The following is a 138,120-nucleotide window of genomic DNA, read 5'->3' on the forward strand; positions in this document are numbered from 1 at the left end:
TTTTAATGGTAAAAACATTTTTGATGAGCATCACGAGGGAGAGTGGTGGAGAAATGCAATAAAATATATAATTACAATTTTTAGAGCATAAATCTGAATGAAAAGGATATGAGGCAGTTTAAATACATAAACTCCTAATTAACTCACTCCAGGTTGAGAAATTTTTCATGTTGCTCGTAACATAAGTGGTACATCGCATATTATTATGTAAGTGGTGAAATTTTTTATTTTTTATATTATTAATTTTTTAGCATAATAATCTCACTACTTGTATAGAAACACATCGTATATCATCCCATGTACCAGACACATTGAAAAATCTCTCCTCTAGGTCAAGTCTTTAAGGTCGGTGCAGTTTACACCTCCTACGAATCAAATAAAGCTTGGTTTTAATTATGGAATTAAAGGCTCCCAATCTCTCCATCTTTTCAACCATAACATTGAATTTTCAATATATATATATATATATATATATATATATATATATATATATATATATATAGATTTGGTCCTAAACTAAACACAAAAATCTAAGTGAAGGGAACGCAACGGGGTTCAAGTAGCAGTACCACTAATCCTAAACCCTTTGATATGTAGCAGACTCTTAACTCCAGCTCTATGCTCTAGCTAGGTACTATGATCAAATGCACATTTACTGTGGAGTCTCAGATGTACCACATAGGATATTTAGGTTATGATTGCCTACCTATGAAAACTCATTTGTTTTAACAGTAAAAACACTTCTGGTGAGCATTGCGAGGGAGGGTGGTGAGAGAAATGCAATTTTTGATAAAATATATATAATTGCATTTTCCATCACATAAAATCTAAATGTAAGGAATATGAAGCAATTCAAACGCTTAAAAACTCTAAAAGGACTCATTCTAGGTCTAGGCTTTAAGCTATATAGGTGAAGTTTACACCTGTTAGTAATCAGAGAAAACTTGGTTTTATGGGATTAAAGGATCTCAACTTCCATTTTTTAAAAGGAAAATTAATGAAAATAACTTGAAAACTTTAAGTTTTAACGATAAGGACAAAATAAAAGGTAAAGTGAATAGTATAAGGATTGATTTTTTAGTGTAAAAACATAGTTTTTCGTTAAAATAAACAGTACCGGGAACTTTTCGTTAGTTCCCTTTTTTCAACCACCAACATTGAAGTTTCAATCAATTTGTATATATATGTATTGAGGTTTTGCCACGCTTGATGATCAAGGTCATACCCATATTACCAATTGATTTTATCGTGTTGATTTTCTTGAAGTACGAATAATACACTTGAAAATCAAATTCAGTTGTTGAGTTAGTTATCATGTAAATTATTGTAATATGGAAGAAACGAGATGAAAGTGATGATAAAGAGTAGGATAATAATTAAGATCATTTTTCGTAAGGGCCATAGTTTCTTGTACTATATAAGGAGAATGCACTAGCTACGGGTGTTCTATGAGATATTTGAGCTATACATATATGAATTTGGTGTAAGGGATTATTCCATTTTTATAGTCTTACAGAGACAGACATTATATAGACTCACACATTTTGCTAGCTCGTCGAATTCTTGATGTTTTATCTTAGTAAAAAACAAATTCGGTTATAGGAAATAAGATTTTTATATAGACGAATTGTCGAGAATGAACTTGAAATAAGATTTTTATATTTATATAGACGAATTGTCGATAATGAACTTGAAATAAGATTTTTATATAGACGAATCGTCGAGAATGAACTTCACCTCCAAATTATTGATTGATTTTACAATTCGACTTCAACTTTCTTCATGCATGCAAACCCCTTGAAAACAAAATCAATTGGTGTACCTTATGCATGAACGTAACATATCCTCTCTCTCTCTACTAGTAGTACTATCGAGGTGTAAGTTTTTTTTTTTTTTTTTTTTTTTTTTTTTTTTTGGGGGGGGGGGAAGGAATCGTGGTGTAAGTTATTATATAGAGGAAAGGGTTCTTGACCAAAAAAAAAGAAGAAGAAAGGGTTTGTGTGACAGAATAAAGTACAAGTGTGCAATAATGAAATTATTGTTATAACCTCCATTGTTATACATGATATTTAATTTATTGAAATTTAAAAGGACATGATTGCCATTTCACATTGTTTTATTGGACTATTGACCTCAAATTTAAACTACCATTCATCTGCCTAGCTACGAACGTACTATAGAAGTTGTCAGATACATTGGTGTGTTCGAGTCCCAGCAAAACGAGGAGCTCACTTATCTGGGACTTTGGATTATCCCCTCAAACATCCTAGGAAGAAAAAAACATGTACGCTGGTCATGGGACCACAAACACTCTCAAAGGGTCCCAACAATGTAGTATATTAAACTAAAAGGTAATGCTAGATAGAATAAATCTTTATACAAAATTTTATAAATTAAATAATATGACTATTGCTGATTCAATTGTTACTCAAGTTAGACTTGGCAAACGGGTCATGTTTGTCGTGTTCATGTCATTTTCATGTAATCTCTGTTATTTACCAGGTCATACCGTGTCATGACTCATTCCCATTATCGTAACGGTTATTAACGGGTCGTATTATTTTACCCGTTAAAATTAACAAGTAAAATGACCTGACATATTAAGACCCGATAAGAATAAAGAAAATTAAAATTAAAATTAATGGTTGTGTGATACTTTGGTCTTCATTACAATAACTATTGTCGATAATTGTTATTTCTCATTCTTTATTTTCATCTCTTGAAATTCAAGTATGATCGAATTGAAATGTACCATCACTCTTTAAAAATAAACATTGAAATGTACCATCACAATCTATTCTCAAATTGAAACGTACCTATACTAAATTAAAACGTATTCATACCGAAATCAAATATATGCTTACTAAATTGAAATGTACTATGCCAAATTGAACTTTGACTTGAAACGTACCGATAGGTTTTAGGGTTACACATAATTTTGTGTGTGTGTTGAAATATATTGAATTAATGGGACATAAATTATTATTATCTTCTTTTGCAAAGGGGTTCAAGAAGCAGTACCACTGACCCTAAACCCTTTGATACGTAGCAAACCCTTAACTCCAGCTACATGCTCTAGCTAGGTATCCTGATCAAATGCACAATTAAATGTGGAGTCTCAGATGTACCACATAGGATATTTAGGTTATGATTGCTTGCCTATGAAAACTCATTTATTTTAACAGTAAATTCACTTTTGATGAGCATCACGAAGAAAGACGGTAAGGAAATGCAACTTTTGATAAAATATATATAATTGTAATTTTCAGCACATAAAATATGAATGTAAAGAATATAAAGTAGTTCAAACACTTAAAAACTCCAAAGGATTCACTCCAAGTCTAGGCTTTAAGCTACATAGGTGCAATTTACACCTCCTAGGAATCAGAGAGTTTTTGTTTTATGGGATTAAAGGCCCAAACTACTTCATTTTTCCAATAATCAACATTGAAATTTCAATCAATTTGTATATATATATATATATATTGAAATTTGGTCCTAAATGAAACACAAAAATCTGAATGAAAGGGACGCACGGGGGTTCAAGTACCAGTAGCACTGACCCCTTCCGATATTTAGCAAACTCTTAATTCCGGCTCCAATCTCTGACCCTAAATTATAACTAATATGGAAGAGCTTCTACAGTCTAATTTCTTAGGACAACTGATTATGTTTTAGCGTACTGTTTAATTACAAATATCTCCTATATTAATTAAAAAATAAATAAAATAAAAGTTTATCAAGAAGAAAAATATGAAGAATCAAAGAAATCATAACTTCATCCCACACCATTAAGCACTGAGGACTTACACAAAAAAAAATTGTCTTTCTATTAATGCCTTGTAAAAACTCAGTGCCCATTATATGAAATGAGAAATGCTAAGGAGACTATCTTATAGTGGGGTTGCGATCTCATATTTTAACGTTAATTTTAGCACCAACATTATAAAACATTGTATAAAAATTTCTTTTAAGAGCCATTTTGGGCATCCTTCTTTGGAAAATACTTCAGTTAAAAATTGCTTCTATTGAAATTACTTAAAAGTTTTTAATAAAAATGCAAATGTGTTTTGAAAAAGCACTCAAAGTCTCGAAGTGCTTCAGAAAAGAAACACAAAACATTACATGTAGTGCTTTTTAAAATACATAAGCATTTTTAACTTTTTCTGCCAAACATAATTAGAAGAGATATTTGTGATATGAAAACACTTTTTTTTTTTTATTTTAAAGGCACCAACTAATGTTCTCATGTTTGGTGGAAAATAATGAATGAATGGAGAAGTGAAATATTTGTGATATGAAAATACTTTTAGTTATTTTAAATGCACCCACTAATGTTCTCATGGTTGGTGGAAAATAATAAATGAACGGAGAGAAGTGAAGTAAATAACAAAAATTTATAAAATCTATACTCTCTCTTCCCTAGATAAAGTTTTACCAGAGATGATAAAATCATGCATTTTTAGTTGGGATGAAATCAGGGGCATATAGCACAAAAAAAAAAAAAAAAGAAGCTATAGAATTAGGGCATAAGGCAATATTTGCGCAACAAACAATCCCTTAAATCAAAGGGTGCTTCCTTCGAATGGCCCCCAACTTCTCTATTTTTTCAACCACACCATTGAATTTTCAATCAATTTGCTTACATGTATTGAAATTTGGTCTTAATTTAAACACAAAAATATGAATGAAAGGGATGCAAGGGGGTTTCAAGTAGGAGTACCGCTGACCCTAAACCCTTTGATATGTAGCAAACTCTTAACTCCAGCTCCCCCACGCTCTAGCTAGGTATTTCGATCAAATGCACAATTATATGTGTAGTAGTCTTAATGTACAAGGAAGGACCACCATCAAGGCACCAAAGGACATAAGGGCTTTGCCACGTTTGATGATCAAGGTCATGCCCATACTACCAATTGATTTTATCGTGTTGATTTTGTTGAAGTATGAATATTCACTACTACGTTTAACTATTAGCGCGACGAACAAAAGTTGGTTGTGCAAAGTGTATTTCCATCGAACAAATGTCTGCGCGATGGAAACTTCGTCTTGTAGAATCCGTCGCTCAAAGATTGTGAAGAAAGACTTTGCGCGACGAACATTAGCATTTGTTGCAAGAACATGGCGCGACGATTTATCCTTCATCGCACAATATTTTTAGGAACGAATGTGTTCGTCCAACAAAATACCAGGATACAAACGTGGGACGACTAATATTCGTCTCTAGAAACTTTGCATGACGAAATCTTGTTAGTCGCTAGAATTTTGCAAGATGAAGACATTCGTCTCGCAAAAAGAAAAAATATTATTTTTTAAATTTAATTTTTGTTCTGTTTTTTTATTTTGTAATAAAATAATAAAATTATATTGCAATTAAAAATGTAATGAAGAGAAAATAATTTATTTAAATAAATATAAATTGTATGTACAAGGAAAATGTTTAAAAAGTAAGGGAGTAAAAAACTAAGAAAATAATGTGGAGTAATCTATATGGCTTCCTCGTCTTTTTGGTGATCACCAAGGTCCATCCTTCGTCATCATTAGTAGGTGCATCTTGGTTGCTTGCCCCCAGTGATGGTTATGCAGAAGGTGCCATATGGTTTGAGCATTGATAGGGATGGTCATGCGTTACTTGAAGAGGCACGTGATCAAAGGATCCAAACACAATCGTAGTGGTGTGTGTTGAGGCCGTGTATTCTAGGTCGAGTTCAATTCGCCCTTGTTATGCTAGCTTCTTGATAAGTTCTTTGAGGATGAAGCACTTGCCAACATGATGACTCACGATACGATGGTACTTGCAGTACTTAGGATCGTCAACGCGATTCATCTCTTTAGGACGCTTGCATTCAAGCAGCTCAATTACCTTTTTCTCCAACAGGTCGTCTAGCATTGCGGCCATGTCAGAGTCCGGAAAAGGGTGTGTCTTATGCTCTAGTTCCCTCAATGTGTTTTTATACCTATCTTGGGCGCGAAAAGCCTCACCTTTTTTTATCTCATTTGCTTTGTTCTTGGAGGAGATTTTGACGAGTACGGAAGAGGTCTTGGTAGGGGTAATGTTGATGGTAAAAGCTTCCTTGGCAGGCTTCTTCCCATGATTGTCCACCTTTGGAGCAAACACTTTACCTTTCTTGAAGTCGGTGATTGGCTCTTTTTTTCCATGATGGGCGATACGCAACTCCATATCATGGGCGCGGGTGGCTAACTCTTCAAAGGTTCGTGGTTTGATGCCTTGAAGGATGTAGTGTAATCCCCATTGCATACCTTGGACTCACATCTCGATTGAGGAGATCTCTAAGAGTCTGTCTTTATAGTTAAGGCTTAGAGTGCGCCACCGGTTGATGTAGTCTACGACTAGCTCATCTTTCCATTACTTCGTACTTATTAGCTCTAGCATGTTTACAGTACGACGGATGCTGTAGAAGTGGTTCAAGAACTCCCGTTCCAATTGCTTTCAACTGCTGATTGACTAAGACTCTAGATCTGTGTACCCGTCGAACGCATTCTCCTTCAGAGAGCGAATAAACTGCTTTGCGAGGTAGTCTCCTTCAATCCCCTCGTTGTTGCAAGTTTCGATGAAATGGGTGACGTGCTGCTTTGGGTTTCCCTTTCCATCAAATTGCATGAACGTTGGTGGTTGGTAACCCCTCGGTATCTTCAGGGCGTCGATCTTCTTGGAATATGGCTTCGAGTACAACACGGAGGTATGTGAGCTCCATTCGTACTGCGCCTTGATGGTGTTGGCGATCATCTCCTGCAACTGCTGGATAGAGAGAGATCTCATGAGCGCCGTTGCTTGGTTTGGCTCCAGCCTCTCTTCAACTTTCTCCACCAGAGGCTCATTTTCTTCGTCGGTTTCTCTTTTTAGTGGATCAACCTTTAGGTCGACTTTCACGTCATATTGCGCTTCCAATTGGTTGACGAGTGTGGCGTTTTGCAAGTCTTTCTCCTCCTCAGTCTTTGTGAGCTTTGCAATTGTTTCATTCATTTGAGCCAACTGCTCCTCGATTGAAGTTGCCCCGATGGTCATAACTTGCATAGATGAGCTACTGTTCAAGTCGGCATCGAAAAACAAGCACTCGGAGTACCTTCCCAGGCTGTCTTCCTTTGGTGCACTTAGCGAGGCCAGGGTGATCACGGGCTCATGCCTCGGGTGTTCATGTTCCTTTGGCAGAGTTGATGCAGGGGTGGAAGGTACGACAGAAAGAGCTCTTGCCTTGCTTCGAGTTGTGATGCCCACAATGTCACCACTTGCGGTGATGATGCTCTTGTTCTTCGTGTTGGTTGCGAGAACAGCTTGAAGCTTCCTTAGTGCAATTTGTGCTTTTTACGGATTTGAAGGTAGAGATGAGAGGTAGAGATGGTCCCACTGGGCATGCCAAATTTGTAAACACGAAAATCTCCTGCGATGAATGAAGTAAGAACACGTGTACAAAATAATATTTTGTATTAATTTTGGGGTTACAATCTCTTTTACAATTTGATCATCTGATTCTATCTTCGTAAGGTATAGATTTGTGGATGTGTTGTTGATCCAAGGGGCCGTCGGTGCTTGATCTAGGGATGAATAAGGATGAACGGATCTTCAAGGCCTTCGGGGCTTGATCTTGATAAACGGGTCTTCAAGAGCCTTCGGGGCTTGATCTTGATGAATGAGGATGGACGGGTCTTCAAGGACCTTTGGGGCTTGATCTTGATGAACGCTTCTCCAAGGATTTTTATGAAGAACGAAAATAGCTTTCTTGATCCTTCGGGATTCTTGGAAATTTTGGAGGTCGGATGTTTGAAAGCTTTAGAACTTCAAAGCTTCAAGGATTTGGGAAATTATCTTCCAATTTAGGAGTAGAGAAATGTGTATGTGAATTGGTCCTTTGAAATGAATGAAATGGCTTCTATTTATAGAATTTTCCAAGGCCTAATTTTGAATATAATATTCAGATGAAATAAATCGTTTATGTCAGGTGTTAACACGTGTCCTGTTTGATGACTTTTCTGACTCTTTTCGATTTTTCGTTGAGTCACATGCTACGTGTAAAATTTATGTGACATGTGAGCATTGAAATTTTAATTATTGGTCAACATTTAGGGCTGGTTTGGTATTGCTGTGCTTTGAAAAAAAACTGTTGTGAGAATAAGCGGCTGTGAAATAAATCAGCAGAGTGTTTGGTAAACTTTTTTGTAAAAGTGCTTTTGGAAAAAAAAGCAGTCTAATAGTGGATCTTTTCATTAAAGAAGCACTGTAGCTTCGAGTGCTTTGAAAAAAAGCCAGTTTTCCAAAGCTACAAATAGCAGCTTCAACTTTTTCCTTTGATTTCAGCTTATTCTCACAGCAGCTTCCAAAATAAGCCTTTTTTTTCAGTTTACCAAACACCTAAAACCCTCACAGCTTTTTTTCATGGGTGCTTTTTTTTTAAGCACCTCACTCCCAAACTAGGTCTTATTTCATCGAAATTTCAATGTCTACAGATACCTTATTTGTGGATGGTTTTGTGATCAGGCCAGTGTCCATCCCTTCATTCTTGGTACATACGTGGCATAATGTGTACACCCATGATTGGTCCTCACTTTGTAAACGTGTGAAATTTTGGTATTTAATCAAAGTTGTTAACTATTTTATAAGTACAATTTCGTCAAAATTGAAGACAGTAAAATTTTACTACCACAATTACCGTTTCACAGTAATAGCCTCCTCAAAAAGCAACAAGCACAAACGTTGCCCACACAATGGACGATTAGAAACAATTTTATAAAGGAAATGTCTCACCGATAATCGTATGCTTAAACGTAATAGGATGTGGAACAAATTGGACCCAATCAGCCTGACTGCTGTCCATGTCTATCACTTTCTGCGTTTCAATCAACCCTATACTGTTGAATTTAACCGTTGTAGATGTAATTTTAGTAGCAACTAAAATCTACTCTAAAGATGATTGGAAAATTCGATGATATGGATGCTAACAAATCACATGAAAATAATATTAGTATATCATAATTTATCACCACAATTTATTAAATAAAATAAATCAAATAAGATAAAATAATCATCTTTTGTAGAGTAGAAATCTCCGTCGATTCTTGATGAGAGCAAGATTTTAGGTTGAGGCGTGTAATCATTGCCCTTAAGAGTAGATTTCATCTCTCAGAGACTATGTCTCGTTCTAGTAGGTTATAGCGTCATGTCCTCCACGATACAACAACCTATGATCTTTGTAAGTATACACTCGCAATACTTGGATTGAGCAAACAACTCGATTCTTTCATTTGGTATATAAGAGATGAAAGTTATAGTAGCATTTGGGACAGTACAAGAAATCAAGAGAGGAGAGGAAAGTGAGATGAAAGTTATAACCCTTTAGCATTTTAGTTTTGTTATTGGTTTTGGTTTGCAAACAAAACTAAAATTGAGTTTTTAAAGAAATCATTAAGAATGATATTAACATCACTAATGAAGCTTTGGCTTATGAGTTGTATTTTGAAATACTCAATTAAAATTCCAACACTTGGTGCTCCAAATCTAATCAAGTTTATTTAAAAGCACTATATTGCATTATAATTGATGAGTAGATTTTATATTATATATTTAAGGGAGTTTTAACGAAAAGTCCGCAGTACTGTTCACTTTAATGAAAAACCACATTTTTACACTAAAAAGTCAAACTTGGTATTATTCACTTTACCCTTTATTTTGTCCTTATTGTTAAAACTCAAAATTTTCAAGTCATTTTCATTAGTTTTCCTTAATCCTATTCTTAGTATATTTTGGTTAATATTTTGGAAGAATTTTGATAGTTTAAATTGTATTTCCAAAATAGGACTTTCGACTTTCTCTGGAGCAAAACATGGTCAAACGGATGAATTTTGGAGTTATTCTAGTTGAAGGACGTTCGTGAGTCACTTAGCTTGATCGTATCAAAATATAAGATTTTTCTACCTAGCAGTGATTTTCTAACAATAAAATAAAAGGGTGATGCGCATTGCTGGAAAAGTGACGTTTTGGGCTTGAATTGCATTTTTGGAGTCCAATGTGACATCTGATGGATTTGTGGCCTTCTGGAGATGTGTTCAAAACGTCCCAATCTTCAAAATAAGATATTATGGGCCGGATTTGGAGGATATCTGAGGCTAACACGTGGCTGGACAAGTACTTGGCAGATTCTCCTAGCTTAATTATGACTTTATTTTCTAATTTATTTTATTATTATTTAGTTTCCTAGTTAGAATAAAAGACTTTGTTTTAGGGTTTGTGCGATGGCATAGCAAAGATATATTGCTTTGCCGTTCTTAGTCTTGAGTACACTTTCTTTTATGCAACTTTGGAGACATAGAGTAATTGTTAGGGTTCTTGGAGATTTTCTATTTTAAGGTGTTTTCATCATTTTCTTAATAATATTTTCTATGATTTCAATTATGAATATGCGTAACTAATTTTTATTTGCTAGGGCAAAGCTTTGAGCCTTAGCATGAATGTGTAATTTTTTATTTAATTGCTTATGATTGATTGCATGCACGCTTTGAATTATTGATCACTGTTTTAAACTATCTAATTGTCTTGATGACTGGCCACCATTAGGATGTTTAGATAAATAATTGGATGCAATTCGGTCGAAATATCACCGGAGGATTGGGTATTTCTTCTTGTAATTGATAATTGTAATTTCACTTAAGGCGAATATCACACTCTTAGGGGTTGCATGGTTTTACATAAGGTTTTTATAAAACTTAATGAGTCTTGCATGTTCATATTTGATCTGAATATCACAGATGGATTGCATGTTAGATATACATTCTTGCTTGAATATCACAAGAAGAATATATATTACGAAAACCTAACGTTCCAAGTGGCATGTGTAGATCATAAGTAATTGGTAGAAATTCATAGGATTGCTAGGTGATGGTGGAATCCTAGTGCTTTTATAAATTGGTATTTAAAACTCTTTTCTTTTATCATATTAGTTTTTAATTAAAATTCGTTTTTAATATTACCCAATTTCAAAATCTCTTTTCTCAAGTTTTAATTCTAAGTAGTTAATTAGGAATTGTTTTTACATAAATTATTAAAATATTCCTTGAGGAGAACGACCTTGCATAAGTATCTATACTACAACATCCTTGTATTCTTGCAAGTATTTCATGTGATTTTGCCCCTATTTGCATAGACGGTAAAAATCCTATCAATAATGTTTGTGTTCCCTTCATGAGTGAATTGCTTGTCCTCCTACTGACAGTTAACATATTTTTAATGTACAAACATTATAATTGGAATCATTCATTCTCTTTACCTTTATTTAAAGATCATATATGCAAAAAATTATTCATTTTAGAAATCTTTTAGTCATTTTTATATATAAAACAATTTGATGGTTTATCACGCGGATGCTACTTTTTATTAAAACGGTAGAACAATTTCAAATATAATGTTCAGATTGTAATGTTCATAAATCGTAAATGAGGGTACAAATACATTTACTAATAAGGAGAACACAAGCATTATCCCTGTATTATTATTATTTTATTTTTTTGGACACATTATCCCTGTATTATATGTTGTTAATTGTTCCAAGAGAACTGAGTGAGATGGCCCTATATTTGTGGGCAAAAAGTTCATATGAGTGATAAATGTATTAACTTTTCCTTATCGCAATGGCGAAGTAGTTGCCACCGTCGGAAATGGCATCAAATCACTCAAAAGAAAGGTTCTCCAAAATAAGAAAGTAAAATTAAAATCTTAAACAAAAAAATAAAGCAAAACCATTAATTTTGGATATGTAAGTTATCACCCATGGTGTTGGAATTCTTACATGGAACCACATATAAATCCACATATATTTATATAGAAATATCCACTAAATAAAAACAATGATGACTCAACTGCTAGATTTGGCTTTGTTATGGAAACATGAAAACCAAACAATTTTTTCTAACTGATCCACTCAAAAACAAGGCAGTTTACTTTTTTAGAGGTCGAAAAAATTTACTGTGGCATTTTAACTTTTTCTAACCACCATTAATTGGATTAATTTTCACCTAAATGTGTGGTTAAGAATTATTATCAAACACAATCATCGACAACATAATTTTATTAAAGAGAATGCTGCATAAATTCATTAAGATGACGAGAACACATCACACTTATTGGGAAAAATCCAATGTGAAATTCCCAACGTGGCATGATCCAGAAGGATCGAGGACTAGAAGATGCTCGAAGTATAACGATGTCACTGGTATTCGAACTAGACCCGGCAGTTTCTGACACGATATGGTGACACGACACGAAAATAACACGAAAATAACAGGTTTCGGGTTAACACGATAACTTATCGGGTCATTATCGGATAACCCGTTAAGAACCTGTTAATAACGGGTTCTTAATAGGTATACACGCGGATAACACGTGGGTAACCCATTTCCACCCGTTAAGAAAAAAATTATTTTGATAATTTTAAAGTATAATTACTAAAAGATTTATTATAAAATACAATAACCATATTAATATATATAATATATTCTATATTAAATATATAGTTTTGTATTATTATTCTTCATAAGTTTAAAAAATAAGTTTTAGTCATTATTTATTTTTATTATGAGAGTTCCTTATTATTATTACTAGAATAAATTTTACTTAACATGTTGTTGTCCAAAATTAAAATAAACTAATATAGTATTTGTATAGGCAAGAACTAAGAAGACATACAATTTATATTTAACCGTCGATTGTCATTTACGCTTTATTCTTCTTATTGAATTTCATTTTTAAATTTTTTTTTTTTAAAACATGATCATCTGGCATATGTAAGAAGATGAACGGTTCAGATCTTTGGTATCACGTTTCGATATTTACGGTTAACTGAAATATAAGTCGATGTCATATAGTTTGTAGAAACTTTATAAACATCAAGCAATATTTTCACTAACCTTAAAACTCTGAATATAAAATCAACTATCCAAACCGTTCATCTTCCTGCATCCTCTAATAGATCAAGTTTTCAAAAAAGAAAATCTAAAAAAACAAAATTTGATGAGAACAATGAAGCGTAAATGTAAACAACAATCAACGGTTAAATTTGATCTATGATTTATATGATTATAGTGGCGAATTTCGAAGTTAAGCTCTTCATGAAAGTTGTATAGTTTGTCATTACGAGCGTTTATATATTTTTTCTATATTTTTTTACACTTCTACATTAATTAAAAAACTATTAAAGACTTTATGTAAGTGAAAATATACTTAAAAGAAAAATGCGTTTTTATGTTTTGGATGTGACAATATGTTATGTATATATTTATTTAATATTATGTTTTTCATTTGATTATTTATTGGTTTAAAATATATTTTCCTTAACGGGTAACGGGTTGGGTCATATTACCTGTTAATATTATCGGGTTGATTTCGGATCGGGTCATTTTACCCGTTTATTTTAACGGGTGTTACACGACATGACCCGTTAAGATATTGGATATGACACGAAAACAACACGAATACGAAAACATGACACGAAATGCTTTCGAACCCATCAACTTCCCCCTGCGAAAGTTCACGTTCTTGCGTACAATTTCCAAACTCACCTAGTGCATTGCATTCAAGCGCACTTCCTTGTTGGATTTTGGTTTTGCCGAGCTTCTCTCTCTCTTTCTCTCTCTAGATTCGGTGAGTAGGGAACTGTTTGAGCTTAATATGTTGATTTTAATGGCGGTGGTGTGTGCTGCCTGAGCTCTTTGTTTGCTTCAAAACCCTCAATTCCTTCCCTTTTTCGCTTCTGGGTTTTTGTTTTCTGCATCAGTTTTGCCTCAAATTTTTACATTTACCAGAAATACGAACATGCAACTCACCTGGGTTCTTAATTTTTTATGGTATCTTTTTTGTTCCCAAAGATTGTGTTTTTGACTTTTGCACTAAAGATGAAATTTGAAATGTTTTATCTGATTGATGATTATAAATATAAAACTTGAATTTTTGTTTTGTTTTATCCCATTGAATGTGAAATGTGTTAATTTGTTGTTCTGATCATGTATGTATGCCAATGGCATGGTGTTTTATGTTGTGAGACAGTAGTTGGGCAGGCAGTCATCAACCATGACGATGACACCGCCGATTTCGATCAATGATGGGAACCTGGTGGTTCATGGAAGGACCATTTTGACTGGAGTTCCAGACAACATCGTACTCACACCAGGAAAGGGTGTCGGGCTTGTTGCCGGTGCTTTCATTGGCGCCACGGTCTCCCACAGCAAAAGCCTCCATATCTTCCCTATTGGGGTTTTAGAGTAAGTTCATTCTTTATGTTACTATGTTAAAGTTTAGATATTGTGAATTTAGCTGTACATGGAGAGTGAGTAAGTTTGCAATGATTTTTGTTATATGCTTTGAGTGTTAATTTTTTCGAAAATGGTAGTAATTAGTATCGTTGTTATGATCGATAGGGGTCTCCATTTCATGTGCTGTTTTCGATTCAAGTTGTGGTGGATGACTCAGAGGATGGGGACATCTGGGAAGGATGTACCATTGGAGACCCAATTCATGCTTGTCGAGAGCAAAGGTGGTGGTGAAGGAGATGAAGAAGAGGATTCTTCTCCAACTATCTACACCGTCTTCCTGCCTCTACTTGAGGGCCTGTTCCGCTCTGTTCTGCAAGGCAATGAGAGAAACGAAGTCGAGATTTGCCTCGAGAGTGGTGAGTAGATTATGGCCATGAAAAAGCAAGTATTTGGTGTAGGCTATATGCACCTTCCCTGCCTGTCATTCCATTATTTAAGGCCATGTCTTCCCGTTAATCAGTACCCTCCTGCTGCCAATTATGAAGGAGATGAACATTCTGAAAATGTGGGGTGGAGTGGAGCTGTCATTACTGCAAATACTCGGGCTGGAGAAACCACCCGCAATGAATACCAATCAAATGGATCAAATAAATTGGTGTTTAAAGCATTTGTGGAAAGAAAAAAAAAAAACAGAAGTCGAATTCCGAAAGAACCAAAAACAACTCCTTTTTTGTTGTGTGTGTTTGATTTTGTAGGATTGGGAGCAGCCTCTCCATAAAATGGGGGTAAGGCTAGCCGACATTCACCTCTCCCAGACCCTGCGTAAAGCGGGAGCCTTGTGCACTGGGTACGACCTTTTTTTGTTTGATTTTGTAGGAGATTCTGCTGTTCAGACCAATCAAGGCCAGTGCCTCGTTTACATGCATGCTGGAACCAATCCATTTGAAGTCATCACCCAAGCTGTAAAGTAAGTCCTTAATTTTCATTTTTAATGACTTTCTTGTTTTCATTGTAAATCTGCAATCAAATATCTAGTTTGTTTGCTAATACGATTATGCTAATGCTAGAAACGGTAAATAGTTTGGTCTTGGTTAGCATAATATCTTTGCTTTTAATTTTTGTACTTGACTCCATGTTTTTCAATTTCATTAAACAGGGAAGTGAAAAAAACACATGAAAACTTATGTTCATCGTGAGAAGAAAAAGGTAGGGCCAGCAAGTGTATTGTTTTCTTCTGTAATTGGTGTTCTGCAATTGGATGACGTATCACAATGTTTCTTGAATGAATCTAATTGTCGATCTTTTTGTTGCGTGTAGTTGCCTTCTTTTCTCGATTGGTTTGGCTGGTGTACATGGGATACCTTTTACACTGATGTCACATCTGAGGGTGTGGAGCATGGCCTTGAAAGGTTATAAGACATGATATCATCTTTAACTTGCTCTTTACTATAACTTGAATCGAGCGTCAGATTTATTAAATCACTATTTCTTGTTTTGTAATGAACGATTGCAGCTTATCGAAGGGAGGGATGCCTCCACGGTTCCTAATCATTGATGACGGTTGGCAACAGATTGAAAAGAAAGACAAGGATTCTAATGTTGTTGTACAAGAAGGAGCACAGTAGCGCCTCTGTCTTATTTCTCAATGTTAATTGCTTACGCTTTTATTATTTTTCATACGGTTCTCTTTCCATGTGCTGCGTACATGATTGGCATAGGATGCGTTAGGATCTTCTTTTGTCGTCTTCTTACATAAAATCATTCGTTCTTTTTGTTGGTTCCAGACATTGGTATATCTAAATAAAGGAGTTGGTTATTTAATACGAGTATGTTAATTTCAGGTTTGCAAGTAGGTTGACAGGAATCAAAGAGAACGAAAAATTCCAAAAGAATGACCACAACAGTGAGCAAGTCTCTGGCCTGAAACACGTTGTGGATGTAGCCAAGCAACATAACAATGTGAAGTAAGTAGTCCTAGTTGATTAGTTACTTTCTTGGGCTAGCAACGAGTACTCTCAAACTGCCAGCTTTCTTTTTTCTACTTTAGACGCATAGTAAAGTAATTCTAGGATCTAAGAATCCATTATTTTTTGTTGTTTAAAATGGTAGGTGGTAGTAGAGATGACGTGGAGAATCATATTTGTTACGATCTTTAGAATTATAACATGAAATTAATTACCTTTATCTGTGATGGTGAAGAGTGAATGATCTGAATAAAGTTTCAATGGGCTCATGGGGCTTAGTTTGTAACTTTGGAATAAAAATTTAACTATATCAACAGCAAGCAATACATTTTTGTCGAATTTATTAATATGTTAGACTATGTGCTCTGCTTGACGTCTCTAATGGTTTACCAATATTAGATTTTTTATTATTTTATTTTATTTAAGAGGTTTGTAGGAAGTAGTATTGTTTACTCTTAGTCAAATTTATGTTTTCTCCTGGCACAGGTCTGTGTATGTATGGCATGCCCTAGCTGGTTACTGGGGTGGAGTGAAACCAGCAGCTACTGGCATGGAGCACCATGACACTGCTTTGGCATACCCAGTGACGTGCCCTGGTGTAGAGGGCAACCAACCAGACATAGTTATGGACAGCTTATCTGTTCATGGTCTCGGTCTGGTACATCCGAAGAAAGTTTTCAATTTCTACAATGAACTTCATTCCTACTTGGCTTCTTGTGGAGTTGATGGAGTTAAGGTTGATGTTCAGAACATCATTGAGACTCTAGGGGCTGGTCATGGTGGTAGAGTTTCTCTAACCCACAGCTACCACCAGGCACTTGAGGCTTCAGTTGCTCGAAACTTTCCTGATAACTGATGCATTGCTTGCATGTGTCACAACACTGATGGGCTCTACAGTGCCAAGCAGACTGCTGTTGTCAGAGCTTCTGATGACTTATACCCCAGTGATCCTGCTTCACACACGATTCGTATATCTTCTGTTGCTTATAACACTCTTTTCCTTGGGGAATTCGTGCACCCTGACTGGGATATGTTTCATGTAAGTAAAACGATTACGCATTTTCTATCTCAATTTTTTAGTTCTTTTTGCCTTGGTACTGTTTGATTTTTTTTTCCCTTTTATGGATGATGATGTATGGAAACCTAGTGAAGAGCCATTTCCTCGAATTACCTGAAATAGTCTGTATGTATTGCTCTTTAAATTTACAGTGAAAATATAATTGTAAAATATGGTTTACTGATGCATAATTGTCTATTCTATTTGGTGGAGGCATGAAACGTCAATATGTCTGTTTGCTGAAGATTTACAATTCAATTTGTCTGATTATCTGCAATCATTTTGTGTTTGACATTCAGTGTCATTTAGTTGGAATAAAAGTTAATTTTGTATATCACGACATTGATGAAACAATCTTTACTTTGCAGAGTGTACATCCAGCGGCAGAGTATCACGGTGCAGCTCGTGCTGTTGGCGGATGTGCAATCTATGTCAGGTATGCACTAAACAAATTTATTTTATTTGTCACTTCAGGAAAGTAGGAGTTCTAATGCATAATTTGGTATTTCTCTAAACAGTGACAAACCAGGCAATCACAATTTTGACCTTCTGAGGAAGCTGGTCCTCCCTAATGGATCTGTCCTCCGTGCCAAGTTACCTGGCAGGCCTACCCGTGATTGTCTCTTTGCTGATCCAGCAAGAGACAGGACCAGGTTCGTTCTGTTTCCTCTCTAAATTTCCCAAGTTATGTGGTTATCAAAATTTAGACCTCTGAGTAAAGCTTATGTGAATAAATCTCTTTGCAGCTTGCTCAAAATATGGAATGTCAACAATTGCTCTGGTGTGATTGGTGTGTTTAACTGTCAAGGTGCCGGCTGGTGCAAGCTTGAAAAGAAGACACGCATTCATGATAACTCTCCGGGTACCCTCAGCGGTTCTGTTTGTGCCACTGATGTTGATGCCATTGCTCAAGTTGCTGGAGCTGATTGGAATGGAGAAACAGTTGTTTATGCTCATAAGTCAGGTACCACTACTGCCTGACATAAGCGAGTTCGACAGAACACTTTACCTAGCTGTCACGAATTTTAACATTATTCTCATAGTATTTCCGGTCTTCAGCTTTCTAACGATGTGAACCATTATTGACTGTCAGGAGAGGTTCTTCGGTTGCCAAAAGGTGCTTCAATGCCTGTGACGCTCAAAGTTCTTGAATATGAGGTTTTCCATTTCTGTCCTCTCAAGGTTGGTCTTGCTATCACTGACATCTATCCGACTGAAGTTTAATTATTGCAAATGATTTACTAATTGATATGGTTTTCTATGTTGCAGAAAAGAAAATTACATCCGACGTCTCCTTTGCACCAATAGGCTTACTTGACATGTTCAATTCAAGCGCTGCTGTGGAGCAGGTTGACATCCATCTGGCTTCTGATAAGAACCAATCTCCCACTGCGACAATTGGTCTCAAAATCCGAGGATGTGGAAGGTTTGGAGCTTACTCTTCCCAGCGTCCGCTGAAGTGCACTGTTGACAATGCTGAGACCGACTTCGAATATGACTCTGCATCTGGATTAATGACGATTGCCATCCCGGTCCCAGAAAAAGAGATGTACAGATGGTCAGTAGAGATTCAAATGTAACTAGCCTGATCTGATATGAAGAGTTTAGGTATTAGGACATTGTCTTGCTTCTGAAGGTATGAAGTATCTGGTTAGCAAGATGGAGGGAGAGACTCAAATGCCTAGGAAATAACTAAAGCAGCCAATAATGTTGTAGTATTCCAGTTTCATTAGTTATGTTGCAAGAAAGAGTGGCCAATGTTGTAGTGTTCTGGTTTTCTCTGTAACAAAAGTGCCTATCTTATCTATTTTTCATCGCCTTTCCTTTTCTATTTTCTTAAGATCAATCGATTGCAAGCAGCTTGCAGTTGGATAAGCATTCATCTTTGCACTCGAGGTTTCAGAAATCAATTCATCATTCTCCGAATCACTTCAGACGTGTAAGGTTCTTTAATTCCATGTGGTATTTCATATTTGTAGTCCTAACAAATCCCTTTACGTGTGGATTCATTTAAGCCTAATATCTAACACAATGGGTAACGTAAGGGCACGTGAACCGTTGGACTCGATACATGGTTCATGTGTGGGGTCATTTAACACGTGGGCTGTTGCGTTAAACACATGGCTATTTGTCCGGCTCAACACATGGTACACGTGTGAGTTCATTTATGCCTAACACTTGAATAAAAGCACGTGGGCCGTTAAAGACATGGCTAACAGGGCCGGCCATGAAATTTTATGCACCCTACATCCTTGTTCTCTACGGATCCGCCTACTAATTTCTTGGAGATATTGCAATGTGTGCCGTATAGAGTAGGGGATATGGATAATAATTTGTTGACTGCCACAGCGACTGATGTGGAGATTGAAACTGCTATCTTTCAGATGGATCCAACGAAGTCACCGGGTCCGGATGGATTTAATGCGGGATTTTTCCATCATCATTGGGAGATGGTACGAGGTGTGGTTATTGGTATGGTAAAATCTTTTTTTTGTTCGAAAAAAATGTTAAAAGAGTTGAACCATACTAATATTGTGCTTATTCCTAAAGTGGATAATCCCATGAAAATGTCCCAATTTCGACCGATTTCGCTTTGTAATGTGGTCTATAAAATTATTTCTAAAGTTCTCACGAATAGATTGAAGAGAGTTCTTCCCAAAGTGATTAGTCAGAATCAATCGGTTTTTGTGGCGGGAAGGCAAATTTTTGATAATATTTTAGTGGTGCATGAACTCCTACATTCTATGCAACATGGGAATGAGGATGGGGTTAATTTTATGGCAATGAAATTGGATATGGCAAAAGCTTATGATCGGGTTGAATGGTCTTTCTTGAATGCTATGATGCATAACTTGGGTTTCGCCGATATTTTGTCACTGGGTGATGGAGTGTGTGCAAACGGTATCCTACAATGTTGTGATTAATGGTGAGACAACGAATTATATCATGCCCAGTAGGGGAATAAGGCAAGGGGACCCGTTATCACCTTTCCTCTTCCTTATTTGTGCGGACGGTTTTTCATCATTAATCCATAATGAAGAGAGGGTTGGGTGCATTCGGGGTATGTTTGTTACTGCTTCTGCTAAGCCTATTTCCCATGTCTTTTTTATGGATGATTCAGTTTTATTTTGTCGTGCTTTGGAGAGTGAGGCTCAAAATGTTAGGCCTCTGCTCCAGCGGTATGCGGAAAGGTCTGGTCAATTTATTAATTTGGATAAAAGCTCGGTGCATTTTAGTGTGGGGTGTTTAAAAGGGGTTGAAGGCTCATTTATCCCAGGTCTTGGGGATCGGACATCAAGAGGGATTTGGGAAGTATTTGGGTATTCAATCGGATTTTAGGGCCTCGAAGAGAAAGGTGTTCGAAGAAGTACAGAATAGATTGGATGAGAGGATTAATAGGTGGGCGGAGCAATTTTGGTCGGTTGCAGGAAAGGAGGTTTTGATTAAAAGTGTCGCAGCTGCCTTTCCTATTTATACTATTTCATGTTTCCAATTGCCAATCCAATTGGCTAAGGAGATCGAACAAGTTATAGCTCGGTTTTGGTGGCGGGATCAGAAGACAAAGAAGGGCATTCATTGGGTTGCTTGGAATAAAGTTGCAAAAACAAAGGCTTCTGGAGAGCTCGGCTTTAAAGAGATTATTGATTTTAATTTAGCTTTGTTGGCTAAGGTGGGGTGGCGTCTCTTCTGTAATTTGAACTTATTGTTGGCTAAAGTCCTTCATGTGAAATATTACCTTTCTTCGACATTTATAGACGCACCAGTGGGCAGGAGTACTTCCTGGTGTTGGAAGGGCATATTGCAAGGAAGGAAAATATTGAAGGTTGGGTTATGATGGCGGGTTGGTGATGGAAAGGTGTGTTCAGATTACAAAGAATCCTTGGTTGCCTATACCGCGAACGTTTCAACCTATTTCACAACATGTGGAGATGCTTGGTATGGTTGCTAATTTGATGGCTCATGGGGGCAAATGGAAGCGTGAGATTATTGAACTGTGCCTTAATGAGGAGGAAGCCCGTACTATCTTAAGCATACCGCTTAGTCAGTTTGGATGTTCGGATCGTATGATGTGGCATTACACTCGACATGGGATTCATTCAGTGAAAACTGGGTATATGGTGGCTCAAGAAATGAGTTGGAATGGGGAGCTTGGAAGGAAAGGAGTGGGTCAAGCTAGTACGGCTGAAAGTATGGATATGGTATGGTAAGATATATGGAGGTTGAAGGTCCAGCCTAAGTTGTGTCATTTTGTTTAGAAGGCGTGTTGAAACATCCTTGTTGTGCGTACAAATCTGCAGCGTAGGGGGATTCGTCTGGAGACTAGTTGTCGGCTATGCAAAGGTGAAGAGGAAACACAGGTACATATATTCTTTTGGTGCCCTTTTGCTCGGGTTTTTTGGTTTGGGTCCCCACTTCAATTAGATGTTACCTTGGTGGTGGGCGAGGATTTCTTGGCATGTTGGAAGTGGTTATGTGTAAAATATGGCGAGGAGGGGGAGACTAATGACCTTTAGTGATGGGTAGTTTGTGATTTGTGGAGGATCTGGAAGTATCGCAATAGTTTGGTGTTTGATAAGACTGCGGTTGAGCCTCTTGTTGCTCTACAATTATTACAGCAACATTGGGCATAGATGGCGATGTGTGATGGGCAACCGGTGCAACAATCATCCCATGGGTAGCAAGGGAGACGGACAAGTCTCCAAGGGTGGTTAAAGCCACCTTTCGGAACAATAAAAGTTACTTGTGATGGAGCATGGTGTAGCCGTACTGGTAGGGGTGGTTTTGGATGGGTTGCAAGGGACTTTGCGAGTATTTTTAAAGGGGCTGGAGGTGTGGGCAATATCATGTGTGTTTTGAGTGTTATGGCGGAAGAGGAAGCAGTGAGGTTGGTTTTGTTGTGGTGTGTGGAAGGTGGCTTTGAGTCGATGCAGCTGGAAACCGATTCTCAGGTTCTTGTTGACATGATTCGTGGGAGTTTGCGGCCAGAGGCAGTTTTGGATGGTATTTTATGAGATATTGTTCTGCTTAAACAACAATTATGTGCTGTTGAGTTTCTTTATGCTCCTTGTGCCTGTAATGAGGCTGCGCGTCTTGTGGTATCTTAGGGTGCGTTTGGTACGCAGACGGGACAGAACGGGATAGGATGGGACGGGACGGAACAGGACGGGACGGGACGGAACGAAGGTGTAATTTTTGAAAAAGACATGGGGTATATTTGTCTTAAAATGGTAAAACATTGTGTTCCACAGACGTGGAACAAACCCGTTCCAGGGGGAGGCGGGACGCAAAAACACCCAAAATCTGTCCCGTGGAACAGCCCGTTCCACCAATTTTTGGCGCACCAAACGCAGGATGGAACGCCTCGTCCCGTTCTGTCCCGTCCCGTCCCACGTACCAAACGCACCCTTATGTCACGTGTGGGGGGGGGGGGTGTTCATTCATGGAGTGATTTTGAACCAGAATGGTTGTTTAATACTTTGGCGTCTGATGTAAACCTTTCGATTCGTCTTTAATAATATTCAAAATTTCAACAAAAAAAATAAAAGAAAAAAAGTAAAGTAAATCGAAAATCCTAAACTATGTTGAGATAGTAAATTTTTTTTTTTTCCGTATTTTCTATAAACTGCAATAGGACAAAGAATTTAACAAAAACAACTGATGGTTTGACATCGAATATAATAGAATGGTATACCACTATTGTCAAGGTGGTTGTCTCAAATTTTCCTAGTCAAAATTTGCCATCCATCTAATATACCTTTAATTAATATATACATGAGTGAACACGTCGTCTTATATTAATTTTATTCATATTTTATATGGTATAATTTGTATAGATTTCTCACGTCTAATAAAAAATACAATTTTTTCACAAGGCCAAAGAAAATGAGCCTATTCCCAAAGGGGTGTGCTATCCACACACACCCTTTTTACTTCTCTCACACCCCTTGTTAATTTCTGTTCTTTGATCTTCTTCATTTCATCTGATCCGACGGTCAAAAATTAAAAGGGTGTGTGGATATCACATCCCTTCCCAAAACTTCCAACCCCGCCCGTCAGCCTTGGGTTCAACATGATCAAATTGGTCATTAGCTACATCACCATTGCCATCTCTGAACCACTCCTTCCTCTCACCATCGGCTATGACACCACGAACGATGTATGAGATTGTCTTCAGCAACACTTTGCTCAAAGTTCTGCTGCTACTGAAGCTAATCTCCGCTTCCAACACCTTGATCTCTCCAAGGCACTATGAGCGTTGATGCTTATCTTCAATATCTTCATTAATTGTTTGAACGTGAGCCACACATGTAAGGCTAAAATAAATTTTTTTTTCGTCAATTGTTAGTACGTGAGGCTCATAAATGTGGCTAAATTTATCTTTTTAGCTCACAAACTTTATCATAGGCGTTTAAATCTTGTTTTTTTTTGTTTTTACCACATGAGCTATATTCTGAATAACCTAAGATTATTGATTCGATTAAGTCGAATAAAAAGTAAAAAATAAAATAATAAAAGATATCTCTTTCACTCATTCTCTTAATGGGTGTCACCATTTGCTCCCGAGTTTAGGTCACCATTTTGATTTGGACTAGGATTCTCTCCCCTCATTTTTCCAGCCCCTTCCTTCCCCTCCTCTCACATTTTTATTTTGTCTTTATCTTTCTATACAAAATTAATTTAATATGTTGACGTAACTTAACCGTAACCGTTCAAATAGGAGGGGGAAATGGGAGAGAATCCTACTCCTTTGGGGATTTAAATCCAAAAAGTTGTCACCAAACAACAAACCTAAACCCAAAATAATTGAGTTTTGACCCAAATGAAAACCCATATTTTGGTTTTCATTTGGCTGACCCAAATGTTGGGGGCTCACCCATTTTCTATACACCCACGGGACTTTAGATGTGATGGCTGATAGCTGGGTAAGTGTTTGAACTGTTTATATCCCTTTCATTCCAATTTTATCCGTTAACGGCATATATGTTAGAAATTGTAATTATATATTTAATTAGAAGTTGAATTTACCTCACCATCCTCTCTCGTGATACTCACCAAAAGTGTTGAATTTACCTCACCATCCTCTCTCGTGATACTCACCAAAAGTGTTTTTTTTTTCCTTTTTCTTTTTGAACAAGTGATATTATCTACACTAAGGGGGTGTGAGATTGGACTAAACCTCACAATGAACTAGCAATAATGTGGTTCAAATTCGAGAATCGAACCTAAAACCTTTCACTTACAAGTGAAGAGAAATACCACTAGACCGTAGTAAGTGACTTTTTCCTTTAAACATATGATATTGTCTAAACAAAATGATGTGTTTATTGATAAATGAATATTGATTGAAAATTCAATGTTGTGATTGAAAAAATCGAGAAGTTGGGGGCCTTCATTAATCGAATAAAATCAAGTTTTCTCTGTTTCACAGAAGGCCCATAAGTGAAACGTTTACTTAAATGATTTTTTAGATACGATAAGTTTGCGGTATAAACTACATCTAACTTAAAGTTTAGACCTAGAGTTCTTTTGCAATTTAGTGTTTGAAGTTTGAACTACCTTACACCCATTGCAATTATATATTTTAAAAGAAGTTGGATTTCTCTCACCATCCTCCCTCGTGATGTTCACCAGAAATGTTTTTTTTTTCCTTGGAACATATTAAATTATCCAAACCAAATGATGTGTTTGTTGAAGATTGGATTGTTACTTAAGTTTGATTAACGTGCTTATTTCCTATTGGTAACACATCATTTAGTTTGCAAATTTGTTTGAAAAATTTGGTCTCCGTAGCGTTCAATGTTGTGGTTAAACATTGATTGAAAATTCAATGTTGTGGTTGAACATTGTTTGAAAATTTAATATTGTAGTTGAAAAGATCGAGAACCTTTATTAATCGAATAAAATTAAGTTTTATCTACTTTGCATAATGCCCCTAAAAAAACGTTTATCTAAATGATATTTCAGAGACAATAAATTTTTGGTCTAAATGCACCTAGCTTAAAGTTTAGACCAAGAATTCTTTTACATTTTAAGTGTTTGAATTGCCTTATATTCGTTTCATTCAGATTTTATGTGTTAATGACATATATGCTGGAAATTGCAATAATATATTTTAGTAGAAGTTGGATTTCTATCGTCATCCTTTCTCTTGGTGCTCACCATAAGTATTTTTTATTCATTGAACATATGATATTATCTAAACCAAATGATGTGGTTGTAGATGATTGCCTTATTACTTAGGTATTGATTAACATGTTTATTTCTTATTAGTAAAACATCATTTGGTTTGCAAGTTTAGACATGGAGTTCTTTTGCAGTTTAAGTGTTTGAACTGCCTTATATCCCTTTCATTTAGATTTTATGCGTTAATGGCAGATATATTGGATTGCAATTATATATTTTATTAGAATTTGGATTTCTCTCACCATCATTCCTCGTGATGCTCACCACAAGTGTTTTTTTTTTTGTTGAACATATGATATTATCTAAAACAAATGATGTGGTTATTGATGATTGAATTATTACTTAAGTGTTGATTAACATACTTATTTCCTATTGGTCACACATTATTTAGTTTACAAATTTAGTTAAAAAATTTGGTCTCCCGAGCATTCAATGTTGTAGTTGAACATTGATTGAAAGTTCAATGTTGTGGTTTAAAAGATAGAAAAGTTGGGAGTGTTTGAACTGCTTTATATCCCTTTCATTCAGATTTTATGTATTAACGACAAATATGCTAGAAATTGTAACTATACATTTATCAGAAGTTCGATTTCTCTCACCGTCCTTCCTCGTGATGCTCACCAAAAGTGGTTTTTTTTCCTTTGAACATATGATACTATTTAATCCAAATGATGTGTTTGTTAATGATTGGATTGCTACTTAAGTGTTGATTAACGTATTTATTTCTTATTAGTGACACATCATTTGGTGTGAAAATTGGTTGAAAAATTTGGTCTCTTTGGCATTTAGTGTTGTGGTTGAACATTGACTGAAATTTCAATATTGTTATTGAAAAGATCGAGAAGTTGGGGACCTTTATTAATCACATAATATCAAGCTTTCTCTACTTCACAAAAGGCCCCTAAGTGAAACGTTTATCTAAACGATTTTTCATGTACAATGAATTTACGGTGTAAACTGCACCTACCTTAAAGTTTAGACCTGTAGAGCATTTGGAGTTTAAATGTATGAACTATCTTATATCCCTTTCATTCCAATTTTATGCGCTAACAGTAGATATGCTGGAACTTGCAATTATATATTTTATCAAAAGTTGAATTTCTCTCAGTATCCTCTCTTGTGATGCTCATCAAAAGTGTTTTTTTTTCTTCCTTTGAACATATGATATTATTTAACCCAAATGATGTGTTTGTTGAGGATTGGATTGTTACTTAAGTGTTGATTAACATGTTTACTTCCAACTGGTGACACATCACTTAGTTTACAAATTTCGTTGAAAATTTTGGTCTCCTTAGCATTCAATGTTGTGGTTGAACAATGATTGAAAATTCAATGTTGTTGTAGAACATTAATATTCAATGTTGTGGTTGAAAAGATCATGGTCTAAAATATCCATAATATCCCGATATTTCCATCGAAATTTCCGTGTTTTTGGATTACCAATATTTTTTTGGACTACCGATATTTCCGATATCATCGATATTTTAGACCTTGCTAAGTCACTCATGTATCTTACCATGCAATGTATAAAGTGTAAAATATTGTACTAATTCATTATATATAAATGATTATGGTGTGTTTAAACTTATTTCATTAATTACTACATATTTTCTACACTCACAATGTTTGCCAGCTCGCTATATAATTAACTTAAATCAGTTATATCTATCATGCAATGCATTTCCTTCCAATTTTTTGTGATAAACTAATAGATAATTGACTAAATAAACATCCTACAAAGTTTCAATAAAAATTTCCAAGTTTTTCTTACAATTTCCGTGGTTTTTATTCAATTTTTATCGATATCGATAATATCCCGATATTTCCATCGAAATTTCCGTGTTTTTGGACTACCAATATTTCTGATATCATCGATATTTAATACCTTGGAAAAGATCGAGAAGTTGGGGGTCTTCATTAATAGCATAAAATCAAGCTTTCTCTGCTTCACAGAAGGCCTCTAAGTGAAACATTTACCTAAATGATTTGTCATATATAATAAATTTGCAGTATAAACTGCACCTAGCTTAAAGTTTAGGCCTGGAGTTCTTTTGCAGTTGTTTGAACTCCCTTACATTCATTTCATTCAGATTTATGCGTTAATGGCAGATATGCTAGAAATTGCAATTATATATTTTATCAGAAGTTGAATTTCTCTCACCATCCTGTCTTATTATGCTCACTAGAAGGTGTTTTTTTTCTTTGAACATATGATATATCTAAACCAAATGATGTTTTTGTTGATGATTAGGTTGTTACTTAAATTTGATTAACGTGCTTATTTTCTATTGATGACACATCATTTGGTTTGCAAATTTAGTTGAAAATTTTGGTATTTGTATCATTCAATGTTGTGGTTAAACATTGATTGAAAATTCATTATTCTAGTTGAAAAGATCGAAAAGTCGAGAGCCTTCATTAATCGCATAAAATCAAGTTTTCTCTGCATCGCAGAAGGACTCTAAAAGTTTAGACCAAGAATTCTTTTGCAGTTTAAGTATTTGAAATGCCTTATATCCGTTTCATTCAGATATTATGTGCTAATGACAAATATGCTGGAAATTGTGTTTATATATTTTAGTAGAATTGGGATTTCTCTCGCAACCTTTCCTCGTTACACTCATCAGAAGTGTTTTCTTTTATTCTCATTAAGCATATAATATTATTTAAACCAAATTATGTGTTTGTTGATGATTGGATTGTTACTTGAGTGTTGATTTAATATTATGGTTGAACATTAATTGAAAATTCAATGTTGTGGTTGAAAAATCGAGAAGTTGTGGCCTTCATTAATAGGATAAAATCAAGTTTTCTCTGCTTCGCATGAGGCCCATAAAAGAAACGTTTATCTAAATGATGTTTTATATACAATAATTTGCGGTATAAACTGCATCTACCTTAAAGTTTAGACTTGGAGATCATTTGGAGTTTAAGTGTTTGAAATACCTTAGATCCCTTTCATTCAGATTTTATGCGTTAACGGCATACATATTGAAAATTGCATTAATCACATCAAATCAAGTTTTCTCTGCTTCACAAAAGGCCCACAAAAGAAATGTTTATTTAAATAATCTTGTATGTACAATAAATTTGTGGTGTAAACTGCACCCAGCTTAAAGTTTAAACCTGAATATTATTTGGAGTTTAAGTGTTTGAACTGACTTGTATCCCTTTTATTCAGATTTTATATGTTAATAACAGATATGCTGGAAATTGCAATTATATATTTTATTAGAAGTTGGATTTCTCTCACCATTCTCCATCAGAGTAACTCCACCCTTGGAGCCCTCCCCCCAGGCAATCCACTATTTAATCCACCATGTGAACAGTAACTGCCATAATGAACAGTAACTGCCTTTTGCATCTCCATCCTTGCACTTGAATAGCCCTGGCAATAGGCAATAAAATATTAATTAAATTTTTTTTTTACAAAATAATACTAAATAAATTTATTTGTAATTTCAGATAAGATATTTTAAATCGTTCTCATTGCGCCACGTGTCATTTACCAAAAACGACTATTATTGGTCATAGATTTCAATAAGATTTTTATCCAATGTCACCGTGCCACGTGTCGTTATCGTTTCAGAATCTTTCAGGATAGATTTCGATCAGATTTTAAATCGTTCTCGTTGCGCCACGTGTCATTATCCGAAAAGATAATTATTGGTGATGGATTTCGATAAGATTTTTATCCAGTGCCGTCGTGCCACGTGTCGTTATCTTTTCAGAATCTTTTAGGATAGATTTCGATCAGATTTTTAACGAATGACGGCATGCCACGTGGCACTATCTACAACCTAATCATTTCAGAATCCTCCATATAATCCATCATCCATCCTTTTAAATCTCACACCAATTTTCTCAATATCTCTATCATTATTCATAGTTTCTGCTTCCTTCTTCACCAAATCAAAATCTGTATCATTATTCATAGTTTCTACTTACAAAGTCTTCTTCTTCAAGCATGATGTGGGAAATCGATCAAGAAGAGGAAGAATTGTTTAACCAATCTGAAGGAATGTTCAATCTCCATATAGCCCAAAATGAGAAGGAAGATGATGAGGAGCGGAGAAGGAAAGATGACGAATCAAGAATGGCCAGATACTCACATTCCCGTCGAGTCATCCAAGCTGTGGCTCAGATATGCAGGCCCACCCGTTCCAGAAACCTTGATAGAAGCAGGCAACAACGAGGTGAGAAGCTGTTGGACGATTATTTTGTCCATAATAGTGCATTTCCTGATACGTACTTCAGACGTCGTTTTAGAATGGAACGACATTTGTTCAACAAAATCATGATTGCTGTTTGCAACCATGATTCTTACTTTGTGCAAAAGAATGATGTTTGTGGTTCTACAGGTCTCCTTTGCGAGCAAAAAATTACTGCTGCGCTGCGGATGCTTGCGTATGGAGCATCTGCAGACCAAGTGGATGAGATAGCGAGGATGGGGAAATCAACCATTCTTGAGTCCCTGATGAGGTTTTGTGGAGCAATCGAATCTATCTACACCGCAGAGTACCTCCGAAAACCTACTCACATGGACTTAGAAAGGCTTCTGAAGAAGGCTGAGATGCGAGGTTTTCCTGGGATGATTGAGAGCATTGATTGTATGCATTGGACGTGGAAAAATTGTCCAAGTGCATGGCAAGGTGCTTATGGAGACAGAAAATGAGCAAAAAGTATCATTTTGGAAGCGATGGCATCTTTTGATACATGGATTTGGCACGCCTTTTTCGGGGTTCCAGGAGCTCAAAATGACCTCAACGTCCTTGCCCAATCCCCGGTGTTCAACGATGTCCTGCAAGGAAATGCACCAAAAGTCACGTATGAGGTCAACGGACTTATGTACGACGGGCCATACTACCTAGCTGACGGCATTTACCCAAGGTGGTCAACATTTGTCAAAATAGTGCCACGTCCGCGAAGTGCAAAGGAAAAACACTTTGCAAGATGTCAAGAGGGGTGCAGGAAGGATGTGGAGCGTTGGGTGCTGCCAGATTGTTTGATGTAGAGTCGCTTCGATCCATCATGATGACGTGCATCATTCTTCACAACATGATTGTGAAAGATGAGTACGATTATGAAGTCGTTGATGAATATGAGCCAAACACGATGAACAATTCAAGAACACGTATATATTGTGCTCATGACGCCATCGATGAGCCCGTGCAACATGAGCCATTAGAAATGGATGGAGGTTACAATGAAAGGGTCATTCAACGATATACTGCATTTCAAAGGCCAGACATGCACAATGCCCGGCAAAATGACTTGATAGAGCACCAGTGGGCATTGAAACAAGCTGAAGATAATTAAGTTCATTTAGTGTGTTTTTTATTATTTGGTATGTTTATGTAATTTTATTTTGTGTGTTTTATTTTAGTTCATTTAGTGAGGTTTTTATTATTTGGTGTGTTTATGTAATTTTATTTGGTGTGTTTTATTTTAGTTCATTTAGTGAGGTTTTTATTATTTGGTGTGTTTATGTAATTTTATTTGGTGTGTTTATGTCATTTGAATAAAGATTCTCTCATAGTATAAATATATTACCATATTAAATAAATTTATTCTCACTTTATATAAAGTACTAAATTCAATAAATTCGAAACAACATAAAATACTCAATTCAATAAATAATAAATTACAACCCAAGGTGATTGGAAAACTATGGGTTCCGATTACAAAAAGTACTCTAATCATCATCACTTAACCAATTTGTGGTGCTAGGATGATCTTCTCTTGTCGTGCTGAGACCATCTCCTCTTGCTCTCGCTTCTCTTGCACGCCTCCTACGCACCACATCCTCTTTCTTCGACTTCCAAAAATATTTAGAATTTGGAGACTTCCCTTCTAAAGGCGTGTTCATAATCTCACGATCTTGTTGAGCCATTCTTTCTTCTCTAACCAGTTCCCTTTCTTGCCTATGTAGCTCTCTTTCTCTCTGATTAGCTTGAAATTCTCTCTCAACAGTTGCAGCTTTTGCCTCCTCTCTAGCCTTATCAGCCTCAAATTTCGCCATTTCCCGCGCCAAAGTCAATTCACTATGGCGAGTAAGTTCTTCCATGTACTTTGCATAATCATGCTTGGAAGCACTTCCTTTTCTCTTTGAAGCCTTCTTACCTTGAGGCCTAATTGGATAACGGGTCGAACCCGACGCTTGTTCAGGGATGGGTGTTTCGGGCACTTCTTCTGCATCATCTTCATGCGAACCATTATCAGGTGTAGAGTATAGCGGGGTGCTGTTCATGACAACTTCTGGACCGACAGACACAACTCTGAATTTAGGACAATCTTTAACAATATTCCAACATTCCCACCGGTTGAATGATTTATTTTTGCTTTTGGTTTTGGCACCATACCAAGCTTGTGCTTGAATTAGCTACACAATGGGGGAGAAGAAATAATTATAATCAAAGTAGGTAACAAATAAATAATACAAACAAATAAATATAATTAAAGTAGGTAACAAATAAAAAATACAAACAAAAAATTATAATCAAAGTATGTAACAAATAAATAATACAAACAAATAATTATAATTAAAGTAGGTAACAAATAAATAATACAAACAAATAATTATAATTAAAGTAGGAAACAAATAAATAATACAAACAAAAAATTATAATCAAAGTATGTAACAAATAAATAATACAAACAAATAATTATAATTAAAGTTGGTAACAAATAAATAATACAAACAAATAATTATAATTAAAGTAGGTAACAAATAAATAATACAAACAAAAAATTATAATCAAAGTATGTAACAAATAAATAATACAAACAAATAATTATAATTAAAGTATGTAACAAGTAAATAATACAAATAAATAATTACAATGTAAATTTGGGTATAGTACAAACAAATAAATAATATATTGTTACCTGATCCGTGTAATTTTCCCCACTTCGAAGATTACTGCTAGCTTGTACTAAGGCGTCTCTCCAAATACTAAACGATTGGCTAAGTAATTTCCAACGACTAGACATCGATTCTTTGGTTCTACTCCCACCCATTTTTTCAAGATAATTTGTATGAATAAGACTCCACATTTCTCGCAACTGCATCTCATTACCCGTACGCGAACTATGAGTAACTTCAACCCAGCTAGTACACAATGCAACATCTTCAAGAAGCGTTCAATTCATACCTGCATCAGTAGTCATTTTGTTGAAGAAAATTGGATTCAAACTTTGAGAGAAAGATAGGAATGTGATTGAAAATAGTTGAGAAAATATGAAATTGTGGTGTAAAGTAGATGATAATGAGAAGGTATTTATAGAAAAGTAGAAACATTTTTTTAAAAAAATTTCAGATATTTTTTCGGATTTTTTACAATTTTACAATTTTTTTATTTAAATAATTAATCTCTGCCGTTGGATTTTAAAAAAAAATTGAATTCCAACACTCCAGATTGTGCCACGTGTCACAACGGTAACTTTTCTTAATTTTATAACTATTTTATTTATTTATAAAGCATATTAATATCGACCGTTGATCTCAAATCGAACGGTTGATATTAAATAAGATTTTTTTTATTTTTTTTACCGTTGAGATCCAACGGTCCAAATTAAAGAGCCGTTGAGATCGAACGGACCGTGGGAAGCCATGGCTTCCCTACAGTAACTTTTCTCTTTGAAAAGTCGGCTAACTTTTCTGAAAAATGGTCGGGCGACGCGCCCCCACGCGCGAGTGGGGTGCACGCGCCTGACAGAAAAAAATAAAAAAAGGGTCAGATGCTCGGGCTCTCGGGCTGTCAATTCTTCACAGGCCCGGAGCTCGGGCCTCACCTCTGCTTGAGCTCCTTCAACACTGGAGCAAGTTCACAAGGCCTCGGGCCCTTTCCTCTCCCCTGTCTCCCGAGCAATGTCCATGGGTGGACTTGCTCTCATGATGATCTCCAAAAGTTTTTTTTTTTTTTTTTTTTTTTTTTCATTTGAACATATGATATTATCTGAACCAAATGATGTGTTTATTGATAATTGAACTATTACTTAAGTGTTGATTAACTTATACTGGAAATTGCAATTATATATATTTTATCAAAAGTTATATTTCTCTCACCACCCTCCTTCGTGATGCCCTCCAGAAGATATGTTGAGTAATGGTTGGTACCGCTCTCTCTATATATTAACAATTTCCACCAAATATGATGAGTTGTGGACATTAGTTGTTTCCCCATAGTTTTCTTCACAACATGAGGAGGAGGACATTAGTTGGCTATAATAAATAAATATGAAAATAAAACAAACAAACCAACCTGGGTTTGGAAAGAATAAATTAAAAATAAAATTAAAAAAATAAAGGGGAAATTTAATATTAGTCCAATTTTATACCCTAGTATTGGAATTAGTCCACTTTTTAGTTATTTTTAATTTAGGTCCAATGATTATAATTCCACATCAGTATTGTCATTCCTATTTTTTTGCATCATTTTTTCTCATTCCAAAGTTACCCTTAATCTTGTCATTAGTTATAACTAATACGTTTATGATAATCCCTTAATTTCATGAAAAAGTAAACAATAATTCTCCTAAATTTTAGCTTATTAAACCATATGCACGTTGATCTTCTTCCTCCTTCAATCCTCATCGTTTTCCTCCTCTTCTTTAAGCACATGTCCATTATTTGAAGTACCTGAATAATAGATACTCAAATAATAATAATAATAATATCTGCTCAACGGAAGAACGATAAAATTCAAGCAAATTTTAGACTAGAATTTCCACCAATTCAGGTAAACAAACATTAACAGTAACAAGGAGATGAGTTGAAAACCCAACAAATTAGCATAATTGTTATAGCGATGGGAGCTTCTGACCAAGAGGTATTATAAAACCCCATTTCCTCCCGCATAGGTAGAAAAACAATTCCACCATGACAGGTAGCATAACCTTTCCGCAAAGCACAAATGACATACAGAGAAGAAATAAAAATGGAAGACCGCAGCAAATTAACATACCTATTCGACAGACCCATCAACCCAACCATGGTAAATAATAATAAATTAATTTTTCCAAATCTAATTCACTTATATTTTTGGATGAGTCGTGTTAAATATTCAATGGCAATTGATGTAATTTATTTTAAAATTGCGGATACTTTAGTTGCTGATGTCTACTTACTAGACCCCACCTATAAGAATGTAATACTAGTGGATTCCATTCAAAATAGGCATATAAAATTGGACCCATATTAAAAGACCCCAAAAATAAATAAGGGAGCTTTATATATAGAGACAAAAACATAAAAACAACTAAAACCTAGCCCAAAAATATGGGAACAATATTATAAAATACCAGTCATGTCCCTAACACTTTGAGGTTGTTAATATAACGCAGTCATCACAACTTCAACAAAATTAATATGCGCCATAAGCTCAACTCATACTCGACTATTTTTTGCAAAATCAATTTTGAAACTATATGTAGAATCATATTGTATCTTTTATTACTATAATCAGTTCAACCCGTCCTCAACTATTTTTGTAGAATAGGTTCAACGAATCCTCGATCATTTTTGCAAAACCAGTTCAACCCGCTCTCGACCATTTTTGCATAATCAGTTCTACCTGTCCTTGACCATTTTTACAAAATCAGTTCAATCTGTTTTTGACAATTTTTGCAGAATTAGTTCAACCCATCATCGATCATTTATGCAAAATTAGTTCAACCAGCCCTAGACTATTTTTGCAGTATCAGTTTAACCCGTCCTCGACCATTGTTGCAGAATTAATTCAACCAGTCCTCAACCATTTCTATTTTTTTTATTTTTGATAATTACCTAAACTTCTGCAGTTTGATTGGCTGAGAAGAGAATAAGATGTTCTAATAATCTTATCAAAATTTACATATGTTGAGTAATGGTTTATACTTCTCTCTATATATTAACTATTTCCACCAAATATAAGGAGTTGTGGACATTAGTTGCTTCCTCACAGTTTTCATCACACATGAGGAGGACATTAGTTGACTATAATAAATTCGAAAATAAGTCAAAGAAGCCAATGTACATTTGGAAAGAATAAATTGAAAATAAAATCAAATAAATAAATAAGGGAGCTTTATATATATAGACAAAAAACAGCTAAAGCCTAGTCCAAAAGCATGGAAACAATGTTTTAAAATACCAGTCATACCCCTAATGCTTTAAGACTATTAATTTAACCTAACTCTCAGAACTCTAACAAAATTAATTTGTGTCATAAGCTCAAGCCATGCTCGATTATTTTCTGCAAAATATATTTTTAAAATATATGTAGAATCAATTTGTATCTTTTATTACTAGAATCAGCTCAACCTGTCCTTGGCCATTTTTGCAGAATTGGTTCAATCAATCATCGACCATTTTTGCAAAATCAATTCAACTCGTCCTCGACCATTTTTACAAAATCAGTTAAACCAGCTCTTGATCATTTTTTATTTTTTATTTTTGATAATTACCTAAACTTCTATAGTTTGAGTGGTTGAGAAGAGAAAGAAGATGTTATCAAAATTTATATGTGTTGAGTAATGGTTGGTACTTCTCTCTATATATTAACTATTTCTACCAAATATGAGGAGTTGTGGACATTAATTGCTTTCCCATAGTTTTCTTCACAACATAAGGAGGACATTAGTTGGCTATAATAAATACGAAAATAAATCAAAGAAATAAATAAGCAAGCTTTATATATAGAGACAATTAGACAATATATATATATATAGAGAGAGAGAGAGAGAGAGAGAGAGAGAGAGAGAGAGAGAGAGAGAGAGAGAAAGAGAGAGAGAGTGAGAGAGAGAGTGAGAGAGAAACTTTCACTATATTTCAAGGAACTTCACTAGTTTTTAAACATATCAAAGAGAGACAAAAACATAAAAACAACTAAAGCGTAGCACAAAAACATGGTAATAATGTTTTAAAATATCAGTCATATCTCTAAGGCTTTAGGACTGTTAATATAACACAACCTCACAACTCCAACAAAATTAATGTGTCATAAGCTCAATCCATCATCAATTATTTATGTAAAATTAGTTTTGTAGAATTAGTTTGCATCTTTTATTACTAGAATAAGTGTTAAAGATCAACACCAACCCAAGAAAATCAGTAGGTATAAAGGAACTAGATTGTTCTAGTTCAAACATATATAAGATTATGCTAGAAAGTTCTAGCAAGGTATAGCAACAAGATGGGAAAGCCAAGTCCACCAACTTAGGCTAGAATAAGCTAGAAAAATGGTATGTTGGTGAAAAATCTAGAAACAAACCACACTTGTGGTTGGGAAGTGATTAAGTAGGTCGGTTGTGATTAGAATATGCTAGAACATGTTTGAATTAGTGGTTAGGTTGTGGTCAACCATAAATACCAACTTAATAGTGTCGCCTAGTACCATCTATATATGAGATGGGTGCTATTGTAAGAAGTAAGCAAGAAGTAAGAGAGCAAAATCAAGAGAGCTAAGTAAGAGAGTGAGAAGCCTTGTAAGTGAGTAGTCTTGTGAAGAGTGAATAGGCTAGAGTGTGTCTTTAGAAAGAGAGAGTGTCATAGCTTCTAAATTGAGTCATTGAGAGTTTGAGTTGTAATATTTTTTTGTGAAATACAAGTAATTTGTTTACTTGTTTTGTCTCTCCAACATTTGTAGTAGAGTTGTGTAGTTTAATCTTCCTCAACAATCAGTTTAACCCGTCCTTGACCATTTTTGCAAAATCGGTTCAATCAGTCCTCGACCATTTTTGCACAATCACTTCAACTCGTCCTCGACCATTTTTTCATAATTGGTTCAACATGTCCTCAACTATTTTTGTTGAATCCATTCAACTCGTTCTCAACAATTTTTGCACAATCAGTTCAATTAGTCATCAACCATTTTTGGAGAATCAGTTCAACTCGTCCTTAACCATTTTTGCAAAATCGATTCAACCTGTCCTCAACCATTTTTGCAGAATCAGTTCAACTAGTCATCAACTTAAACTTCTGCAGTTTGATTGGCTAAGAAGAGAAGGAAGATGGTCTAATAATCTTATCAAAATTTATATATGTTGAGTAATTGTTGGTACTTGTCTCTCTATATATAACTATCTCCACTAAATATGATGAGTTGTGGACATTAGTTGTTTCCCCATAGTTTTCTTTACAACATGAGGAGGACATTAGTTGGCTATAATAAATACGAAAATAAATCAAAGAAACCAACCAGGGTTTGGAAGAATAAATTAAAAATAAAATCAAAGAAATAAATAAGGGAGCTTTATATATAGAGACAAATGTTTTCACTATATTTCAAGGAACTCGACTAGTTTTTAAACATGTCAAGGAGAGAAGAAAACATAAAAACAACTAAAGCGCAGCCCAAAACATGGAAACAATGTTTTAAAATACCAGTCATACCCCTAAGGCTATAGGGCTGTTAATATAACCCAGCCTTCACAACTTCAACAAAATTAATGTGTTTTGAAACTATATGTAGATACAATTTGTATCTTTTATCACTAGAATAAGTTCAATCAGTCCTCGACTATTTTTCGTTGAATCAGTTCAACCCGTCCTTGATCATTTTTGCAAAATCGGTTCAACCCGTCCTCGACTATTTTTGCAGAATCAATTCAATCCATCATCAACCATTTTTGTAGAATCAGTTAACCCGTCCTCGACTATTTTTTTTCAGAATTAGTTCAACCCGTCCTCTACCATTATTGCAGAATCAGCTCAATCCGTCCTCAACTATTTTTGCACAATTAGTTAACATGTCCTCGACTATTTTTTCAGAATCAGTTCAACCCATCTTCGACCATTTTTACAAAATCAGTTCAACCCGTATTTCACCATTTTTGCATAATCAGTTTAACTGCGCCAACGTGTGCTACTTCAAGATGAAGGACTCGGTCGAGAAGTTCGCTGTGCTTCAGTTTAGTGTTTGCCACTTTCGCTAGGAATCCTTTAAGGGCTTCTTGATTGCTCATCCATATGTGCCTCTTGATGTTCCTTTCTGGTTTTTTGTTTGTGCTCTATTTGGCTGCAAGAAAGTGAGGAAGAAATTAAAGTACAAAAATTTAAGAATTTACACTTACAACACGACCAAGACGTCAGATCAATGAAAAAAGAGATAAATCGAAACGAAATTGAACTGGATTTGAGAAGCTTCTCGCTGATTGCCAATCTTTCAAGCTCCTCTCCAACTTCATCTTCGGCCTAATATTTATTGAAGAGAGAAAGAGAGAGAAAGAAGTAAAAGATGAAGAGAGAGAATTGTGAAAAGACTTTTAACACTATAAAGGTGCGTTTGTTGCACCGGACTATCTCGGACTGGACTAGCTTCAGGGACTAAGCTGGACTGTCTTAGATTAGACTAAGCTGGACTAACTTAGTGAAGCGTTTGGTGCAGTGTCGGACTAAAAAACTAAATAAAATAACAAATTATAATACTATATTATTTAATATATATCTAATAATATTTTATTATTAATTCAACTTTGTTTTTCCTTAAAAGTTCGAACAAACACTTCTACCTCTCTCCAGAAAGTTTTTACTTTTGTTCCTCTTTGGTTCCGTCCCCAATTCTTGCTTTCCTCCCATCATTTTCCTGCAAAAGGCTTCAAGACCAAGTTTCCTGCAAAATCGTCCCCAAAGGTACCTTATCCTCCCTCTTTGTCTCTTAATCTCTCTTCGTCCCCAACTCTCTCCCCTTCTCTATCCATTTCTCTCCGAAATTTTCTGGAGAAAAGGGAACCTTTATGGAATTTTCTGGGAATTTTCGAAAATAAGGTAGAATTTTTCTATTGAGATTGTTGATGTTATTGTTTTGCTTCTTCTTCTTTTTTTTTTCTTTGGATTTTGGTGGTTGGATTTTGAGATTTAGGTTGTGAGTGGGTTTGGGTTTCAAATCTGGGCAGATGGAGTTGCCCAGAAGCATGGAGACTTGCAGCTTTCATACGACATGCAGACAATTTTGAGAACGGGACTAGCAATCCCATAGTTTTTTAGGGGTTTCACTAAGACCGGCTAATCCCATGGTTAGTCGGGGCGAGTGAAGGTTAGTGCCATTAAAGTTAGTCCCAGCAGGTACCAAATACGGGACTGGACTAACCCTTAGTCCAGTCCAATCCAGTGAGAGTTAACGAGGGCAAACAAACGCCCCCTAAAGGGTATATCTGTAACTTACAATCTAGAGGAAAAAAAAAAAGCTAATGATGTCATCTTTTACATGTATTAACTTTTGTCTCACCTTGAAATGTTTAAAAAGTGTTGTCTCAATATAAAATTAAGTATTAAAAGTATATCCTATGTGTAATTTTTCCTTTAATTTAAATCGAATAAATTAATTGATTTAAATTTAAAACAAATGAAAATACCAAATCGAGAAAGATTGGCCAAATCAAGGATGACCAAATTATGGATAAAAAGTGATTGATTGATTTATTTAAATTTGTTTGTACCATACTTGACCAATCCCGAAACTACTGAGCACCGGTCAATGTTATACCATCAAGGACCCAGAAGAGCTTCCCTTCAACCAGGAGGCCAATCATAATGCAACACGTGTCGACATCAGAAGCCAATCACAGCTCAACACGTGTCAACATCAGAAGCCAATCACAACACGACACGTGTCAATGTTAGAACAAAACTAGAAACTCTCCTCTATAAATAGGGATCATTCTCCCACAATAATCTCTAATGTCATTTTGTACTAAACTATTCACTAGAACTCACAAAATGAGAGCTTGAACCTATGTATTTGTGTAAACCCTTCACAATTAATGAGAACTCCTCTACTCCGTGGACGTAGGCAATCTGGGTGAACCACGTACATCTTGTGTTTGCTTCCCTGTCCTTATTCATTTACGTACTTATCTTCACTACTGATCGAAGCAACCAAGCGAAGGTCACAAACCTGACACTTTCTGTTGTACCAAAGTCCTCGCTGATTTTGTGCATCAACATTTGGCGCCGTCTGTGGGAAATCGACACTTATTCCCACTCTCTTCAGCTTTGTCAAGCTGGTTTCCACCACTCGTACACTTTCTTTTGGCCAAACATCTCTCTCCAACATGGGGAGCGAAAGAAGCCATAGCACACAAAATGACACCCCCATTGGACCTAGTATGAAGCAACGAAAGCAGGAAGGAAATAGAGTTACTCTTCAAGCTAAAGTCGATGAGTTAGAAGCTCAGAACAACAAGATAGTGATAAGGAACGAGGTCCTCCAGGAGCAGTATGAAAAACTTTTCGAGATGTTTCACGAGGCTAGGCATGCTCAAGCACACAAGCTCGTCGCCCATGCTGAGGTCAACAATCATCTGAATGCCCCCCAACACGGAGGGTCACCGATATCCAACACGGACATCCCTGATAGGGATCGAGCTACACATCAATGTGATAATCCATATGAGACCTCTCTCAACCCAGCTGCTTCAACCCGAAGCAGAAGGAGTAGAGGAAAGCACCTCCTCACAGAAGGAGTGGAAGGATCAAAAGCCGTCTATCGCGATTGTCGAGACTTCCTAAAGCAACGTCGGGAGAATCCCATCCACATAAGCTCGAAGATCAATGACCCAAGAGTTTTTGAAAGACTCGGTCCGAACCCACAACCCAGGCCAGCAGTTAATCTAGGGAATGGGCAACAAGTCCCAGAAGAACATGAAGGTACAGGGGACTCGGAAATGTTCCGACATACTCACTCTAGGAGTCAGTATGACGAGTCCAAGGAAAAATCATGCTATCTTGATCAAACTTTCCTACTTCCAAGAGGCGATGGGGACTTATGGAAGAAAACTTCAGTGATGCACGACTCCACTCAGGACCCCCTCGTCCTACAGCTCCTGGAGGAAGTAAACAAGTTGAAGGCTGAACGTCAAGCCGAGATACCTGACTGGAACCAACCCAGGCCTGGCCCCCTCACAAAAAGGATCCTCAACACCCCCCTCCAAGCGAAGACAAAGCAGAAGCTTGACTTACAACTCTATACTGGAAGGGAAGACCCGATTGAACACCTTAACCTCTTTGAGTCCACCATGGTATACCGGAGACACACCGATGAAGAACGGTGCCTTCTCTTCCCCTCCACCCTCTCTAGCGGAGCTTTAAACTGGTATTGCCGTCTTCCACCCGAGATGGTAGACTCATTTGAAAAGTTGAGGAAGTTGTTTGTCTCTCAACACATCTTCCAGACCGATCGCTTGCATTCCACAGATGACTTGTACACTATTCTCCAGAAGCCGGACGAGTCATTACGAAAGTATGCTGGCCGCTTCAGCCATGAGTATTCTCGTTGCGCTGAGGCAGATGACAAGACCGCCCTCAAGGCCTTCACGGCAAGCTTACGTGACTGTTTCTTCAAGTACATGATCAATGCCAACATTTGGAAGACTTACTCTGAGGTGATGGCACAAGCTTACAACCATACCTCCGTCGAGGCAATGACATATCAAGGGAAACCCCCTACAGTCACCCCTTATCAGCAAGTAGGGAGTGGAGGCCAGATCCAATCGAATGAGAAGACCTCAACCTTCCAAACGGTAGCAGCACACCCCCTGCCTCATTTAATGCTTCGCCAAGTCAGCAGACATATCAATCCCAGGGCAAAAGGAAAGATTTCCATCCTCACCAATCTCATTTTAATAAAAAGAATAAGGGGCACTATCACGATAACTCAGGATATCGTCACAATAACGCCCGTCCCCAGGCAATCAATGCAGTGGGCCAATCACGTGTCAAGACAGGCCCTACCCCGAGGTATGAGACATACACACCTTTGAACGCTACATGCGCGGCCATATACCCCAGTATAGCTCATCTGATACCAAAGCCAAAGCCAAGACAGCCAGATTACAAGTCCACGAAAAACACGGGCATGTTTTGCTGCTACCACGAGTATAATGGCCATGATGGCGAGGAGTGCGTCATCCTCCGTGATCATATTGAAGCTTTGGCACGTGAAGGAAAAATTGATCAGTTCCTCATTCACCCTCCAAGGGATAACCGTAACCAACGCCAGGTGAATGTGATATATTCTATAAGCGGCGGCACACCTATGTCTGAATCTTCCAATAGGGCCATGAAAAACAGTGAACAAACTTTGAGACCTGGCCATCAAGTGTTTCACGTGGAAGACATCAGGGGAGGCAAGTATCAAAAGCCTAACTGGGATCCAATATGTTTCTACCCTGAGGAAGAAAGAGGTATCATCTACCCTCACAACGACCCGCTGATCGTGGAGGCTCACATAGCAAATTTTGATGTGAAACGAATCCTGATAGACACAGGTGCTTCAGTCAATATCATGTTTGCTGAAGCTTTCAACGCACTTAATGTAGCTGAACACTTGCTCAATAACTCGATTTCTCCTCTGATAAGCTTCTCTGGCGATATCGTGCAACCTTTAGGGAGTATACACTTACCCTTCACCATTGGTACATGCCCCTACACAGCTACTATTACCACTAACTTCCTAGTGGTCAATTGCCCGACGGCATACAATGTCATCTTTGGGCGCACAGGCATCAATGATCTCAAGGCCATGGTATCCACACATATGTTGTTAATGAAGTTTACAACCCCTTTCGGCAATGGATACATCAGGGGAGATCAACTTAGTGCTCGATCATGTTACAACACTTCAGTTAAGCAACAACACCTGCATGTCCCCAAGGAGACCCTCTCTATACATAACCAGGTAGTAAAGACCAGTCCAGATGAAGCCAATTCGGATCTTCATGATGGCAACAGTCAACCCGACGACCCTCGAGATGACTCATTCACCCAGCAAGCACAACCCGCTGAAGAGTTAGAGAATGTCTCTATCTCCAAAGCCCATCCAGATCGCATGGTGAAGATTGGCACCACTTTGTCACCACCCCTTCGGTTGTCGTTGATCTCATTTTTGCAAGAGAACGTCGAGGTCTTCGCTTGGTCATATAAAGATATGCCAGGCATCTCTCCCGATATCATCTGTCACCACTTGAGTATTGATCCCAAGACAAAACCAGTAAAACAGAAGCGAAGATCTTATGATGTTGAACGATACGAGGCGATGAAAGCAGAAGTTGAAAACTCAAGGACATAGGCTTCGTCCGTGAAGTTAATTACCCAATATGGGTAGCAAATGTTGTCCTTGTTAAGAAAAATCCAACCAAGGAAAGTCTCCTGCTTCAAAAGGTCTTGTGGAGAATGTGTGTCGACTACACCTACCTAAACAAAGGATGCCCGAAGGATAGTTTCCCCCTTCCTCTCATTGATAGACTTATAGACTCTACGGCAGGGTGTGAGCTCTTGAGCTTCATGGACGCTTATTCAGGATACAACCAAATCCTCATGAACCCCTCAGACCAAGAACACACAGCCTTCACTACTGACAGGGGACTATATTGCTACAAAGTCATGCCCTTCGGTCTAAAGAATGCAGGAGCAACTTATCAGAGACTGGTCAATTCAATGTTCGCTGAACAGATTGGGAAGAGCATGGAAGTTTACGTTGATGATATGTTAGTCAAGAGCAAACATGCTGACCAACACATCACCAACCTATCTGAAACTTTCACCATTCTAAAGAGGTATCGAATGAGGTTGAACCCCAACAAATGTGCCTTCGGCATGGGCTCTGGCAAATTCTTAGGCTTCATGATTAGCCAACGAGGCATTGAAGCTAACCCCGAAAAGATCAAAGCAATCCTCGACATGAAAGAGCCAGTAACTTCAAAAGACATCCAAAGCCTTACTGGCAAGGTGGCAGCCTTAACCAGATTCATCTCTAAGGCCACAGACATATGTGCTCCTTTCTTCAAAGCACTCAAGGGAAATAAGAAGTACATTACATAGACGGAGGAATGTGCCAAAGCATTCAGGAACCTTAAAGAGTACATGAGTAAAGCCCCTATGCTCTCCAAACCAAAAGTTGGTGACACTCTCATTATCTATCTATCGGTTTCGACTTCAACAGTCAGTTCTGTTCTTATTCGAAATGATAGTGGTGTCGAACGGCCTGTCTACTATGCTAGCAATGCCCTACAAGATGCGGAGACACGATACTCCAACATTGAGAAATTAACTCTAGCATTGGTCATGTCTGCTCGAAAACTTCGCCCTTATTTCCAAGCACACGCCATCATCGTGCTTACCAATCACCCTCTTCGACAGATACTCCAGAGTCCTGACACGTCTGGGTGAATGATCAAATGGGCGATAGCATTGGGTGAGTTTGACATCTCCTACCAACCAAAACCAGCCGAAAAGGGTCAAACAGTAGTAGATTTCATCGCCGACTTCACATATCCTGTTGACATTGCTTCTACACCTGAAGCAATAGCTTCATTACCATCGGAAGCTCAGAAGATAGAATCAACAACCCCAGCATGGAGTCTGTATGTTGATGGCTCATCCAACCAACAGGGCTGCGGAGCAGGATTAGTCCTCACTACCCCTGACAAAGTGGCGATAGAATACGCTCTTCGTTTCAAATTCAAGGCATCGAACAACGAGGCCGAATACGAAGCCCTTCTAGCAGGCTTACGTTTGGCCAAGCATCTTGGAGTTAAACAAATTGACATCTTCAGTGACTCCCAATTAGTGGTCAACCAAGTCACGAACAACTTTGATGCTAAGGATAGCTCTATGGCAGCATATCTTGCGCAAACACGACTTTTGCTCAAGCACTTCCACTACCAGATCACCCAAGTTCCTCGAGCGGCAAACAGTCATGCAGACGCTTTGGCCCGCCTCGCCTCAGCAGTGGAAGACAAGATTGGGAGAAAAATTCATGTCGAATTGTTGGCAGCACCAAGCACCATGGTCGCGGAAGTGTGCAATTTACAACAAGGAGATAGTTGGATCACCCCAATTTATTAATTCCTTGCCCATGGCACCCTCCCAAATGACAAAGTCCAAGCTAAGCAGATTCAATACAAGTCTGCTCGCTACCTGATCATTAATGACCAACTCTCCAAGCACGGTTTTACCCTGCCCTACCTAAGATGCCTTACACCTGCGGAGGTGGAAATTGTCCTTCGGGAAATACATGAAGGAGTCTGCGGAGATCATGCTGGATCTCGATCCCTAGCACACAAGACTTTTCGCCAAGGATACTATTGGCCAACACTCCACTAAGATGCCATCAGAATATCTCGCTCATGTGATAAGTGTCAACGCTACGTAACTATCCCTCACTCCCCTCCCGAGCCGCTCACTCCTATGATCAGGCCTTGGCCCTTCGCCCAATGAGGACTTGATTTGATTGGCCCAATGCCTGCAGGGAAGGGCAAGGTCCGCTATGCAATCGTTGCAGTTGACTACTTCACAAAGTGGGCTGAAGTAGAACCCTTGGCAACCATTACTGAGGGAAAAATAGAAGACTTCGTATGGAAGAACATCCTCTGTAGATTCGGCATTCCCAATGCGATAGTCACGGACAATGGGCGGCAGTTCGACAACAAGAAGTTCAAGGTGTTCTGCTCTAAGTTCAACATCAACTTATGTTTTGCCTCTCCAGCCCATCCCTAGTCTAATGGACAAGTCGAAGCCGTTAACAAAATAATCAAGCGCACTCTGAAAACTAGCTTGGACAAAGCTAAAGGTTGTTGGCCAGAATTCGTACCCCAAGTTCTTTGGTCATACCGCACTTCATATCGGACTTCCACAGGAGAAACTCCATTCTCACTTGCTTTTGGTACAGAAGCAGTTGTCCCAGTTGAGGTTGAGCTTGAGCAAGCAACATACTGAATCCAGAATTACATGCAGAGTGAGAACGACAAACAACTCACCCTCAACTTGGATCTAGTCGAGGAACACAGAAATCAGGCTCACCTGAGGAATGTCGCCTACAAGCAGCGCATTTCCAACTACTACGACTCAAGGGTCAAACCTCGCTTTTTCAAAGTGGGAGACTGGGTACTGAAGAAAAGATTACTCTGTGATAGGGTCCCGAGTGAAGGAACACTCAGTCCTAACTGGGACGGACCGTTCGAGGTCGTCGGCATCAGCCGCCCTGGCTCCTACAAGCTCAGAAACTCCGACGGCAAGACCCTTGGCCATCCATGGAATGCTGACCACTTGAAGTACTATTACAAATAGACTCACATTGTACAAGTGTTAAGCTACAGCCGTTCGGCATCCTATGTAACAAAGACCATTTGGTATGAATTCAATAAATAGGTGATTTAGCCAACTCGGCCATAAACTCTTTTCCATTCTGAGCAATGAAACACTCAAGTGTTGAAGCTTCAACGCAAATGTTTCCAATACAAAACAAAATCTAAGTATGTGTCAACAAGACTATACAAAGGATAAACATCATACATTCCAACACATTCATACATAAACATCGTACATTCCAACACATTCATACATAAACATCATACATTCCAATACATTCATACATAAACATCATACATTCCAACACATTCATGCATAAACATCATACATTCCAACATATCCATACATAAGCCAACTGTGCTTAGAAAGGGTTCAACACACTTTGTGTCATTCGACATTTGCCACAATGTGCCTCGACACCTTGCCCTTATTCTCACCAACTAGGTGATGAAGGAACTCACCTTCGTACCACCAACTAGGTGATGAAATGTACAACCCGTACTCTAATATTATTTGGAAACTTGCCACCCTTATCACCAATCAGGTGAAGAAGGAACTCATCTTCATGCCACCAACCAGGTGATGAAATGTACAACGCGTACTCTCCTTCATGTCACCAACCAGGTGATGAAATGTGATGAAAGGTGATTAAGGAATTCACATTCGTACCACCAACCAAGTGATGAAAGCAACCTACCATTCATTCCATTAACCAGAAGACGAGTGGTACAACTTGTACATGTGAACTCCTAGCATTCACAAATAATCAAAAACCATCAAGCTTTACAACTCAACTAGGGGAGCACTTATGCCTAACAAGAGCTATAGTCACCAACAAAGTCTTATTGCAAGCCAACAATGGCTTCAGTGCATGGTATACGAAGATCAAGCTCTTCAGCCCTCTTGCATCTGCTTCAGACATTTCTCCTCTGTAACAATGCAAACACTACAACTCGTAGAAAGCTTCAAACGCTCTTAATCAAGACTGTTCGAAGCAAATTCAATTTATATGGTTCATCCAAACCTTCGACTACTACAAGATGTGGCTTACATCACAATCTCTCACTTAACAGTATGGAAGCAAAATTTGTATACGTTGTCTCTCTCACATTTTCAAATTTCTAGTTTTCACAAACAAAAACAAAAAACAAAAAAACAAAAAAAAAAAGAGGAAATTGGAAATTGGGAAATTCAACAAAGCTTCATCAATGGAACACAACTACAATCCTCAAAAGCTTCGCACTATCTTCATCAAGATAGTGTGAAGCAAAATCAATTTATGGTGCCAACAAAAGCTTCATCAATGGAGGACAAATATCAATCTCAAAAGCTTTGCACTATCTTCATCAAGATAGTGTGAAGAAAAATCAATTTATGGTGCCAACAAAAGCTTCATCAATGGAGGACAAATATCAATCTCAAAAGCTTTGCACTATCTTCATCAAGATAGTGTGAAGCAAAATCAATTTATGGTGCCAACAAAAGCTTCATCAATGGAGGACAAATATCAATCTCAAAAGCTTTGCACTATCTTCATCAAGATAGTGTGAAGCAAAATTAATTTATGGTGCCAACAAAAGCTTCACCTATAAAGCTTCAACCCCAAAGCTTCACCTATAAAGCTTCAACACCAAAGCTTCACCTATAAAGCTTCAACCCTTCAACACCAAAGCTTCACCTATAAAGCTTCAACACCAAAGCTTCACTTATAAAGCTTCAACACCAAAGCTTCACCTATAAAGCTTCAACACCAAAGCTTCACCTATCAAGCTTCAACCCCAAAGCTTCACCTACAATACAAAATTTCAACACCAAAACATATAAAAGCTTCACACACTCTTCATCAAGATAGTGTGAAGCAAAATCAATTCATGATGCCCAACAAAGCTTCAACCTCAAAGCTTCACCTACAAAGCTTCACCAGCAAAGCTTTTAAATATATATATATATATATATATTATTTTTATTTTTTATTTTTTCGGAAATTTGAAAATTCAAAAATCCGGAAATTTGAAAATTCAAAAAAAAACAAAAAAAAATAAAAAAAAAAATAATAAAAAAATAAAAAAAAATTGCCTAGGCCTCCTCTTATTTGGGCCTAACAACTTTCATAACAAATATATATGAAGAAGGAGTTTTGGGCTACCACTTAGAAAGGAAATGCCTCATTCGTCAACTCCCTCGACCAGAGACTTGGGGGACTCCTACCATATGCTACTGCACCTTGATACTCGGAAGTCTCACGACCACTTAGTGACTTGGATTTTTCAAGTCTCCAAACGAGAAGTTTTCCTCACTCGGGAAATTAAGGGAGCACTACCTCAACCTACATGCTTCACTCACAAATTTTCAACATACAAGCTTCAACAAAAGGAAAAATTCAAAGAACTTAGTGAAGAAGGCCTTGGTGTATTTAACACAATACGTTGAAATGAAGCAAATCTTGTTTATTGATATTCCCGATAAGTTACAAATATGTACATATACATGAATCAAAATAAACAAACAAGAGGGAGCATTCACAAAGGTTGCCTAGGGGAAGTCTCAGCAGTCGGTAGAGCCCCAGAAAGAGAAAGCACCGGAGGGTGGTTATCCGGAGCCTCAGTACTGGAAAGAACCCCAGAAGGATGAGGCATTGGAGGTTGATCATTTGGAGTTTCATTATGCGGTACAGCCCCAGAAGACGAAGGCAATAAATGCCTTTGGAACAAACCCACAAACCGCTGATGATCAAGTAAAACCTGACCATCAGCTTCCTTCATCTGGTCAAGCTTCCTCTTCATGTTTGTAGCATAATCATGTGCGAGCCGGTGCAACTGTTTATTCTCATGCTTGAGCCCTCTAATCTCCTGTTTGAGACTCATCACTTCAGCAGCCAATGATTCAACTTGGCGGGTTCTAGCAAATAGGCGTTGGGCCATATTAGACACAGAACCTGCACACTGAACACTAAGAGCCAGAGAATCCTTAACAACCAACTCATCAGACCGTTTGGAAAGTAGTCTATTATCTTTGGGAGTGAGAAGGTTCCTGGCCACCACCGCAGCGGTCATATCATTCTTCATCACAGAATCCCCAACGGTAAGAGAACCAGTAGGGGATATGAAGGATGGGCGCCATATGTTGTCTGGAGAAGGCATGGTTGTCTCTTCTCCAAGGTTCAAGTCAAAACGACGGTCGGAGGGGCCAGACATTTTCAAAGGTGTTGAAGAGGGAAGAGGTCAGACAAATCAAGATCTTAGAAGTGCAAGAAGAGAGCTTCTACTGGTGGAGATTCAAGTGTGCTGTGGAACTTAATGCCAACCTCTATAAAAATCTGCACTTGACGGAGCTTCTGGAATCGAAGAGGCGTTTGCTTTCTCGAAAGCTGAGCTGCTCAGAGACCACGATGGCCGATCTCAGAAATCGAAGAAGCACCTGCTTTTTCAGCCTCGTCAGCACCTGTCACATGCACACTCAGCTTTGCGGAAATTACGGGCAATCTGTCGAAGATTTCTGGTGAAGTAGAAAGCACGTGAATCTGACTGTTCAATCACCACTCTCCACACGTACCATCAACTCCTCGGGTACCACATATAACTTTGCCAAAGATCTCTGACAAAGTTTAGGCACGAGAATTTCGAAGTTCCAGCTACCCTACTATTACCCACAAGGGTAAAGGAACAGAACCACTGCTTGACAACTGGAAAGTCCCTATGTGTGTCGACCTCCGTGTTCTGTGGCAAGACAGGCTGGCAAGAACGTCTAACCTTTACTCACATTCGAGAAAAGACTCCCAACATAATTACTTTCTCAAAAACCGAAGCGGCACCGCTTTCCGAATCTCGAAAGCCAGATCCCCGACGGGATTGCTTGTTCGAAAATCGAAGAGGCACAGCTCTCAGAACTTCGAGAGCCAGATTTCCTTAGATAAAGCTTGTCTGTAATCTTCACACGCAACATCAGCTTTCCAGATACCACATACCACTTTTTCAAAGTGCTCTGACAAAGTTAAAACACGTGAAGCTGGCAGCTCCCACTACATTGCTGTGACCAAGAAGGGTAAAGGAATAACATTACTACTTGTTATTGGGAAATCCCTATATACATCGACCTCCCTCCTCAACGGACAGGTAAACTTGCAAAAATGCTTAACCCTTTCTCGCATTCGAGAATGCACCCTCAACATAACCTCTCGAAATACTCAGCTTTATTTCCCCCCGATAATACCTCAGCAAATAAGCCACACCAAGAACAAGAGTATCTCATATCATCGGGGTCGAAAGCAAGAGTATCCCATATCATGCTTTCTCCCTGTCCTTGTCTTCGTCCTTGTCTTCGTCCTTGTCCACACCTGCAGGACAAAGAGAAAGAAAGCAGTCAGTCGGAACCTGAAATCAAACCTCCAATCTGGAACTGACTGCCTGAGACCTTTGCCTGGTTGCTTACTTAGCATTGCTCTCGAGAACTCATCCTCAACTGCTGTCAAGGTCATGAATTTCACCGGCACATACCTCATGACAGTTGATCAGATATTGGCTCTTTACACTGAAGCTGCCAAGCGTGGATGAGTCACTATGAAGGAATGTTCTGAATGACCATTTAAATGCAAAGGTTGCACACCACTTCTGCCATGCAAAAGATTGAAGCAGAAGGTTCAACGGTGAGCTGAAACAGATCACTACAGCACGACACCTTTCCATACCACATTCATTATTCCGTCAACAGCAAAAGTATCCCATATCATCAAGGTCGAACGTACTCTAGATTTGATAGACTTGTTTTGACCCTCAAATTCTTGAGTCGGCCTTATACTCTGAAGGGAACCAGAAAACCCTCCAGCACAGTTCAAGAATAAGCCTGTGGAAAGTTACTTCTTCAAAAGCAAAAGTATCTCATATCATCTCTTCTCCATTTGCTTCTCCTTATCCTGGCAGCTGAATGAGAGACAAGGAGAATGAGAACAATCAACCGGAAGCCAAAGTCGAACCTCCGATCCTGGGTTGCTTGCTTGGAAGTTTGACTGCTTACCTTGTTTGTCACCGCTTTCGGCAGATCTCCTAGCTCGGCGACTTGGGGGACTCCTACTATAGGGTTTGTATCGCACTTGACCAAGCCCGAAACTACAAGTAAGCTTCAAGTGAAATTGATACATTACCTTGTGCATCTTCATCGGTTAAAGATACCACCCATGGATGGAGGAAAAGTACTTCCAGAGAAGATGCCACATCTACATATGAGACAGATAAGGCACGTGAAAATGATACCACACTTCAGTACTTAGAAGTTTCGTGATTACTCAATGGCTTGGATCTTGCAAGTCCCCAACCGATGAGCTTCCCTCACTCTGGAACTTAGGGGAGCACTGTTTGTACCATACTTGACCAATCCCGAAACTACTGAGCACCGGTCAACGTTATACCATCAAGGACCCAGAAGAGCTTCCCTTCAACCAGGAGGCCAATCATAATGCGACACGTGTCGACATCAGAAGCCAATCACAGCTCAACACGTGTCAACATCAAAAGCCAATCACAACATGACACGTGTCAATGTTAGAACAAAACTAGAAACTCTCATCTATAAATAGGGATCATTCTCCCACAATAATCTCTAATGTCATTTTGTACTAAACTATTCACTAGAACTCACAAAATGAGAGCTTGAACCTATGTATTTGTGTAAACCCTTCACAATTAATGAGAACTCCTTTACTCCGTGGACGTAGCCGATCTGGGTGAACCACATACATCTTGTGTTTGCTTCCTTGTCCTTATTCATTTACGTACTTATCTTCACTAGTGATCGAAGCAACCAAGCGAAGGTCACAAACCTGACACTTTCTGTTGTACCAAAGTCCTCGCTGATTTTGTGCATCAACAAAATCAAAGATTATTTAATTAAATCAAGAATTATTTGATGAAGTCAAATCAGGAACCAAGCTCAAATCAAGTCTTGGTTCTTTCATTAATTAATCAAGTCCAAAATTAAGACCAAGTCGAGACTAAATCAATACTTGGAGAGCCCAAATACGAGGCTCACAAAGAAAGACCCTCAAAAACACATCCTCAAACCCAGACGCTCAAACTTCCAAACTCTCAAACAATCAATAAGCTCTCTACATTCTTCACCACACCCGTGAAGAACCATCAAGCACAACTACATGTGCCGGAGATCAAGTCACTTCGACCCTCGGATCAGCAACCCTAAATATACACTTTGCAACCCCAGGGATCGCATAAGAATATTCAAACTTTGCAATAGAGATTGTAACCCTAAATCTTCACATTAATCTAGGCGAATCATATGGGGACTTTGGGAATTTGTTGCGTGTGTTAGTATGCGCTGGGATCTCTCATATACATAGGGGCATGGGCTCTATAGTCCCGTCCATAAAGAAATCCTAAAGCCCACTTATAAAGCCTTGATCCTCCCATCAACATTAGGGTTTATCCCTTTGAACTCCTTTAGCCTCTAGTAATCTAATCCAACACTAACTATTAAATCACCCTACTTTAACTCAATGCAACCACTAAACCTTAGCTTATTACTCATAATCCCACAATGACTACGAGGCCGTATCATTCAAAAAGAATGTCGGAGTAACACTTCAACAGAGGCTACACATACCAAAGAATAAAACATCCTTCAGAATTACAATCCCATGAGAAATACAACATAATTCCTCAACTACAAATGACTCACATCCAACCACCAATGGAAATAGCACTCGTGAAAATTTAACTTCACAAGCAAAAAAACTTCTCTATAAACACCACGAAAAAAAGACTTCACTACCTTTGTATGATAACACGTTAAGATTTGGCATTTTCCATAAATTTGGATATCTTTTTTTTTTCTAAAAATTTGGACCATTTCTCGATTTATGCGTGTCATCCTTGCACAAGGGCCATACTAATCTTCTCTGTATCGTTCCAATTTTATCGGATGTCCGACATAAATTTGGATATCTTGTTATCATATTATTTGAGATAATGTGCATCAAAATGTTGTGTCGTTGTTAACAGAAATACCTTTGTAGAGTACCTGCAGACATATATAGGTTGAAGGTCTTTGTCTACATTGAATCATTGATCTTTAATAATTATCATGTTATGTATACTTAATACTTGCTAACCTAATCAAAGTAGCCAACATGATGAGGGGTTTAGAATATTCTTATCCCACCATGATGATCAACTACGAATAATATACCACAACGTTTAACGTACACGACTCTCTCTCTGACATAATTCTCTGTAAAATTTGGATCCTTCATGTAAATTTTCTTTTTTAAATAGATGCTTATTATATCTCTAATGTTTTATATGGTTGGAATATGTCGTTTAATTTATGTGCTATTCGGTTAATTAATCATCACTACATGCTATTTTGCACGCAACAGATCTTGTATTGCAGAATCATGATATTATACATGAGATTTTCAGAAAGGGAAAACCCCACGCCTACATATACGAAGAACTATCTTATATAATATACTCATAAACTTGTCCAAACTGCCCTCACATTCCCCTGGCACTACACGATTTTATTAAGTCAGTAGCTTCCAACTGAAAGCACGTAATTTTCGAAAAGATTTATCGTAGTGTTTCAGTAGTACCGAAATTGTTTTAAAACGTCAGTACATCCCAAACGAAATATTTTCATGTTTGTGCGAAATGTCTATACTTTTAGGTAGACGTCCAATGAAATATCTTCATAGGTTTGGTAGTTATTATATACTGAAAATTTATCTTCTGGTTTAGAGTTTCACTAGTCGTATTGCATCATTAAAATTGATACAACCTGAAAAGAAAAAAAAAAGTTATACTTCATGTGGAGCCTCCAAACAGCCGATTTTATGTTTCATTCATCAAAATAAGCTTTTTTTTCTTTCTCTTTTCTTTATCAGTGTGAGTATTTGTGTCTTTAGGCTTGCTTTGTTGTACCATGTAGAGTGAGAGTATGAAGAAAAAGATTCTTGCAATCTCAGGTTGAACTTGAGAATAAATTCATAAAACTGAATTTTATCTAAAACATTTTATGTGCCTAAGTAGTCTTTTAATATTAAAGTGTATAAACTATTTAATATTAAAACTAGGTTTTATTGTTTGGCGGACAGTTTAGTTGCTCTGGAAATCGTATAATCTAAAAGCAAATGGAACATATTGATTTCAATTTTTCTTAGTGAAGTGCGACGTTTTTAAAATTGATTGTCACCGTTTATTCAAGTGTTATCTAGTCACTACGCACATCCTACTGCCGTAGTATAAAAATTACTCTAGCCATTGCATGCAGGTAATATAGCCTTAAGGCTGTTTTATGACAAAAAAATAAAGAGAATTGTTGTTGGCACTCTAAAAAATTTATTTTATATTCCAAACTTTTTATAATTAGAAAGAAAAATATATTTATAAGGAGTATAGAATAAGATTTATGAAGTGCTAATAACAGTTCCTAAAATAAAAATAAATATAAAGTTTAGAAGGGTACACGGGTCTGAGTCAGTAGTTGCAAGGTCGATGTACATAGGACTTGAGAGTAATATGTGTTAGCGTAATGTACATCTTTTGGGTTACCTTAATTTGAAAATGTTTGGGGTGCCATGATGACTACATCTTCTTTTTCTAAGATGTTTGAGGGTCCTAAATGACAGATAAGCTCCCTGTTGTGCTGAGTCTGCAAGACATCTATATATCTAAATACTTAATTAGGCAGATGAATTCTAACTAACACCATATATGAGAAATGTCAACCATGCATGCCCTTTCAAAGTTCAATGAATGTAATTTCGTACTACAGTTTAGTAATATTTTTCTTGATTTGCAAGTGAGAGATCTTTAAGTTTGAATCGTGTCATTTATTTAAGAATGTGCATACTAGTTTTCTGGGACATTTTTGTCATATGTACGTTCATGGTCGTTTCTTGATAATTTTTTATTACCTAAAAAAAAATATCCTCTAACTTACATCGCATATCAAGTGTCATGTTTGTTGTACAGAAAGAAAGATTTGATTATACAAAAATGCTACTCTTATATCATTTTTTGGTAGTTATAAAAGCACACCACAAAGTAGCACACAAATATCTTATTAATTTTCCTTATTAACACTAAGATTTGTCAATTGTAGCATATGAAATAAGGGTCTTTCCCGCAGAAGACTGTTTTATCTAACTACTTAAAATGTCACAAAAACTGGTTGTTGTCCCTACTGACCAGCCACCGAAAAATAATTATTAGACTGACTTACACTGATCTAAAGTCTATGAAATTTTATATACAAACACTAGACACACAGTACGACACCCATACAAATATTTGGAATTTTTGGAGTTGATTTGCTATTTAAATTAAATCGTACAAAAACAGTACAAAAACAGATTTTGAGTAGATCACAAGTTTAAGAAAAACGAGTTAGGAGAATTGCTATCCACCACCAAATAATCATGCAAACATGTTATGTTTCATTCAAATTCCTTTTATTTCCGGATGAAGATGCTCAAGTTGGCTCAATGTTAGAACACAACCTATTACTCTTTCTTACGTAGAATGTTAAGAGAATGGCGTTTTCAACTTAACTTAGTTCCTAGCATGCAATCTAGAATGGCGTGTTCATAGATTTAACAAGTAGAAATCATTAAGAATGAAAAGAGTTTGAGTCATCACAAGGCATGGTAAGTACTGGCGTTGTCTTACTTATCCTATAAATTGGTTCACATGTTAATCGCAATTAACAAGTACTACTCTAGAACATATGTAGGTCCTCATTCAACAAGGGCAGACATACACATATTCATAGCATTTGAATCCTAGATATACTTACTAAGTATGCATCCATAGAAAACATATAAAGAATTCATCACTGACATAAGTAGTAAACCAATTTTCATCCATTCATAAAAGCAATTCACGAAATGTCATAACAAACTTCAATCATATTCGGGGCTTCAAAACAGCCCCTAACTACTAAAAATTTAGTTATACATAATTCTCAAATTAAACCAAAAGTAAAACATGGGTTTGAGAAGATAAAACCAAGATAAATTGAGTGAAGCCTCTTCTTCTTTCCTTCCTTCTTTCCTTCCTTATTTTCTTTCTTCTTTCCTCCCTTCTTTTCTTTCTTTTGCTGTGTGTTCTTGTTCTCCTTTCTACCTTGCCTCTTGTTGATGTCATATATGATTCTTTTTCTTTGCCGCAAAGCCACAAAAACCAAGTGGAATACCAGCTAATTCCATATTCTCCACCCATTTGTGTTCATGATTGCCGTTGGCATTTTTTTTAAAGGAAAAGTTCCACTTTTTCCTTTGTTTTCTGTTGCATTCGTTGGCTGCCAACTAATTCCACTTAATCCTCTTTTCTAGATGTGCATTTCCACTTGCTCCAAAAGCAAATGAGTGCAATCATAACCCCATTTGCTGCTGAGTGTTGATGACAAAGCAAAACACAAAACAAGTGCATTTTATTAGCCAAATCTGCTTAGCCTTTTCTGAACCTTTCAGTGTTACAATGCCCATAACTTCATCTAGAAAAATGATATTAACAATCCGTGAATTGCTCCAGAAAATAGACATCTGTAGCTTTCCAAGCATGTAAGGCTCATTCTTTCATTCATTCTGAGTTGTTCGCAACTTGCTTCCAAAGTCAGCTAATCTGCATAGGCAGTTTTGACGAATTTGTTACTTAATATCCCACTTGTGCTACTTTTCTTTTCTTTGCTTGACAAATCACACAAAACAAAAAAACAAAGTAAATAGCTCAAAACTATAAGGAACTAACTAAGAAAAGACAAGTGAATTTGATGTAAAATATATATAAATATGAGCTTATCATTTTTCATATCACATTTATATCATATCTCTAATAGAGATAGGTCTCGCATGTGTTAGTAAGCTCTACTTCTTTTTTTTAGTTGATAATGGACCCTACTTCTATTAAAAGGTAGTACAAATACAATATGAAAAATATAATAAGGGTAACAATACTCATAAACATATCATACATGGATTTACATGCATCTAGTAGCTATGTTTCCCGTTTCCTAGTACTGCCAAAGACAAAATTAGTATCAATAACTTGAGGGGCTTCCAAAAAGTGATGCATGCAACGCATCACCAATGAGATTTTTCAGTATAACCGTCACACGAGGTGATACACCATGTGTCCCTATATAAATGGTGGGTTATGTGTGTTAAAAGGTTAATAACTTAAAAATTAAAAATTTCCACCACTTGCATAAAAACATGTGGTGTACCATTTGTGTTCCTATCACAACTAAAAATTTCTCCAGCTTGTGTCTGTCTCTATAAATATTGGATTCTCATAATGGACATCTAATATATTGCATGCTCATATTATAAAATAGAATAAAACGTAGGATGGCTCTTCAGAAAAATGAACTCATCCTATTCTTTATCATCACCCTCCCCTCCTTTGTTTTATGTTATAGCAGTTTACATGAGAACCAACTCATCGACAAGTATGTTGACGAAGCATCTGAATTTGATTCCAAAGCGTATCCATCTTACTTCAACACGATCGACGATGGCAGTAACTTGTTCAAGGGCTTGATAAAGGAAAGTGCAGATGTCCTATGCTTAAAGAGCTTCGATAAAGTGGATAGCAGCACTTCATCTTCGGCTGAGACGGTCAGTGTTAATGATTTTGGAGCCGAGGGTGATGGAGAAACTGATGACACAAAGGTAAGTAATTACATAAAATAAATATTATGGTAGTAATAATAACAAGAAGGTAGCAAATAATAGAGTTAGTCTATAGTATCCTTTGGTTCATTGGTTTAACGATATTTTGTAATGCAATCACGTTTGCACATAACAACCTGCCTTGCAATGCAATAGGACGTTCACAACCTAAACATCAACCTTCTTACAGTGATAACAATTCCATTACGTGCTATTAACTATAAAATTATCATTACTATGTAACATTAGACTGCAAATATAACTTTCACGAACCTTACCTTTCTTGTAAGGGATGTGTTATCCACATACCTCTTTTTACTTCTCACACGTCATTTGCTAATTTCTGTTCATTGATCTTCTTCAATTTATCTGATCCGACAGCCAAAAATTAAAAAGGTGTGTAAGAAGTAAAAGGGGTGTGTGGATATCACACCCCTTCTTGTAATTCTTTGTTCCAAAAAAAAAAAAAATTATATTTAAGACTCCAATTAACATCATGTTATAACAATGTTAAACGTGAGTAAGGAGCCAAAAGTGAATAACCATGATAGGTAATACGATGTCTCTTATTAATCTACTAGCGTGTGAAATTTTTTTATTTTTGTTTTTAAATTGGATGAAGAGAAGAAGAGAGAATGTGGGAGTGGGGAGAGAACTTTAATTTTTATTTTTTAATTAGAGATATGTTAGAATCACATGTAGGTGAGATTCTTAAAAAAAGTAAAATTTTGGTTGTGTGAAATTACATTCTGCCTATATTTCATTTTTATGTTCAGTTTTAATTAGAGGGTTAAAATGGTAATTTCATAAGGTTTTGGTTGACAATGAGATTTTTTTTTTAACAAACGATATCTACATGAAGGGGAGGGAGGAGTTTAGCCTCACAATGAGCTAACAATAATGTGGTTCAAACTCGCCTTTGACGAGAATTGAACCTAAGACTTCTCACTCTCACTCACAAGTGAAAAAGAATACTACTAAACCGCAATATTAAATAGCGACAATGAGAGTTCTATTAATATGTAATTTATATTATAACTTTTCTTTATACCGTAGAATATCTCTAATAATTGGTCAATCTTTACATATGAGCTCTTCCAGGCTTTTGAGATGGCTTGGAAGGTAGCTTGTTCATCTAAGGAAGCTGTTATGGTGGCGCCTAAGAAGACGTATCGTATTAAACCAATCAGATTTTCAGGTCCTTGCAAATCTCAACTTACAGTGCAGGTGAGTTATATAAATTATGTACTGTACGTTGTAGACTGGCGTTCGAAGCTTAAGATTTATGTTTAGGTTTATTTGAACAAATTAAAATTTGGAGATTTCAGATTCTGGGAACGTTAATAGCTTCTGATGATCGATCTGACTTCAGCAAAGACGGTAGACACTGGCTTATCTTTGACAGTGTTTCCAATTTGGTGGTTGAAGGTGGTGGGGCCATCAATGGCAATGGGAAAAATTGGTGGCAAAATTCATGCAAAACCGATAAATCGAAGGTACTTTATTAATTACCAACACAACAAAATCATATATATCCTAATTCTGTTTATAATTAGATACTTGTACTTGGAAAGGGATCATCTCCGGATCATTTCCACCAAGTCCATCAAATCAAACAATCCGAACTTTTGAAATTTGATCCAACGGCTACAAACAGGAGCCCACTTTAAAAGTTATAATAACTTTAATCGTTAGATCAAATTTCAAGAGTCCGAATTATTTGATTTGGTTGACTTGGTAGAAGGGATCGGAGAGGATCCCTTGGTTAATTAATTGCTGACTATAAGTTTTTCAGTATTGATTTGCAGCCCTGCAAGGACGCACCAACGGTATATAACTTCATGTCCTTGATAAACACATACAACAAATGTCGCTTTACCGCAGTGGTGGAAAGCGATCATGCTTATACACTCTGGTGCGGGTTCAATCCCCACCCACCTCCCTCCCCCTTAACAACTAACAATTTAACTTTTACTGTTATTGTTTATTTAAAAAAAAAACACTTATATATATGCTTATAAAACAGAAAATTAATTTGTTACATGCGGTCTTCAGTCTTGATCAACAATATTGCGTAATTAAAGCAAAAATGCAAATTTTAAATATCATGTATTATTGTTAATTTGGGCCAGTTAACCTAGATGTTCTCTTTTGAAGACACGTTTGGGAGTATTTTTGCAAGAAATTTTTATGCTAATTGGTGCTAAACAGTATTTTGTAATGGTTAACTTGAGTTCGGATTCCCTTCAATAAACAAGGAAAAGGACACACATATGATGAAATTCTTTTCAATTATCAGATGTTAACTAAAAAAACATTCATAGTATTGCAAGCATGGAAGAGTCACGAATGGACTAAAATGATCTATGGCCCATCCTGCTTTTTTTTTCTTACTATTCTAATAGATGTTGCTGCATATCAGTCTAATACCCTTAAAATTCAAGTGTGTTCTTAATATAAACTCTTTTCTGGAGTCCTCACTTTTCTCTCCATCTCTCTTATTGCGGTGCATTAATCTTCACTTCCCCTCCTTATTCTATCAACTTTTCTTTAGCTTTAACTTATATTTCAAAAAATTCTTGCTTACTCTTTACCTCATATTCGGGTTTCTAGGCTTATACAATGTTTTTAGTTCTCTTTCTTGAATTTAGGGTCTTTAAATTTTTATGCAAATACTCCAATCTCTCATGTTTTGGGTTCAAATTACATATGTATGTAAGAGGCCCTCACATGAAATCCTAACTCCCTCACTAACTACGAGAATTATATATAAGTGATTCTGAATGGAAATTTATATGCATGTGTAGTAAACACAAAAATTAGCGGGAAGAAAATTGCAGCCATTTTTTGTTTGTTTTTGCAGTTTCTTTTAAAAGGGATTTCTGTTGTTGGAAAGAAAGGACATATTCAAGGTTTCAATTATCATACCACATTCATTCAGCACATTATTAATCACCTCTCTACATGGACCTATCTGTATTAGAACTGAGCATCAAAGTGGTCCAATAGCAGTATTGTATAGAACGTTAACACTTTGTAGTATATATAATACAAATTGTACAGAAAAAATATAGTTCAAATTAAAGTAATCATAATTATTTTTCCTAAAATAAGATAGAGGGAGTAATTTATGCCCACTCTTTTTCGTTTTTTACACGTCTCTTCGTAATTCTGATACTTGATTCTCTTTTGATTTGCTCAATTTAAAAGTCACAAAAAGCAAAAAGTTAAAAAAGCATGTAAAAATTACTTCCTAAGATAGAATTGGAGCCGCTTTTAGACTAAAAAATGGGGTATTTGCATGGGTACGTTTTCTACATATATATGATAGCAATTTTTCTTTTCTATGTTTCTGAATGAGTTTTACTCGTGTATTTTGGAGTTTCTGAATGAGTTTTACTCGTGTATTTTGGCTGCAGACACTCACCTTCTATAAGAGCAAGAATTTGATGGTGAGGAACCTCACAATTCAAGATGGACAACAAATTCATGTGTCTTTCCAGAAATGCATGAATGTTGAAGTTTCCAATCTCTCAATAACTGCACCACCAAAAAGCCCCAACACCGACGGAATTCATGTTACAGATACTCAAAACATATTGATCACAAGCTGTGTTATAGCCACAGGTACTTAATAGAAACATCCAAGTGTCCTATAATATTAACTCATGATGTATAATTTAGCTGTGTTTAATTAATTAGGTGATGATTGTCTTTCTATTGTAAATGGATCCAAAACGGTGCAAGCTTCGAACATAACCTGCGGATCAGGCCATGGTATCAGGTTTAATTTTGTAATATTTATTATTGGGATTTGTTTTAATCGATTCTCGATTGATAGTTTGATAACATAATATGCCGGTCTGACTGACAAAAGGGTTTTCACAATGACCTCAGTATTGGAAGCTTGGGATCTGGAAACTCAAAAGCGTATGTTTCGCATATTGCAGTGAATGGAGCAAAACTTTATGGAACTACAAATGGAATTCGGATCAAAACGTGGCAGGTAGAGTTTCAAAGTACTTCAATTAATTAGATGTGCTTACTGAGCTTTGAGTACAAAGTACATACAAAAACCAGCAAGGTGATATATATGCAGGGAGGATCAGGAAGTGCAAGCAACATCAGATTTCAGAACATTGAAATGCATAATGTTACCAACCCCATACTTATAGACCAATATTACTGTGACAGAAAGATACCGTGCAAAGAACAGGTAATTTATAGAAATACCACGAGACCAAACCAACTTCTATCGCTTAATTTCTTGATCGAAAATGACGTATCTATTGGTTCAATATTAATCACAGAGATCAGCAGTTGAAGTCAAAAATGTGGTGTACAAAAACATCAAAGGAACAAGTGCTTCAGATGTTGCTATAAAATTCGATTGCAGCAAGAGCTTCCCTTGTCTGGGGATTATATTGCAAGATATTAACCTCCAACACGAAGGAAGGAAAACAGCTAAAGCTCTGTGCAACAATGTTAATGTGACTAGCATAGGGGTTGTTTGCCCGCTTTGTCCTAAATTAGAAGGGCAATATGAGATTTGCCAATGTCTATGAACACAGCTGTGTTGAGCTGGCTTAATATGTGTTGTTATTGTCCTGCATTTCATTATATGTATCAAAAGTTGGACCGTATTAGTATAATAATTAACATGCATTATCATAATGCATGGATCCATTTATTTGATACATACGTCGACTAAACCTGTTGGAGGAGTATCACGCAAGGATTAATTTAGATCTTCTTAGATTATGCTTTGATTAATTAGTTTCTTATTGTAACTATGTTATGACCTCCAAGGCATACACTTGTGAAAATAGTGGAAACTTATCATTCTTATAAGGTTCAACATGGCCAAAGAAATTCAAAATTCAAAATTCAAACCATGAGAAAACGCCACATGGAAAGTCTTCAAACTTCCACACAAACTAGGGAGTTTTCAAATTTCAAACTTGCAGCACCCCCTCTCCCCCTAAAAAAAAAATTATTTATGGAGTTCAACCATAATTCTCAAAAGCTTCACACACTCTTGATCAAGACAGTGTGAAGCAAAACTAATTTATGGTGCCAACAAGAGGTTCATCAATGGAGGGCAACCATAATTCTCAAAAGCTTCACACACTCTTGATCAAGACAGTATGAAGCAAAACCAATTTATGGTGCCAACAAAAGCTTCATCAATAGAGGGCAACTACAATTCTCAAAAGCTTCACACACTCTTGATCAAGACAGTGTGAAGCAAAACCAATTTATGGTGCCTACAAGAGCTTCATCAATGGAGGGCAACCACAATTCTCAAAAGCTTCACACATTCTTGATCAAGACAGTGTGAAGCAAAACCAATTTATGGTTCCAACAAAAACTTCATCAATGGAAGGCAACTATAATTCTCAAAAGCTTCACACACTCTTGATCAAGATAGTGTGAAGCAAAACCAATTTATGGTGCCAACAAAAACTTCATCAATGGGGGGCAACTACAATTCTCAAAAACTTCACACACTCTTGATCAAGACAGTGTGAAGCAAAACCAATTTATGGTGCCAACAAAAGCTTCACCTACAAAAGCTTCAACTCCAAAGCTTTACCTACAAAAGCTTCAAGTCCAAAGCTTCACCTACAAATCTTCAACACAAAAACTTCACTTACAAAGTTTCAACATCAAAGCTTCACCTACAAAGCTTCAACTCCAAAGCTTCAACACAAAAGTTTCACCTACAAAGCTTCAACTCCAAAGCTTCACCTACAAAAGCTTTAACTCCAAAGCTTCACCTACAAAAGCTCCAAGTCCAAAGCTTCACCTACAAAGCTTCAATACAAAAGCTTCACCTATAAAGCTTCAACTCCAAAGCTTCAACTCCAAGGCTTCACCTACAAAAGCTTCACCTACAAAAGCTTCAACTCCAAAGCTTCACCTACAAAGCTTCAACCCAAAAGCTTCACCTACAAAAGCTTCACACACTCTTGATCAAGATAGTGTGAAGCAAAATCAATTCATGGTACCCAACAAAGCTTCAACACCAAAGCTTCACCAAAAAGCTTAAATATATATATATATTCGAAAATTTGAAAATTAAAAAAAAAAAGATCGAAAAAAAAATTTGCCTAGGTCTCTTCTTCTTTAGGCCTAACAACTTTCATAACAAATATATATGAAGTAGGAGTTTTGGGCTACCACTTAGAAAGGAAAATGGTGAAGTTTTGTTACTTTGGAAACTTGGCTACTAGCAAGACACCTCCTTCGTCAACTCCCACGACCGGAGACTTGGGGGACTCTTACCATATGCTATTGCACCTTGATACTCGGAAGTCTCACGACCAGTCAATGACTTGGATTTTTCAAGTCTCCAACCGAGAAGTTTTCCTCACTCGGGAAATTAAGGGAGCACTACCTCAACCTACATGCTTCACTCACAAAGCTTCAACATACAAGCTTCAACAAAAGAAAAAATTCAAAGAACTTAGTGAAGAAGGCTTTGGTGTATTTAACACAATACGTTGAAATGAAGCAAAGCTTATTTATTGACATATCTGATAAGTTACAAATATGTACATATACATGAATCAAAATAAACAAATAAGAGGGAGCCTTCACAAAGGTTGCTCAGGAGAAGTCTCAACAGTCGGTAGAGCCCCATAAAGAGAAGGCACCGGAAGATGATCATTCAGAGCCTCAGTACTGAACAGAACCCCAGAAAAATGAGGCATCAGAGGTTGATCATTTAGAGCTTCATTACGCGGTACAGCCCCAGAAGACGAAGGCAATAAATGCCTTTGGAACAAACCCACAAACCTCTAAGGATCAAGTAAAATCTGACCATCAGATTCCTGCATCTGGTCAAGCTTCCTCTTCATATTTGTAGCATAGTCATGTGCAAGCATGTGCAACTGTTTATTCTCATGCTTGAGCTCTCTAATCTCTTGTTTGAGACTTATCACTTCAGCTGCCAATGATTCAACTTGGCGGGTTCGAGCAAATAGGCGTTGGGCCATATTAGACACAGAACCTGCACACTGAACACTAAGAGCCAAAGAATCCTTAACAGCCAACTCATCAGACCGTTTGGAAAGTAGTCTATTATCTTTGGGAGTAAGAAGGTTCTTGGCCACCACTGCAGCGGTCATATCATTCTTCATCACAGAGTCTTCAACGGTAAGAGGACCAGTAGGGAATAAGAATGATGGGCGTCATATGTTGTCTTGAGGAGGTATGGCTGCCTCTTCACCAAAGTTCAAGTCAAAACGACGGTCGGATGGGCCAGACATTTTCAGAAATGATGAAGGAGAAATGAGGTCCAATAAATCTCTGAAGTACGAAAATAAAGGGAAATTTCCTACAAGCAATAACTCTTTGAATGTACTTCTTACACACAATTGGTGCCCCTATAAAAGAAAAGGCAGCAAGGCCGTTTGTTCAAAAATCGAAAATGCACCACTCTTCGGATTTCGAAAAGCAGATTTTCCAAAGTAAAATATGTCGACAATCCCCACACGTAACATCAGCTCATCAGGTACCACATATAACTTTGCCAAAAATCTTTGACAAAGTTTAGACACATAAATTTTGAAGGTCCAGCTACCTTACCATTACCCACAAGGGTAAAGGAATAGCACCACTGCTTGATAACTGGAAAGTCCCTATGTGTGTCAACCTCCGTGCTCCGTGGCAAGGCAGACTGGCAAAAATGCCCAACATTTACTCACATTGAGAAAATACTCCTAACAGGATTACTTTCTCAAAAATCGAAGAGGCACCACTCCTCGAATCTCGAGAGCCAGACTCCCACTAGGATTGTTTTCTCAAAAATCGAAGAGGCACCGCGATCTGAATCTCGAAAGCTAGACTCCCACCAGGATTGCTTTCTCAAAAATCAAAGAGGCACCACTATCCGAATCTCGAGAGCCAGACTCCACCCAGGATTACTTTCTCAAAAATCGAAGAGGCACCGCTATCCGAATCTCGAGAGCCAGACTCCTACCAAGATCACTTTCTCAAAAATCGAAGAGGCACCGCTCTCTAAATCTCAAGAGCCAGATCCCTAATATGATTGCTTGTTAAAAAATCAAAGAGGCAACGCTCTTCGAATCTCGAGAGCCAGATCCCCAACAGAATTACTTTTTCGAAAATCGAAGAGGCACCGCTCTCCAAACTTCGAGAGCCAGATTTCCTTGGATAAAATTTGTCTGCAATCTTCACACGCAACATCAGTTTTCCAGATACCACAAACCATTTTTTTCAAAGTGCTCTGACAAAGTTAAAACACATGAAGCTTGCAGCTCTCACTAAATTGCTATGACCAAGATGGGTAAAGGAATAGCATTGCTACTTGTTGGGGAAACTCCTATATATGTCTACCTCCACCCTCCACGGACAGGCAAACCTACAAAAATGCTCAACCATTCCTTATATCTGATAGGGCATTCCCAACGAAGCCTCTCGAAATACTCATCTTCCTTTCCCCCGATAATACCTCTGCAAACAAGCCACACCAGAGCAAGAGTATCTCAGGGTTAAAAGCAAGAGTATCTCATATCATGCTTTTCCCTGTCTTTTCCTTTGCCCTTGCTTTTACCTGCAAGAAAATGAGAAAGAAAGCAATTAGTTGGAACCTGAAATCAAATTTTCGATCTGGAACTAATTGCCCAGAACATTTGCCTGGTTGCTTACCTAGCATTGCTCTCGAGTACTCATCCTCAACTGTTGTCAAGGTCACGAATCATTTCGGTAAATACTTCATAACAGTTTATACGATATTGGCTCTTTACACTGAAATTGCCAAGCATGGATGAGTCGTTGAGAAGTAGTGCTCTGAAGGACCATTCAAATGCAAAGGTTGCGCACCACTTCTGTGATGCAAAAGATTGAAGCAGAAGGTTCAACGATGAGCTAGAACAGATCACTATAACACAACGCCCTCCCTGCAAAACCGCATAATCCAGACGGATGAGTCTAAGTCAAATCCAAGCTCATCATCCCTGCCCTATCCGAAGAGCTCAAGAAACTTCAACAACCTTTCACTAGCAACGTCGCCAAAGAGCAAAGCCTCGCCATACCACATCCACTACTTTGTCAACAACAAAAGTATCCCATATCATCAAGGTCGAACGAACTCTTAATTTGATGGACTTGTTTTGACCCTCAAATTCTTGAGTCAGCCTTATACTCTGGAAGAAACTAGAAAACCCTTCAGCCCAGTTCAAGAATAAGGTTGTGGAAAGTTACTTCTTCAAAAGAAAAAGTATCTCATATCATATCTTCTCCTTTTTCTTCTCTTTATCCTTCATGCTGCCTGTAAGATAGGGAGAATAAGAATAATCAGCCGAAACTCGAAATCAAACTTCTAATCTGAGACTGATTGCTTGGAGCTCTGATTTCTTACCTTGTCTGTCACCTCTTTCGGCAGATCTCCTAGCTCGGTGACTTGGGGGACTCCTACTACATGGTTTGTATCACGCTTGACCAAGCCTGAAACTACAAGTAAGCTTCAAGTGAAATTGATACATTACCTTGTGCATCTCCACCAATTAAAAATACCACTCTTAGATGGAGGAAGAGTACTTCCAGAGAAGATGCCACATCTACCTATGAGACAGATAAGGCAAGTGAAGACGATACCACACTTCGGTACTTAGAAGTTTCGTGATTACTCAGCGGCTTGGATCTTGCAAGTCCCCAACCGATGAGCTTCCCTCACTCGGGAACTTGGGGAGCATTGTTTGTACCATACTTGACCAATCCCGAAACTACCAAGCACCGGTCAATGTTATACCGTCAATAGCCCATAAGAGTTTCCCTCAAACCAGGAGGCCAATTACAGCACGACACGTGTCGACATCAAAAGCCAATCATAGCGCGACACATGTCAACATCGGAAGCCAATCACAACACAACACGTGTCAATGTCAGAACAAAACTAGAAACTCTCTTCTATAAAAGGAGAACATTCTCCCACAATATTTCCTAATGTCATTTATACTAAATCATTCACTAGTACTCACAAAAGGTGAGCTTGAACCTATGTGCTTGTGTAAACCCTTCACAATTAATGAGAACTCCTCTACTCCGTGGATGTAGCCAATCTGGGTGAACCACGTACATCTTGTGTTTGCTTCCTTGTCTCTATCCATTTACATACTTATCCACACTAGTGACCGGAGCAATCTAGCGAATGTCACAAACTTAACACTTTTTGTTGTACCAAAGTCCTCACTGATTTGTGCATCAACAGTCATCAAACATTTTTGGAGAATCGGTACAACTCATCCTTAACCATTTTTGCAAAATCGATTCAACTCGTCCTCAACCATTTTTGCATAATCAGTTCAACTAGTCATCAACTTAAACTTCTGCAGTTTGATTGGCTAAGAAGAGAAGGAAGATGGTCTAATAATCTTATCAAAATTTATATATGTTGAGTAATTGTTGGTACTTGTCTCTCTATATATAACTATTTCCACCAAATATGATGAGTTGTGGACATTAGTTGTTTCCCCATAGTTTTCTTTACAACATGAGGAAGACATTAGTTGACTATAATAAATACGAAAATAAATCAAAGAAACCAACCAGGGTTTGGAAGAATAAATTAAAACTAAAATCAAAGAAATAAATAAGGGAGCTTTATATATAGAGACAAAAACTTTCACTATATTTCAAGGAACTCGACTAGTTTTTAAACATGTCAAGGAGAGAAGAAAACATAAAAATAACTAAAGCACAACCCAAAACATGGAAACAATGTTTTAAAATACCAGTCATAACCCTAAGGCTATAGGGCTGTTAATATAACCCATCCTTCACAACTTCAACAAAATTAACGTGTTTTGAAACTATATGTAGATACAATTTGTATCTTTTATCACTAGAATAAGTTAAATCAATCCTCGACTATTTTCGTTGAATCATTTCAACCCGTCCTTGATCATTTTTGCAAAATCGATTCAACCCGTCCTCGACTGTTTTTGCAGAATCAATTCAATCCATCATCAACCATGTTTGTAGAATCAGTTAACCCGTCCTCGACTATTTTTTCAGAATTAGTTCAACCTGTCCTCGACCATTATTGGAGAATCAGCTCAATCCGTCCTCAACTATTTTTGCACAATCAGTTAACCTGTCCTTGACTATTTTTTCATAATCAATTCACCTATCTTCGACCATTTTTGCAAAATCAGTTCAACCCGTATTTCACCATTTTTGCATAATCAGTTTAATTGCGCCAACGTCTGGTACTTCAAGATGGACTCGGTCGAGAAGTTCGCTGTGCTTCAGTTTGGTGTTTGCCACTTTCGCTGGGAATCCTTTAAGGGCTTCTTGATTGCTCATTCATATGTGCCTCTTGATGTTCCTTTCTGGCTTTTTGTTTGTGATCTGTTTGGCTGCAAGAAAGTGAAGAAGAAATTAAAGTACAAAAATTTAAGAATTTACACTTACAACACGACCAAGACGTCAAATCAATGAAAAAAAGAAAGAAATTGAAACGAAATTGAACTGGATTTGAGAAGCTTCTCGTTGATTGCCAATCTTTCAAGCTCATCTCCAACTTCATCTTCGGCCTAATATTTCTTGAAGAGAGAAAGAAGTAACAGATGAAGAGAAAGAATTGTGAAAAGACTTTTAACACTATAAAGGGTATATCTGTAACTTACAATCTAGAGAAAAAAAAGCTAATGATGTCATCTTTTACATGTATTAACTTTTCTCTCACCTTGAAATGTTTAAAAAGTGTTGTCTCAATATAAAATTAAGTATTAAAAGTATATCTTATGTGTAATTTTTCCTTTAATTTAAATCGAAGAAATTAATTGATTTAAATTTAAAACAAATGAAGATACCAAATCGGGAAAGATTGGCCAAATCAAGGATGACCAAATTATGGATAAAAAGTGATTGATTGATTTATTTAAATAAAAGATTATTTAATTAAATCTAGAATTATTTGATGAAGTCAAATCAGGAACCAAGCTCAAATCAAGTCTTGGTTCTTTCATTAATAATCAAGTCCAAAATTAAGACCAAGTCAAGACTAAATTAATACTTGGAGAGCCCAAATACGAAGCTCACAAAGAAAGACCCTCAAAAACACATCCTCGGACCCCAGACGCTCAAACCCCCAAACTCTCAAACAATCAATAAGCTCTCTACATTCTTCACCACACCCGTGAAGAACCATCAAGCACAACTACATGTGCCGGAGATTAAGTCACTTCGACCCTCGGATCAGCAACCCTAAATAAACACTTTGCAACCCCAGGGATCGCATAAGAATATTCAAACTTTGCAACAGAGATTGTAACCCTAAATCTTTACATTAATCTAGGCGAATCATACGGGAACTTTGGGAATTTGTTGCGTGTGTTAGTATGCGCTGGGATCTCTCATATACATAGGGGCATGGGCTCTATGGTCCCGTCCATAAAGAAACCCTAAAGCCCACTTATAAAGCCTTGATCCTCCCATCGACATTAGGGTTTATCCCTTTGAAATCCTTTAGCCTCTAGTAATCTAATCCAACACTAACTATTAAATCACCCTGCTTTAACCCAATGCAATCCCTAAACCTTAGCTTATTACTCATAATCCCACCATGACTACGAGGCCGTATCATTAAAAAAGAATGTCGGAGTAACACTTCAACAGAGGCTACACATACCAAAGAATAAAACATCCTTCTCAATTACAATCCCATGAGAAATACAACATAATTCCTCAACTACAAATGACTCACATCCAACCACCAACGGAAATAGCACTCGTGAAGATTTAACTTCACAAGAAAAAAAAACTACTCTATAAACACCACGAAAAAAAAGACTTCACTATCTTCGTATGATAACACGTTAAGATTTGGCATTTTCCATAAATTTGGATTTTTTTTTTTTTTTTTTGAATTTGGACCATTTTTCGATTTATGCGTGTTATCCTTGCGCAGGGGCCATGCTAATCTTCTCTGTATCGTTCCAATTTTATCGGATGTCCCCGAAGGGACATAAATTTGGATATCTTGTTATCATATTATTTGAGATAATGTGCATCAAAATGTTGTGTCGTTGTTAACAGAAATACCTTTTAGCGTACCTGCAGACATATATAGGTTGAAGGTCTTTGTCTACATTGAATCATTGATCTTTAATAATTATCATGTTATGTATACTTAATACTTGCTAACCTAATCAAAGTAGCCAACATGATGAGGGGTTTAGAATATTCTTATCCCACCATGATGATCAACTACGAATAATATACCACAACGTTTAATGTACACGACTCTCTCTCTGACATAATTCTCTGTAAAATTTGGATCCTTCATGTAAATTTTCTTTTTTAAATAGATGTTTATTATATCTCTAATGTTTATATGGTTGGAATATGTCGTTTAATATATGTGCTATTCGATTAATTAATCATCACTACATGCTATTTTGCACGCAACAGATCTTGTATTGCAGAATCATGATATTATACATGAGATTTTCAGAAAGGGAAAACCCCACGCCTACATATACGAAGAACTATCTTATATAATATACTCATAAACTTGTCCAAACTGCCCTCACATTCCCCTGGCAGTACACGATTTTATTAAGTCAGTAGCTTCCAACTGAAAGCACGTAATTTTCGACAAGATTTATCTTAGTATTTCAGTAGTACCGAAATTGTTTTAAAACGTCAGTAGATCCCAAACGAAATATTTTCATGTTTGTGCGAAATGTCTATACTTTTAGGTAGACGTCCAATGAAATATCTTCATAGGTTTGGTAGTTATTATATACTGAAAATTTATCTTCTGGTTTAGATCAGTTTCACTAGTCGTATTGCATCATTAAAATTGATACAACATGAAAAGAAAAAAAGAAGTTATACTTCATGTGGAGCCTCCAAACAGCCGATTTTATGTTTCATTCATCAAAATAAGCTTTTTTTCTTTCTCTTTTCTTTATCAGTGTGAGTATTTGTGTCTTTAGGCTTGCTTTGTTGTACCATGTAGAGTAAGAGTATGAAGAAAAAGATTCTTGAAATCTCAGGTTGAACTTGAGAATAAATTCATAAAACTGAATTTTATCTAAAACATTTTATGTGCCTAAGTAGTCTTTTAATATTAAAGTGTATAAACTATTTAATATTAAAACTAGGTTTTATTGTTTGGCGGACAGTTTAGTTGCTCTGGAAATCGTATAATCTAAAAGCAAATGGAACATATTGATTTCAATTTTTCTTAGTGAAGTGCGACGTTTTTTAAATTGATTGTCACCGTTTATTCAAGTGTTATCTAGTCACTACGCACATCCTACTGCAGTAGTATAAAAATTACTCTAGCCATTGCATGCAGGTAATATAGCCTTAAGGTTGTTTTATGACAAAAAAATAAAGAAAATTGTTGTTGGTACTCTAAAAATTTTATTTTATATTCCAAACTTTCTATAATTAGAAAGAAAAATATATTTATAAGAAGTATAGAATAAGATTTATGAAATGCTAATAACAGTTCTCAAAATAAAAATAAATATAAAGTTTAGAAGGGTACACGGGTCTGAGTCAGTAGTTGCAAGGTCGATGTACATAGGACTTGAGAGTAATATGTGTTAGCGTAATGTACATCTTTTGGGGTATACCTTAATTTGAAAATGTTTGGGGTGCCATGATGACTACATCTTCTTTTTCTAAGATGTTTGAGGGTACTAAATGACAGATAAGCACCCTGTTGTGCTGAGTCTGCAAGACATCTATATATCTAAATACTTAATTAGGCAGATGAATTCTAACTAACACCATATATGAGAAATGTCAACCATGCATGCCCTTTCAAAGTTCAATAAATGTAATTTCGTACTGCAGTTTAGTGATATTTTTCTTGATTTGCAAGTGAGAGATCTTTAAGTTTGAATCGTGTCATTTCTAGTTTTCTGGGACATTTTTGTCCTATGTACATTCATGGTCGTTTCTTGATAATTTTTTATTACCTAAAAAAAAATCTCCTCTAACGTACATCGCATAGCAAGTGTCATGTTTGTTGTACAGAAAGAAAGAAAGAAAGATTTGATTAAATATACAAAAATGCTACTCTTATCACATTTGTCATATCACATTTATATCATATCTCTAATAGAGATAGGTCTCGCATGTGTTAGTAAGCTCTACTTCTTTTTTTTAGTTGATAATGGACCCTACTTCTATTAAAAGGTAGTACAAATACAATATGAAAAATATAATGAGGGTAACAATACTCATAAACATATCATACATGGATTTACATGCATCTAGTAGCTATGTTTCCCGTTTCCTAGTACTGCCAAAGACAAAAGTAGCATCAATAACTTGACGGGCTACCAAAAAGTGATGCATGCAACGCATCACCAGTGAGATTTTTCAGTATGACCGTCACACGAGGTGATACACCATGTGTCCCTATATAAATGGTGGGTTATGTGTGTTAAAAAGTTAATAACTTAAAAATTAAAATTTTCCACCACTTGCATAAAAACACGTGGTGTACCATTCGTGTTCCAGTCACAACTAAAAATTTCTCCAGCTTGTGTATGTCTCTATAAATATTGGATTCTCATAATGGACATCTAATATATTGCATGCTCATATTATAAAATAGAATAAAACGTAGGATGGCTCTTCAGAAAAATGAACTCATCCTATTCTTTATCATCACCCTCCCCTCCTTTGTTTTATGTTATAGCAGTTTACATGAGAACCAACTCATCGACAAGTATGTTGACGAAGCATCTGAATTTGATTCCAAAGCGTATCCATCTTACTTCAACACGATCGACGATGGCAGTAACTTGTTCAAGGGCTTGATAAAGGAAAGTGCAGATGTCCTATGCTTAAAGAGCTTCGATAAAGTGGATAGCAGCACTTCATCTTCGGCTGAGACGGTCAGTGTTAATGATTTTGGAGCTGAGGGTGATGGAGAAACTGATGACACAAAGGTAAGTAATTACATAAAATAAATATTATAGTAGTAATAATAACAAGAAGGTAGCAAATAATAGAGTTAGTCTATAGTATCCTTTGGTTCATTGGTTTAACGATATTTTGTAATGCAATCACGTTTGCACATAATAACCTGCCTTGCAATGCAATAGGACGTTCACAACCTAAACATTAACCTTCTCACAATGGACTAACAATAATGTGGTTCAAACTCGCATTTGACGAGAATCGAACCTAAGACTTCTCACCCTCACTCACAAGTGAAGAAGAATACTACTAGACCGCAGTATTAAGTAGTGACAATGAGAGTTCTATTAATATGTAATTTATATTATAACTTTTCTTTATACCGTAGAATTTCTCTAATAATTGGTCAATCTTTACATATGAGCTCTTCCAGGCTTTTGAGATGGCTTGGAAGGTAGCTTGTTCATCTAAGGAAGCTGTTATGGTGGCGCCTAAGAAGACGTATCGTATTAAACCAATCAGATTTTCAGGTCCTTGCAAATCTCAACTTACAGTGCAGGTGAGTTATATAAATTATGTACTGTACGTTGTAGACTGGCGTTCGAAGCTTAAGATTTATGTTTAGGTTTATTTGAACAAATTAAAATTTGGAGATTTCAGATTCTGGGAACGTTAATAGCTTCTGATGATCGATCTGACTTCAGCAAAGACGGTAGACACTGGCTTATCTTTGACAGTGTTTCCAATTTGGTGGTTGAAGGTGGTGGGGCCATCAATGGCAATGGGAAAAATTGGTGGCAAAATTCATGCAAAACCGATAAATCTAAGGTACTTTATTAATTACCAACACAACAAAATCATATATATCCTAATTCTGTTTATAATCAGATACTTGTACTTGGAAAGGGATCATCTCCAGATCCTTTCCACCAAGTCCACCAAATCAAACAATCCGAACTTTAAATATTTGATCCAACGGCTACAAACAGGGACCCACTTTAAAAGTTATAATAACTTTAGTCGTTAGATCAAATTTCAAGGGTCCGAATTATTTGATTTGGTTGACTTGGTAGAAGTGATCGGAGAGGATCCCTTGGTTAATTAATTGCTGACTATAAGTGTTTCAGTATTGATTTGCAGCCCTGCAAGGACGCACCAACGGTATATAACTTCATGTCCTTGATAAACACATACAGCAAATGGCGATTTACCGTAGTGGTGGAAAGCGATCATGCTTATACACTCTGGTGCGAGTTCAATCCCCACCGACCTCCCTCCCCCTTAACAACTAACAATTTAACTTTTACTATTATTGTTTATAAAAAATAAATAAAAATAACAAAAAAACAAAAAAAACACTTATATATATATATGCTTATAAAATAGAAAATTAATTTGTTACATGCGGTCTTCGGTCTTGATCAACAATATTGCGTAATTAAAGCAAAAATGCAAATTTTAAATATCATGTATTATTGTTTATTTGGGCCAGTTGCTTAGACTTAAACCTAGATGTTCTCTTTTGAAGACACGTTTGGGAGTATTTTTGCAAGAAATTTTTATGCTAATTGGTGCTAAACAGTATTTTGTAATGGTTAACTTGAGTTCGGATTCCCATCAATAAACAAGGAAAAGGACACACATATGATGAAATTCTTTTCAATTATCAGATGTTAACTAAAAAAACATTCATAGTATTGCAAGCATGGAAGAGTCACGAATGGACTAAAATGATCTCTGGCCCATCCTGCCTTTTTTTTCTTGCTATTCTAATAGATGTTGCTGCATATCAGTCTAATACCCTTAAAATTCAAGTGTGTTCTCAATATAAACTATTTTCCGGAGTCCTCACTTTTCTCTCCATCTCTCTTCTTGTGGTGCATTAATTTTCACTTCCCCTCCTTATTCTATCAACTTTTCTTTAGCTTTAACTTATATTTCAAAAAATTCTTGCTTACTCTTTACCTCATATTCGGGTTTTTAGGCTTATACAATGTTTTTAGTTCTGTTTCTTGAATTTAGGGTCTTTAAATTTTTATGCAAATACTCCAATCTCTCATGTTTTGAGTTCAAATTACATATGTATGTAAGAGGCCCTCACATGAAATCCTAACTCCCTCACTAACTACAAGAATTATATATAAGTGATTCTGAATGGAAATTTATATGCAAGTGTAGTAAACACAAAAATTAGCGGGGAAGAAAGTTGCAGCCATTTTTTGTCTGAAAGAAGGGACATATTCAAGGTTTCAATTATCATACCACATTCATTCAGCACATTATTAATCACTCTACATGGACCTATCTGTATTAGAACTGAGCATCATGGTGGTCCAATAGCAGTATTGTATAGAACGTTAACACTTTGTAGTATATATAATACAAATTGTACAGAAAAAATATAGTTCAAATTAAAGTAATCATAATTATTTTTCCTAAAATAAGATAGAGGGAGTAATTTATGCCCATTTTTTTTCGTTTTTTACACGTCTCTTCCTAATTCTGATACGTGATTCTCTTTTGATTTACTCAATTTAAAAGTCACAAAAAGCAAAAAGTTAAAAAAGCATGTAAAAATTACTTCCTAAGATAGAATTGGAGCCGCTTTTAGACTAAAAAATGGGGTATTTGCATGGGTACGTTTTCTACATGTATATGATAGCAATTTTTCTTTTCTACGTTTCTGAATGAATTTTACTCGTGTATTTTGGGAGTTTCTGAATGAGTTTTACTCGTGTATTTTGGCTGCAGGCACTCACCTTCTGTAAGAGCAAGAATTTGATGGTGAGGAACCTGACAATTCAAGATGGACAACAAATTCATGTGTCTTTCCAGAAATGCATGAATGTTGAAGTTTCCAATCTCTCAATAACTGCACCACCAAAAAGCCCCAACACCGACGGAATTCATGTTACAGATACTCAAAACATATTGATCACAAGCTGTGTTATAGCCACAGGTACTTAATAGAAACATCCAAGTGTCCTATAATATTAACTCATGATGTATAATTTAGCTGTGTTTAATTAATTAGGTGATGATTGTCTTTCTATTGTAAATGGATCCAAAACGGTGCAAGCTTCGAACATAACCTGCGGATCAGGCCATGGTATCAGGTTTAATTTTGTAATATTTATTATTGGGATTTATTTTAATCGAATCTCGATTGATAGTTTGAAAACATAATATGCCGGTCTGACTGACAAAAGGGTTTTCACAATGACCTCAGTATTGGAAGCCTGGGATCTGGAAACTCAAAAGCGTATGTTTCGGATATTACAGTGAATGGAGCAAAACTTTATGGAACTACAAATGGAATTCGAATCAAAACGTGGCAGGTAGAGTTTCAAAGTACTTCAATTAATTAGATGTGCTTACTGAGCTTTGAGTACAAAGTACATACAAAAACCAGCAAGGTGATATATATGCAGGGAGGGTCAGGAAGTGCAAGCAACATCAGATTTCAGAACATTGAAATGCATAATGTTACCAACCCCATACTTATAGACCAATATTACTGTGACAGAAAGATACCGTGCAAAGAACAGGTAATTTATAGAAATACCACGAGACCAAACCAACTTCTATCGCTTAATTTCTTGATCGAAAATGACGTATCTATTGGTTCAATATTAATCACAGAGATCAGCAGTTGAAGTCAAAAATGTGGTGTACAAAAACATCAAAGGAACAAGTGCTTCAGATGTTGCTATAAAATTCGATTGCAGCAAGAGCTTCCCTTGTCTGGGGATTATGTTGCAAGATATTAACCTCCAACACGAAGGAAGGAAAACAGCTAAAGCTCTGTGCAACAATGTTAATGTGACTAGCATAGGGGTTGTTTGCCCGCTTTGTCCTAAATTAGAAGGGCAATATGAGACTTGCCAATGTCTATGAACACAGCTGTGTTGAGCTGGCTTAATATGTGTTGTTATTGTCCTGCATTTCATTATATGTATCAAAAGTTGGACCGTATTAGTATAATAATTAACATGCATTATCATAATGCATGGATCCATTTATTTGATACATACGTCGACTAAACCTGTTGGAGGAGTATCGCGCAAGGATTAATTTAGATCTTCTTAGATTATGCTTTGATTAATTAGTTTCCTTATTGTAACTATGTTATGACCTCCAAGGCATACACTTGTGTGTGTGTGTATGTGTATATATAGCTATCAATAAAATTAATAATTCTATATTTTAGAGCTAACTGTTGCACATACGGTACTTTTCAGAATATGTAACTCATATTTTATTCAAATCGATTTTGCATTGAGACTTTTTTATGTATTACCCAGTACATCATATGTAATAATACAAGTAAAAATATATTTTTAGTATCTCTTTTCTTTATTATATACCATGTATACAAAATCATGGGCTAAGTACAGTGAAAATATCTCATTTACATCGATAAAGAGAGTACGCATATTTAGTTTTACTAAAAGCCCATGGGCCCAAACACACTGGCTTTCTCATTTATTCCAGCCCAAATCTCCAATTCCTTCTTTTGTTTTTTTTTTTTTTTTTGTCATTTTTCCGTTTTTGTTCGTCCATTTGGTTTGCCAGTAAATTTCCCAGGGGGTAATTTGGACGACCGTCTTTTTTCTCTTCGGAGAAAACTCGGGCGTGGACTTGGGATTTCCGCGGATTCGGTGTTTCTCTCTGTATCCGCGGAACCCAAAATCCAATCCAAACCTTCGGACAATCCGATTCCGGCGTCTCTCAACAAATCCCGGGACTACATAATCCCGCCGATTCTACATTTCCAGCACGTTTCGTTTATTGGTGGGGAGCTTCTAGTGTTGTACATACAAAATTTGAATGGGAACTCCGGAATTCCCAGATCTGGGTAGGCATTGCTACGTCGCCGAGTGCCAGCAGATCGATTTCTTGCCCTTCACCTGCGATAGCTGCCATCAGGTCCTCTCTCTCTATATATATACACGCATTTGTGAAATTATATACGTCCATATTATATAAATATCGAATGTGCATTGTGTTTGGAAATAGGGATTCTAGTTATATGGATCGAGATTATCCTCTGTTTGGTTGCTGAGAAAAGTAGAATTACCCAGAAAAAAAAAAAGAAGGGAAATTTTCAAATTTTGGTGATTCGCGGGCCGGGGGGATTGCTTGAGAAAACGCAAAATGGGTGTGAATGCACATTGGATTGGATTATGAATTTGTATTTCTTGGAAAAGAAAAGGATGAAATTCCGGATTAAATTTATCTTATCGAAATTTGAATGATTGACAATTTTCTGTCAACATTGTCTGGAAGCTTACAATAAATTTCTGATGTTGGCGTTTGCTTGAGTTGAAACTGTCTAGCTTTATAGGGTGATATTTCATTCCTGCTCTGTATTTTCTTTTGCTATAAATGTTTGTTTCGGATTCATGTTAGATTGACGTGCATGGTGCAATGTTTGGATTTAACTGAATTCCAAGTACATTACTGAATATTTACTTATTTGATGTTAAATATCGAGGTGCTAAAGTTGTTTGCTGGGAATAAATTGAATGTTGTAGCTTCATGTTCTTAGATTACTCTAAGAAGTGGATGTTTTTGAGAAAATAATGACGGTGGAAAGTGTTTGAAATTTACAAACTGATGGTAAAAGGGAAGTGAAATGTTTTGCACCCTCGTTCTTCCGGAATGGTGGTGTGATGCATCACGTAGATCATGCAGTTTTTGACCAAATTTAACCAAAGATAGTTAGGGGTTGGAATGTTTTCCATTTACTTCAATATTTTTAGGTCAGAAAAGCCTTATTTACTTAGGTTAATACAATAGCATAGTCTTCAATCTTTTTACCATCTTCCTAATTGTGGATTATCATTCACCTGCCTTATTTCTGCTTCTCAAGAATATTCAATGCTTCATACTCACACAAACCTGACATTATGCAGGTATTTTGTTTGGAGCATAGAAGCTACATTAAGCATAATTGTCCGAAAGGTGACCGAAAAAATGTCACTGTTGTCATCTGTCCCCTCTGTGCCAAAGGAGTTCATCTGATTCCCGATGAAGATCCAAACATTACTTGGGAGAGACATGTTAACACTGATTGCGACCCTTCTAATTATGAGAAAGCCACAAAGAAGAAAAAATGCCCTGTCCCTGGCTGCAAGGAGGTCTTAACATTCTCCAACACAATCAAGTGCAGGGATTGCACGGTAGATCACTGTTTGAAGCACCGATTTGGACTTGATCACAAGTGTCCTGGACCCAAGAAACCAGAAGCAGGATTTCCCTTTTTGGGTTATTTAAGTAGGAGTAGGAAAGAAGTGTCAAAACCGAATCATGCTCCTGCTGCATCCTCCCCGAATTGGAGTAGCTTTCTTACTGCAGCTTCATCTTTTCGAGCCTCAGCTGAAGCAAGTGTGGCAAAACTGAGTAGCGAACTTAGCCAAAAGTGGCAGATAGCAAAGGATGGAACTGGGCAGAGTAGCAGCAGCAGCGGGAGTAGAAACGGGCAGGGTGAGGTGTGTCCTCAGTGTGGTGCTAAGTTTTCCTCAGTCACCACTCTAGTAGACCACGTAGAAAAAGTTCATGAGAAGGGTGGCAACCGAGCTGCTGCGGTGAAGAAGGTGACAATTGATGCCTGCCCTAAATGTAGTAAGGGATTTCGTGATCCAGTGGCACTTGTAGAGCACGTTGAGAGAGATCACGGCGGTACTTCAAGAGCATAGGTATCGTTTTTGGAGAAAGTATTTGTTATTTATATTTTCTATTGGGTATACATTACACGGTTCACAATGACAAATGACAAATGCATATATCTCTTAAGCATTCAGTCGAACTACTTGTGTTTTAAGCTGTAAAATTGAATACAAAATTGTTCAATTATGTTTTCGGGATAGTGATTTCTACACATCATTTTTTTCCTCTTTTTTTTAAGTCAGCACGTTGGACCAACTTTAATAATTTGGTAACAAACTCGTTATTCACAGAAGTTAAACTTAAGACTCTTCACTTTAAAATGAACATAAATACTACTAGACGGACCGGTTGAATAATTTCGTTTTATCTTCAAGCCAAGTGAAGCGCCATGACCCGCTGATTATTGTTGAGTGCGTGTCGGGCGGTTAAGGACATGATAGGGAACGGGCGTTTGAGTGCTTCCATTCGGAAAGAAGCTGAATAATCAACCTCGTAATTGTCCTTTCTCTTCTCTAACTTCCTCATCCAACCTCATCTATTTGTTATCGTTGTAGTTGGCCTTTTCATTTTTTTGTATACTTTGTGTTTTTAAGTCACCAAGTCAAATATTAAACGGCCAAATACCTAAAGAAAAATGTTATAAAATCTAAAATTTTAAAAGTGAAAGAAATGTTTGTCAATATTGTTGTCCTTTTATCCTATCCTATTTATTTATGCATGTGATTTTACTTTGTGTTTTCAAGTCTTGTGATTATCATGTTCGTAGATTCGCTAAAATGATGACTTGTATATTAGCTAAGTTAGCCCGTACTTTGAATTTGATTCTTGTTGGTTTGAGGATTAGTTTAGGATGATCTCCTAGAGCATTAATTGCAACCCTTCATAATCTTTTTGATAAAATCGCTATCGTTTCTTTCTTAAAAAAAAAGGTATCATTTTAATGATTATAATTGAATTAAGTAACAGCTAAGATTTAAAGTACGTTGAAGTAAGAAATAAATTTTACGGTTAGAGAATTAAAGGAATAAGTACAAGGTGTCCATATCCTACTATATTGTGTGAGTTGGACAGATAAGTTTCTTTCATGAGTATCTTATACACCTTCAAGATACTTTGAATGAGGAATCCCCTTTTAATTAAGAATTTTTGAAATAAAAATTACTTTTATGTGTAATTCAATGAAGAACCCCTTTTAACTCTAAAGTTAAACTTAAATCAAGTATGACTTCAGACTTGACTCTAAAGTCATATACAATATCAATTTTTTCAAGGACTAAAGAGCGATATAACAAATTTGGAGTCAAATATGATTTTTTATTCTAAATTTTCCGGCTCATAAGAGATAGCCTAAAACAAAATTCATGGAACTAAACTCCATGATAGAGATCAAATAAAAAATACATGAATACATGACATCCTTTTGATTCGACCGATATTCTACCTAACTTGATTAAGCCGACTTTGGAAATATATAACATTTAGTCGCATAATACCAAGAAATGCAAAATCATAGTACCCCAACCGTTTTTTCCTTTTTCTATCAAAGTAAGGTTTTTACCAAAAAAAAAAAAAGGAAGAAATTAGGTAAATGAACTGTCAAAATTTCGGTTGACAAAAAACGCAAAAATTTAACTGTCGAGAGAGCAGAGAGCACGTCTATGATCACAGAACCTTAATATAATGCATCCACGTCAGCATGGACCCCAAAAATCTACCAAATCCCTGGGACCCACAAATTGAGCCGTTAAAACGTTATTGTCCCAGAACTGCAGGTGCAGGCTGGACGGATATTATTTGGAGTATAAATTCAAAAATTCAAAAACAGAAAAAGGGAAGGACACGTAAGAAATCGCGGTGGAATATGCTGGAATTCCGGTACATTTTCTGCATGGCATAAGGTGGATTTTCCAGCCTCAGGTCTCCTCCTGCTCTTTGAAGGCGTTCATCGCCACGATTCCATACAAAGCGATCGAATTTCGATGTGTATTTGCGATTTTGGAATATCCTTTTGCTTGAATTTGAAAACCCACATTGGAAAATTGTATTGGAGATTGAATTGTTCTTGAATTTTGAGGCTTTGATTGGATTTTTGAGATTTTGTTAATTGTTCACAGGCTGGTTTGTTCGATTTTAGAGGTACCCATCTCAGGTTCGAGCCTTTCTTTCCCTTCTCTGCACCCAAATTGTGAGGTTTTCCTCTCGTAGATTTGGAAGGGAAAGAAAGGCCAAGTTCTGAGGTGCCCATTTTTCCTGTTTGTGTCAAGTTGTATGTATCTTGTATTCAACAATGAGCGCTGTTTCGGGGGTGATTTCGCGCCAAGTTTTGCCTGCCTGTGGCAGCCTTTGCTTCTTCTGCCCAGCATTGCGAGCCAGGTCTAGACAGCCGGTTAAGAGATACAAGAAGCTCATTGCTGACATTTTCCCTCGTAACCAGGTTCGTTCTGCTCTCGTATTTTATCTACATGGGTTTTTGTTGCTTGCATTCGATTCGTTACTTGTTTCCTAAGATAGTTTTACCGTTTGTAAAGAGACTTGTGTGGATGATAATATATGACATCTCTATGTGCATTTTTGTGGGTTTGGAAAAGTGTTGATGTTATGGTAGATATGTAGTCCATTGCTGGATGATGGCATTCTGCTGTGAAAACGCAACCATTTGACATGACTATCAAAGTAATGATTCTTCCTAAGTGAACTAAAATTGAGAGGACAATTTTTTAACTTGCTACCATCCATTACATAGTCTAATCGAGTAGATTGAGTATTGAAGAATCGTCTGAATTGTCTGAGTTTTGACAATCCAAGTTCTTGAATCTTCTTGTCAAATAGAATCACTCCTCCAAACCATAAATTTTAACATGGTAACATCTAACCAGTACTTGAATTAATTGACAGTTACTTGCCCATCCATTTTGTATTTATAAGCCTACATATATATTTAATATGTTTTGTATGTCGACAAATATTGAGTTTATTATGGCTTTGAAAACTAAATGAAAAACTAGGTATCTGCTAGTGTTGGATGCCTTGTGAGGCTAATCTAGAGTTATGTAATATGCATCTTTGTCTAGTAAAATGAGTATTTCGTAACTTTAGAGCACTCATGTAAACAAACGTTGAAACTGATTATGACTATGGTAGCCAATTGAAAGCCCAGTTTCTCATATTGTTGTCTGCCATTCGAGGATGAAATGAGGCCTAGAAAGAACTGCTTATCGGTGTAGTAAGTTGTTTATGGCTCTAATTGAAAACAGAGCATTGTAATCGTTGTGTGCCATGTCGTTATTAACTGTAGGCCTTATGTATGATGTGTTGGCGGTGTTATGTTTTTATCTTCTTATGTACATCATGGTTTTTATTTTTCTTGAGAATTCAATTCTTATACAATGAGGTTCAGTTGGGTATACAAGAAAGAAATTGTAGGTTGCCTTTTCTTGATGCAACCAATGCCTTGTAGATGAATTTGTATGATTTATTTTCTGACAATAAAAGAATTTACTTGTTTCTCTGGTTAATAAATACTAGTTGATTAAACCTTTTTTTCCCATTCTTGTAGTTTTTATTCTACTCACCCAAGGGAGAATCCTGTCAGAACAGTCTGTAATAATGTATGTTTGTGTTACTCCCTTTTGGGTTTTTTTCCTGGTCAGAACACATGTTCTTTGATGGAAAATCCTGGTTAGACACCATCAAATTTAGTTTCTTTGCATCCCTTAAAAGTATGAAGTTTCCCTATTCTGGCTTTTCTGTGAAATATTGTTCTATTAATTTCTTAACATCAATGCAATCACTTTCTTAACGAATGTTGCATTATCAAGTTTCAGGACTTATTCTTTTCACTTTGACAGGAAGAAGGACCAAATGATCGGAAGATTGGAAAGTTGTGCGAATATGTTGCCAAGAATCCTTTGCGAATCCCAAAGGTATCAATTATATTCTGTAAATCCTAAAAATTTATTTTAACCTTATTTGAGGGATCCCAAACATAACCTTATCTGAGGGGCACCTTGTGCGGCGCACTCTGGAATTTATTTCGATGAACTGAACCATCTTATGTTTTAGTTCTTCATTCAAAGGTCATCCTTGCAAAACATTGGACAAAACCGCTACCACTAAGACATCTAGTTGTAGCCAAGAAAATAGACCAATATGATATTTCAAGAAAACACTAAATTGACACCACTTAATTGAGTGGTTAAGGGTTTCAGATTTAAGTGATTTTTGCAAGTACAATCTTGAGTGAAGACATAAAACAAGGTGAGCTGGATCATCAAAATACAAGGGGAGTGGATGTCCCTGAAATAACCTTATTTGAGGGATCCCTCAAGAAGCTCCCTCCATATATGTCCGTCATATATAACTTAACTCATGATACAACAACAACAACAACAACAAAGCCTTTTCCCACTAAGTGGGGTCGGCTATATGAATCCTAGAACGCCATTGCGCTCATTTGTGTCATGTCCTCCGTTAGATCCAAGTACTCAAGTCTTTTCTTAGGGTCTCTTCCAAAGTTTTCCTAGGTCTTCCTCTACTCCTTCGGCCCCGAACCTCTGTCCCGTAGTCACATTTTCGAACCGGAGCGTCAGTAGACCTTCTTTGCACATGTCCAAACCACCGGAACCGATTTTCTCTCATATTTCCTTCAATTTTGGCTACTCCTACTTTACCTCGGATAACCTAATTCCCAATCTTATCCTTTCTCGTGTGCCCATACATCCCACGAAGCATCCTCATCTCCGCTACACCCATTTTGTGTACGTTGATGCTTCACCGCCCAACATTCTGTGCCATACAACATCGTTGGCCTTATTGCCGTCCTATAAAATTTTCCCTTGAGCTTTAGTGGCCTACGACGGTCACACAACACGCCGGATGCACTCTTACACTTCATCCATCCAACTTGTATTCTATGGTTGAGATCTCCATCTAATTCTCCGTTCTCTTGCAAGATAGATCCTAGGTAGCGAAAACGGTCACTTTTTGTGATCTTCGCTAGATTGCTCCGGTCATTAGTGTGGATAAGTATATAAATGGATATAGATAGGAAAGCAAACACAAGATGTATGTGGTTCACCCAGATTGGCTACGTCCACGGAATAGAGGAGTTCTCATTAATTGTGAAGGGTTTACACAAGTACATAGGTTCAAGCTCTCCTTTAGTGAGTACAAGTGAATGATTTAGTACAAATGACATTAGGAAATATTGTGGGAGAATGATCTCGTAGCCACGAAACTTCTAAGTATCGGAGTGTGGTATCGTCTTGACTTGCCTTTATTTGTCTCATAGGTAGATGTGGCATCTTCTTTGGAAGTATTCTTCCTCCATCCAGGGGTGGTATCTGTAACTGGTGGAGATGCACATGGTAATGTATCAATTTCACTTGAAGCTTACTTGTAGTTTCATGCTTGGTCAAGCGAGATACAAACCATGTAGTAGGAGTCCCCCAAGTCGCCGAGCTGGGGGATCTGCTGAAAGAGGTGACAGACAAGGTAAGCAATCAGAGCTCCGGCTGATTGTTCACATTCTCCCTATCTTGCAGGCAGCATGAAGGATAAAGAGAAGAAAAATGAGGAGAGATGATATGGGATACTTTTGCTTTTGAAGAAGTAACTTTCCACAGGCTTATTCTTGAACTGGGCTGGAGGGTTTTCTGGTTTCCTCCAGAGTATAAGGCCGACTGAAGAATTTGAGGGTCAAAACAAGTCCATCAAATCTAGAGTACGTTCGACCCTGCTGATATGGGATACTTTTGCTTTTGATAGAGTAGTGGATGTATCGGCACGTGTGCTGTTACGCTTGTCTCCACATGCTTCCTTGTATCCTTCTCACTTGCCCTATCTGTTCCTCAGGCAGATGCAGTATCTTCCCTGGAAGCATAAGATGTTGAAGATGAGTACTCGAGAGCAATGCCAGGTAAGTAATCAGGTAAGGGGTTCCAGGCAGTCAGTTCCTGGCTGGAAGCTTGATTCCAAGTGCTGACTGATTGCTCTCTTTCTCCTTGTCTTGCAGGTAAGAACAAGGCCAAAGGAAAAGACAGGGAAAAAGCATGATATGGGATACTCTTGCTTTTAACCCTGATGATATGAGATATTCTTGCTCTAGTATAGCTTGTTTACAGAGGTATTATCGGGGGGGAAGAAAGCTGAATATTTCGAAAGGCTTTGTTGGGAGTGCCCTCTCAGATAAGAGAAAGGGTTGAGCATTTTTGCAGGTCTGCCTGTCCGTTAGGGATGGAAGTCGACATATATAGGAGTCTCCCTAACATCAAGTAATAATGCTATTCCTTTACCCTGCTTGGTTATAGCACGGTAGTGGGAGCTGCCAGCTTCACATGTTTTAACTCTGTCAGAGCACTTTGAAAAAGTGGTTTGTGGTATCTGGAAAGCTGATGTTGCGTGTGAAGATTACAGACCTGTCGGGGGTCTGGCTCTCGAGATTCGGAGAACGATGCCTCTTCGATTTTTGAGAAAGCAATCCTGCTGGGGGTCTGGCTCTCGAGATTCGGAGAGCGGTGTCTCTTCGATTTTTGAGAAAGTAATCATGTTGGGAGTCTGGCTCTCGAGATTCGGAGGGCCGTGCCTCTTCGATTTTGGAGCAAGCAATCTTGTTGGGAGTGTTTTCTCGAATGTGAGTAAAGGTTGGGCATGTTTGCTAGTCTACCTTGCCACGAAGCACAGAGGTTGACACACAGGGACTTTCCAATTATCCAGCAGTGGTACTGTTCCTTTACCCTCTCTTCGATTTTGAGAAAGTAATCATGTTGGGAGTCTGGCTCTCGAGATTCGGAGGGCGGTGCCTCTTCGATTTTGGAGCAAGCAATCTTGTTGGGAGTGTTTTCTCGAATGTGAGTAAAGGTTGGGCATGTTTGCTAGTCTACCTTGCCACGAAGCACAAAGGTTGACACACCGGGACTTTCCAATTATCCAGCAGTAGTACTGTTCCTTTACCCTCTCTTCGATTTTTGAGAAAGTAATCATGTTGGGAGTCTGGCTCTCGAGATTCGGAGGGCGGTGCCTCTTCGATTTTGGAGCAAGCAATCTTGTTAGGAGTGTTTTCTCGAATGTGAGTAAAGGTTGGGCATGTTTGCTAGTCTACCTTGCCACGAAGCACAGAGGTTGACACACCGGGACTTTCCAATTATCCAGCAGTGGTACTGTTCCTTTACCCTTGTGGGTAATAATATGGTAGCTAGACCTTCAAAATTTATGTGTCTAAACTTTGTTAGTGTTGTTTCTTTGCAATTCTTTTACCCTTCTTGGTCAGAGCGATGTAGTAGGAGCTGCAAGCTTCACGTGTCTCAACTTTGTCAGAGAACTTTGGCAAAGTTATCTGTGGTACCCATGAGCTACTGTTGCGTGTGGGAAGTGGGTGATTGAACAGTACGATTCATGTGCTTTCTACTTCGCCAGAAATCTTCGACAGAATGCCCATAATTTCCGCAAAGCTGAGTGTGCGTGTGACAGGTGCTGACAAGGCTGGAAAAGTAGGTGCCTCTTCGATTTCTGAAATCGGCCCTCGTGGTCTCTGATCAGCCCAGCTTTTGAGAAAGCAAGCCTCTTCGATTTCTGAGATCGGCCTTTGTGGTCTTTGAGCAGCCCAGCTTTTGAGAAAGCAAACACCTCTTCGATTTCTGAGATCGACCCTCGTGGTCTCTGAGCAGCCCAGCTTTTGAGAAAGCAAACGCCTCTTCGATTTCTGAGCAGGCGCCTCTTCGATTTCTGAAGCTTCGTCGAGTGCAGATTTTTATAGGGGCTGACATTAAGTTCCAAAGCACACTTGAATATCCACCAGTAGAAGCTCCATTCTTGCACTTCTAAGATCTTGATTTGTCCGACCTCTTCTCTCTTCAACACCTTTGAAAATGTCTGGCCCCTCCGACTGTCGTTTTGACTTGAACCTTGTTGAAGAGGCAGCCCCGCCTTCTCCAGACAACATATGGCGACCATCCTTCGTCTCCCCTACTGGTCCTCTTACCGTTGGGGATTCCGTGATGAAGAATGATATGACCGCTGCGGTAGTGGCCAGGAACCTTCTGACTCCCAAAGATAACAGACTACTTTCCAAACGGTCTGATGAGTTGTCTGTTAAGGATTCTCTGGCTCTCAGTGTTCAGTGTGCAGGTTCTGTGTCTAATATGGCCCAACGCCTATTTGCTCGAACCCGCCAAGTTGAATCATTGGCGGCTGAAGTGATGAGTCTCAAACAGGAGATTAGAGGGCTCAAGCATGAGAATAAACAGTTGCACCGGCTCGCACATGACTATGCTACAAACATGAAGAGGAAGCTTGACCAGATGAAGGAATCTGATGGTCAGGTTTTACTTGATCATCAGAGATTTGTGGGTTTGTTCCAAAGGCATTTATTGCCTTCGTCTTCTGGGGCTGTACCGCGTAATGAAACTCCAAATGATCAATCTCTGATGCCTCATCCTTCTAGGGTTTTGTCCAGTACTGAGGCTCCGAATGATCCCCCTCCGGTGCCTTCTCTTTCTGGGGCTCTACCGCCTGCTGAGACTTCTCCTAAGCAACCTTTGTGAAGGCTCCCTCTTGTTTGTTTATTTTGACTCAAGTATATGTACATATTTGTAACTTATAGGGGATATCAATAAATAAGCTTTCCTTCATTTCAACGTATTGTGTTAAATACACCAAAGCCTTCTTCGCTAAGTTCTTTGAATTTTCTTTTGTTGAAGCTTGTATGTCCAAGCTCTGTGAGTGGAGCATATAGGTTGAGGTAGTGTTCCCTTAATTTCCCGAGTGAGGAAAACTTCTCGGTTGGAGACTTGGAAAATCCAAGTCACTGAGTGGGATCGGCTATATGAATCTTAGAACGCCATTGTGTTCTGTCCTGTGTCATGTCCTCCGTTAGATCCAAGTACTCTAAGTCTTTTCTTAGGGTCTCTTCCAAAGTTTTCCTAGGTCTTCCTCTGCCCCTTCGGCCCTGAACCTCTGTCCCATAGTCGCATCTTCTAATCGGAGCATCAGTAGGCCTTCTTTGCACATGTCCAAACCACCGTAACCGATTTTCTCTCATCTTTCCTTCAATTTCGGCTACTCCTACTTTACCCCGGATATCCTCATTCCTAATCTTATCCTTTCTCGTGTGCCCACACATCCAACGAAGCATCCTCATCTCCGCTACACCCATTTTGTGTACGTGTTGATGCTTCACAGCCCAACATTCTGTGCCATACAGCATCGCCGGCCTTATTGCCGTTCTATAAAATTTTCCCTTGAGCTTCAGTGGCATACGACGGTCACACAACACGCCGGATGCACTCTTCCACTTCATCCATCCAGCTTGTATTCTATGGTTGAGATCTCCATCTAATTCTCCGTTCTTTTGCAAGATAGATCCTAGGTAACGAAAACGGTCGCTCTTTGGTATTTCTTGATCTCCGATCCTCACCCCTAACTCGTTTTGGCCTCCATTTGCACTGAACTTGCACTCCATATATTCTGTCTTTGATCGGCTTAGGCGAAGACCTTTAGATTCCAACACTTCTCTCCAAAGGTTAAGCTTTGCATTTACCCCTTCCTGAGTTTCATCTATCAACACTATATCGTCTGCGAAAAGCATACACCAAGGAATATCACCTTGAATATGTCCTGTTAACTCATCCATTACCAACGCAAAAAGGTAAGGACTTAAGGATGAGCCTTGATGTAATCCTACAGTTATGGGAAAGCTTTCGGTTTGTCCTTCATGAGTTCTTACGGCAGTCTTTGCTCCTTCATACATATCCTGTATAGCTTGGATATATGCTACTCATACTCCTTTCTTCTCTAAAATCCTCCAAAGAATGTCTCTTGGGACCCTATCATACGCTTTTTCCAAATCTATAAAGACCATGTGTAAATCCTTTTTCCCATCTCTATATCTTTCCATCAATCTTCGTAAGAGATAGATTGCCTCCATGGTTGAGCGCCCTGGCATGAACCCGAATTGGTTGTCCGAAACCCGTGTCTCTTGCCTCAATCTATGCTCAATGACTTTCTCCCAGAGCTTCATTGTATGACTCATTAGCTTAATTCCCCTATAGTTCATGCAATTTTGTACATCGCCCTTATTCTTGTAGATAGGCACCAAAGTGCTCATTCGCCACTCATTCGGCATCTTCTTCGTTTTCAAAATCCTATTGAAAAGGTCAGTGAGCCATGTTATACCTGTCTCTCCCAAAACTTTCCACACTTCGATTGGTATATCGTCTGGGCCTACTGCTTTTCTATGCTTCATCTTCTTCAAAGCTACACCCACTTCTTCCTTCCGGATTCTACGATAAAAAGAGTAGTTTCTACACTCTTCTGAGTTACTCAACTCCCCTAAAGAAGCACTCCTTTCATGTCCTTCATTGAAAAGATTATGAAAATAACCTTTCCATCTGTCTTTAACCGCGTTCTCTGTAGCAAGAACCTTTCCATCCTCATCCTTGATGCACCTCACTTGGTTTAGGTCCTTTGTCTTCTTTTCCCTTGCTCTAGCTAGTTTATAGATATCCAACTCTCCTTCTTTGGTATCTAGTCGCTTATACATATCGTCATAAGCCGCTAACTTAGCTTCTCTCACAGCTTTCTTCGCCTCTTGCTTCGCTTTTCTATACCTTTCACCATTTTCATCGGTCCTATCCTTGTATAAGGCTTTACAACATTCCTTCTTAGCCTTCACCTTTGCTTGTACCTCCTCATTCCACCACCAAGATTCCTTTTGGTGTGGGGCAAAGCCCTTGGACTCTCCTAATACCTCTTTTGCTACTTTTCGGATACAACTAGCCATGGAATCCCACATTTGGTTAGCTTCCCCCTCTCTATCCCACACACACTGGGTGATTACTTTCTCTTTGAAAATGGTTTGTTTTTCTTCTTTTAGATTCCACCATCTAGTCCTTGGGCACTTCCAAGTCTTGTTCTTTTTTCTCACTCTTTTGATATGTACATCCATCACCAACAAGCGATGTTGATTAGTCACGCTCTCTCCTGGTATAACTTTGCAATCCTTACAAGTTATACGATCCCCTTTCCTCATTAGAAGAAAATCTATTTGTGTTTTTGACGACCCACTCTTGTAGGTGATCACATGTTCTTCTCTCTTCTTAAAGAAGGTGTTGGCTAAGAAGAGATCATATGCCATTGCAAAATCCAAGATAGCTTCCCCATCCTCGTTTCTCTCCCCAAAACCATGGCCACCAAGAAAACCTCCATAGTTGCCTGTCTCCCTGCCCACGTGTCCATTTAAATCTCCTCCTATAAATAACTTCTCCGTCTGAGCAATTCCTTGCACCAAGTCTCCAAGGTCTTCCCAAAATTTCTCCTTCGAACTCGTATCCAACCCTACTTGAGGTGCGTACGCACTAATCACATTGATAAGTTCTTGTCCTATTACAATCTTGATTGCCATGATTCTATCTCCTACCCTCTTGACATCTACAACATCTTGTGTCAAGGTCTTGTCCACGATGATGCCAACACCGTTTCTCGTTCTATTTGTGCCCGAATACCATAGTTTAAACCCTGAGTTTTCTAGATCCTTTGCCTTACGACCAACCCACTTAGTTTCTTGTAGGCACATAATATTTATCCTTCTCCTCACCATAACTTCTACTACTTCCATAGATTTTCCCGTCAAGGTTCCTATATTCCACGTTCCTAAACGCATTTTGCTCTCTTGAACTCTACCCTTCTGTCCTAGCTTCTTCGCCCTTCCCAGTCTAATAGGATCAAAGTACTTCTTTTGTATGTCCCGTGTAAAGTTGATAGGAGCATATGCTCCCAAACAACTTTGAGTGGAGTCGTTCGAAAAGAAGTTTCTATAGCCCCCTTGCTCATTTAACACTGTATCCGGGTGCCGATGGAGATACAGCGACCCTTGCTCACTTATCACTGTGCTCAGGCCACACAGCGCGCCACTTACGGGTGACGCCCTAGCTTTAGCGCGATTTCGTTCTGGATTCATTTTCATAAGGATTCGACGTGATCATGGAGTGCCGGCTGTCGACTACCTGACGCCCTCCCCCTCCTCCTTTATCCGGGCTTGGGACCGGCAATGTAAGATAAACTTACACGGCGGAGTTATATAACTTAACTCATGATAAAAATAAAAAACAATTATCATCGTAACTCAATAGATAATTTGTTTAAAGAAGAGAGAAGGGAGAAAACACTGGGAAGTAAGTTGACCGAAAGAGTTGAGAGAAAATAATGGATGTAGTTATTAATAAGTCACAAACTACAAAATCTCAAACGTACATGTTTTTGTTCATTTGTCTATTCGCATTTGTTGGGGGCTATGTCATCATGTCAAAAATGCCTTGTTCACAATGATGTGAATTTCTGACCCTTCTAATAGGTTTCTCAAATCATTTCTGATATTGAATTTCAGCAATGGTTCAATCTTCTTATAGTTTTCTTAATTTTTCTGAATGGTGTTACCAATGGAATCAAACCTTTGCCTTGCACCATAAATATGTGATATGGTTCACTATGCGATTGTTGTCAATAAAAATTCAGCCTTCCTTGCTTCCTTTTTTCTACGAAGTGAAATGTCCTTTGAATTAAAGTATTTTGAAGGAGTAGCATTTTAGAGATTTTTGTGAAAATCAGTTTAAGAAAAAGTACCACATATGGACAATGTTAAATATTCTTTCTTTTCTGACCAAATTTGAATATTTTGGGAGCAGATCACAACTTATCTAGAGCAAAGGTGCTACAAGGAATTGAGGAACGAGAACTTTCGATCTGCAAAAATTGTCATGTGCATTTATAACAAATTGCTGATTTCTTGTAAGGAGCAAATGTGAGTTCATCCTTATCTAATTTTTTGTTCTATTATCTCTCTCTCTCCTCACACTTTTCAAATAGCAGTATTGACTGTTCAAAGAGAGTGCAAATTTTCTTTTATGATGGTCTCATTTGGGGCTTAGAGTTGAGCTCTAAGGTCTAAAACTATAAGCAACACTTTAAACCCTAGTATTTGCTCTTTTTGACTGTTAATTTGGACTATTGAGTTGGAATGATCTGTTTGAACATGAGGTCCTGATCCACATTCTGGCAACGTATAACATGGCATAAATCTACCAACAATAGACTCTCTCTCTCTCTCAAGCTCTCTGTTTATTTGTGCTTGTGGGTGTGTATATATAAAAAATATATAAATGCATATTTTTGTGTGGTTACATGGTTAATTTATATGTTCAGTGACATTTTCCTAGGCCTCTTTTTGCGAGTAGCTTACTCAGCATTATGCATACACTGTTGGATCAAACACGGCAAGATGAAATGCAAATTATAGGATGTCAGACTCTTTTTAACTTTGTAAATAATCAGGTTTGTAAATTACAAGATACAAAGCTTCACTTTTAATTTATCACCAGCCAGCTTGGCTAGAGAAAATTTCAAATTTAATCCGTCTCTCTGATTTTTGCAGACGGATGGAACTTATATGTTCAACTTAGAAGGCTTTATTCCAAAATTGTGTCAGATAGCTCAAGAGCCGGGGGAAGATGAAAGGGCAAGTAATCTACGTTCAGCTGCACTCCAAGCCCTTGCTTCAATGGTACTTTTTCATATTGTTTCTGTTATAAATTTAACACTACACCTTAGCATTAACTTCATGTCATGTTAAATGCATGTGAAATTCAAAATTCAAAAATGAAACATGCTATGGGAGATTCTTATTACACTTTGGTTCGATCTATCTTTCTTTTTTCCGTCTCCCCTTTTTCTTGAACTTAGCAAATTTGTCCCCTTTACCATGAATTGTGTCCTTTTCTGTATTCTTTGCCCGATGAAGCTCTTAAAAGTGAAATAAGATGATATCTCTGTTGGAAATATATGCTTGTCACAGCATGTTTTCTCAAAGTTCAGAATCTATATCCCTGATGCAAAACTGAGTTTCCTAAATTTTCTTTTGTAGGTTTGGTTTATGGGTGAGAACTCTCATATATCAGTCGAGTTCGATAACGTAAGTACATTTGAAGTTTCTTAAATCTTGTTCCAAACTTTCAAGTAATCTTTTGATAGTTCTAGAAGATAAATGTGAATATAATTTTTTGGATCAACCTCAACTATAAATTTATTATTTATGCTTTAAAATTTTGCACTTTTTGCATTAAATATAAAATATTAACACCTTCAAGACCTTTTGATAACCATTTCATTTTTTGTTGTTAGTTTTCACTTTTTGTGGTTGAGATATGAGGAAAGTTATGGGGAGAAAGAAGGGATGGAGAAGGGTGGTGGGAAGGTAGGGAAGAAATAAAGTACAACGAACGAAAACAAAATCTTATAGGGAGAACAACTTCAAATAGTTGTTGGTTTTTAGTTTTCATTTTGTGTATCTCCTCTTATACATTGATTGTACATCTCTCCCACCATCCTTCCTCCACTCTTCTGGATCCCCTCCTCTCCCCCATATATTTTCCCTATATCTCAAGTACAAAAAATTGAAACCTAAAACTAAAAACGAAATGGTTACGGAACGGGAAAGGATAAGATTAGGAATGAGGATATCCGGGGTAAAGTAGGAGTAGCCGAAATTGAAGGAAAGATGAGAGAAAATCGGTTACGGTGGTTTGGACATGTGCAAAGAAGGCCTACTGACGCTCCGATTAGAAGATGCGACTATGGGACAGAGGTTCATGGCCGAAGGGGTAGAGGAAGACCTAGGAAAACTTTGGAAGAGACTCTAAGAAAAGACTTAGAGTACTTGGATCTAACGAAGGATATGACACAGGATCGAGCACAATGGCGTTCTAAGATTCATATAGCCGATCCCACTCAGTGACTTGGATTTTCCAAGTCTCCAACCGAGAAGTTTTCCTCACTCGGGAAATTAAGGGAACACTACCCCAACCTACATGCTCCACTCAGAAAGCTTCAACATACAAGCTTCAACAAAAGAAAATTCAAAGAACTTAGCGAAGAAGGCTTTGGTGTATTTAACACAATACGTTGAAATGAAGGAAAGCTTATTTATTGATATCCCCGATAAGCTACAAATATGTACATATACATGAGTCAAAATAAACACACAAGAGGGAGCCTTCACAAAGGTTGCTTAGGAGAAGTCTCAGCAGTCGGTAGAGCCCCAGAAAGAGAAGGCACCCGAGGGGGATCATTTGGAGCCTCAGTACTGGACAGAACCCTAGAAGGAGGAGGCATCAGAGGTTGATCATTTGGAGCTTCATTACGCGGTACAGCCCCAGAAGACGAAGGCAATAAATGCCTTTGGAACAAACCCACAAATCTCTGATGATCAAGTAAAACCTGACCATCAGTTTCCTTCATCTGGTCAAGCTTCCTCTTCATGTTTGTAGCATAGTCATGTGCGAGCCGGTGCAACTGTTTATTCTCATGCTTGAGCCCCCTAATCTCCTGTTTGAGACTCATCACTTCAGCCGCCAATGATTCAACTTGGCGGGTTCGAGCAAATAGGCGTTGGGCCATATTAGACACAGAACCTGCACACTGAACACTGAGAGCCAGCGAATCCTTAACAGCTAACTCATCAGACCGTTTGGAAAGTAGTCTGTTATCTTTGGGAGTGAGAAGGTTCCTGGCCACCACCGCAGCGGTCATATCATTCTTCATCACGGAATCCCCAACGGTAAGAGGACCAATAGGGGAGACGAAGGATGGGCGCCATATGTTGTCTGGAGAAGGCGGGGCTGCCTCTTCAACAAGGTTCAAGTCAAAACGACGGTCGGAGGGGCCAGACATTTTCAAAGGTGTTGAAGAGAGAAGAGGTCGGACAAATCAAGATCTTAGAAGTGCAAGAATGAAGCTTCTACTGGTGGAGATTCAAGTGTGCTTTGGAACTTAATGCCAGCCCCTATAAAAATCTGCACTCGACGGAGCTTCAGAAATCGAAGAGGCGCCTGCTCAGAAATCGAAGAGGCGTTTGCTTTCTCAAAAGCTGGGCTGCTTAGAGATCACGAGGGTTGATCTCAGAAATCGAAGAGGCGTTTGCTTTCTCAAAAGTTGGGCTGCTCAAAGACCACGAAGGCCGATCTCAGAAATCGAAGAGGCGCTGGCTTTCTCAAAAGCTGGGCTCCCCAGAGACCACGAGGGCCGATCTCAGAAATCGAAGAGGCACCTACTTTTCCAGCCTTGTCAGCACCTGTCACACGCACACTCAGCTTTGCGGAAATTATGGGCATTCTGTCAAAGACTTCTGGGGAAGTAGAAAACACATGAATCTTACTGTTCAATCACCCACTTCCCACACGCAACAATAGCTCATGGGTACCACATATAACTTTGCCAAAGTTCTCTGCCAAAGTTGAGCACGTGAAGCTTGCAGCTCCCACTACATCGCTCTGACCAAGAAGGGTAAAAGAATAGCCAAGAAACAGCACTAACAAAGTTTAGACCCATAAATTTTGAAGGTCTAGCTACCATATTATTACCCACAAGGGTAAAGGAACAGTACCACTGCTGGATAATTGGAAAGTCCCTGTGTGTCAACCTCTGTGCTTCGTGGCAAGGTAGACTAGCAAACATGCCCAACCTTTACTCACATTCGAGAAAACACTCCCAATAAGATTGCTTGCTCCAAAATCGAAGAGGCACCGTCCTCCGAATCTCAAGAGCCAGACTCCCAACATGACTACTTTCTTAAAAATCGAAGAGAGGGTAAAGGAACAGTACCATTGCTGGATAATTGGAAAGTCCCTGTGTGTCAACCTCTGTGCTTCGTGGCAAGGTAGACTAGCAAACATGCCCAACCTTTACTCACATTCGAGAAAACACTCCCAACAAGATTGCTTGCTCCAAAATCGAAGAGGCACCGCCCTCCGAATCTCGAGAGCCAGACTCCCAACATGATTACTTTCTCAAAAATCGAAGAGACACTGCTCCCCGAATCTCGAGAGCCAGACCCCCAGCATGATTGCTTTCTCAAAAATCGATGAGGCATCGTTCTCCGAATCAATCGAAGAGGCGCTCGCTTTCTCAAAAGCTGGGCTGCTCAGAGACCACGAGGGCCGATCTCAGAATTCGAAGAGGCACCTACTTTTCTAGCCTTGTCAGCACCTGTCACACGCACACTCAGCTTTGCAGAAATTATGGGCATTCTGTCGAAGACTTCTGGTGAAGTAGAAAGCACATGAATCTTACTGTTCAATCACCCACTTCCCACACGCAACAATAGCTCATGGGTACCACAGATAACTTTGCCAAAGTTCTCTGCCAAAGTTGAGCACGTGAAGCTTGCAGCTCCCACTACATCGCTCTGACCAAGAAAGGTAAAAGAATAGCAAAGAAACAGCACTAACAAAGTTTAGACACATAAATTTTGAAGGTCTAGCTACCATATTATTACCCACAAGGGTAAAGGAACAGTACCACTGCTGGATAATTGGAAAGTCCCTGTGTGTCAACCTCTGTGCTTCGTGGCAAGGTAGACTAGCAAACATGCCCAACCTTTACTCACATTCGAGAAAACACTCCCAACAAGATTGCTTGCTCCAAAATCGAAAAGGCACCGTCCTCCGAATCTCGAGAGCCAGACTCCCAACATGACTACTTTCTCAAAATCGAAGAGAGGGTAAAGGAATAGTACCATTGCTGGATAATTGGAAAGTCCTGTGTGTCAACCTTTGTGCTTCGTGGCAAGGTAGACTAGCAAACATGCCCAACCTTTACTCACATTCGAGACAACACTCCCAACAAGATTGCATGCTCGAAAATCGAAGAGGCACCGCCCTCCGAATCTCGAGAGCCAGACTCCCAACATGATTACTGCCTCAAAAATCGAAGAGACACTGCTCTCCGAATCTCGAGAGTCAGACCCCCAGCATGATTGCTTTCTCAAAAATCGAAGAGGCATCGTTCTCCGAATCTCGAGAGCCAGATACCACAGACCACTTTTTCAAAGTGCTCTGACAGAGTTAAAACATGTGAAACTGGCAGCTCCCACTACCGTGCTATGACCAAGCAGGGTAAAGGAATAGCATTACTACTTGTTGTTAGGGAGACTCCTATATATGTCGACCTCCATCCCCAACGGACAGGCAGACCTGCAAAAATGCTCAACCCTTCATCATATCTGAGAGGGCACTCCCAACGAAGCCTTTCGAAATATTCAGCTTTCTTTCCCCCCGATAATACCTCTGCAAACAAGCTATACTAGAGCAAGAATATCTCATATCATTAGGGTTAAAAGCAAGAGTATCCCATATCATGCTTTTTCCCTGTCTTTTCTTTTGGCCTTGTTTTTACCTGCAAGACAAGGAGAAAGAGAGCAATCAGTCAGCACTTGGAATCAAGCTTCCAGCCAGGAACTGACTGCCTGGAACCCCTTACCTGATTACTTACCTGGCATTGCTCTCGAGTACTCATCTTCAACATCTTATGTTTCCAGGGAAGATTCCGCATCTGCTTGAGGAACAGATAGGGCAAGTGCGAAGGATACAAGGAAGCATGTGGAGACAAGCGTAACAGCACACGTGCCGATACATCCATTACTCTGTCAAAAGCAAAAGTATCCCATATCAGCAGGGTGGAACGTACTCTAGATTTGATGGACTTGTTTTGACCCTCAAATTCTTCAGTCGGTCTTATACTCTGGAGGAAACCAGAAAACCCTCCAGCTCAGTTCAAGAATAAGCCTGTGGAAAGTTACTTCTTCAAAAGCAAAAGTATCTCATATCATCTCTTCTCATTTTTCTTCTCTTTATCCTTCATGCTGCTGCAAGATGGGGAGAAGGTGAACAATCAGTCGGAGCTCTGATTGCTTACCTTGTCTGTCACCTCTTTCAGCAGACCCCCTAGCTCGGCGACTTGGGGGACTCCTACTACATGGTTTGTATCGCGCTTGACCAAGCCTGAAACTACAAGTAAGCTTCAAGTGAAATTGATACATTACCTTGTGCATCTCCACCAGTTAAAGATACCACCCCTGGATGGAGGAAGAGTACTTCCAGAGAAGATGCCACATCTACCTATGAGACAGATAAGGCAAGTCAAGACGACACCACACTCCGATACTTAGAAGTTTCGTGATTACGAGATCATTCTCCCACAATATTTCCTAATGTCATTTGTACTAAATCATTCACTTGTACTCACTAAAGGAGAGCTTGAACCTATGTACTTGTGTAAACCCTTCACAATTAATGAGAACTCTTCTATTCCGTGGACGTAGCCAATCTGGGTGAACCACGTACATCTTGTGTTTGCTTTCCTATCTCTATCCATTTATATACTTATCCACACTAATGACCGGAGCAATCTAGCGAAGATCACAAAAAGCGACCGTTTTCGCTACCTAGGATCTATCTTGCAAGAGAACGGAGAATTAGATGGAGATCTCAACCATAGAATACGAGCTGGATGGAAAGAGTGCATCCGGCGTGTTGTGTGACCGTCGTAGGCCACTGAAGCTCAAGGGAAAATTTTATAGGACGGCAATAAGGCCAGCGATGTTGTATGGCACAGAATGTTGGGTGGTGAAGCATCAACACGTACACAAAATGGGTGTAGCGGAGATGAGGATGCTTCGTGGGATGTGTGGGCACACGAGAAAGGATAAGATTGGGAATGAGGATATCCGAGGTAAAGTAGGAGTAGCCGAAATTGTAGGAAAGATGAGAGAAAATCGGCTCCGGTGATTTGGACATGTGCAAAGAAGCCCGACTGACGCTCCGGTTCGAAGATGTGACTACGGGACAGAGGTTCAGGGCCGAAGGGGTAGAGGAAGACCTAGGAAAACTTTGGAAGAGACTCTAAGAAAAGACTTAGAGTACTTGGATCTAACGGAGGACATGACACAAAACCGAGCGCAATGGCGTTCTAGGATTCATATAGCCGACCCCACTTAGTGGGAAAAGGCTTTGTTGTTGTTGTTGTTGTTTGTATCTTTCAGATGGTTAAAATTTTCTAGCTGCTAGAATTTTTTATTTTTTTTATAATTATTAACTTATGAGTTATGACTAGCCTAAGGCTCCATTTTGATTGCCAATATTAAATCTGAGGGATTGTCAACTTTGACTACCCATTTCAGTTAATGTTACAGGTTGAATTGATTGAATATATGATAACATTGTGAAAAAAAAAAAAAATGGTTACAGGTTGAATTGGTTCTTCAGTTTTATGATTGTGTTACTCGTCACTCATTTACTTCTCGAAGTCATTCTTATGAAGCAGCTAGAACGAATGCTACCTAAACCTCTTGACATTGGTCTTTTTCCATATTAATATACAGATTGTTGTAGTTGTCTTGGAAAATTATGGTGGCTTAAATAAAACTTCAGAGAACCTTGAAGGTTCTAAGAATCGGTGGGTGCAGGAACTGCAAAGTAATGAGGGTCATGTTTCTTCTTCCCCAGATGTCGTCATCAGGCTTACATCTTGGAGCACCCTAGTGGATGACAAAGGCAATCTAAATGTGACAGTGTACGTCTCTGTTGGCATGAGATTTTGTCAACAGCTTTACATTGTTTTGTCAATAGACCAATTCATTTCAATTATTAATGTTTGTTTTATTATCCTATAGGGAAGATGCCAAGAACCCCTGCTTTTGGTCCAGGGTTTGCCTGCACAACATGGCCAAGCTAGCCAAGGAGGCCACAACAATAAGGCGTGTCCTGGAATCTTTGTTCCGTTACTTCGACACTGGGAACTTATGGTCTCCCAAATATGGTCTTGCTATCCCAGTCCTCAAGGATATACAAGTTTTAATGGATGATTGTGGTATTTAAATTTATCTTTTGTATACTTCATCTTTAGGTCCTATTAGATGTTTCAACCACAAATGCTCTTCTATTGATAGACTTATTCAGCCTTTCGGTCTTTGGTTGCAGGGCAAAGTACACATGTTTTGCTTTCCATCTTAATCAAGCATCTGGATCACAAAAATGTCCTCAAACAACCCAACATGCAGGTCGACATAGTGGAGGTCACCGCCTCTCTTTCTCAACTTGCCAAGGTTGAGCCCTCTGTGGCAATAATTGGTGCAGTAAGTGATGCCATGAGGCATTTGAGGAAGAGCATTCACTGCTCGCTTGATGATGCTAATCTAGGAACAGATGTAATAAAATGGAACAGAAGCTTTAGAGAAGCGGTGGATAAGTGCCTTGTACAGTTATCATATAAGGTGGTACTCTTCTATAACAGTCACTGAATTAACTTTGTGCCTAAAATTCCACCATCACGAAATTTTCTGAGCTATAATTGCTTCTTGTAATGTTAATTCTTATCATAGCAAATAGTTTAGTAAGTCATAAGTTTCCATAGGTTCAGATACCAATTTTTATTGTTAGTGACTCCGTCACCAGTACAACAACTAAGCTGTCATTCTTTAACAGGTTGGAGAACCAGGACCAATCCTTGATGCAATGGCTGTTATGTTGGAGAATATCTCAACCATAACAGTTATAGCCAGAACTACAATTTCTGCTGTTTATCGTACTGCTCAAATTGTAGCTTCTTTGCCAAATTTGTCCTATCAAAACAAGGTGAGTAATTTACTTATGGTCGTGTACTTATTTGAAATTTTGAGATTCTTTCGGTCTTATTTGTCCTATCAAAACAAGGCAAGCAATTTACTTATGGTATCGTACTTGTTTCAAAATTTTGAGATTCTTAGAGTCATGTACAGAATTTTTAATTATTTGCCTTGTGCACTTTCGTTAGGCTTTTCCTGAGGCATTGATTCATCAACTACTCCCAGCTATGGTCCATCCTGACCATGAAACACGTGTTGGAGCCCATCGCATCTTTTCCGTTGTTCTTGTTCCATCTTCAGTTTGCCCTAGTCGCTCCTTACCTAATGCTGAGTCAAAAAAGGCATTGAATTTTCCCAGGACACTCTCAAGAACTGTATCTGTCTTTTCTTCTTCAGCTGCCCTATTTGAGAAGCTAAAGAGAGAGAAAATTTCTTCACGAGATAGTATCTGTGAAGAGGACAATGAAAATTCTGTTGCTGATGGGGAACAAGGAGACACCAATAGTGGGATTCTGAGCAGATTGAGGTCTTCTTATAGTCGGACGTATAGCATGAAAAGTTCTCCTGCACCTTCAGCAATAAATGAAAATTCCGTCAACAATTCGATTAAGGAACCTGTGAGTTTTAACAGTTTGAAACCTCTTCTCCTCATTGCTCCCTTTTATTTTTTATTTGCAAGATGCAGCGTGGGGGTGCAGCCATATGGATCTTTCTGCCTCAATGTGTTTGTCTCCATCATGTGCAGGAGGGGGCTGTACATGAGGGAGAGGATGTTAGCTTGATATACATTGTTGGCACATTCCATAAAAAATTAGACTTTTGGAGTTCAATAGTTGTCTAACAACGTTGATTTGATTGTGAATAGCTGTTTTTATTTGTTAAACCTCAGGAAGCTGATTCCCTCAGATTGAGCAACCACCAGATAACTCTCTTGCTTTTATCAATTTGGGTGCAATCCATCTCTCCTGGGAACATGCCTGAAAACTATGAAGCAATTGCTCACACACATAGCCTCGTGGTACTTTTTTCTTGGGCCAAGGTAATTGCTTGAGTGATGTTGCTTGATGAGTCTTTTCTATTATATATGCTGGTGATGTTTTTTTAATAGTTTCTATTCTTTATGATGGCATTTTCATTTTAATGGCATCCGAATGATGATAGCATGTTTGCATGATAAATTGCATCACTTCGTGTTATTGCTTAATATTTAGCTAGAGCGATAGTTAACATGTTACATGAATTTAGTTCATTTCCAGTTTTCTTCTTCTTCAGAGTGTATTTAGTGGATTGTTTAACATCGTAGTCATCACTTTTTTTTTAATCCTGGAAGGAATTGAGGCACAAGTAAAGGTTGATCAATCTTCCCTATGAATTCCAACTGTATGCCCGGGAACCTCAGACAATTAGTTATTATGTAATTGCACTAGAATGAAAATGAAAACTGATAACATAATTTCTAAGATTCGCTCAAAATCCATCCTAGATCATTGCTCATTTGAAGCTCAAGACTTTGTCTTAATCTTCCGTAACTGGTACTAACTGCTTTATAAGCTTCTTAGCTCACTTCCCACCTCCTATGTCATTGTAATTTTGAGGGTACTGTCAGCATGGGAAAACTCTGACTCTAAAGTATATGGAGAATTCAGAATTTTAAAGAGACGACTTGGAGAATTTTTTCCCGTTCTATTCTCAGATAATGGCACTATTATTTTGTCATTCCTTCATCTTTGTTGCTTCTATATTCATGTTTTCTCTCTTCTTATTGTTGTTTATCTTTTGTTGTAGAATTCCAGAATTGAGGTTCTTGTTCGAAGTTTTCAGCTAGCATTTTCCTTGCGGAACATATCTCTTAATGAAGGAGGTGAGCCCCGCAGTAAGTCCAAACCAATGAGCATGCATAATGCATATGCTCTATGCTTGCGTTTTCATTTATGATGATAAGATATAATTGTTCGTTAATTCATTTGCTAATGTTAAATATTAGTTAGAGAAGAAAACATGAGAAAGTAAAACATTGGTTAAGTAATAGACTGGATAGTCAATAATTTATTTGTTAGGATGTCATAACAAGCTCTTTCCCTCTATCTTTTCAGGTGTGCTGCCACCATCGCGTCGCAGGTCCCTCTTTACCCTGGCAACTTCAATGATTCTCTTTCTATCAAAAGCATACAATATTGTTTCTCTTGTTCGTAGAGCCAATGCAGTACTTGTGGATAAAATAGTAAGTTGCTTTTTCAGGTGAAGTTTCACATAGGTTGCCTCGTTAATTTCCTGTGGTCTCATAAGCTCCAAATTATCTTTAATAACTACTTGCTTATGTATGCGACATTTTGCTTAAACTTATCAATTCTAAGGACATGAAAGACGCGAAGAAAGTGAACCATATACCGGCATCTTTTTATGTGAGATTTCCATAATCAAACTTCTCTATCAAACATAAAATAGCTTTGACACCTTTATACGCTTAATCAGGTTGATCCATTCCTGCGTTTGGTTGAAGATCGCAAGTTACAGGCTGTTAAGACTGGACCGGACCATCCCAGACATCTTTATGGATCTGAAGAAGATGATCGTCTGGCATTAAAATCTCTGTCAGAGATAAATATTACTGAAGAGCAAACTAAGGAATTCTTTGCTTCTGAAGTTGTGAAGAGCTTGGAAAGATTGTTAGATGTACGCTTTTATACCGATTGTTTAAGTGTTTTGGACTTTTCATAGTGCAGGAAAAGAAATCATTTGTGTTATACCATGGATTATGAGTAGCGAGCTATTTATGCAGGCCGAATTGTCTACTATAAGGGAGGAGCTACTCAGTGAATTCTTACCTGATGATGTATGTCCACTGGGAGCCCAGTTGTGTATGGATGCGCCGCAAAAGTTATATCAGGTTGATTCCCGAGACAGTAAATCTATGAAGGAGGTAAGTACCCTTCATAGCTTTCACTTTTGTTTTTGTTTTTTGGTTGTGTGGGGGTGTAGCAACTAAAACATAAGCGTTGAGAGGGAAGAAACGGGGGTATTTATCACCATGCCACAGTTAGAGGTGGTCAGCATCAAGTTTTCTCTTAATGCTCAGGACTCAAGGTTTTATTCTTGTAACGCAGGATGCTCCAATATTTTCATTGGATGATGATTCCTTTCCAGGTTCATTTGATAGCCAAAAGAACAACTTAGATTTTTCTGCAGATTCTCCCAATCTTCTGAGCGTCAATCAATTTATTGAATCTGTACGTTAGCCATTGCATGTTCTGTATTTAGTTTTATTGCTTTTAAAAAAATAGTCTTCTGTTGTTTGTTCACATGCAAGATTCAGAGAGAGAAGTGTTCACCATTACAATGTTTTTATGTGCTCAGGTTCTGGAGACAGCACATCAAGTTGGAAGACTGTCGGTCTCTAATGCACCTGATGTGCCATACAAGGAAATGGCCGGGCACTGTGAGGCACTCCTGATAGGAAAGCAGCAGAAGATGTCGAATTTGATGAGCTCCCAACAGAAGCAGGAGTATTTGATGAACCAGTCTTTACAAAATCATAACGATGATGCGAAATGGATAACATCTGGTTTCCATGCTGACTTCGGCTCATATAGGGTACTGCTTTCTGGCTTTAACCAAAATTAGGCATACTTAGTACTGTACAAGTACCATGCACACACTCTGGCTGGCATTTTAAATCTAAAGTTGTGAACTTGAATGACAATACAGAGCGGAAATCCATTTGCTGATGACACTGCCACTTCATACAATCCTCCCCCAACCGCAGGCCATGCCTCAGTGATGTGTGTAAACGAATACCAGCATCATCCCCACTCTTTCAGACTACCGGCGTCGAGTCCATATGATAACTTCCTAAAAGCTGCAGGTTGCTGATTCTATACAAGTGATGAAAGAAAATTATTGGTTAGTGAATTTAAGAAGCTCAAGGGATACCAGCTTTAACTATTTATTTTTACTTTTAGCTTCTAACTTTTTCATTTTAGGCCCTGTAATTTCATTTCCAATTCTTTGTAATTTCATTTCCAATTCTTTCATTCTTTTCCTTTTTCCAATTACACTAATTCAATGTATTTGATGTATAAAAGTTAAAAATTATTTGTCACTTTTAATTGTTACTGTGGAGCTTCATGTGAATTGCAGGTTTCACTAGGGTGTTTGATTTGGAACATCTGCCATTTTCTTACCAGAAGCTGTGAGGCAAACATAACAAGCTATTGAAAGGATGTTTGTTATGCAAGATTGGCTCGAATTGGACTAATTTTACAGATTGAGCTGGATATGCTTATCTTGGACTTAATCATATCCTATATTTGGTGTGCATCAAGACTAAGGGGGTAGGATAATATTTTATAGTGCTATTTTATGTTTGGGGTAGAGATGAATTGGTGTGGATGGAAATGTAAATTACTTTCGAAGTCGTGTCTTTATATAGTGTCAAGTTTGAGCTTGAAGGTGATTCATTAGTCGTTTGACTTGTTATCTCACTCATTAAAACATATAGTCGTTTGACTTTGGAAGACATGAAGGGCATCTTAACCTTATTAAGAGTCTCCTTTAAGGTATCTTGGCCACATCGGATTTCATGGCATGTGACGGAGCCACGATTGTAGGAATTTTCATCCTGTCGTTGATGCTGCAGGTTAAGTCCTTATTTATCCTTGCTAGGCTAATCCCTCTTTGAGGCCTTGTTAGGTCAGGTGGGGTTTGGGCTTTGTAAGCCATCTGATGATTTAAATGGCTGGGTAGGATCATGAGTGTCTAAATGTTTCCATGGAAAATGCTAGGTGTAATTTTTTTTTTTTTAATACAACGATATATTTTACATTAAGGGGAGATGAGAGTTAAGCCACATAATGGTTGGTATCGAATTCGCCATCTAGGAGATTCGAACTTAAAACATCTCACTTATAAATGAAAATGAATACTACAAGACCGTAATAGTAAATGGCTGAAAAATGGTAGTTTCATAGACTTCTTAAAAAAATGTCTTATCCTTAAGCATCCAGATTTACAAGTGTATGAATCTGTGAAGCTTATGGCCCTGTAGCCATATATTGTCGCTAGAACGAGTATAAAGACTTATTATATATATACATGCGCCGACACATACACGACGCTAAGTATTTCTGTTAGTACAAAACAACCATTCACAACATTTAGAGGGAGTATTTTAATCTAGGTCCAAAAAATGGACCCGGCTTCTCTGCCTTCCCACTTCCCGTACACTCTCATCCCCTCCTATTTTGTGCAGTCACGGTTAAGCCACATCAACATTTTATATTGATTTTTTTATAGAGATAATAAGACAAAAAGCAATAGTAATTTAAAATGTTAACGTGGCTTAACCGTGACCGCACAAATAGAAAGGGATGAGAGTGTACGGGAAGTGGGAGGGCAGAGAAGCCAGGTCCCAAAAAAATTGAACTATTATTTGTAGATGTGATAGGCTACTTATAAATAGTTTACTTACAAGAAGGGTAATTGCAGCACCTAAAATTGAAGGAATTTTTTTTTGTTTTTTTGTTTAGTTAATTTATTTTAAATTTTATGCGCAATGTTGATAGAATTCAAACAAAGACTTTACAGTGCACGTCTTGAGTTCGATTCCTGGCGCTGGTGAATCCCACGATGGTGGCTAAGGGGAGGCTAAAATGTCTCTGTGCTTCCCGACTTTCAAAATGGTGAGTTGCCGTAACAAAACTTCTAGTTTGTCCCTTTTTTATTTAAAAAAAAATATATTGAATGTCCAACTTCAACTATCTTTACAAATTCTAAGAGGGTGTCGAAAAATGCTTTTTGGGTGTACACAAAAGTATGCCGACCTCAACTAGTCAGTCCAATTATTTTGGGCTTAAAACTCAAATCCATTTCAGCCCATCATACATATGATAACAGTTCAGGAGAAGTCCCAATAAATGGAAGAAACCCCGTGATTATTTGTTTACCTGAAGATAGAAGCAGCAAAACCCTAGACATCTAACAGCCTTTTCGAGCTCTTCTCATGGATCCTCCGCCGCCAGAGGCCGTCTACTACATCTGTGGAGGTATTGATCTTCCCTTTCTTCTTCTTCTTCTTCTTCTTCTTCTTCGAGATGAATTACATACAGAAGAATTTGAATTTGTGATATTAAATTAAGGATTTAATGTTGTTGTAATGTATTGTAGATTGTGGGATGGAGGTGCAGCTGAAATCCAACGACGTGATTCAGTGCCGCGAGTGCGGTTACCGTATCTTATACAAGAAGCGTACTCGCCGCAGTAAGTCTCGATATCCTTATATGCTTGTATAATTTTATTGTTGCAATATTGGTTGATTTCTCCAAAAGTTGATTATTTGAATATATTCGGGGATTGGGTAAATACCCAATTATCAGTAATCGATTTCGGATTGACGAATGTGGATTCTCTTGATTATTCGAACGGTAGAGGGAGTCGAATTTTTTAGCTTATTGTTTTATGTTTTTAGGGTTTATGTCACTTACTGAATTTCGTAGTATGACCTTAGTTTTAGTTTGTTGCAAAAGGAGGACATGGTTTTGGGTAAGGAATTCGTGTTTTTTCACTGTCAGCATTTAGTGTTTTGTAATCGAAATGTTTGGCAGCGAGCAAATCTACAAATTAAGATGGTTATGGATACCTTAAAACTTGAGTGGCTTTCTGTACACCCAATTATGCACTTGAAAACTACTCTGGTCCAGTAGGCCCAATTTAGGTTCAATTAGGCATCACTGTATTTTTGTTATTTTCTCAGTTCATACTTCATAGTATCTCACTAGGGTTTTATTAAAACTTTAAAAGCCTGGTCGAATTCATTCTTTGTTTGGTCGGTTGCCACCCTTTTTGTACAAGATGGTGAAATTCGTTATGTTTCATGTGTTCTTCATCTTTAGTAATTAGTATCTGTTATCTTAGCATTTCTAATCAAAAGACCTATCATACCTTAGCAACAGAAATTATTTGTAAAGTTATAGGCACTGTAGGAAATCGTTATATTGATGCCAAATAGCGATACTGACCAGAGTGATAAGTTTTCCGTTAGTTTTTAGGGCTCTGGCTTAGAGGCTATGGTTTTACGTGCAATTAGCCTACACCAAGATGCACCAATACTAATATTTGATCACCGAATTTAGTCGGCAAGATTCTGAATCAAAGTTAGGTAAAGCCTTGCACCCAATTATTTGAATTTTGTTGAAATATCTGTCATTCCTGCTGATTTAAGGTCATTGATCGAGCTAGCAGCATTGGTGCCACAAAGTGTAAATCACAACGTGGTAACTGCACACGAAACAATAACGGCTGTTGTGTCACTTTGTTCATATTAGGCTTTAACTTATGCTAGTCCTACAGTAATCTGCTATATATACTCTCTTTTCTTTCTTTTATGACTTAATGACATCGCCATGTTATACTATCTACCAGCACAGGTATCGTACATTTGATACATAAAGAATTGTATTGATATGGTCCACTTTTGAAAGAGAACTTCATCCTTACATCAATTTGAATTTGAAAGCCAAAAAAAAAAAAACAATGATAAACACGAACGCACAAAGAAGTTGTAGCGCTGTTGTGTCCTCTTTCTTTCCTATTCTGCTGTAGTGTCCCATATGAAGCACTGTTGAATGCATTCTTGCTAGCCTTTTCATATATATATATATATATATATATATATATATCATTCATCTATTGCTCTCTCAGTGACAATATTCATTGATTTATAATGACTTAGTTATGGTTGTTTTTGCAGTTGTTCAGTATGAGGCACGCTGAGAAACCCGCGCAGAGCTCCTCAGTAGATGACATGAAAGGTAGAGTATCGCATGTTAAATACCTCCATGGTTGATACAACTTGGGGAGCCAACTCAAAATAGCGCAATTGGGCAAGGTAATTCAGTGTAACAAACGCAGCTGTAGTGACATTAAAATTGAACATATTGTTGTGAAATATAATGTTTGGCGATGAATGGAACATCAATATGTCTGTTTGGAGCCGTATAATTGAGATAATGGTTGACAAATATTCAGTTTCTTTCAAGGTTTCTCAATTTTCGTCTCTTATTATTCATCGTTCTCCTGATATACCAGAACCCAAAACGACAGTATTATATTCATCGAGTATGCATCGAGTACCATATCCATTTTCTTTACTTATATATCTCTTTCCAGTTTTGGCATTTGCATTGAATAAATCAAAGAGGAATCGAGAACAAAAATTAACGGATGTGGATAAGGGGAAAATGGACTTTGTGGATTCCATTTCCCTATTTCAATTCTGTTGGCCCTCACCACCAAGCAATTGAATTCGTGGTTTCACCCGAAATCCGAGTTCCTTTGTTGTAGATGGTGAGCAAAAAATTTCCAAATACTGTAGTGTCGCAATGTAAACTCTGATGTACTTTCCACCGTGCTGCGTCGCCGACAATTAGGGAGTGAGGAGGTGAGGAGTGAAAAGTTAGAGGTTTCCTCTCCCCGCACCACAGATGGCCGGGGACATGTCCGTCGGAAAAAGCCAACATGCTCTGTTAAACCATCAAAACAACAAACTTAAAAACTACAAGCTCCAAACTGCTCTAACTTATTTTGACGCTCAGCTCATGAAAGCTTAAATAAAATAAACTCTCTCAAACCCCAACAAATACTACTCTCTCAGGCCTTATTTGGTATAGAAGATTGGATTGAAATTGGTGAACCCATGTTTTTAAGGTGTGTTGAAGGAAGAAATGAAAAAAATCTTGACCAACCTAAAGGTATGAAAATGAAATGAAAATTAAAGATGAGTGGTATTTTTATTATTTAGAAATGTTGTCCTGGACATCAGGTGGCCAAAGAATGCGTGGCCACCCAATGCAGGTCTAGAACCACATTAGTTGGCATCATAATTTGTCCCTCATGTCAAACAGTACGTCAATGCAAAGTTGATGACTTCCAAAGAAACCAACATGGGAGTTCGAACTCGAGTTAGAACTTTCAAACCCTTGCTCGTTTTTTATAAGACCTACCTTTTGAGATTACCATCTAGCCCAAATTTAAAAGTGAGTAAACAACAGAAAAGAGCAGATTATTTAACTATTACTTTAAAGATGAATGTTAAGAAGATTCTCTCAAAAGTGAGCATCTTCATAAACTCTCTCACACCTCTTTTGGCACAGTATTTTCTAATGTTAATGAGGTAATAGAGAATTCATAAAGAGTCTAACTTTGAAATATTCTATTTAACATTTCTCCTCTTGGAAATAGAAAATTGATGATCCAACAATGAATACGACCCCCATTGCATTGTCGTCGATCATCAACAAGTGGCGAGACGAAAAAGGTTCAAGAATTCCTGTCGTGGGAAAGTTTATCTCTCATTATCTTGTCAGAAGTGGAGATAAGAAGAAGGTTCAAGAATTCCTGTTGACAGACACCATCGTGCGGTCTCACCGACTCGGAACTCCTCCTGCGGTAAGTTTTCCGTTTCATCTACAGATATAGAAACAAAGAATAACCTCCAAGGTTGTCGTTCGTTCTTTCAGAAAGATTATTCCTTATCTGTTTGTCCTCAGTTGCAGTTTTGTTCGATTGTTACTATGTTTTTGTGTGCGTATGTTTGAGTAAGATTCTTATTAATTAGTCAAGAAACAGAAACATGAAGTGGGTCGAATGAAAATGCAAGAAAAAATGAAGAAAATTGAATGCTTATGTTTCAGTAAATAGGAAATTGTAATGGGGTTTTCACTTGTAGGTCCTTGATAGATTTATAATTTAGAGAAAAACCACTTTAAACCTAATACTTTACGAAAATACCCAATTGACTCACTTGGTAACGGGGGAAGTATTTCACAACTAAGAATAGTTAAGAGTATGTGTATAGATGAGGGTTTTTTTTTTTTTTTTTTCCTCCAATTGGGCTCATGAGGTGTTTTTGTATGAAACTTATAGTTGTCGGGGTGTTTTTTTGATTTACTTAATGGACAGGGCGGTTTATGCTATGAAGGTTATGAGAGTTATAAGTAAATAAATTGACTTGGTTATTCTCCAGTATTGTGAACTAACTCAGATCTCTTGAAGAAGAGTCATTTATTTAGGTTCTCTGCTTTGCAGTTGGTTTGGAGAATGCATTTTAGACATGCAACAGATTTGGACTTGAATTTCAGTCTTATGTTGGGATACCCGTCTGGCGGCTGGGACTGGACTGGAATCCTGTCGCAGGATTAGGACTGAGTCCAGTACTGTACCATAGAGTCCCGGCTTGGGAGGGGATTATTTGGTAAACGGGGGTGTGTACCCCCTCTTGTTTCTCTCTCATTGTGTGAGCTATTAGTCTCTCTCATCACGTAAATCCACATGATGAGAAAGATACTAATAGCTCACACGATGATATAGATACTGATAGTAGGGGGATATACCTCCGGTTGCATGTTAGATTCTCCCGACCCTTGGGGAGGAGACATGTTGTCTTTGATAAGTGGGAAAGTTATCTAATTTAACCGAGTCTTAGTCCCACTATTGTTAAGCTCATCGAGCATAGGCCACAACAGTTATTCCATTTTAATTGGTCTTGCCCTCTCTAGTCCCAGCCACCAAATAAAAACTAGGCTAGTTGTTCTTAATTGGCAATTCAAACAGATAGGGAACTATCTAGATTCAAAGTATCTTGAAGTAGGATATGAAGGCTGACTTTCAAATTCTGCCCAAGTTGAAGGAACGGTCTTCATCTCTTACTTCAACATACCTTGAATCTAGCAAGTTATCCCATCTACCAATCCAAAGGGACCAAACGTGACCTTAGGGGATATTTTGAATGCCTTCCTTTTTGGTTGTCATTGCATATTCTCTCATGAAACTGGGTTATGTTTCTCATCGGCAGTTTGAAATTTGAAGATGCCTGCAAAATACATCATTCCTGCTGTTTTGGGATCATTTGCAGTGGCATGGACAGCTGACCATTATTTCGCTGACAAGAAAATATTTGGAGGCAAGTTTGTTCTATTTACATTGCTATGGGTTTTTTTTAGGAAATTTATTGCGTAATAGTTGTTGCAATAGCCTGATGGCATTATGTTTGTTGCTAAACTCAGGAAGTACTCCGTCAACTGTTGCAAACAAAGAATGGTGGGAAGAAACTGACAAGAAGTTTCAGGCATGGCCTCGGACTGCCGGTCCACCGGTGGTCATGAATCCCATTAGCCGTCAGAATTTCATTGTCAAGTCCCGCACCGACTCTTGAAGATTTTCCGGATCTTCACTCCGTTTATGTGTGTTGTGAGCTGAAAGCATGATTGAAGGATTGGCAGAATAAATGTTAGGCTGGTTTGAGAATGTTGTGATGTGAACTTTTTTGTACCAAAAGAAAAATGTCAGGGAATCCTAAATCTGAGGTACAATAACCCAACAATGAATCACCGTGTATAAATTATCACTCTTCGGGATTTTATCGATATGTCTCTATTTGAATGAAACAGTCAATATTTGGTCAGTATGTCGTCTCTTAATCATTTCAACAAGGGGATTGGGATTTGTAAAATCCTCATTTCAGTCAATTTCCGGTTATTTAAGCTTTAACTAGAAACAGATGGCCTCAAGGCTCCCCAACAAGCTTAAGTGGATGGAGAATTCTCACGTACCAAAGCTTGGATCTGATGCGTTCACAATTGAGAAATGATGGTTAGGCGAAGCTGTCTCCAACCGAAAGGGTTAAACATAGCCCAATTACAATTATATCCTTACAAAAAATTATTCTTAAATGAACGGTGTCAAGTCATTCATGCCATTTTCAACTGAATCGATTAAATATAGCTCCAATAATTTATTAGTTTTAAGCTTATAACATAAATTTATTAGTTGGTATAATTAAACTACCATTGGATGTTTTTAAATCTAGCCATCGAATTTGAATCAGTTATTGCAATTGAGGAGCTGAGCCTCCAAAAAAAGGGCTAAGAGGGAGACCACATTTGGCCTAGTCATCGGTTGAAGATGAGTTTTTGCGCAAATCAGGTCATTTTTCGGCTTTTGAACCTTTAGCCTTCTCCATTGGAAATCACCTAAGTGATTTGAATCAGATATGGACTAGTTTTTCATTGCAAAAGGGTGTGAACTTGATTGAATGAGAAGCCATAACATGCACCTTCACATATAAATCTCAAAAACCAGGAACTACAACATATGATATGGACCTAATATGTAAACAGAAACTTAGACTAATCCTTTCCAGTGGGAGGACTTTCCCTGCATTCATCCACCCCCTCTTCCTGCTTCAACGCGAACCGATTACAACCGCCTTTTCACTTCATTCCTTGAACACCGCGAACAACCAGATGGATGATACGATTGATGCGTTCAGGGCATAGAAGACTCAAATGACTTACCATCCATCAGTTTTTCTTGATTTCTTCCAGCATTTCCACAACCTTCTTCATTTTCGGACGTTTGGCAGGTATGCTGTCAGTGCAGAGCAAAGCAATCTTCAGTGCTGCAAGCATTTCTTTCCTCCAACCGAAGGACACAGTGCTGAGCCTTGCATCAAGAATCTGCTCCGGGGTTTCGCCTCTTGCCGGAGCATTATGCACCCACGTCACCAAATCTACCCCCTCGTCAAAGGCTTCATCTACTGGTAATTTGGTTGTAAGGATCTCAAGCAAAACAACACCATAGCTATAGACATTTCCAGGCGCTGTAACTTGCATTGTATATGCATATTCTGATGACAGAAGAGAGGAAGAACACAAAACTAGATTAGCACACTAACAAAGCTACCAAGTGAAAGGAATGAAGAATAAACTGTATAAAAAAAACATACCTGGAGGAATGTAGCCAAAGGAGCCTGCAACCGCGCTGATACTGGCTGTACCTCTGGATGGATCCAAGAGCTTCGATATCTCAATCTCTCCAACCAAAGGATTGGAGTTAGCATCCAGAAGAACATTACCAGAAGAAATATCGAGATGGATAATCGCTACATGGTGAAGGAAAGCCAACCCTTCTGCTACTCCTATGGCAATAGAGAGTCTTTTTGGCCAGTCAGGTTCATATTCGGGCAGCTTTGTGGATTCATGAAGAAGCTGACATAATGTCCCATAGGGCAAGTAATGATGCAGCAAGAGAGCAACGTCCTCGTAAATAACAAATCCGATAGGACGCACTAGGTTATCATGACAGAGTTTGCTCAGCCTTTCGAGCTCTCGGATCATCTTATTCTGGTGATGAATGATTGTCCTGTCCATAGATTTCAGTCTCTTCACAGATATGATTAGCCCAGACGGCATAACAGCCTTGTAAACCGTGCTAAAGGTCCCGGTACTGATCTTGTTTGAAGCCTTCATGGTTGCTTTAACAGCACTATCAAGATCTATTGCTTGTTTGAGATTCTCAACAAAGACAGTGCCTGCTGCTATCACCGGTAGGTTGTTGGCTGCCTCGTCTTCAGTCCCTGCAGCATTTTCTGCCTTCTCCTGTCTCTCTCTTATCATAAACAGCAAAACAACAATGGTTACCGATATAAAAACTGCTAAACCAGAGCCGATAACTGCCAGTATGAACCTGTAAGAACCCCTATGATGGTAATTTGCACGGTCACCACCGTTAGAATTTTCACATAAGGAGCTCAGTGGTTCTCCACAAAGCCCTTTATTCCCAAGAAAACTTGAATTCAAACTCTTCTGGAATGGCACGAATGTTGGTACCGGGCCAGTGAACAGATTGTTGGAGAAATTAACCTCTATCAAGCTTAACATGCCCTTAAGTGCAGTTGGAATAGCATCAGAGAGCTGATTGTTGGAGACATCAAGAGAAACCAGCTTGTCAAGTTTCCCTAAATCCGCGGGAATAGGTCCGCGGAGATGGTTGAAGCTTAAGTTTAAGGCGATCTGCAAGTTTTTGATATGACCAATTTCAGGAGGGATACTGCCAGTCAAATAGTTTCTTCCCATCTGCAACTCAAGCAGTTTAACACAGTTTCCAATCTCATGAGGTATCTCCCCCCGAATCGAATTCTGACCCAATAGCAAGTATTGCAATCTCGACATGTTGCAGATATCACTTGGTATGGAACCATTGATTCTGTTATTGCTCAGATCAAGCTTGTTAAGATTCTTGCAATCAAGAATTGATTTCGGAATATCTCCAAACAGACTGTTGCCGGAGAGAATCAATTCCTGCAGATTCATGAGCTGGCCAAGCTCCAGAGGAATTTTCCCGGTAAATCCATTTGAGGCTAAATTTAGGAGGGTGATATTGGAGCACTTGGAAAACTCGGGAGTAATCTCACCAGAAAGATTGTTATTGTCTGCCTCAAAGTATGTAAGGCTACTAACATTTCCAATTGCATGAGGAATGCTACCTATAAGATTATTGTTACCAATTCGAATACTCGAAAGGCTACTGCAGCTTCCAATTTCTTCAGGAATATCTCCACCTAGTCTGTTCTGGGTCAGAACCAAAAACTCCAGATTCCCTGAAGCAAAAATGCTTTTGGGAATTGGGCCTTCTAGCTGGTTAGAATGCAGATTCAACAATTCGAGCTTAGAAACTGAGCCTAGAGTATCTGGAATTTTACCCTCAAATGCATTCTCATAGGCAGTAAAAACTCTCAAGTTGGTGAAATTCCCCACCCAAAGTGGGATAACACCACTCAACTTATTACTAGAAATTTGAAAATCCTCTAACTTCTCCAGCCCCTGAATTTCATCAGGTATTTCTTCTACTAGAAAGTTATTGGAAAGGTTCAATGATCTAAGGTTTCTGAGATTACCGAGTTCAGGCGGAATTGAACCTCCAAACTTATTCAAAGCCAAATCAAGAAACTCAAGCTGTGACAAATTCCCAAAAGCTGAAGGAATTGGTCCATGGAAATCATTGTACGACAAGTCAAGCCTCTTCAAAGCCTTGAGCTCAGAAACAAGAGTCACATTACCTCGGAGGTTCTGGTGCGAAAGATCAAGCTTTTCCACCATGGAATGATTCAAACCGCAGCCAATGCCGGGCCAAGAGCAGTAATCTGAGCCGTTGCCACCCCATCCGAGTACTCCGAGCTCTTCGGTAATGGCGAGCAATGTAGCTTGATCATGAAGCTGAGCAGCCACAAGATGAGACTTGGATAGAAACCCAACAAGAAGAACATAAAACAAACACAAAACCTCCATTTTTGGGTTGTCTGCAACACTTCCCCTGTGGAAAAGAACTCAACTTTCTTCTCTGAACTCCAAAACAGTGACAAGGGAATACATAAAACCCTTCAACCTCCAAAACCCAATTTTTTTTTCTTCAATGATTTAGTTTTCAGCTCCTGAACTGCAACCAAATGTCAGTCTTCCTTGTTCTTGCTCAGAGAATCAAACCCAGAAAAGCATTGAAGGATTCACCATGAAAAACCATGACCCCAAATCAGCTGTCAACTTTTTTGACAAAACGCATTTCAGCATTGCATCAGAGAGCAAACCCAATCCCTTAATCCTAAGGGGAACAAGATAAAAGGGAAAGCACAACATCAAAGGGTTTTGATTTCAGGGATGGAACTGATTGAAGACCCAAATGAAAGGAAGAGCTACTGGTACAGTAGAGTGCAGAGAGAAAAACAAAAGGAAGCAAAAAAAGAGAGGTAAGAAGATGATTGAACTATGGAACATGGGTTGTGATTTTGTACATGGAAAATGGCCATATCAGATCATTTTACTTACAGAAAGAGAAGCTTTGGTTGCAGAACCAAACAAGAAAATGCGTCCAGACTCCAGAGGCAAGGCTTTTGTGAGAAATGGGAGAAAGAGTAAAGAGTACAATGTTTTTGGCACCAGAGAGAGAGAGAGAGAGAGATTTGTACTGAAAGGAGTACAGGAGTAGGGAAGGAAGGAAGGAAGGGAGAGAGATGAAATTCTTTGTCACGTAGGCCTTCACGAGAAATGGGCAGTGATGAGTGAATGAACTGCCCACATAAAGCCTACCTGGCCGTATTGCGCCCTTCATAGCATACCATACAAACTTATTGCATCATACTATTTCGAACTAAATTAGTTTCATTGGACTAGTTGTGGAATCTACTTCACATTGAACTTCAATGATTCGAATCGTTTATTTTTCAAGTTGCACCTCATAGATCATACTCACAAAATATTAGCCAAATAAAAAATATTTGAGAGTCTGAGACATCTAATTAGGTTCAAAGAAATTAACGAATATTTTGTTTGATAAGAAACAATGAAATTTCATTGTAATAATTAAGTAGGCAAATGGTTTTAGATTGAATTGGATTTTTGCAAGAATGATCTATGAATCGAGACTTATAAAATAGACAGTTCAGATCGTTGAAGTTAGATGTGTAGTGGGTCCCATAACTAATCTCCATTTTTTTTTCAAAAAAATGGGGATCCCTTTACATGAAAGGTCTATAATGAAAAACTTATATACATACATAGAGTGCGTTTATTATATCGGACTATTTCGAACTGGTCTAGCTTCATGGACTGACTGGACTAGCGAGGGAGTTAGTCAGAGTGAGTCCCTTATAGTCTCATTAAACTCAATCCTTGCACGTAACAAACACAAGACTACCCTAGCTCATCCAATTCAGTCCAGTGAAATTTAGTGAAGCCAAAGGGATATACATGTATACACCTCATCCCATCTAGTCACACACACATATACATATACGATATTTATATCTTGCACATTTTTTGGTCAGAAGATAAAGTGAGGATTATATTTTCAGTTGAGAAAAAAACTACGCCACAAGCTAGAATTCCACTCTCGTTTTGTTCTTTATGTAAATAAGAAAGGTTGGCCCTTCATACTTCATAGCAGACTGATACTATATGCTCACTTATGTGTTCTATTTTTCGACCCAACTTTATAGTGATTTGTTATTTATCTTTCGGTTATAAAAAATGTAAAAAAAAAAAAAGAACAAGTGAGCGGATATAGCAATAGTCTTGCAGAATCTCTGATACTATTTATCAACTTAAGGTGCATCAATTTGTAACTCTTTTTTGGTGTCGAAGCATCAATTTATAACTAAGCATAAGTCAAGTTGGGGTAATATGTTACGATTCTGATGAGATTTACTAGTAGCTAAGTGGGGTTGTGATCGGCATCAATTGGCTTCTTGAGTGGTATTAGTGTAATAAGGTTGTTAGGAGGTTATTGATATAGTTGTAATTGGATAAGATTAGTTAGGGTGAACAGAAACTATATAGTGAGGTTTGTAAGAAACAGAAAAACAGTTATGAAATAATATTGGAATTCCTTTTGTTCTCTCTCTCTCTCTCTCTCTTCGAGTTCTCTCGTGGCTTCTTGGAGTTAAGGTCGATCGAGGATCTATCATAATATGTGTGCTACATGATAGGAAACGAGACCATATATGTATTTAGAATTATTAATTAACTTAATATAGCAAGTGACCTTCTACCACAGTAGTGGAGAGAAGTGTTTTCCTTGCACCACGGCGTGGATTCGCAACCTGTCGACTCCTTAATCTAACAAATCTATCATTTGTCAAAAAAAAAAAAAAAAAAAAAAAAACTTAACATAGTACTTATGACGTGTAGGACTGACTGGCCAAGCATATTCTATGTTGAGAGAGGATCCGGAGAGGATCCTCGCCGGATCCTCTTTGTGAAGATTTCGAGAATTCTCAAATCACATCCGTTCATCGTACATCATGCGATCATAAATCATTATAATTTTTTTTATTTAAAATTGACTATAAATAGTACATTTTTATTTAAAATTGAATATAAATAGTACCTAATGAAAACTGACCTCACAATGTACAATGAACAGATGTGATTTAAGAATTTTCGGAATCCTCACAAAGAGGAGATCCTCACTCTTCTGTGTTAGCCAAATACATAATTCAGGTTGGTACCTGTGCTTTTAGGTACCGTTTGGTACGCAGACGGGACGGAACAGGATGGAACAGATGATGTAAATTTTGAAAAAGATAAGGAGAAATTTTGTCATAAAATGTTATAAATTTGTGTTCCACGGATGTGGAACGGGTCGTTCCAGAGGGAAGAGGTGGAACGAAAAATCAGCCAAATTTCGTCCCATGGGACAACCCGTTCCACAATTTTTAGGCACACCAAACGTGGGACAACGACTCGTCCTGTCCCGTCCCACGCACCAAACGGTACCTTAGAGCACACTAAACTTTAAACTACCTTTAGTTTGAGTAAACGTCCTACTGGCTCTATTACACTTGGTAGTGGCAGGCATCACTCATTGTCTGGACACTTTTGTACGGTTTCCCTTCGGATATTCATGCGATTGAATTCAAGACACTTTCCAATTGTTAAAAGAAAAAGGACACAGAAAATTGTGGTCAATTCAATTTGGTAAAAAAAAATTGCAACTTAAACAGTTATGTTTAATCCTGCACTTCCATTTTCATCTCTGGCAATCGTTTTTATTTTTACTTTTTTTAAATAACGATATTGCCAGCTTCAATAAATGGCAAATCGCATCATGGTCATTCAAATTTGCGGTAAGAATAAAGTTAAGAGAAAATAGAAAAATTTAGAGAAGGCGTTTTTGGGAAAGGAATGAAATAAGAGATGAGTAAAACAAAGGTGATTTTATATTGAAGACTGAGCATTGCCTAGACTTCGTCACCACAAGGGATTGTTATTTGTTACAACTAAAACTAGAAACGATGAGACAGGAAAGGAGGAGTCTCGAGGCTTTGGTTTTTCGCTAAGGTTTTTCTTTGGAGACTAGGTTTCGAAGGAACATGGGCCCAAAGAAACATGAGCCCAAAGGAAGGTCAAGGCCCCATGAGCATGGAAAGACGAAACCGAGCACTTTAAATAGTCCTGGCCCTCAAACATCTTGTCAACAATCAAGCTGAACGCTTTCCCACAAAGTGCCTTCCGAGCACCAGAGGGCAAGTTGGCCACTAACAACTTTAAGGCATAAGGTCCCAAGAGCAGAAAGGGCATGCCTAGTCATACTTGAACACCAAGCCATGTCGTAGCTAGACAAGGGGAATATAAGCCTACGAAGGGATATAAAGATTAATAGGTAAGAAGCTCAAATGCGAGTTCCCACCAACCCGAGGACCAAGCAAGGTGCTCGGCCACGTCATCCCAAGAAAGGACACAAGTGAACCTGCTCAAGTGTTAATTCATTGCCACATGTCAGCCAAAGCATGGAAAGACATCTAGCTAGTTGGTTCAGTCTGTGCATTCGGCGCATTAAATGTAAAGGAAGTGATAGGACTTGAACTTAGGGGTTGAAGAATCAGTGAGGGCCTATGTAAGGAGGACAAGTACTACTTAGAGGGGTCGGATGAATTGAGAGAGAAATTGTATTGTACAGTCTATACTAAGTTGGGTGTTATTTGTAACCTTATTCTCTATTTATACAAGATACTCAGTGGATGTAGCCTAATTTTGAGGGTGAACCACTTAAATCCTATTGTCCATTTGTTATTCTTTGCAAAGCCTTAGCCCATCAAGGGCCAACGCTTAACCATTTCAATCTTTGTTGACCTCAACGGTTTTGAGCGTTAACAACATCAAATCGATTGAACCGACCAAATCTATGGATTCGAATTATATTTGTGGATACAAATTTCTTCCTCTTTGATCTTGGACAAAATTGCACCTACAAAAATAACACCTTTGGTCAAGGCCAAGAGCCTCACGCGCCCAAGAGGAATTGGGGGGGGGGCTTTGGCCGAAGAACCTCTGATGCCCAAGTTAGAATTTTGAAAGAAAAGTGTGTTGGGGAATTTTTGAGTGTTTAGCAAGAGTCAAGACCTAGGTTTTTAGAGGAAATGAGGTAGAATATATAGTGCATGGCCGGTCTTTTTGGGAGAGAAGGTGACCGGCATTTTGTGTATTTTTTGGGTGTAATTGGTGGTTTAATTGGCCACTAATAGATTAATTAGGTAATAAATCCATTAATTAGCCTATTAACATAATTTAAAAGAAATGTTTTGGGGGTTACCTTGTGGAGAGGATTTGATGAGGATGGATGAAATAGGTTTAAAAATAAATACCTATTTGGGCACTTTTGACTTGATTGTGGGATGTTTGTCCACTGCTTGCACATAGGAATTCTAATGCTCCTCAAGGGTAATTTTGTCCTTTTTGCCCAAAAATCCATGTGTCACCTCTTGATTATTTTTGGCTCCAAAAATGCCCCCACACTTGTTGGGCTGCTTGTAGGTAAGGGCAGCAGGTGTAGAGATATTCTTGCTTTAGGAAACGTATGATTGTTTCCTATTTTGATGTTGATTCTCTCTTTAATAGGAAATTAGATCATTCTAGGAAAGGGAAATAAACTTTAGAGAGCGATTTAATAGGAAATTAGATCCTTCTAGGAAAGGGAAATAAACTTTAATAGGAAATTAGATCCTTAAGTGTGTTATTAAATCAACTTTAGAGAGCGAATTATTCTACCCTACAAGAGAGAGAGCTTAGAGGATATTTGTTCCCCCTCCTCTAGCAATCTTCTACATCTTGCCGCTGCAAAGGATTGTGTTTTGTTGCTTTCTTAGTTTTCTCCGCGTCGCACCGACGTAAGAAAAAAATTAATTTTCCTTGTCTTCTTCTTCAATAGTGCTGTCGCGGGGCAGCCGTCGGGATGGTGCGGCATATCAGCTGGCAGGGGCTAGGAGTTGGGTTGGCATGGGCCGATGAGGTGTTATGGCAAGGACCACTGCTTGAGCTGCTCGGCTTGGCTAGAGCCAAGGGTAGCTTGCGTGGCTGAGGCTGCAGATTGAGGCAATGGGGCGCAGTGCTAGGCAAGCCATATGGCTTATGTCATTTGGGTTCTTGGACCTAACTGGGGCCAGGCCGGTGATTGAGAGAGATGTGGAGGTCGCAGGCCTTATAGGCCGCTAAAATGTTGGGCATACAGGCCTCCTACCTGCTGCTCTACGAGAAAAAAATGAGGAAAAAGCTAGTATGGGTTGAGTTCCACTGCCAGGTACAGTGAATAACATTGGTTGCTTAGTTCTCTTCGTAGGGAGAAATGTGGGTTGCTCCCGAGAGAGAAGGTAAAGAGGATCAAGGCGGATACTTTGGCTCGTCTAATCGCTGTTGTGGAGCCTACTGTGAATGAAGGTGGAAAATGAGATCTTCCCCGTCTGCTTAAGAGATGCTGGTTAAGAAAAAACTAAAGACTTCCTCCCTGTTCGTGAGGGTCCGTCTGCTGTCGAAAGGCCTGTGATTGACATGACTTCTTCCAATGGGAAGAAAAATGAGGCTGCTAGATTTGAGCATGTGGCACCTGCCATGTCGAGAATGGCTAATTCGATTGCTGATGGTATTGCTCAGTGTAGAGGTCTTGTCATGCCCTAGTGCCAAAGTTTGTGCCAAGACGTCTGTTGGGAGCTAAGTCCGGTTCTTCTTTGGAAAAAGCTTGCTATTATGAAGAGCGATAAGGTGGACTCTGCTGCTAAAGTGGTGCTAAGGCCTACTCCCTCTGCTACTGAGACTGATTCGCCTGTTGGGAAGGAGGAGATTGCACACGTGGGCAACTGTGAGAAATCCATTAAGCCTGCTTCTGGGGAGGCTGCTGAGATCTGTGTGCTTTTGAAACCAGATCTGGTTGAAGACATGGACGCTTGTGCCAATTTTGTTGATAGCGTTTAAAAAGGTTTGTTTGCCCAAGTTCCTTTGCGAAGCATACGACCCAATATAGAAGGACTTCTCTGCTTGCTATGATGTAGATATAGCAAGGTTGCCAATGAGGTGGTGAAGACTATGGTAGCTGAAGCTTATTCGTCAACCGAGGAGATCAAGACATTGGATTCTGAGCTCGTTGCTTTGAAGGGGTCTAATATTTCTGCCCCCACTTCTCTGTAGCTTGAGACTACTCGCCAAGATATTGTTGACTTGAAGACTAAGCATGACGCGATCCAAGTTAAATATGAAAGTGCAGAGAAGGAGATTAGATGTTATATACCTCAGATTCAAGATCTTGAGTTTGCAGTTTCTGAGCTTCATTTCGTTGCTTATGCAAAGGATGAATAGTTGATTGCTGCTTATAATCAAGTGATCCACTTCAAGAGAATCGTCGATAGGCTTGAACCCCAAGTGTTGGAATTTCAAGGTGTACTGAAGATCAACGAAAGTCTGAAGAATGAAGTGGATAAGCTGCATCGCGTTCGTGTTGGTCTGCTCGAGGAAAATGAGCAGTTGAAGGGTGAGAATGATGGGCTCAAGGTTTCGAGACCTTCTCTATTTCTCTGGAAGACTTGCTTGCTTTTACTTTTAAGGCTTCCATTAGTGAAGTAGTTGAAGAAGTTGGTACCCAGGCTAGGGTAGGCGAGGGTGAAGCGCTGGATGATGTCGCTGCTAAGAGTGTTGCGGCTACTAAAGGTGTGGCGATTGAGTAGTTGTGGGATGTTCAAGCTGCTGAAGTGTAGTCTTCTAGGTAGCCTTTAGGATTTTCTTTGTTTTTCCTTGTAGCTCTTGTTTTGCTTGAACTCCTTCGGCCTTTGCTAGTTGTTTATAAACATATTTCCTTTGCTTTTCTTCATCTTTACTTATTTTGTTCATGCCTAAACCTTTAGACTTTATAGACCAGTGGCAGGCATGCTACTTTTCTATAAGCAGATAGGCCCGCGTCGCCTTTGCAGCCGTATGTGTTAGTGTAGAACTTTGCAAAGTTGTTAGACATAGGGTTAGCAGCTGGATGCCTTACTTACAGAAGCAGACAAGTCTGCGTAACCACTAGGTTGTTAACCTTGCCTTTCTCCAATTTCGTAAGTTGCGTAGCAAGTATCATAACACTTTACAACTTGGTGTAGGTTGTTCTACGCTTGGCAGATGTGAAGCTTATCAACTACGTAGCATGTCGGCAGTGGATAAAGCTTCGTATATGCACGCTAGCTTTTTTAACCTTTCACAAGAATGTGATGTTGTATAAGTCTAGCGTGGTTTTACTGCTCGAAGGGCAAGCCGTAGGCAGTCTTCCAGAAATTGTAAGCTACCTTAGTGCACTCAGTAGCAGTTTTAGGGTTCCAAGGCAGTCGTTTGTAGGGCGTATTGCGTAATGTGCCCCCTCTGCCTCTAGGATTCGGTTCCTTGCTAATTAGGCCAAGAGACCCAAAATCCTTCAGTTAGCTAAGCCTTGAAAAAGACCATTGTGGCTACTTCTAGGAATCCCGGCACAAGCCATCGTGCATTTAGTTATACTAAGGTAGCCAGGCTCATCCACGTCTGGATATTCGGAGTGTAGAGTTTATCTCCCCATCTTAGAGAGCTGACCTATGTGGGTATCGGGGAATTGGTTTACCCTCTTGCATTGGAGAACAATTAGTTTACCCTCTCACATTGGATAACATGGTTGGTCATTCGAGGGGCACAATTCCTACAATGAGTGCCTAAGAAGGGCGCGATTTTCTTTTAAAGTGCATGAGTGATCAGTTGTTGTAAGCATGCACCCGAGCCAAGTTGTGATTACTTCTGAATTCCTTATTGAAAAACGAGTGTAATGAACGAGAACTTAGTTGTAAGGTAGGAACTGTATAACAACTGGATAGTCTTCAGCTTGTGATGTGGTGCCCGTCGAGCTACTTGAGTTTTCGAGATTTTATGTAGCGGGAGGTCACACATGGTACTTCCTCAGATTGTAGGCGCTCTACTGCTTTTCGATCTTTTTATTGTTTCATGGTGGCGAGGGTGTAATTACTTTTACTGCCTACTCTGCTGATCTTGTACTGACCTTCCCAGATGGGATCCATCTTTTTGGAGCCTTCTTTGCAGGTAGTGATGAAGGCTTTTCTTAGGACTAGATCTTCGGGCTGGAACTGCCAGATCTTGGCCCTTTTGTTGTAGCTGGAAATGAGCTGTTGTTGGTAGGTTGCGATACATGTGATGGTCTGCTCACACTTATTCTCTGCCAGATCTAAGCTTGTGGCCATCTCCTTATTGTTCTACTCAATGCTTGGTAGTAGAGTGGTGATACTTGGCTTGATGACATTGGGATGAATGATTGTTTCTGAGCCAAATGCCAAAGAGAAAGGAGTCTCACCGGTTGCTCATCTTTTAGTGGTGCGATATGCCCATACACATCCAAGGAGTTCGTCTGGCCATTTTCCATTTTTGTTGGTGAAAGATTTCTTAAGGTAGTCGAGGATCATCTTGTTGGATGCTTCAGCCTGCCTGCTACCTTGAGGATATCTTGGCATGGACATGTGTTGATTGATACCATACTTTTGGAAGAACTTTGCCACATCTTGGCCCACGAATTACGGACCGTTGTCGGTGACGATGGACTGAGGCATGCCAAATTGGTAAATGATATTCCTCCATATGAAGTGCTCTATGTCCGTCTAAGTCGTGGTCGTCTTGGGCTCTGATTCTACCCATTTGGTGAAGTAATCGGTTGCCACGATCATCATGTCTCTGCCTCTAGTAGCAGGCGGCATATGTCCTACCTGGTCGATTGCCCACTGCATGAACGGCCAAGGATTTATCTGCAAGTGTAGCTCACTGGCAGGCAATGATGGTACCGACTTGTAGCGTTGGCAACGGTCACACTTTGGTACTAACTCCTTAGCATCTCGGTGCATGGTAGGCCATCAGTAGCTTGCGTTAAGAGCTTTCTGTGATAAGGATCGACCTCTGGAGTGATTTCCACAAATGCCTTTATGGATTGAGCTTAGAACTTTCAAGTCATCAGGAGGTGCTAGGCAGCAATGATATGGTTTGGTGTAAGATTTTCGGATGAGAATACCGTTCCACATGTAATAGAGTGCTGCCTTAATTTGGAGCTTCCTAGACTCCAATCTTTTCGTGGGGAATGTGCCATTGACCAGGTAGTCTACAATGGAATCTTGTCCGTTTGGAGTTGTACTAACCTGTGACACCTCGGCTGCTGGCTTAGCCTCTATGCTTGGCTCGTCTAGATACTTCACCAGAATATAATGTTTAAGTTGGTGGTCGAGGGCGGAGCTTAGGCCAGCTAGTGCGTCCACGTAAGCGTTGTCTGCCTGTGGAACTTGAGTGAGGGTGTAAGTTTGAAATGCCTCATGCAGTCTGGCTAGTGATTAGATGGGAATCATAATGAATTGCGAGTTTTTTCACGCCAAGTCTTTTGCCATTCGGAAGCCTGCTAGTAGGGTATCGTAATCTACTTCGTTGTTGGATGCTTTGAAGCCTAGAGTGATCGCTTGCTTAGGCATCGAACTGCCTGGGTGACAAGGACTATACCTGCTCTTGAACCTTTGTAGTTGGATGTGCTGTGGACATGCAAATGCCAGAAGTCTCCATGGGGTGGAGCAGACTTGGTTAAGGCGTGCTCAGTTACCTCCAAGGCGTCGTTGGGCCGCTCTGTTGCGTCGTGAATGTGTGGTAAGGAGCTGTGGAGCTGGGGCCATGTTACACACAACAAGAGATGTTCAACTGCCGGTATTGAGCCACTCTAGAATTGAATTATGGAGCAAGGGTTGGCTGGGGTCGTGTGACACGTAACATGAAGTGGTGCTCAACTGTCGGTATATGTTGTTCCTATATAGAATCTTTTGAGGCGACAAGGACAAAACTTGCTTCCGAGTGTGTCATTCCAGTGTTCGTCTGCCCTTGGAGTGTCTTTTGGGCCGAGTTGTTGCGTTCGTTAGAAAACTTTGCATCCGCTAAGGTCTACGCCTTTATCGTCGTGCGTCTAGATTGGTTGGAATAGTGCGTCATGAGGATGACTGCGTGTGTTTGAAGGTAAAACTTGAGCCTCTGGGTTGTAACAACTATTGTCAAAGTTAGCTTTTGAATTTCTAATAGCATTGATGAGGGCTTTTAAACTGTAGAATACAGGTAGTCGGGCCCCCAACTCTTCTCGTATGATGGTAAAGCTTATTGCTGCTTTAGATACCATCAAACATGCGAATAAGTCCTCTGTTGCTTCCGGTTTGGATAATATGGAGGTGATGTCGGGTACTTCTTCAAATCCTTGAATGTGCATTGGCGAGCCTCATCCCAAAGTGCATGCTTATCTGCCAGAGCAAAAGAGTTTGCCAGAGTTAGATCTTCTTTCATGATCAATTTTTTGAATAGCGGGTGTTCTGTTGGAAGTCCTTTTTGGAAGGCTGCTCTAGCTATCAAGTCGTTGCATCTGACTATCATTGCCTTCTCTGCTTTGAACCTCTTCACATAATCGCGAAGCGACTCCTTTGGGTTCTTTTTGACGTTGAACAAATGGTCGGACTTCTTTTTGATCAAGTGATAGGATGAATATTCTTTGGTGAAAACCAAAGAAAGTTCGTCGAAACTCCGGATGGATTGTGGCGGCAGGGTATAGAACCAATCTTATGCCTTACCTTGTAGAGTGGTGGTGAATATCTTGCACATGAGATCGTCATTGTTTCGATAAAGGATCATTACGCTTCGGTGGTGCTTTAAGTGTCTCTCCGGGTCTTTATCCTTTTTGAAAGATGTGAAATATGGCATGCTGAACTTGCGTGGAGGCTCTGCCTACTCGATCTCATCCGTGAAGGATGACCTATTTATGTTGGCCAAGTTCCGTCGTAGTGCCTCATCGGTGACCTTGCTGCTTTGGAAATTGCACAATCGCTTAGTCAAGAGTCTCTCTACTTCTTCCTGAATTTGCCTTTGTTAGGGTAGCGGAGCTCTCGATTGCCCCCAGCCGTGACTTGCTGGTATAGGCTATTCTTCCATGTGTTTGGCTCGTCTATGCCGCGAATGCGGTGCATGTGGTGTGTTCCTAGCAGGCGAGCGAGTTCTTCGCAGGCTGCCGATTGAACTTGAGCCGGATTGAGTGACTGCTTCTCTCAGTCCGTCGTGCTATCTACTCCGATATGAGGTGAAGGATGCTCCTTGCAGGCTTAGCCGCAAATGAACACTTCGCTTGGAAGGTTGCTCATGTTGACTATTGGAGTGTGACCCTAACCGTGAATGTATGCTAGTCCATGGGCCTAGTCGAGAGTGCACGCTCCTTCACGCGCTAAGACAGGAGTATACGCTATCTCGGGGGCCCAATCGGAAATGTACACTACCCGAACACTCGGTTCGTGGTTGGTCGAGTGGCTGCTTGCCGGGACATTGCTGGAAAGGTTCTTTGTCTGTCATTGTCCTACTTCGGGACACCTCATCTGGGGCACGTTGCATCTCGGTGCGCTGCAAGAGCTGGTTTACCAAGGTCGTCTGATGTGTGAGGGCGCTCGTCAACTCTATGACTTGTCGAGATAGGTGTTATTCTCCATTTGGGTTAGAATAGCTTGAAAGGAATGCGTTTCCTTGAGTAGTGGAAGTGTGGTAAACTCTAGGTGCGAGATTTGAGTTGGGAAATGTCAAATCCACTGAAAAATGTGATGAAAATGCTCCTGGTTCGATCGTCGGTCTGAAAATTTGGAGCTGGGACGGTTGAACTAATCTTGGATCGATTTAGGCTGCTTGGAAGGCCATGGGAGCAGACTGGGCCGCGGGAGCAGGCTGCTCGGCGGGAGTGGGCTGGGCCATGAGAGCAAGTTGGGCCACAGGAGTAGGGTGCTGCTCAACGTGTGACGCATGTGGGTGCGAGGCTAGGGCTCGACTTGGCAACGCGTTGGGCTTGGAGTGACATGGCTTAGGCCATGGCTTTGGTGTTGTAGGCCTTGGGTGGCACGACTTAGGCTTGCTTAGATGGCATGGCTCGGGCCATGGTGGTGACACCATAGACCTCGCCGCGGGTGACCACCTTTGTGGTTCCCGTGGTGGAAACTCATGGTGGTGGTGCCGTTCCACTTATTGTCACATTTAGCCTCGTCGATCGTCGCGGTCCCATCTCTTGAATATTGGAATTTTCACTTGTTGAATTTTCTAAATTTCTAGTCATTGTACTTCTCTTTTACGTTTTATCAAAGAATTTTTGCAAATAAACAATTCTAATAATAAAAATGTACGAAAAATCTACAAATGGACAAGAAAATAAAAAAAACCTTGGATGCGAGAGTCTTCTACAAGTGTGAGACTCAACTCTTAATGAAAGCACCAATTTGTGGATGCAAAATTCTTCCTCCTTGATTTTGGACAAAATTGCACCTACAAAACAAATAGCACATTTGGTCAAGGCCAAGAGTCTCACGCGCCCACGAGGAATTGGAGGGGGGGCTTTGGCCGAAGAACCTCCGATGCCAAAGTTAGAATTTTGAGAGAAAAGTGTTTGGGGAATTTTTGAGTGTTTAGCAAGAGTCAAGACCTAGGTTTTTAAAGGAAATGAGGTTGAATATATAGTGCATGGCCGGTCCCTTTGGGAGAGAAGGTAACAAGCCTTTTGTGTATTTTTTGGGTGTAATTGGTGGTTTAATTGGCCATTAATAGATTAATTAGGTAATAAATCCATTAATTAGCCTATTAACATAATTTAAAAAAAAGGTTTTGGTGGTTACCTTGTGGAGAGGATTTGATGAGGATGAATGAAATAGGTTTAAAAATAAATACCTATTTGGGCACTTTTGACTTGATTGTGGGATGTTTGTTCATTGCTCGAGCATAGGAATTCCGGTGCTCCTTAAGGGTAATTTGTCCTTTTTGCCCAAAAATCCACGTGTCACCTCTTGATTATTGTTGGCTCCACAATATTAGTTGGTTTGATTTGGTTTTGATCAAGAAAAAAGCAAACAATTTAAAAATCAAACCGAAGACCAATTTACTTTTAGTTTGGCTCGGCTGTGATACTTTTGAAACCGACCAAAACCATATTGAATCGACCATGTATCTTTAATTAATGTATTTTGCAGATGTCAACTTGTTATAGATTATTTAGAGGCCTTGCCATACACATATTATAATTGTTAATGACTATTAACAATTAGAATGTTCATATGTATTTTATGCTTATGTGAGGTTGTAATTAATAAATCTTTTGCTAGCATGAGATTTTATTTAATTGGTTAGTTCTATTTGACTTGATGAACTTTTTATGTCCAGAAAACTTAATCTTTCATTCGAATTGGAATGCATGAGATGTGTGAGTGCTTAAAAGATTAAAACTTTTGAAATGTTGAATGTTTTATACGTATGTGTTGGATAGGCTTAAACGGACCAAATCAAACCGAATCAATCCGATTAATAGTTTGATTTCAATGATGGTATTGATCAAAACTGAACGAAACTAAATCGTTGAATACTAGTTGATTCGGTTGTGTTTTTGGTGTCAAACCGATCCACGCCCAGTGTATAACTTCAAACAGACATTTCAATGTTATGAGTTTCAACTTTTGACAGTACCCCATGGTTGGTTCTCGAAATTTCCCATCTAGTGTGGTTAGTTTTCTTTAGAAACCTTTAAACTTCGTTCAAACAAGATTATTAAATCGACAGAAGAAAAGAAAGAAAAACAAGATGATTACAATGCAGAAATTATGGGATCAAGAGGACCCTACGCTAATCAAATGGTCGCAATGGACATAAATGGATGGTTAAGTACATCTTTGCTTCTATCTATTTAACTGTGGTGCAATATTTAGCAGCATTTTAGGGATAGTGTTGTTCTGATGAAATTAGGTAGGGTGCAAGACCTAAACATCTTCTGTAATTTTTGGTAACAACAATCTAGTTAAGGTTGATACTCTTTTGAGATAGCTTGAATTTTACGTCACTAATTCTTGTCACGTATATCGATTAACATGATTTTGATGGTGTTTCGGAGTATTGGATATTCCGTATTTTTTAAATTTTGATCAAAAACAAAAAAACTAAGATTGTATCAAGAGACTAGATTGATGATTTGATAGTCTAATATATTAATTCTACCCGTTCTTTCTAGTAATTGAAGAAATTTAATTTTTGACCTAGCATAATTCTAAACTATTATCGTCGCAACTTATCTCTTCCTAACAAAAAGTTTTTGTGTGATAATGAAAGAAAATATTAATATGCCTTTCCTCACGTGATATGTTTTACACAAGTTAAACTTGTGTGTTTTATCCACATCTTACTGTTTGTAAAGACTATATATTATTTTAAATTTTTTAGGCATATTTTCCAAAGACAATGCAACACCCTTACCATATGGAAATGGGCTATAAGCACCTATTGGGAAATACAATCTCTTGAAGGGATAGAGTTGGAAGGAGGGAAATCAGATGCAGGGTTTGTTATATCATATGAAATGGGATGGATTATATATTCAGTAACGTGTCATTGAGACAAAGCTGTCCAAAACAAAATGGGACAACATGTAAGGACAACGCTTTGGTAGGCAGAGAGTCCTAGGGCTTGCAGCTCGTTGCAGTGGTGCACTCTAAATCTTACAGTGTTGTTAATCAGTGGATAATACTTGCATTCTCTTTTGTGATGAGTTTATTCTACCATTGCAAAATAGCTTATTTTAACTAAATAAATTCATAATTGAAATCGTTTAATTTTTTAATTTTCATGTCAAGACCATTCCTACAAAAAATTATTTTAATCTAAGATCATTTAGTCATTCAAATGTATTGAGAAAATCGACGATGTAGGAACCAAGTGAAATATTCATGTTGAACCGTCTATTTGTTTGATACGCTTGAAAGATTAAATGATCTCCAATTTGTATGATTTTTTTTAAAGAATCTTCAAATAAAAATTAATAAACTAAACAATTTCGATTGTTAATTTTATTCGGTCAATGTGTATTATTCACAAATAAAATTATGTCCATCCTCGCATTTGGAGATATAAGTATTATCAATTACCCTAGAAATACTCAATTATTTTATATCTTATATGTTATCATTTTCAAACCCCACTTTGGAAAACACACTTTGTCTCTTAATTGTTCTTCCGCCTCTGTGTTGGAAAACAACTTGCATGTAGTAGTTTTACCGTGGCGTGACGTCTAGTCTAATAACGTAATATCCAATAAAGATAAATTTATACATGACCTTATAGTATTAGACTAAAATGTCACGGTAACAATGAATTCGTTCCGCGTAAATTCGTCTATTGTGTTAGTGCTATCATTCCTCACTCACGTTATCAAATCTAAATAATATGCATTGTAATTATTTTATATGCCTTCGCACCAATTCTAAACCAATGGAGGCAAAAAAGGATGATGTTGAAATTTTATTGATTAGGACTCGACTCATTTGGCTATCAAATGAAAGATGGTCGGTCCTTTGTTTATAGTTTGAACCTAAGTGGCTGGCTAAAAGTTGGGAGGGAACTCACCGACCATGATTAATAGATTGTTTTTACCTAATTGTCTATATCTAATGGGATCCACAACAAAAAATAAAACGCAATTAGTAGGGTCTATACCTCCACGGCTAAAGGTTGTAGGTAATTACAACGTTTTAATATATGATTACATCTTATAACTCATCTCAGTGAAGTCCTCGGTGCATGCATGGCTTTATAATACTAAAGATAAATAGTTACAGTAGTGAAGTTATATCAGCAGCATTGGCATCACTTTTTCTCAACGAATTATTGAAGTTGCAACACTTTTATTCAACCTCTTGGACAATAAGTTGCATCCTCCTCTTGTCCAAATTCAATCGTTCTGCAAAAACAAAGAATAAGAGGGGGCCGACGTGAATAATGTCATATGGTGCATGGGACCGCCCAGTAATGGGTAAGGGATTCGGGTGACAAGTAGGGACGTACGTAGGTTGTCTTTAGAACTATAGGCTGAACAAAACAACTACATTTTAATTATAGAGTAAATTGCAGGTTTTCCTCATGAACTTTCACTTAACTTTTGATTTTCTCCCTTAACTTTTTAATTGGAAAATAAGGACAACAATTTTATTGGCCAATTTCCCCTGCTGTTAATTTTTCATTCATTCCATATATATCCAAATTTCTATTAAATAGAAGCATGTGCACAACATGTGAGGGTAGTTCGGTAATTTTGTTCTTTAACCCTAGATTTCTAGCATGTCAACCTATGCAAATCTGTGTGATTCTATAGCTTTTGTGTTTGAAGGTCTAGTGAAATGACACTTTTGTCCTCAAAAGAGAGTCACGTGATGTGGACATGATACGAGTTAACGTTAATTTGAATGAAATCTATAGAAAACTACCGGTAGTGGTGAAATTGACCAAAAAAAAATAGTTGAAGTCCTGGATTTTCCAATTGAAAAATTTGGGGAGGAAATCGAAAACTAAGTGAAAGTTTAACGAGGAGATCGGCAGTTTACTCACATATTATATGATATGAAGCTAAAAGCATAAGATGGAGAGGTCAGAAAAGTAACATGGAAAACATTTCTTCTAACATTATGTACTTTTTTTTGGTTATTTATTCATGTAATTACAAGTAGTAGCAGAAAATTAGGAAAAAATGTATCAACAATCATCCCATCTCATGATGAATACTTGCTATTACATTGAATTTTTGCATAAAGTTACATTGTTATGAGTTGATTCCATTTTTTAAAAGATACAGTAAAACTTCTATAAAGTTATAAAGTTTGGACCAAACCAATTTTATAACTTTTTTTTATTTATAAAATAATGACATATATTGAATAGAGTGACCACGATCACAACTAGTTCTCATATAATCAAATATATAGGCCTTGTGAGCCACAATAGTTTGTGATCTATCCCACACATGAAGATCTTAAACATGAGCCTAGAAGTTGGAATCAAATTAAAGAGGCCGCCAAATTTTTGATGTCTTTAATAATAATTTTTAAGAGCGAAGGAACATTGTAGGATCCCAAAATGTTATCAATCACTAATTTAGAGTCTCCTTCCACACAAATTTTCTTGAAACGTCTACTTCTAGCCATCTAGAGATCATCCCTTAAAGCCAAGCTTTTTGAAACAGAGATTAAATCTTCACCAAAGAATCTAGCACCAGCAAAAATTGGGCACCAACAGAGATTGAATTTTATAACTTATAACTTTAGAGAGGTTACTACCTAATAGAGGTGTTGTTCAAAAATATTGTTTATGACTTATTTATCCTTAGTAAAGTTGTATTTCCTAAATATAATTTATTGGGCACCAATATTTATCTCTTGCACATTTACTTGTACTCCAAGGCGTTGTTCTTAGATGCCCAATGCCGCATGATGCAAATAAATGTTGTTGAATACCTTTTTTTTCGTCTATTAAATAAATTATGCCACTCAAGGTCAATATGAAAAATCAGTTAACTGAAAATATACGTATGGAGTTGTGCAAAAAGAAAGCACCAAACCCAACTATAAGCAAAAATTATAACTATGTGGACTTGTGTTTCCTAAAGACTGGACCAAGAAAAATGATAACTTATTACAATGTGGAGTTTATTCAATACATAACTGGTTCCAAGTTGGGACCAAAATTTTTATGACATTAAAGAGGTTATTTCTTTATAGAGATTAAAGAGGTTATTTCTTTATAGAGATTAAAGAGGTTTTACTGTAATAACATATGTGAATTTTGATTTTTTTAATTCTTTGATCAATAGTAGAAGAGTTAAAATTGTGAACAGAAATTTAAATTAAGAATGAAAATCCACAACTTTCTTTTATAAAAAGATATAATTACTTTGTGAAAGTCAATGATAATTTTTGTAGCCACTCAGTACTACGGTCTGATGGTATTCATCTTCATTTCTAAATGAGAGGTTTTATGTTCGAATCTTGTGGATGGAGAATTTGATACCAAATTAGGTTGTGCATTATGTGGTTTAGCCGAACTCTCCTCTTTCTTTAGTATTAAATATATCGTTGTACTAAATTTTTTTTTTTTTTTCGTATTTTTTAAAGACCAAAAACCTTCACTCTAAAAAGCCGCATGAACCATCTGTTTTGGTGGAAAACTGTGTTTATAAATAGGATAAATAGTTAAGTTATCATTACACCACTCCGTCAACAGTATATAGAATCATTTTATGAATTGTTTTTCTTCTGTTGTGTGCATAAATAATGACGAACTGGATTAACAAATAAAAAGAAAAACAACAGGCCCAAATATCAATCCGGAATTCATCAGGCATCAAGGACTTCTAAATTTTTGTTAACTAGCAAGTGAACAGTGTCAAAAAACTTTTGTAACTATTTAGTTTAACTTTTTATTTTCAACTATACTCTTTATTTTAACTAACTTTGAATTTTTTATTATTAACAATTCATACTCAACACACTCGTTTATTATTAAATGGCTTATTTTTAGCTATGCCTCTGGAATTTCATTTCAATCTCATTTTGCCCTCTGTAACTTAAAAGTTACCACTTTATTCACTGAAACTTAAAATTTGTTCTACTTTGACACAAAATTTTTTGAGTGCCAATAATAGCACCCATGAAAAAAAAATCAAAATTTCCTTAACATTCTTAAGTAGCTATGACTGGTGAGCATCACCACTACATTAACTACTGTCGGATAAATGTGATTTAATTTATCTGTTTTTTTTTTACAAGTGATTTAATTTATCTACTAAACAAATCTCAAAACTAAACTCATGACAATCAATATGGTGATGAGCAAAAATGATCCTTAATGAAAAACACATTTTGAAACTAATGATTAAAGTAATAAACCTCTTTATTAATGAAGGTCTTTATTAATGGAGTTCAGAAATTGTTTATATACACATGCCATCTCCTTATAGACAAAAACATGGGCCTCTCTCCTTTTTTTCCTATAATGCGATGACTATATTATTACGATTTGAACTTGAGTTGATGAAATCGAGTATACTATGTTGACCAACTAACCTCTACATATTAATATTCACACTCCCTTTTTCTGAATGGGTCCTTAAAGCAAAGCACAATCAAAACCAAATTGTGTTTGCATCAAGGAAATCCTATGTTGCGGTACTATGGATGTCGGGAAGCAACTAAAATAGAGGCAAAAAATGAAGACATTGATAGAGGCCGGCCATCCACCACCACCTTGCCCTAATCACCCATTTTGTCACTTTTCAAAGGATATGACTCCACTCCCCCACCTTCTTCCAAAGGCATGTGCATGAGTGATGGTGCGGGCAAACCACTTTAGGTGCGATTGTCATCCGAATGAGTATAATCTTTAGGGAAAAAGGGCTGAAAAAGCAAATGGTATTTCAGTGTTGAATCTCTATTGATTGAGAATTTGAGATTGGGATCTCTCTTTACCAGACATGCATCATGAGCCTTGTATCATGGATTGTCTCACCTCTTTAAGGCACAAAGTATACTTTTCTTCTCCCTCTTGCCGCCTTGCTTTCATTCATGTAATTTCAGTCTCACTCTTGTCACTCGTGTTCTTTTACCCTAGCTAATTGGCATACGAAAAATGTTTTGGACACAAGGATTTCTTCGGTTTAGGGTTAGGATTTCTTCGGTTTAGGGTTATAATCAACTGACTCTCTATTTCATGAATATACTTTCTTTAAAAAAATAAAAGAAATAAAAAAAAAAACCTTTTCGCTGATTTACTTGTGAAATTGTAAACAATATTAATTTTCAACCTGAACTTTTTTTTTTTTTTTTTAAGTTAAAATTTAGACTACCTGTACACTTAAAGTTCACTCCATGCTACGGGAAAGAAAAATTAGTCCACCCCTATGTAAATTTTTGGCTCCACTCATAATGACGTTGCTATTAGTGTAACAAGGTTGGTGTTTACGTTGTAAACATTCTATTACACTATCAAGGTAAGTTGTTATGCGTGGATATGATTGCATTACAAAATTATTGTTCAAATTAAAGAGCAACTTTATCTAACCCTTTGCAAAACCAATTTCACAAATTCCGGTTTTGAAAATCATTGTCGATTAAGCTACTAGATGCATTCTAAAAAAAATACAATTTTATTTGTAGGTTTCGTTTTTTGTTACAGTCAGGCCCTTATACAAATCATGGCGCTAGAATCTCACAATCCTTTTGGGCAGCCCATGGTATCTTGTACGCTTTGTTATGGCCCAAGCCCTTCAAGGATTATGAGGATTGGGCTAAAAGTTTTTTTCATTCACCTCTTAAAAATAGAATTATTAAAAAACTTCTGCAAAACATTTTTTTTCATTCACCTCTTAAAAGTTTCATTTCTTTTC

General features: G+C 38.0%; 9 protein-coding genes, 2 non-coding genes and 1 pseudogene across 27 annotated transcripts; 8 read left to right on the forward strand and 4 right to left on the reverse strand.

The window, feature by feature from the left end:
• The first annotated feature begins 13,531 nt into the window (after nt 1-13,531).
• LOC103449772 (probable galactinol--sucrose galactosyltransferase 2) lies at nt 13,532-18,992 on the forward strand (annotated as a pseudogene).
• Nucleotides 18,993-19,595: 603 nt separating this feature from the next.
• On the forward strand, nt 19,596-21,095 carry LOC139189801 (uncharacterized). Its single transcript, XM_070809030.1, has 5 exons — nt 19,596-19,746; nt 19,900-20,175; nt 20,315-20,433; nt 20,528-20,944; nt 21,030-21,095. Exons 1-5 carry the CDS (start codon nt 19,596-19,598, stop codon nt 21,093-21,095), a joined length of 1,029 nt encoding a protein of 342 aa, XP_070665131.1.
• Nucleotides 21,096-31,062: 9,967 nt separating this feature from the next.
• On the reverse strand, nt 31,063-32,606 carry LOC139190176 (uncharacterized). The gene is made up of 2 exons (XM_070810049.1): nt 32,347-32,606; nt 31,063-31,840 (listed from the first exon to the last, which is right to left on the reverse strand). The coding sequence occupies exons 1-2, from the start codon at nt 32,527-32,529 to the stop codon at nt 31,154-31,156; spliced, it is 870 nt and encodes a 289-aa protein (XP_070666150.1). The 5' UTR covers nt 32,530-32,606; the 3' UTR covers nt 31,063-31,153.
• Nucleotides 32,607-53,365: 20,759 nt separating this feature from the next.
• On the reverse strand, nt 53,366-53,473 carry LOC114820280 (U6 spliceosomal RNA). The gene has a single exon (XR_003767772.1). It is a non-coding gene; the product is annotated as a U6 spliceosomal RNA (small nuclear RNA).
• Nucleotides 53,474-57,838: 4,365 nt separating this feature from the next.
• Nucleotides 57,839-62,902, forward strand: LOC103423263 (polygalacturonase-like). Of its 6 annotated transcripts, none has more exons than XM_008361330.4 (9): nt 57,839-58,205; nt 59,307-59,432; nt 59,534-59,701; nt 60,014-60,034; nt 61,625-61,832; nt 61,908-61,989; nt 62,103-62,211; nt 62,305-62,421; nt 62,516-62,902. In XM_008361330.4, exons 1-9 carry the CDS (start codon nt 57,882-57,884, stop codon nt 62,768-62,770), a joined length of 1,410 nt encoding a protein of 469 aa, XP_008359552.2. In that variant the 5' UTR covers nt 57,839-57,881; the 3' UTR covers nt 62,771-62,902. The 6 variants fall into 6 exon arrangements, with proteins under 6 accessions (XP_008359552.2, XP_028946400.1, XP_028946401.1 ...); XM_029090568.2 differs by having other exon boundaries at nt 57,851-58,205; nt 61,908-61,982; nt 62,156-62,211; XM_029090567.2 differs by lacking the exon at nt 60,014-60,034 and having other exon boundaries at nt 57,842-58,205.
• An 8,197-nt stretch (nt 62,903-71,099) lies between these two features.
• LOC114820279 (U6 spliceosomal RNA) lies at nt 71,100-71,202 on the reverse strand. Its single transcript, XR_003767771.1, has one exon. It is a non-coding gene; the product is annotated as a U6 spliceosomal RNA (small nuclear RNA).
• Nucleotides 71,203-73,807: 2,605 nt separating this feature from the next.
• LOC103449773 (polygalacturonase-like) lies at nt 73,808-78,155 on the forward strand. Of its 4 annotated transcripts, none has more exons than XM_029090571.1 (9): nt 73,808-74,155; nt 74,560-74,685; nt 74,787-74,954; nt 75,267-75,287; nt 76,878-77,085; nt 77,161-77,242; nt 77,356-77,464; nt 77,558-77,674; nt 77,769-78,155. In XM_029090571.1, exons 1-9 carry the CDS (start codon nt 73,832-73,834, stop codon nt 78,021-78,023), a joined length of 1,410 nt encoding a protein of 469 aa, XP_028946404.1. In that variant the 5' UTR covers nt 73,808-73,831; the 3' UTR covers nt 78,024-78,155. The 4 variants fall into 4 exon arrangements, with proteins under 4 accessions (XP_028946404.1, XP_028946406.1, XP_070665801.1 ...); XM_029090573.1 differs by having other exon boundaries at nt 77,161-77,235; nt 77,409-77,464; XM_070809700.1 differs by lacking the exon at nt 77,161-77,242 and having other exon boundaries at nt 77,409-77,464.
• A 496-nt stretch (nt 78,156-78,651) lies between these two features.
• On the forward strand, nt 78,652-80,990 carry LOC103423265 (zinc finger AN1 and C2H2 domain-containing stress-associated protein 11-like). The gene is made up of 2 exons (XM_008361334.4): nt 78,652-79,055; nt 80,045-80,990. The coding sequence occupies exons 1-2, from the start codon at nt 78,957-78,959 to the stop codon at nt 80,825-80,827; spliced, it is 882 nt and encodes a 293-aa protein (XP_008359556.2). The 5' UTR covers nt 78,652-78,956; the 3' UTR covers nt 80,828-80,990.
• Nucleotides 80,991-82,574: 1,584 nt separating this feature from the next.
• On the forward strand, nt 82,575-106,781 carry LOC103413615 (protein SEMI-ROLLED LEAF 2-like). 8 transcript variants are annotated; one of them, XM_070810089.1, is made up of 22 exons: nt 82,580-82,715; nt 82,913-83,232; nt 84,647-84,721; nt 93,476-93,591; nt 94,007-94,121; nt 94,222-94,350; nt 94,711-94,758; nt 101,002-101,192; nt 101,293-101,489; nt 101,600-101,892; nt 102,104-102,253; nt 102,432-102,860; nt 103,133-103,282; nt 104,029-104,116; nt 104,337-104,464; nt 104,598-104,645; nt 104,716-104,916; nt 105,023-105,163; nt 105,348-105,470; nt 105,598-105,834; nt 105,949-106,143; nt 106,381-106,498. In XM_070810089.1, the coding sequence occupies exons 2-21, from the start codon at nt 83,086-83,088 to the stop codon at nt 106,111-106,113; spliced, it is 3,171 nt and encodes a 1,056-aa protein (XP_070666190.1). In that variant the 5' UTR covers nt 82,580-82,715; nt 82,913-83,085; the 3' UTR covers nt 106,114-106,143; nt 106,381-106,498. The 8 variants fall into 8 exon arrangements, with proteins under 8 accessions (XP_070666195.1, XP_028946412.2, XP_070666194.1 ...); XM_070810094.1 differs by lacking the exon at nt 104,598-104,645 and having other exon boundaries at nt 82,575-82,715; nt 104,029-104,104; nt 106,381-106,781; XM_029090580.2 differs by lacking the exon at nt 106,381-106,498 and having other exon boundaries at nt 105,949-106,342.
• Nucleotides 106,782-108,048: 1,267 nt separating this feature from the next.
• On the forward strand, nt 108,049-110,275 carry LOC114820158 (DNA-directed RNA polymerases II, IV and V subunit 12-like). Its single transcript, XM_029090560.2, has 3 exons — nt 108,049-108,284; nt 108,406-108,498; nt 109,988-110,275. The coding sequence occupies exons 1-3, from the start codon at nt 108,242-108,244 to the stop codon at nt 110,008-110,010; spliced, it is 159 nt and encodes a 52-aa protein (XP_028946393.1). The 5' UTR covers nt 108,049-108,241; the 3' UTR covers nt 110,011-110,275.
• Nucleotides 110,276-111,483: 1,208 nt separating this feature from the next.
• Nucleotides 111,484-113,701, forward strand: LOC103449745 (uncharacterized). Of its 2 annotated transcripts, none has more exons than XM_070810095.1 (3): nt 111,484-111,684; nt 113,090-113,201; nt 113,305-113,701. In XM_070810095.1, the coding sequence occupies exons 2-3, from the start codon at nt 113,104-113,106 to the stop codon at nt 113,447-113,449; spliced, it is 243 nt and encodes an 80-aa protein (XP_070666196.1). In that variant the 5' UTR covers nt 111,484-111,684; nt 113,090-113,103; the 3' UTR covers nt 113,450-113,701. The 2 variants fall into 2 exon arrangements, with proteins under 2 accessions (XP_070666196.1, XP_028946392.1); XM_029090559.2 differs by having other exon boundaries at nt 113,090-113,197; nt 113,301-113,701.
• A 594-nt stretch (nt 113,702-114,295) lies between these two features.
• LOC103449744 (leucine-rich repeat receptor-like tyrosine-protein kinase PXC3) lies at nt 114,296-118,144 on the reverse strand. Its single transcript, XM_008389073.4, has 2 exons — nt 115,022-118,144; nt 114,296-114,922 (listed from the first exon to the last, which is right to left on the reverse strand). Exons 1-2 carry the CDS (start codon nt 117,360-117,362, stop codon nt 114,597-114,599), a joined length of 2,667 nt encoding a protein of 888 aa, XP_008387295.3. The 5' UTR covers nt 117,363-118,144; the 3' UTR covers nt 114,296-114,596.
• Between the last annotated feature and the right edge of the window lie 19,976 nt (nt 118,145-138,120).

This window comes from Malus domestica, chromosome 12 (assembly GCF_042453785.1).
Source record: "Malus domestica chromosome 12, GDT2T_hap1".
NCBI lineage: Eukaryota > Viridiplantae > Streptophyta > Magnoliopsida > Rosales > Rosaceae > Malus > Malus domestica.

Bases quoted from the DNA above. Each gene is read 5' to 3' on its own strand.
- LOC103449744 (XM_008389073.4), bottom strand. From the start codon at position 117,362: ATGGAGGTTTTGTGTTTGTTTTATGTTCTTCTTGTTGGGTTTCTATCC. The intron at 114,923-115,021 runs GTATGTTTTTTT...TTCTGTCATCAG, and splicing joins CTTTGGCTACATTCCTCCAG to AATATGCATATACAATGCAA.
- LOC103423265 (XM_008361334.4), top strand. From the start codon at position 78,957: ATGGGAACTCCGGAATTCCCAGATCTGGGTAGGCATTGCTACGTCGCC. The intron at 79,056-80,044 runs GTCCTCTCTCTC...GACATTATGCAG, and splicing joins CCTGCGATAGCTGCCATCAG to GTATTTTGTTTGGAGCATAG.
- LOC139189801 (XM_070809030.1), top strand. From the start codon at position 19,596: ATGGATAATAATTTGTTGACTGCCACAGCGACTGATGTGGAGATTGAA. The intron at 20,434-20,527 runs GTTAGGCCTCTG...GGTGTTTAAAAG, and splicing joins TGGAGAGTGAGGCTCAAAAT to GGGTTGAAGGCTCATTTATC. The intron at 20,945-21,029 runs GTGGGGTGGCGT...CGACATTTATAG, and splicing joins ATTTAGCTTTGTTGGCTAAG to ACGCACCAGTGGGCAGGAGT.
- LOC103449773 (XM_029090571.1), top strand. From the start codon at position 73,832: ATGGCTCTTCAGAAAAATGAACTCATCCTATTCTTTATCATCACCCTC. The intron at 74,686-74,786 runs GTGAGTTATATA...TGGAGATTTCAG, and splicing joins AATCTCAACTTACAGTGCAG to ATTCTGGGAACGTTAATAGC. The intron at 77,243-77,355 runs GTTTAATTTTGT...CAATGACCTCAG, and splicing joins GGATCAGGCCATGGTATCAG to TATTGGAAGCCTGGGATCTG.
- LOC103423263 (XM_008361330.4), top strand. From the start codon at position 57,882: ATGGCTCTTCAGAAAAATGAACTCATCCTATTCTTTATCATCACCCTC. The intron at 61,833-61,907 runs GTACTTAATAGA...TTAATTAATTAG, and splicing joins AAGCTGTGTTATAGCCACAG to GTGATGATTGTCTTTCTATT. The intron at 61,990-62,102 runs GTTTAATTTTGT...CAATGACCTCAG, and splicing joins GGATCAGGCCATGGTATCAG to TATTGGAAGCTTGGGATCTG.
- LOC103413615 (XM_029090579.2), top strand. From the start codon at position 83,086: ATGAGCGCTGTTTCGGGGGTGATTTCGCGCCAAGTTTTGCCTGCCTGT. The intron at 105,164-105,347 runs GTAAGTACCCTT...CTTGTAACGCAG, and splicing joins ACAGTAAATCTATGAAGGAG to GATGCTCCAATATTTTCATT. The intron at 105,471-105,597 runs GTACGTTAGCCA...TTATGTGCTCAG, and splicing joins TCAATCAATTTATTGAATCT to GTTCTGGAGACAGCACATCA.
- LOC103449745 (XM_070810095.1), top strand. From the start codon at position 113,104: ATGCCTGCAAAATACATCATTCCTGCTGTTTTGGGATCATTTGCAGTG. The intron at 113,202-113,304 runs GTTTGTTCTATT...AAACTCAGGAAG, and splicing joins AAGAAAATATTTGGAGGCAA to TACTCCGTCAACTGTTGCAA.
- LOC114820158 (XM_029090560.2), top strand. From the start codon at position 108,242: ATGGATCCTCCGCCGCCAGAGGCCGTCTACTACATCTGTGGAG. The intron at 108,285-108,405 runs GTATTGATCTTC...AATGTATTGTAG, and splicing joins CGTCTACTACATCTGTGGAG to ATTGTGGGATGGAGGTGCAG. The intron at 108,499-109,987 runs GTAAGTCTCGAT...TTGTTTTTGCAG, and splicing joins CAAGAAGCGTACTCGCCGCA to TTGTTCAGTATGAGGCACGC.
- LOC139190176 (XM_070810049.1), bottom strand. From the start codon at position 32,529: ATGCAGTTGCGAGAAATGTGGAGTCTTATTCATACAAATTATCTTGAA. The intron at 31,841-32,346 runs GTAACAATATAT...CCCATTGTGTAG, and splicing joins GGGAAAATTACACGGATCAG to CTAATTCAAGCACAAGCTTG.